Source organism: Trifolium pratense, linkage group LG3 (assembly GCF_020283565.1).
Source record: "Trifolium pratense cultivar HEN17-A07 linkage group LG3, ARS_RC_1.1, whole genome shotgun sequence".
NCBI classification, from domain to species: Eukaryota; Viridiplantae; Streptophyta; class Magnoliopsida; order Fabales; family Fabaceae; genus Trifolium; species Trifolium pratense.
This window is the reverse complement of record NC_060061.1, coordinates 27,060,806-27,204,984: the sequence shown is the minus strand read 5'-3', so window position 1 is coordinate 27,204,984 and position 144,179 is coordinate 27,060,806. Positions and strand designations below refer to the sequence as shown.

Genomic DNA, 144,179 nt, shown 5'->3' with positions numbered 1-144,179 from the left:
TGTCCTATGAAATTTTTCCTATTTGATTGTTGATAATTGATTTCTCAATATGGAAATAAATTAATTCCGCAAGAAATATAATTGATTCATAATGTGAGTAAGATTTAACACTCTGTGAACATAATTCTAATCACAATTGTCTACATGCCATAGTAGTTGAGATGTTGTATTGTAATGAAAGGATGCGGGTTCGAATCTTAGTCAAGACAAAATTGTATTTCTTTTAATAAAAAGCTGCAATATAAAAATGTAGGGAAAAAATTAGGTTTAGGGTTTGTTGTGTATACAAGCTTATATTATAAGAGATAATGATGACAAACAATTCATAGTAAACTCCTAATTGGAAATGGATTGTGTATAATGTATAATAAATTATAATAGGGAGCTTCTACTGTACATCTGGAAAATTTCAATGTACCAGTACATTATATCAATTAATTAATATATTGACGATTATTTTTATAAATCAAAAAACTATTTTTCGATTATTATTTTTCAGAGATGATGATTTTATAAGAAAAAATACAAGTTCAATGTTTTGTAAGCATTATACTAACTTTTTTATATTTTTTCATTAAAAAATCCAATAATGACTATTACTAATGATAAAAAAATTTAAAAAAAATATAATTTTATTTTTTTACAATTTTGATAAACAGCATTCAGTTATTATAATATTTTAAATGATAGAAAAATAATTTATTTCAAAAAAATATTCATTTACTTAATAATTTAATGATCTGATGTACCGGTACATTGAAATTTTTCTGATGTACCATATAATTTTTCTACGTCAATATCTTAGTTTTGATTAAATTAATTGAATAACCAATCAACTTTTCTAATTTTAGGTGAGGGTGAGAATAACTTTGTGAATGTCTTATAGCGTACTCCAATCGCAATTAGCAACTCGTAAACTCATTACTCATGTTACAATTCTTAAAGGTTGACACATAAACACGTATGTACCGCCAATGATAATTTGGTGCTTGACATCCGAAATTTCAATCTTATACACTATCAAAATTTTCGAGTCTTGTATACAGGGGCGGATCCAGACACAAATAACTGATGTGGCTAAAATTTTTAGGCACTACCGGAGAAAAAAATTCATTGAAATTTAGTTAAACAACAAACAATATATATATATATGTGTGTGTGTGTGTGCGCGCGCGCGTGCGCGTGCGTGCGTGTGTGTGTGAGTGGGATTTACTAATACAACATGTATATCCATAAAAAAAAAAAAAATCTATAATCTATAAAATTTCTATTAAAAAATAAAACCAAACTATATAAAAAAATCACAATTTCTGTTCGAATAAAAAAAATACTATAACTGTTAAATCATGCATATCATTATTGTTAGAGTCTTCACAAGATCCTACCATGGACCAAAATATATATAGAATACAAAATTATACTAACTTACACTTTATTTTGATAGGCTAATTCAATTAGTTTATAACTTATTAATTTTTATTCCAATATAACCCATATTATCTTACTTCAAAAAATTAAATATTAATTATGTCATTTCATATTTATATTCCAGTTTAATCGATAATTTTACCCAATATTACAAACTCAATTAGTTATTCATTTTTTTACCAAACAAAGTTAAAGTTAATTATTATAAAATTAAACTATATAAATTAAAATAATACTTTACGTATAATGCAAGACTTGAAATCATCAATAATAGACTACGAACTAATATTTGCACTAGTACTTAAACTAATATGTACGAGGGACTTACAGTATCAATAATAAACTCTAAACTAATATTTATATTAATACTTGTACGAATATGTATATAAAATGACTTAAAATCATTTATAAAATATATATTTATTTTGTATAGGAAACAAATTGGCTAGGCTGGTGTGGCTATAGCCACACCAAGCCTTGAAGAGGTCCGCCCCTGCTTGTATAACTTAAATGAATAACAAATTCTTCCTAAAAAGTTTAATGTTATGTATGTCCAAATCAAAGATTAAATTCAACTCTTCAGATACTAGAGATGTATATGTTATCTCATCTAAACGCTCTTCACTATCTATTCTTGAATATATGCAAAAATATGGATGTCTAAAACAAATTAATGTAATTTAGGAAAATATATGCCAAAATGTGTATATGTAAAACAAAAAATGTGTATATTTGGAGTCGAATGAAATACTATGGTAAATAGTTATATTTATATTTGTATTACCATAGTAACTCTCATTTATCACATAATTGTTTGAATCATCAAAATTTTGATGTATAAAAAATGTTGGCACTATATTTTTGATTTTCCGTAAGTTTAACTCAGTTGATAGAGATATTGAATTATATTTGTAAGGGTTAGAGTTCCAACCCCATATCCCGACTTATTACCTCACTTATTCATTTTAAGAGTGATATTTTTAGCCACTGAACTATTTAAAAAAAAATTGTTGGCACTATATATTTTCTTATTTTTCATTTACATTGAAAAAGTAATTTGGTATAAAGGGATCTCCAACTAAACTCGAGTGTTTCCACTCTAACAGTTGATCTCCTTTTACCAAACAAATGGTTTTATAATTTGCATCTAGTCTAGTCTAGATTATAAAGCATTGAACCCGACTTAATTATAAGATTACTCCCTATAGGGAAACAATCAAATATTATAATGAGAGAAAGTAACTATTAAATCATACATGATACATGGTACGTACGTATATGCAAATATATAATATGTATATCACAGTCATATCATTGCCGTCTTTGAATGATCGACATTTCTTTAGCAATTTAACCATAATAACAAATAAAATTCGTTTAATTTTATATATAATTTAAAACTAAAACGTTTGATTAAAGGATATTGGCTCTAGAGTTCCGACTGTGAACAATATTTGTGTGGGAACAATATTGAAATGAAACAATATAGAATTATATTTCTATCGCTCGCTTATTTTATTATCTTTTACGATCGACTTTACATGGATCACAAAAACATAATAGATGGTTTGAGTGTTCACAAATCGTAGCTTAACTAATAAAAAATGCCAAAATTATTAAAATAGACGTTATAATTGAGTTTCGAACCCTAGTTCCTTCACTTATATGCGTGAGAGTTTATAGTGATAATGATTATTGTCATAATCTATCTATCTAAAAAAAATTATTCGAGCACTTCTCTAAACTCTAAAGGATCACTGCATCATTTTTCTTCTAGACACATTAAGGGTGCGTTTGATTTGATAAAAAACAGGGGACTGGACAGGACAACTTTTGTTGTACTCTGTTTGATTTGAAATTGATTATGGGACTGGACAAATTAGGTAGCAAGGGACAGGACAAAAACAAGATTTTTTGTCCCTCACTAAAACACGGGACAACTTTTTGTCCACAGTACAACTATAAAAAATACGAAAATACCCATTTTATTTTATAATATAAAAATATTATCGTCCTATATCTTTCCGGTACATGTTTTTCATGTCCTGTATTATCTTGTTCTGTACTGTTCTGTCTAGTCCTTGCTGTTTTACGAATCAAACACACCCTAAGTAGGGTTTTATTATGCTGTCTCAAAACAAGATAATTAAGTGACATCATTGATTGCAATAGTCAATTTGGGGGTTAAAAATATGGTAGACCTTGCCGGAACATTACCTCATCATCAGCATTAACAAGCCACCTTTGTTTTGGTTTTGCTTGTTTATAATAAATTTTTGCATATTTTAATTAACTATTAACTAACTAACCAGTAAGAGTCCAGTTTTCTAAAATGTTATCGTGTAAATGGAAAACTTCCCAACAACAATAACAATATCTACTTTGTTACTTGTGGAATTTGATTTCCTTGCTTTAGATTTGGTATTTAACTGTTTAATATATATTTATGTTTATACTTGCCCATTTTGTACATGTTTGCCACATAAAGACATATTTCGTTAAATCAAAATACTATTTTTTTTGTTAGAAGAGTATAATACTTTTGATTATTAGATTAGTAAAAGCTAGAGTTGGTCATGTTTCTCAAACCAAAGGTTGTTCAACTTATTGGCACAAGAAAATCTTGCTTACAAGGTTGAGTCCATTACAATTTACAACCATTGATTATTATTAGAAGAGTAGTTGGTAAAAGAAACCTAAGATAAAAATTCACCTAAGATTAGAAGCTTAGTTAAGAAGACAACATATAAGATGATTGTGAACCTTTTAATTCTTGTTAATTTCCTTGTGACTTTTGTTACTAATATATAAATATTCAATTCAATTGATACATATGTTCTTGTCAAAATTATTTAACGTAGGAGCTTTGACATGATTTTCACCATCAAAATATTTGTCATGTTGTGAACAATGTGATTGAGCCAAGGAGTTTATTTATTTATTTTTTGACAAATTGAATTTCCACTAATAACTTTATTTTCAAAATAATGGCATTAATATTAACCATAGTTGAGGCTAGCAGAATGAGTTAAATTTCCATGATGTGACAAATCAAGAGAAGAACTATCTAAATTCCGACATGATTTGAATAAGATTTTCTATATTTCTAGTGTTTTAATGTCATTTAGGTTGATTCTTACACTTTTTTATGAGTCAGGTTAATATCCCCAACTTTTTGTACTTTTTTTATTTAATATATTTTGCTTTGTCTAAAAAAATATATGAATGAAGAAACAAATGAAGAAAAAAACCAACTTATTTTCAAAACATGGCCATAATTATAATACTCAAACAGAGAAAAAAACATATTTTGTTCATTCATAACATGTTTTTTTCTCAAACATAGGTTGATGTAAAGTCCAACACCAAACGATACCAAAAACATAGAAGGGAAAGAAAAAAATAAATTTCTTATGTAACGATTGTTATAAAAATGAGAAGAAAAAAATCCCTAACATGAAATTTCCAAGATTTTACACGTCTACTACTTAAGTAGCGGACATTATAAAAATGAGAATTTTGAGAAAAAAAAAATTCATAACATGAAATTTTCAAGATTTTACACGTTTACTACTTAAGTAGCGGATTGAGTCCGCCACATAAAAAGCGGACAAAGATATTTTGTTCATTTAGCATAGGTATGAGAAATATCTAACCTTAAAGAGTTTCCACGAAAGGCTCGGGTTTAGTCATCATATTTCAACCTTGCTTTGCCACCATGCATGGCCATATCAAAACCTTGGAAATTGCAAAATCCTAACTCCTAAGCCACCCTTCTCTTTAGAAGAACACACCATGCGCTCCCAAGATAACCAACGAATTCATTTATTTTTGGTACCGCCACCTCTCCACCAAAAGCAGTTAATCATTCTTTTTAGGAGAATGTTAACTTGTGCCCTTAAGGCACATGTTAAGGAAGCAAAAATAGAAATTATTAAATGCTAATTTGTGCATTTTGACTTTTGAAGCATTAAATTTCTTGTATCATTAAATGTTGAATTTCTATTTTGGCATATCTTAACATGTGCCCTTAGGGCACGACACATGTTAACAAGACCCTTCTTTTTATTTCATTAATGAGTATATACCGGGAAGAAGGTAGATGCTCATCACATACTATGGAATTGCTTGAGATGTGCTTATTATGTTTAATAATTGTGGTGTCTTATTTGTAGTTTTAATCCATATTGGTTTTGGCTTATCATGGTAATGTTTTGTCCAAATTCCACGGAGAAAAAGAGATTTTAATGACCTTAAAATATTTCGATGTCTACTCTAGTTACATCAACTAAGCATCATAACATAACTTATGTTTTCTTGTGGTAATTGCTTTTGAGGTGAACCTATACAAGTTGTATGGTTGCCAATGAGTCAAATCATTTCATCTAAAACGGAAAGATTGAAGATCTACTCTATGAAGATGGGGTAGAGGCTCTTCCACTTACATTTATAAAACGGAAAGATTGAAGTCGTATGGTGGCCGATTTCATCAAACTATATTCACTGCAGTGAAGCCGAATGCCAATGTAGTCTCTACACAACTAGATGTGTTGATACATTCTATTTAAAAAATTGTTGAAAATACTTTTATTTTTCAAAAAGATGATATTGAATAAACAAAAATTATTAAAACATATTGAAGAGATTTAGAGAAATAGAAATCACACAAAGATATTCATATCATCAGTTCACCACATTTCTCAACATTGCACATCATATCTGAGAAATAATAATACATGATGATCGATGTCAATTAATGAAACAAAATGTTGGAAGCAAATCAACAACTTTCATCATTTTATTCATATAATAACTAGGCAATAAGTTTTCTCCATCTCTAGTGTTGATATTTACTACTTTGCTTCTTTTGCAGCCTTGTTTCTGATGAGGTAATTCTTGCCAACTTCTATAATGTTTGCCATTGGCTTGATGGAAAGAAGTGAGGGATCAACTTCTTCCTCTTCCTTGACTTCTGTTCTGGACTGGGCCAAGGGCTGGCCCAATCCCTTCTGCCCGACATTTGGGGCACAGCCCAATAAGGGGAGACTTCCCCGACACGTCAACCAATGACGTGCCATGCTCGACATAATGGGTAGGCAGCACGTTAAACACGTGCTCGCCTAACCATGCATGCTGATCCGTTCAACCGTAGCTTAACAGCTAAGCAGCACGTTTAGCACGTGCTCCTTTATCCAGCCACAGCTGTCACGGAGCTTATCCCTTACCCGCTAATAGCGGAACGACTCCAAACCAGGATAGAGGCAAATAACTGCCTTCCCCTACGATACAGGGACTATCCTGGCAGTTGGACCTATTGGGCCGGTTATCCAGGCCCAATAGACCAACCTTTGGCCCAGCGCTGGGGGCACTATATAAGCTCTCCTGTACAGGAGAGCCAGGTATTCTGAATCATTCTATACCTTACTTTCTCTCTCTTCTTTTGTATCTCTCTGTTCACTTTGCTGACTTAGGCATCGGAGCACCTGCAGGTACAAACCCCCCCTTCGGTGTGGACGCTTGCTCAACGGACCGGCCATCAATCTATTCTGATCACCAGGTACGATCAGTGGCGCCGTCTGTGGGGACTGAGTTCCTCCCCTTCTTTAATCTTTCCTAAAGAAACAAAGATCAAAACCGATTCTCTCAACAACTTTCATCATGGCTAGTTCATCACAGCAACTCAACACCGACGCCGGCGACGACAACGTCCTCAACGTTCCATCCTCTCCGCCGCCGCAACATAACACCGTCCTATCACCGGTGCGTGACGATACCACCGTGACACGCGGTCCAGAAACCGACTCCCGCGACGGACGGGAGGCCTCACTCTCTTCCGATGAAGAAGACGTCGAGATCCTAACCGATCGTCGAATGGGCAAACGCCCACAATTGAAACAAGAAGCTCCGGCAAACAACGCCGAACAGCCCGCCGTCTTGGCCAACTCTGAGGTCGCAGCCTTGATCGCTGCCCTCAAACAAACAACGGAGGCCATGCAGGCTCAAAATCGTCGACTAGACGAGCAGAGCGAAAGAATCGCCGCGCTGGAGAAAAGCCGGCGTCGCAGAAAGACCAACTCTCCCCCGCGGAGACACCAGGCTACTCCTTCCCCTCCTCGACCGGCGGCCGTCAAACATCGACGCCCCGAATTAGAGAGGGTCGAAGTTACTCCTCGGAAGAGGGACCGTACTCCTCCACATCGCGAGGGTAGGCTCTCCCCGGGCAAGAAAGGAAAACACGAAGCCCCGCGCCGCCATTCACCTCAAGGGTTGGCGAACATGGCCAAGCATGGCGCGACGGGCAGCTACCGTCCTCGCAAATCTCGCAGTCCAACGCCCATGCCCGGCGACTATTCTCCCCGGTCTTCCGAGGACCATTCTCCCAACGGGAGCGACGAGGGCGATCCCCGATGCCCTCTTTCCAGAGACATCTTAAAGAAACATATTCCAAAGGGTTTCGAGAGACCTCCTACGCTCCCCGCGTATGATGGATTGACCGACCCTGACGATCACATAGCCAATGTCAACGCGAACCTGGATTTCAGGAACATTAGCGGTGCCATTAGGTGCAGACTGTTCCCAACCACGCTGAGAAAGGGAGCAATGGCATGGTACCAAAGCCTGCCCCCTCAATCCATCCATTCATGGAGGGATCTTACTGAACAGTTTTCCAGACACTTCACTGCTTCCCGCAAGCACCCAAAGACTGTGCATGCCTTGGAGGCCATATACCAAGCTGAAGACGAAACTCTCCGCAACTTCGTCGAGAGATTCAACAAAGAGGCTGTGCAGGTCGAAACGACCGACGACATGAAGAAATACTTGCTGCAGAGGGGCCTTCGCCCGGGCAGCGATTTTGCCAAAGCTGTGGGCATAGAAAAGCCACCCACCTGGGACGACCTCCTCCTAAAAGCTCAAAAGTACATCGACTACGAGGAGGTCCAGGCAGCTGATGTCGCTCGCCTTGCCCGACCTGGAAGCAGCCACCCTGCCCGCGAGTCCACCCACAGGAACGATGACAGGGGAAGCGACCGGGGACATGATAGAGGCGGCGATCGGGGCGGCGAGAGGGGCAGAGACAGAAGACGGGGCGACAGGCGCGAATCTCGTGGCCCTCCAAGCACATTCGCCACATACACCCCCCTCATCAAGTCACGGGGAGAAATATTTGCTGAAGTTCACATCTCTGAGTTTAACAGAGCGAATGTAAAACAACCTAAACCGACTCCCCTGAAGCCCGGCCAAGACAAGAATAGGTATTGCAGATACCACAAGAGTTACGGTCACAGGACCGACGATTGCATCCAGCTGAAGGATGCTATCGAAATATTAATAAGAAACGGACAGTTACGAGAGTTCGTGAAGAGAAACAATGACCCTCGACCAGAGGCCGCGGAGACTCGCGCCGTCGAGGAGGTAGTTCCCCCACCAGCCGGGCAGAGTGGCACCAAACAAATTGCCATGAGCATCTCCCGGCCAGAAGACTTTGCTATCCCCAGCGGTTTTGGGGACACCCATACTAGTCCTACGCTTACCACGGGGGACTACTTCACAGACTCACTCATCATATCCGGCGGTCACATGGACAAGCACACCGTCGGATCAATAAAAAGAAAATTCGAGGATCTCATCAACACGTCCTCGAATATGAACGCCACGCTGGACAAGGCGAAGGGGCGATCAATGCCTTTAGCCTTCTATCGAGAAGAGCTGCCCGGTGGAACAGCCAACTTCCAAATTCCCCTCCTCGTCCGGGCAGACATGGCCAACATGGACGTTCGTCGGGTCCTCATCGATCCGGGGAGCTCTTGCGACATCATGTACGCCAGTTTGTTCAGGACCTTACAGCTAGACGAGACACACCTCACCCCATACATGGGCTCAGACCTCACAGGATTCAATGGAGCAACTACTAGGCCTTGGGGTTATGTCGACCTGATCGTCACCTTTGGCTCCGAAGAGACTGCTAAGTCGATCAGGGTGAAATTCTTGGTCGTGGACTGCCCCTGCCTCTACCAGTGCATCATCGGCAGGACGACCATAGCAGACCTGATGGCTGTCCCCTCCACCGCCCACCTGAAAATGAAATATTACACTCATAAGGGGCAGGTTGCTACTTTGCACGGGGACATCGAAGCCGCGAGGAGGTGCTTTGACGCAGCATCCAAAGGCAACAACTTCATTGGCAAAGCTCCTGAAGCAAAGAAGCCAAAGCCTTCCTCGGAAACACCACCAAAGCCATCCCCGGAAGCACCACCAAGTCTGCCCGGTCCAAGTGTGAGCTCCGTTGATCTTGACAGTCGCACCTCCAAGAAAGAGCATAAGGAGGAGAAAAAGCTGAGGAAGGAGGAGAAGGAGGACGACGAGGCGAGCAAAGAACATTATCGCCCCATTCCAGATGGAGACTTCGAGATAGTCCAGTTTGGCGAGGATCCAGAAAAAGGAGTCAAGATTGGGACAGGGCTCCCCGAGTTGGCGAGGAAGCAGCTAAAAGCCTGCCTTAGAGAAAATGCTGACTTGTTCGCATGGCACGCTGCCGACATGCCCGGGCTGGACCCAAACATCGCTTGTCATCAACTTACTGTCGACCCACTTGCTAGTGCTGTAGTGCAACGTAGGCGTAGGCAGTCTCCCGAAAAAGCGGAGGCTGCTGAAAAAGCTGTAAAAGACCTCCTAGAGGCAAATTTTATTTCTGAAGCCAGATACACTACCTGGTTGTCAAACGTTGTACTAGTTAAAAAATCTAATGGAAAATGGCGCATGTGTGTTGACTATACCGATCTCAATAGGGCTTGCCCTAAAGATTCCTATCCTTTACCTTGCATTGATAAATTAGTCGATAATTCTTCTGGCTTTAAATTATTGTCTTTTATGGATGCATATTCAGGATATAACCAAATCCCAATGGCTGTGGCCGACAGGGGAAAAACAGCTTTCATGACCGAGTCGGGCAACTATTACTACAACGTAATGCCCTTCGGTCTAAAAAACGCTGGTGCTACATACCAGCGGATGATGAACAAGGTATTCCGTGCAGAAATAGGCGACATGCTCGAAGTCTACATGGACGACATGATCGTAAAATCCCATGAGGAAATCGACCATACCGCCCACTTACGTAAGGTCTTCGAGCAGGCCAGAAAACACAACATGCGATTTAACCCAGAAAAATGCACCTTTGGGGTACGGGCAGGAAAATTCCTCGGTTTCTACCTAACAGAACGAGGAATCGAAGCCAACCCCGACAAATGTCGTGCCTTTACGGAGCTCCCAACTCCGAGCAACAAAAAATCCATACAAACCCTGAACGGAATGCTGACCTCATTGTCTCGCTTCGTAGCAAAATCTGCTCAACACGCATTGCCCCTCTTCAAATTACTAAGGAAAGAAGCTGTGTTCGAATGGACGGACGAGTGCGAGCAGGCCCTCCAACATCTAAAGAAGGCCCTGTCCGAACCTCCAGTCCTCTCGCGCCCGGATGTCGAGGAAGTGTTATACATCTACCTCTCCGTCGCATCCGAGGCCGTCAGCGCAGCCCTTGTCCGCGAAACAACGGAAGGACAAAAACCAGTATACTTCACAAGCAAGGCTCTCCAAGGGCCCGAACTCAGATATACACAAATCGAGAAGGTGGCCCTTGCCTTGATAAACGCAGCAAGAAGACTACGTCACTACTTCCTAGCACACACAATCATAGTACGAACCGACCAACCCATCAAATCATTGCTTGGTCGACCAGACATGGCGGGCAGGATGCTCAAATGGTCCCTCGAGCTTTCCGAATTCGACATTCGTTACGAAAGCAGGAAAGCGCTAAAATCACAAGTCCTAGCAGACTTTGTGGCCGAAATGACGAGTCCAGCCTCCTCGACAAGCGAGGCAGACAAATGGACAATATTCGTCGACGGAGCGTCAAGCTCCACAGGAGCAGGAGCAGGAATTATCCTGGAAAACGAAAATGGGATCATCATCGAAGTTTCCCTAGCACTATCCTTCCCGACATCAAATAACCAAGCAGAGTACGAAGCCTTCCTAGCAGGGCTACGGTTGGCCGAGGACATGGAGGCAAAAGAAGTAAAAATTTTCACAGATTCACAACTTGTTGCCTCACAAGTATTGGGAGAATATCAAGCCAAAAATGATAATCTCTCTGAATATCTAGCATTAGTGAAGGAAAAAATCACTAAGTTCGAATCCGTGGAGGTGCAACACGTTCCACGCGAGCACAACAAACGGGCAGATATCCTGTCCAAACTGGCGAGCACAAAAAAGAAAGGCGGAAACAAATCCGTCATTCAGGAAGTTCTCCCCCGACCAAGCATCGAGAAGGCGAGCAACGTCCTCGACATAAATGTCGTTGGCGACCAAAATTGCTGGATGACCCCCGTATACAACTTCCTCGCGAATGGAACCCTCCCTGACGATCAGAAAGAGGCAGCAGTAATTAGACGTCGAGCATGCGCATACGTCGTCCTCGACGGAAAGTTATATAGAAGAGGATTCTCAATCCCACTCCTTAAATGCGTCGACGAGGAAACGGTCGACTATATCTTGCGCGAGGTACACGAGGGAATCAACGCCCAGCATCTGGGGGGAAGATCGCTGGCCAGGAAAGCTCTTCGAGCAGGATACTACTGGCCCACCATGCAACAAGACGCAAAGGACCATGTGAAGAAATGCGACAAATGTCAACGACATGGGGACATGCACCTAGCTCCTCCCCACGAACTCAAATCTTTGTCGTCACCATGGCCCTTCGCTTGGTGGGGCATGGACATACTTGGCCCCTTCACAAAGGGACTCCACCAAAATAAATTTCTGATAGTCGCCGTGGACTATTTCACCAAGTGGGTAGAGGCTGAACCCCTCTCCGACATAACGTCGTTCAGGATACTCCGTTTCTTCAAACGCGACGTACTCTGCCGATTTGGGATACCACAGGCCGTCGTCACGGACAACGGGACACAATTCACGGACAAAGGTTTCCAAGACTTCCTCGCTGCCCTGGGGACCAAGCAACATTTCACTTCCGTGGAACATCCCCAAACTAACGGGCAAGCCGAGGCCGCCAACAGAGTAATCCTGCGCGGCCTACGACGAAGATTGGATCAAAACAAAAAGAAATGGGTCGAGGAGCTAGAAAGCGTCCTTTGGGCCTATCGCACAACACCACACTCCACAACCGGGGAGACTCCATTTAGAATGGTATATGGAACAGAAGCAGTCATCCCCGTGGAGGTGGGCGAGCCATCTCGCCGAACCGAGCAACCGCTCGAAGAAGAAATGAACGACGAAGCTCTCTGTGAAGAGCTTGATCTCGTCGAAGAGATCCGCACGGGGGCATCCCTTCGGGAAGCCACCCTTAAACAAAAAATAGCTGCCCGACATGACGTCAAAGTCATCAAAAGAGAATTTGAAGTGGGCAGCCTCGTCTTAAGACGAAATGCTAAGGACTCCCAGGATGGTAAATTGGCGGCCAACTGGGAAGGACCATATCGCGTCATTGACAAAACAGAAAATGGCGCGTATTATCTCGAGGACCTTCGAGGAAAGAAACTTCCTCGACCTTGGAACGCCCAAAAATTAAAACAATATTATAGCTAAGTTATTGCCAAACTAAAAACAATTCTAAAAGGCTGCTCGGATCCTCTAGCAACGAGCCCGACACCCCGACAACGGAAAGCACGCGGGCACACGTGCTCGATCCAATAACTGAAAAAGAGATACTTTGGCTCAGGAAGGGCATAGCGTCTCCTCGACGAGGATGACCTTTGAGACAAGCTCCTCGTCTTCGTGCCAAGGCTTAACGCCCAGCTCGCGATGGGAAGTTCAAGCCGCGGGGGCGGGCACAACAACGTGTCGGCGTCCGTATTAGCCTCAGAAAACAACTCTAGGCGCTTAGTTAGTTCCCTAAACTTTCTAAGTTAAATCCGAGGACGACCTCCTCGACGAAACGCGCTCGCAACAAAAAACTTACAAATATAAAAACGGTTTTGTCGAGCAGGCATACAACAATGTCGAGCAAGTATACGAATACCAAAACCAAAAATTTGTTAAGTTAAAAACGAGCAAGCATAAAGACATGCATATTTCACACAGGCATAACTTAGCAAAAACAAAGAGCAATAACTTAGACATACATACGAGGAGATAAAATAGACGAGCAGGATGAATAAAACGATCATTGTTATGAATACCGGGCATAAAAACCCATTTGTTCAGGTGTTACAAAAACCGGGCACGCAGGCCCCCAAATATTGTTCAAAATAAAAGTAAATTACAAGTCATTAGCGCGCAGGCCCAAATAAAAATCCGGGGAAGATCAGGAGCTTTCATCATGACCCTCTGGGTTGCCCTCCGGTGCCCTATCCTCCCCGACAACCTCCTCTTCGACTTCCTCATCCTCCTCGTCCTCATCATCAACCACCTCCGCATCCAGCTTCTCCTCCTCAAGCTCCATTTCCCTGTACTCTTCGGGAATGATGATCTGCCCGTTCTCAACCCGTTTGAGTTTGTGAATACCTTCAGTGATCAAGTCACGCTCGGCATTCACAACCCTAAGTTGGGCGATCGCATTCTTCCATCCATGGATCATGCTCGCCAACATCAGACCACGCTGTCTCTTGATCTCCTTGACTAGGTCAGCCCGACTTACCATCTTGGAAATCTCAGCACCCTCATCGGCAGCAGGAGCCAGCTTGGACTGAAGGTCAGCTATCACCCCTTCCAACTGTCTTTTCTCCTCGGCACTCCGGGCCTCCACTCCCTCAAGATTTTTCTTCACAAGTTCCAGTTCATCCCGGCTCTCCCTGACATCTTTCAGCAGCTGGCCATAATTCTCCTGCTTCCCCCTCAGATCGATCAGCTCACCCTCCATCAGCATAATTTTTCCCTCCAGCTTGGCATTCCGAGCAGCCAACTTCTCCACCTCGTGAGTTGGTCCCCCTTCATTCAGCACCAAGGCTGTCTCCGCCAGACGGATGACAGCAGCAACATCCTCATTAAGCTGCTTCTGTCGGGCAGATGCGGAAGCGCCCAGTATAAAAGCCTTCTCTGAAGCGGGCACCTGGAGGGGATTCTTGTCGAAGTACTTCTGGTCGCTCAAACACGCGGGGAGAGTAAAGCCCCCGTCCCCCTCTGACAAGTCGACGATAGGCGCCATACGCTCCTCCCGCTGCCTCTTCGTTCGACCACCCGGAGTCCCAGCTGAACTGCCTACCGGGGAAGATTGGGAGACGCTCCCCGAAGCACCCTGATCGCCCATCAAAATGGTTGGCTTGGCCCTCCTCGCCTTTTTCCTAGCCTTCTCCCCCTTCTGTTCAGCAGCTATCCTGACAAGCTCACTAGCAAGATCTGCCATTCTACCTGTTAAAAACGTGGTCAGAATCACGGGGAGAAATCAAACATAAAATATTCAAATTTATTACAAGTAAAAGACGGGCATGCAGAAAAATAGGTACCCAACAAAGTGTCCTCGGCAGAGACAGTCTTGCACGACAATAATAATTTGGTATTAACATAACGAGGTTCGATCCTCGGTCTACCATGCTTATCCAAAGCAACATCCCCTAAGCTGGTTATAACTTTACAAGGCTTAAAGCCATCCACATAGGCCTTAAGCTTCTCAAAGCCTGCCATCTCCGCCGGGGTCAGGTCCTCGACAGGCGTCAGATACTCGTCGGTTCGCAGTACAAAATGTTCCGACGACCACGACAGTGGGAATCGAAGAACCCACTCCATTACTTGCTCCCCTTCCTCGTCCAACTGGGGAGACCCATCCTCGAGGAACACGGGCCTCTCCAGGTGCAGAGAATCAAAAGCAAACTCCGTCACCGGCTTCACCACGTAGTACCTCTCCTTGAAACCCCGAGCAGACTCGACGAACATCTTAAAAATTTTGCTCGACTGGTGCTTCAAGGAAATCCAACCCTGCCGGTCCCCGACTTTCTGTCGTTGGATTTGGAAGATGTAGAAAAACAAGGCAACAGTAGCTTCCACCTCCAGATACCGACAAAGGATCTGGTACGCCCGGATGAACGCCAACGAATTCGGGTGAAGCTGGGAAGGAGCCACCTTTAACCGGCCAAAAATCCCAGCTTCAAGGTCGTTGAAGGGTAGCCGAAATCCCAACTCCTTAAATGCCATTTCGTACATAGTAAATCTACCTCCTGCGTACGACGAGCAAACCCGCTCCCCTTCGGCAGGCGCATGAACCTCCCAGTTTTCCGAACCAGCTTCCTCGACGATGGTAAAAAGCCGCGGATCCTGCGCGGTAATCGTCGAAGCAATACCCCGGGGCTCGGGCGCAACCCAAGCCAGCTCTGGGTCAGTAATAGTGTCGACCAACTTGTGTTTCGACGTAGCTTGGCTCCCCGTTACTTCCTCCACGTCGGACATTTTGAGTACCTGAAAAGCAGCGAAAATAAAGTGAATTCGACAGTAATCAAATCCACCCTTTCACCGCAAATCAAGTGAAAGGGCGTAAATTAGGACGAGGACGCTGTCCCCGACCAAAAGCCCTTATCAAAATGGCAAACAAAACAGAGGAAGCGGGGAAAAACTGTTTAAAAAAGCCTGAAAACGGGGAGACGGTCCCCGACACAAGACATGGCTCGACACTTAAAAGCAAACTCAGTTCGGCATAAAAACTTCAAGTTAAAAACGGGGAGAAGCTCCCCGACACAGAGTTTCTACAAACTCACGTATCTACCAAATTTCCCAGCGAAATAGTGGGGAGAAGGTCCCCAAAAACGGGGAGAGGCTCCCCGACAAAGAGTTTCTACAAAATCATTTCCTCAACGAAATAACGGGGAAAAGGTCCCCGACATTAAAATGACTAGCAAAGGCACTTAAAATATTCGCGAGAGCGAAAACGGGGAGAAGCTCCCCGACATAAGGGTCAACTAACCTAGCTTTTGCTACAATAAACGGGGAGAGGAAACAACATCTCCTCCCCGACACAAAACTCATAAAATCCCAGAAAATTGGACACTGTTCTTCGTGTTCATCAGTTTTTTCCAGAAACATATGAATGTTCATCAACATTCAAGGTGATTTTTCCAGAAAGTCACCACTATCTACCCTTATTTCCAGAAAACCCATCGCGGATTCATCAACATTTTTCATTTTTCATTTCCCCAGTAAAGGGTATAAATATAGTGAAATCCTACCAAGTTTAAACATAAAAACATGGCACGAAAACAACATTTGACAGTGAATCTACCACTGCTAAACATCAAATCATACTAAAAGGATGACTAAACCCAGAAGACCCAAAACATGGAAACACAAGCTTGCAAACAAAGCAGAAACAGAACCATATTACGAGAAAATCCAAACACTAATCCAAGTAAAATGCTGAGAAAGTTTACCTTTGTTAAGGGAAGAGTGAAAGCCTGAGACTTGGAGCAAGAACTTGTAAGCTTTTAGAGCAAAGAACCTTGAGTAGCGATAGCAGCAGCAATAAACGAATAGAGAGAAAAGAGAAAAGTTCCAAATGAGCCTTTCCCTCTCTATTTATAGACCCTCCAAGGACTGCGCCTGCATCACGAAAAAACGCGCCCTTCCAATCACACCCGTTGATCAAGAGCCAACGGTTCTGATCAAGAATCATCGAAGGGCCCTGATTGAATCTCGCAGAAAACCAAAGGGCGCGCCAATCCAACGGCCCTCAAACCCCCTCATAAAACGAGGCAACTGCTGCATATTCCCAATGCCATCATTACTCTTTCCACTAGCACACACACGTGTCAAGATCAGGCGAAACGTCTGTCTTTTCACATCCCATCGAACAGACAACGCGTCTCTCGAGGGGCTCATCGTTATCACCAACGGAATTATCTCCCCGACATTGCGGACAAACGCGAATTACGGGCAAGCAAAACAAACGTAAATAAACGTGCCCGCCAAAACAGGCAGCACCAACTTGATGCAATATAAGCAATATCTCCTCGACAATCCGTCGAGGAAACAAAAAGCCAATAAATTTCAAAGGAAAAATTCCTTCCCCGTAACTTCCTCCACGAACATCCTGGCACGCGTCACGAGCAAAAGGAAGCTTCATCCTTGGATAATCCTCCTCGTCGTGCCAAGGAGGAATTTACGAGCAACATACAAATGCGCTCCTCGCGCAAACGAGCAACAATTATAGTCAACGAATTATGAACTCCTCCTAGGAGTGACGGGGAAAACAACTCCTCGACATGCGGGCTGGGACCTTAAGTCATTACTCCTATGCCTAGGAGCAACGACTTGGGGGGCTCCTGTTCTGGACTGGGCCAAGGGCTGGCCCAATCCCTTCTGCCCGACATTTGGGGCACAGCCCAATAAGGGGAGACTTCCCCGACACGTCAACCAATGACGTGCCATGCTCGACATAATGGGTAGGCAGCACGTTAAACACGTGCTCGCCTAACCATGCATGCTGATCCGTTCAACTGTAGCTTAACAGCTAAGCAGCACGTTTAGCACGTGCTCCTTTATCCAGCCACAGCTGTCACGGAGCTTATCCCTTACCCGCTAATAGCGGAACGACTCCAAACCAGGATAGAGGCAAATAACTGCCTTCCCCTACGATACAGGGACTATCCTGGCAGTTGGACCTATTGGGCCGGTTATCCAGGCCCAATAGACCAACCTTTGGCCCAGCGCTGGGGGCACTATATAAGCTCTCCTGTACAGGAGAGCCAGGTATTCTGAATCATTCTATACCTTACTTTCTCTCTCTTCTTTTGTATCTCTCTGTTCACTTTGCTGACTTAGGCATCGGAGCACCTGCAGGTACAAACCCCCCCTTCGGTGTGGACGCTCGCTCAACGGACCGGCCATCAATCTATTCTGATCACCAGGTACGATCAACTTCATACTCTATTGTAGTTTTCATTATGCTTCATTCTTCCCCTTTCTCTATCACTTCTAAACGAATTCTATATAGTGTGAATCCTAAATCCAAGTATCCACCTTCAACTACTTCTATTTCTTTGATGCGTTTTTCAGTATCTATCTTGATGAACTTCTCGTTTAAACCAGTTGGGCCAGGTGAAACTGATCACACTCCAATCAAAACAATCAATGTTATTTTAAAACTTAGTTGTGTTTTTCTTTTTGTGAGAAGGCGTTTTGTTAACAATCAAGATACTATATTTATATTTAATTTTACCAATTCAACTATAGAAATACTTAAAATTTAATTATCATATTATATATTTATAACCAAATAAATAAAAAATTACACCTTTTTTTAGCTCAAAATTTTGGGCCTAAAACCCTTGCTTGGGTCGCTTGGCCCTTCGACTGACCCTGCAAATGACATAAGTCTTTCATCATGTACAAATTTGTTTTCACAACAAGTCTTATCATTGGACCAAAATATTACATCACATCTCATTTGATCAAATGGTAAGAATTATTGATCCAATGGTGAAAATAAACTTGTATATACATTATGAAATACTTGTCTCATTTATGCACCAATAGACTTGGCCTATTTAGTTTTTTTTTTTTTTTTGAATCAGCAAAAATAATTTAGCCAAACACGATAAGGAGTGCAATAGAGATATAGCCACAGTCACAGATACACCCAGCTAGAAAAAAACACGATAAGCAAATAGAAACAACCTATTGCCAAGGCCTAACAAAAGGGAACAGAAAAAACTAGAACCAGGAAAAAAAACCCAGGAAAATAAGAAAACAAAACAAAAGCAGACAACACTTCAACCGTTTTCAAGGCAAATCAAAGGTTCTGCTATCCATTCGTAGAGGAGGCAACATGCCGACAACTTCACCTCGACCCAACCACCACTTCCACGACCAAAACTTCACTTCATCGACTACCTTCGCAGCCTCAGCTACTCCATTGTCAAAGATAACCGCATTACGCATCTTCCAAATCGCCCAAACCACCGTCGTCCAATTCATAGTCAGACCCTTTTTCATTAACTTCTTCAGTGCCGAACCCTGTAACTTGTTCAAGATGGAGAAAAGATTGTGAGGGAGTGAGAAATCCAAACCTAACCAAATAAACACTTCTGTACAAATTTTTCTTGCAAAATCGCAGTAAATGAACAGATGCATGACAGATTCAGGCGCTGACCCGCACCACACACAGAACTGACCCCCAACCGGTAGCGTAATTTGTCTCCGAATCAAATTTTGCCGAGCCGGAATTCTGTCTAAAAGTAACTGCCAGGCAAAAGCTATCACCTTTGATGGAGCTAAACCTTTCCACAGAGAAGCAAAAGTCTTAGATTCAATTAACCCCAAAGGTTCCATTGGTACAAATAAGTTAATGATTGACCAATAAGTTGATTTTACTGTAAAGTCTCCACCATCATTATATACCCAACCCCACTTATCACAATCTTCAGAAAACTCCACCAGATTTATAATGTCAGTAAGTTCCGTTACAAGGTTTTCCTCCCAAACAAACAATCTACGACGTCAAGCAAACCTCCAGTTTGAAACTCCCTCCACCGTATCTCGTAATTCCACAACAGTACAATCCTTTTGAGTCGAAACCAAAAAGAGACGCGGAAACCTTTCCTGCAGAGAGACTGTACCTACCCAAATATCTCGCCAGAATTTCGTTTGATCCCCGCATCCTATTCTCTTTGTCACTCCTTGCAAAAACCAATCAGTGTTTAGGTTAACACCAATAGACCAAATATCTTTCCACCATGTTGATGAGAACCAAGGTTTACGATCCTCCCCCCATGTTAATTGTACCCGTCACAGTCTCGCCATATTTATTTTTAAGCACCTCCTTCCACAAAGCGTTATCGTCCTCAAGAAGCCTCCACCACCATTTAGCCAAAAGACTAATAATATTCACAGCTCTAATATCTCTCACTCCCAAACCTCCTAAATTCTTTGGTTTGCACACAGTGTCCCACTTCACCCAACTAATCCGTTTTCTTCCTCCTTTATACCCCCATAAAAATTCCCTATGAATACGGCGCACCTTCTTCCACACAAAAACTGGAATCTTAAAAAAAGAAAGATAAAAAATGGGAATGGCATTCAAGACGGCATTAAGAAGAACAATTCGTCCCCCGAGACTGACATACTTATTTCCCCATACACCAAAACGCTGTGGAGAGATTCTACCAAAGGCTCCCAAGTGCTGGCTCTTCTAGGATTCGCCCCTACCGGAAGGCCCAAATATTTGAAAGGCACCGACCCCAATCACACAACTCTTGATAAAATTCACTTTGAGGCCTGACACTTGTTCAAAGCCACGTAAGATAGCCTTCAAAGTCCATAAATTCTCAATCGAAGCTTCTCCTATACAAAGGGTGTCATAGGCATATTGAAGATGAGACACACAAATTTCATTCCTCCCCAGTTCAAAACCTCTAAACCGGTTTTGCTCCACCGCCTTCTTCATTAAACCCCCTAAGCCTTCCGCAACTAAAAGGAAAAGGAAAGGCGCCAAAGGATCACCTGGCTTCAATCCTCGTTGGATATTAATTTCACCAAATCTGACAAGCATATAATCTAAAAAAATCCAATCGACGGTGTCGTAAGCCTTCTCAAAGTTGACCTTAAAAATCAAACAATATTCCTCGATTTTTTCGCAAGATCCACCACTTCGTTCACTACCAACACCCCATCTATAAGTAACCGACCTTTGAGGAAAGCCTATTGAGTTGAGTCAACAATAGTATTCATCACCGAAGCAAGTCTTGCCGCCAACACTTTCACAACTAACTTATATAAACAGCTCAAGAGGGATATAGGACGATACTCATTAAGTTCAAAAGGAGACTTTACCTTTGGAATAAGAGCCACAAAGTAGGAGGAAAAGCTTTTCGGCAGCGAGCAGGGGCGGATCCAGTGTATACTCAGGGGGTGCACCTACACACCCTGAACTTTCCAAAGTTACACCAAAATTTTAACAATTGTATATTTTGACCACACTGGAATTTATATTTTGCACCTCAAGCCCAAGTAATTGGGCGAGTTACTCTACTATAACTATAACTATATGCACATTTGCTTTAACTAGTCAGTGTAAATTAAAAGTAAAACGTGCTACCTATTTATAATACATTGCACTTCTCTATCGTTAACAATTTGGCCGATGTGGGACTACTATTTTAATAGGTTCATTTAGAATTTAAACTAGAGTCACTACAATTTGCTGTCAAAACAAAATGTGGAGACATGCTTAGCCATTACTTTATTTGATATTATCTATTATTTAGTTGTTGGCTTTGTTACTTCTTTATTAAAAAATAACTGTTAAAATGTGAATCAAATTATTAATAATTTCTTCAGTATTCATAGTCCTTCATAAAGAACTTATGAGAAAACCACTGTTTTAGAAGTGTTTTCTCAAGTTTATTTTTGATTGATGATGTTTACTATGCTTTTTAACCAGATTATATTAAAACTAATTGATAGCTTATTGATTCAAACATTAAAACCGGAACTTAAATAACGTATCGACAATATATACTTTCACTTATCTAATACTTTAAGAGGTGTATACCGTGTACCTGAATCAGTATCACATACCAAAACGAATTGCGAATTAGATGACTATGCATCCAATACACCCAAAATCTAAAACTACTTTCATAATTTATTACACACTTCGCTCTACCCCTAACAGACCATCTCATATGCCGTTGTTAATTGATATGATTATAATTATTAATAATTAAAATTTAATATTTTGCACCCACTGAATCAAGGTCTTGGATCCGCCACTGGCAGCGAGGCGTTCCGGTGAAATTGATCAAACATGATTTTCACCTCTCCCTTTAGCAGATTCCAGAAAGCTTTGATGAAAGAAAAATTATATCCATCCGGTCCGGGGCTTTGGTTACCATCACACTCCCTTACTACCGTGTCATATTCTTCTGGGGAAAAAGGATGTGACAATTGAGAATTTTCCTCCGCTGAGATACGAGGAAAATCAATACCATCTAGTCTTGGACGGGGCCAATTTGTAGACTGGGACTGATTCAAAAATAAGATACCACTGCTTGTCTAATACTCGATGGAGACTCCACCCAACTCCGGTTTACTTTCAGCGCATTCAAAAAATTCCTGCTTTCTCTAGACTTGATACGCCGAGATTGTAACTTAGCCTATATAGTATTGTCCCAAACCCACATGGGTTGGCCCGGTGGTGAATGATTGAATCTCAGAGTTTGCTTCTCTCAGGGTCTCATGTTCAAATTCTCCTGGGGTCACTTCCTACATTGAGTCGGTAAGTCGGTCCTTACAGAGAAAAAAAAATATGTTCTAGCCTTAAATGGGAACCCACATGGGTGGCGGAATCGATATCATTCGAATTAATTGGTCTTGACCCGGATATCAATTCTTATAAAAAAAATAAAAAGTATTGTCTCATGAGTATTAATGTCTTTCAAGAAATTGTAATTTAAACTTCTGAGGACAAAATTGAACAAATTTTTCCAGAAAAGTCAACCATGTCAAAACCAAATTTATGCTTATGCATTCGGTTTTGTTTGTCAAAAGAAATTGTTTTTTTGTCACTCACACAATAAATCCAAACATACACTTACTGATTTTCCCAAGTTTCTTGTTCTGGTAAATACTTATATGGATAATTTCAATACACGTGAATCTCTATGGATAATTTGCAAAGATGTTAAAAAAGAAACCAATTTTTTGATGATATAATAATCATATATGACTTAAACCCGGAGTGAATGTGAGTTTGAGAATAGTTCCAACCCCTCCATCTCCTTCAATTAGCTCCACCATCTGAAATTTTTCCGGCATCTCTTTCTCAACCAGTTTTCCAATACCAAGGCCACCAAAGAGATCCCATGCTTCACTAGCTGGCACGTGCATCTCTAACTCATGCTCAAGTTGACCAAACATATCTTCTATCTTGAATTTTAGATGCAGATTGAGCTTTTGATAATATTATACCGATGTTGGTTGGGTTCACTCCCCCAAGTAGGACCCACCAATTATTATATAATGTAGGTATAATAATGTTGGTCACTTGGTTGAATTCACTTCCTAGGTAGGACCCACTACTTATTGGATTTTTGCAATCCTACCGGTTTCTCTTTCTCGTACTACCTATGCTTTTTCCATTTTCCATTTTCGTAACTTAAGTAGCCGACGTTATAAAAATAACAAATTTTTGAAAAATGTCATTTGTTACTTAAGGAGCGGACGACATCAAAGCATAGGACGACATCAACGTGAAATATTTGGAAGTTTTCGAAACAATGTGATTTTTAATGGAGTCATTCCGGTTGCGTCATCTCTTTTGGACGACATCAAAGTTGTATCTTGGGCGTGGGTTAGTAGCCGGTATGGTTATAAATTGTATTTATTTTTCCAATTGGTGCCTTATCCTTTGACTTGTTTCCAAAGCATATGATAACTTGATTTGTTATATCCAAATCCAAGAGATTGAGTACCTCTTGTACTTTTTTGAAAGGGTCTCTTGAGAAAAAAGTCTATCCCTGTTACTTTTTTGAAATAAATTCTGACATTTTCATTCATGACCAATGTTGGGAAGATTGCAGATTCCAATAGAGCCGTAAAATGTGGAGAAACTAACTGTCATCCCTGTGTTATAATTGAAATATAACAATTAAAGACAAATTTTGAAGAATATATCAATTACAAAATTCAAAACATTCTAACAATTAAAACAGACACTAAAAATAAATTGCAAGTGAATAAAATTGATATAACCTACGGGGCCAGTCTCTAGCACATTTGAAATTATATCAAAACCAGAGGAGATAATCTTGTCTAAAAGAAACAGAAGTCTCTGCAAAAGGAATTACACTGATCAGATTTTGAAATGACAAAAAATAAAAAATATAATTATAAAATTAAGGTTACAGAAGTAAAATAAAAAAGAAAAAAAGGTTATACAAGTCTAGAATCAAGTTATAGATAACAGAAGATTTGGAAGCCGTGCGGAAAATGAATATAGCAAGCATATCCATTAATCAAGCCAACTACTAATCATATATTAAGAACAAAATTTAAGAATATCACCTTACGCTGGTATTTTTGCTAAATTTGACTATGCTTAGAGTACAATTTATAAGATCTGGCACCAACCTGAAAATGGAGGAGTTATATTTTTGCACTCTCATGGTTTGCTACGGTATGACCCATGCATCATAAAATCAATCAGAAGTCAAGTTCACGATAAATAGTGAGTATAGCCAAAAATAAAACACAATACCTTTCCAACAAATTGATGAAAAACTACGAGCAAAGGCACGGGAATTTCTTTTGCTATGAGCTGCAACCGACTATTTGGCAACTTTGGGATTCAAAAATAAAACACAATACCTGATACCTGCTTAGAGTACAATTTATAATATCTGGCATCAACCGGAAAATGGAGGAGTTATATTTTTGCACTCTCATGGGTTGCTACGGTATGACCCATGCATCATAAAATCAATCAGAAGTCAAGTTCACGATAAATAGTGAGTATAGCCAAAAATAAAACACAATACCTTTCCAACAAATTGATGAAAAACTACGAGCAAAGGCACGGGAATTTCTTTTGCTATGAGCTGCAACCGACTATTTGGCAACTTTGAGATTCAAAAATAAAACACAATACTTGATACCTGCTTAGAGTACAATTTATAATATCTGGCACCAACCTGAAAATGGAGGAGGTATATTTTTGCACTCTCATGGTTTGCTACTGTATGACCCATGCATCATAAAATCAATCAGAAGTCAAGTTCACGATAAATAGTGAGTATAGCCAAAAATAAAACACAATACCTTTCCAACAAATTGATGAAAAACTGCGAGCAAAGGCACAGGAATTTATTTTGCTATGAGCTGCAACCGGCTATTTGGCAACTTTGGGATTCAAAAAATACTGCAGAAAGGATTGCATTTTAGATATATACAAACAAAAAAAATCTATTTAGCGGGGTTTTAAGCCATTTAGCCGGGATTTCAACCTCTGCAGATTGTTTTGCGGGAGTCTCATAAACTGCCACTTATTAGGATCCCATAGTATATCCTAAATTGCGGCAGTTTTTTAAAGGAGGTTTAAACTCCCCGCTAAATGAAAAAATATATAAAAAAATTGAATTAAAATACTGAAACTTTTATGTCAAAACAGGTAATGTTTTCTCCATCTCAGTGAAGAGTTTGCATCTCAAAACAGGTAATGTTTCGATCTCTCACTTGCCGATTTAAATTTCGATTTCCACTGTTTACGTAATTGTTTAGGTCCTTCAGTTCGATTTCGAAATTTCGATCTCTCCAATTTCGATTTCGATTTAGAGTTTGCACTGTTTCTCACCAATTTCGATTTCGATTTCCATTTATTCATTTCGATTTCGAATTCAACAATTTCAATTTCTGTTGTTTAGGTTTTCACTCACTGAATCTCACTTGAACTGTTTAGGTTTTCGATTTCTTCAATTTTGTTGGTTCTTCTGTTGTTTAGATTCTATTTAGGTTTTCATTCACTGAATTTCGATATCTGTATTTTTGCTTTTGATTTGGCTTCGTAATTTGCAGTGATCTCAAAGGAATCGTGTCGGCGCTGCACCTGATAAGAGATAAAGCACAGAAGGGCGGTCAGAAGAAGAACGAATAGACTTTCCAGGTACTGCGTTTTCCTTCATATCGATGCATGTTGCTTGTTTCTGTTTCGGTCTTCGAAAAATTTTGAGATCGGAATATTTTTTATTACTATTTTGTATTATTTGAGTCTTGTTATGGAATTGCGTTTCTAGATTGGAATTGTAAAATTGATTTCAGATGAGATATTTGTAAAATTGGTTTGTAATCAGTAATTTTTGTTTTCTGATAGTGTTTCCTCTGAGATCAAGTCTACGATTGAGGGATTGAGGACAAAATTTGAGAAGGAAAGGTAGATTTGAAAATCAGTTTAGAATGTGCTAGCATTTAAGCGCTTATGTATAATTGATTCTTTGTTTTGATTTACTGAAAGAGTGTGTTGTTGTTTCATTGTTAGACAAACTTTTGCTAAGAGTTCCAAAGAGGTTTGTAAATGACAAATTAGTTTATGATATTGTACATATCTTATTGTGGATCTAAATTGCCTTGTAAACTCTTATTGCATTGAATAACATAGTGTATGACTAAAGAAACCCCAACACGTTCAAATTGATTCCATCAATGGGGAAAATAAGACAATGGCTATACTGATTTCATTTGTAAGTTTGATTTGAGATCTACTACTCTTATATTTTTAATGTCATTGCTATATTGTATAATTACAATACTTCCATTAGTACAATTCCATTTGAATTTGTTTCCACCATTATCACATGCTATGAATTATATCAAACTTGGCTGCTTGTTTTTCAGTGTTTTAGGTGTTGGGACTATGGTTGACTTTGGTTCACCTACTTTTAGATAGCTATCATGTTGTATCAAACTGAGGGAACGTAGGGTGGTGCTTGTGGCCAAAAAGAGAGTTCTATGATCTTGGTTTGTTCTTTGTTCTTAAGATTAAGATTTTCTTTATACTTGAATTTAATGGCCATGATATTCTTAAGACGAATGAATTCAGCTGTCACTGCTTGCATAGACTTGCAGAATTGTCTCCCTTCGTCATTCTTGCTCCTTGTGTAGGGGAATTCAAACTTAACATTGAGTGCAACCGTGCCACCTTATCCGGTCACAGGTGAATCTTTGTACATTGTGCTCGCATGTGAAGTTATTGATCATACTTTCCATTTTAATGTTCATTAATGTCATGTTTTTATATTGATGCAAATACTGGTGATCCTCAAGTTGGTATGTGCAAATTCTCTATTATGTAATAATTAATGTAACTTCTGTTGGAAATTAACTTGTCGCAATATAGGAAGTTGTCACGCATAGCTGTTATTCAAACATGTGACGATATTGAAAATGAAGAACAAACATTACTTTTGTTGAATTCACTGTTAAATATTATAAACTCTTCCAGGAAAGAGTTAGTTGAATTCACTATTCACGCAATATAGGTTTTTTTTTTTTTCACGCATAGCAGTCAATTTTAGCAGGAAAGAGTACACGAGGTGGTGAAATCATTAAAAAAAAAATCAACAAACGATGGTTTTTGATAAATCTTCCAAACAATATAAATAGAGTTAATTGGAAGGAAAAAAAAAAACCAGAGAGTTAATATAAATAGAGTTTTTTTTTATCGTTTTACCAACAATATTAATAGAATGTGGTAACTACGCACAAATTAGGAAGAGTTTGACTTGTGTTAGATTGATAACTTTTGCAAACACAATTTTAAAAATGTCTATACTCGAAGCTCATGTGCAGGTTAGGATGGGAAAGGTACTTAATTTTCCGTGATGGGAAAAGACCTAATCTCACCATCCATATTACTATATATTACTATTCATATGTCCAATGGCTTGAAATTATGAGAGCAAATTTGTTTTGACTTCTTTTACTTAAACGGAACCGGAAGGTTGTGTGCCCACTTTTATCCTGTGTTTAAGTCTTTTCTTTTTTGGGTGCATTCCTTTGTAAGAGTCTTTTAATCACTAATTATTAACCGTTAATCCATTTTAAATTTTCAATCTTTCTACAATGTTAGTTAACGAATAAAAAAATAGTATTGCTAAAAAATATTATATCCGTGCCAAATATAAGGCAAAATTGGTCAAAGAAAGTTGATGTATTTGATTAAAAATTTGGACTATAGTATATACATCAATTTTGTTTGACCAATTTTCTCTTATATTTTGGGACAGAGGGAGTATATATGAAAACGACCTGGGTTTGAACCCAGAATCTCACAATTATATGAGTTTAATTTCAGTAAATTACCACTTCATGTAAGATAAAAAAATATATATATGAAAACAGCAAATATTAATTTATTTAAAAAAATTAATACAGTTTAATTTACACTATAATTTGTTAAAAGGCATCTTACAAAAAAAATTATTATTTCTCTAATCTCTATAATATACCAAATTTCGTTTTAATCCTTACTAGATATTTTACTCATGCGATGTACGAGTATTACACATGTGAATATTAAGAATTTTGTTGTAGCAACACATTTTTTATTTGATTGAATAATACATATATAAACTTACATAATATATCCGATATATTGTTGTGAACAAATAATAGCAAAAGTGAAACCAATTATGAGTATACAAACAATTAAGAGAGAAGTTAATAGACAAACATGATATGGAGAAAAATCAATAGCTTAAATCCACATTATACTTTTCAAAGAGTAGTATTAAAAACAATGAGATGATGAATATAAAAGAGATGAAATTGAAATAAATACAAAGCAAACACAACTTTTGTTTTTCCAAGACAACTTGAAAACGCATGAAAAAGAAATAAAATGGAATAGGATACATATGAATTCAAACAAAAGGTTAAATATGTTAGTTGTTCTTCAAAAGGAATAATCTCCTTTTTGACCGAATATTAAACAAATTTAATTTCTCGAAGTATCATAAGAGAAGTAATAATCTTCAAAAAATTTAACTACACATCATGTGGTTCATTTGATTCACAACTTATTATTTTCTTCCAATTTATCCCTGAAAATTCTTCTTTTTTCATCTTAACCTTCTTCATAAGCTCATTGTCCATTCCAAAACTGTTGAAGTGGTCATCCATCTATCAAGTCATAAGTTAATGAAATTGAAAGAAAAAAATTACTCACATTTGAAATTAGAATGTTAAGAAACTTAGAAATAATGTACTCCTTAACATGTAGCAGCTGACTCTCTTTTTTGCATCAATAGCAGTTGCCCACTCACTACACTTAGCTAAAACGCTCTTAAAGTTTTGCCTTATGCAGAAAAAAACTACAATAAAAAACACTCTTAAATGAAAAACTTTGTTTTTTCAAACAAAGCATCCAAGTGGAAACATCAAATACATCGCAAACCACAAATTTATCAAAAACAAGATAGAACACAAAATTACAAATAAATCGCTAAATGAAATAAAATATAAAAGCCAACATAAAACTAAAACATCTTACAAAAAAAAAAAAAAAAAACTCATTACCAAACTTACAAAGAAAAGACCACCAAGTACACAAATTATATATTACTGAGTAATTTTTTAGCATTTTAATATGAATTATTAGGTTAGGATTATGGTTAAATCAGGGTTACATTGAGACTTTATAACTTTTATATATATATATAAAGATAATTTCTTTTATCACTAGTTTCTATGAAAATGGGTTTTTTTTTTTTTTTTAATTCAAAAGTACCTCTTTTTAAGACTCTAGTGCTAAATATTTTTGGTCAAGTAATCCTTGTGTGGCTAAAATTAATATTGGGTCATGCTAAATAGTGACCCAAGGTAATGATTAAGGAAACCAAAATAAATATATAAAAATTTAAAAAATTTCAAGACATTAAATGCACTATTTTTCAATAAGCCACGAGAAAACTCTTTAACATTTTCCATTAATATTTTAGTATCTAGTAGTAAAAAATCATTCATTTTTAATTAAGTAGAAACTAAAAGTAGCTATTTTTTTGTTAGTCTCTACTCTTCAGGTACAATTTTTTTTTTGTCTATTATTTTGATGACTAGAAATTCATCAATATGAAATGAATGAGTAGAAAGTCTCGATTTCAAACTTTGATATATATATATATATATATATATATATATATATATATATATATATATATTCTCTCCATTCCAAAATATAAGTCACTTTGATATTTTTACGCATATTAAGGAATTGCTAAAAAAATACTCGCGAAAAAATATCTTTAGTACAAATGTCAAGTTCACAATAACATTGAGTCCCCAATTTGTTTGTACCAAGTTTCAAGATGAATTTTCATATTTCTACTAAGTAAACAAAACGCTTGACTCAAAGAAATAGTAATGCTTCTCAATCTAAACTATGTAATATGTAAATAATATTTCAACGGTAAGATTTAACATTTCCCATCATGGGAAAATTAATTATCATTCCCACCATAACCTCACTACTAGAAAACTCGGCTTTAGAGACCGATTTTCATCAAAATCGGTCTCTAAATCCATTAGCAACCGAATTAGCGACCATCTAAAATCAGCATCAACGACCCTGGTCGCTGATCAGTTGTGACCACACCAGCGACCGATTCTGTAACGACCGTATTAGCGACCCATGTTAGAGACCGAAATAGTGACCGAAATCAGAGACTGACTTAGAGACTGAGACTGAGATTGCGACAATGGTTGCGACGAAGTTTCCGACGCTATAGCGACTGATTTAGTGACTGATTATAGCGACCAATATAGTGACCGATTTGGAAATAATTCTCTGCTCATTGCGACCGAATTAGCGACGCTGTGTGAAAAATGCGGTCTCTATTTCAGTCTCGAATGATTTTTTTGTTAATTATTATTATTATTGATTTGCAATATCATGAAAGCAATTTTTGGATTCGAATTTAATATCTCTACAACTATTTCATACACACCACACAATTAAAATGCACACAACAATATGAACATAATATAAATATCATAAATAAAAAATTATGATACATAAAAAGAATCTATCATTACATTAAATCCATACCTAGACTAACTTAGCATAATATTAAGCACTTTATGCTTAACTAATTTTTTTTGTGTGTCTATAGTCGGTATTACAAATAAATCTCCTATAAATATATGTATTGATCGTTCTAGAGGCTGTAATCCACATGCTCCATGATATACATTCTTAATTGGTACCATGACTGCACTTACCTGCAAAAAAGTTAAGTCATTCAACAAGTTAATTTTTAATCAATAACAATACAAATTGGTTCCTACCCATTACACTTGAATGTAAGAGAATGAACTCTTCTTATGATAAAGGGTAATAAAACCACCTTCATTATTGAATGGTACCTTCCTATCGAATGACTTTAGATCCCTTGAAAGTTGTTTGACTTTATTACTGCCACTTATGAGCAAGAACTTTCCAATACAAAACAAATAAAAAAAATGATCACGCTAATCTATGCAAATCAATATTAAGTGGAAGCATAGGTTAACATATCTCCTGTAGCTTTTTTTTTTTTAACAGCTCAATAGTATTATTAAATAGCTCTCAACGAATAATACTTGATTCTAATAGAATAAAAATTTAAACAGTTTTCTGTTACCCTGTTCTTGTTCTTCACTTATCATATCATCATCTTTCTGTTTTAGTAACAATTTATCCCAATTGAATGACAAATAAAGAAAAAAAAAACTTTAATTTCACATACCGTTTGATGGTTCATGGTACCTTTAGGAATTTTGGCAGCATCTTTAACAAGCTCCGTCCCAACACACGTCATGCCAGAAGATAGAATAAAGTAAACACATTTTCAAAAAATTTGTAACTCCTTTCTGAATCTGCAATAAACCAAAAGATAGAATAGAATAAAAATAGTAACATATAAACTTGTAGCAGAGACAACACATGAACAAGAGTATGTAAAAATTAAATACCTCGAAGGGAGAGAAAGTCATAACAATTGTTTTATTACGTGCATTAGCATTACTTCCTCTAGACGCTATAGTCTTCATTTTGGCTTTAACATGGAAATGGACCATTACTGATAAAACTCATCAAAGAAGACATCTATACCTGAGATGCCATATAAATGAAGAATTCTACACAGTACGTAATCATCTTTTATGTATGATATTGACCTGAGAAAACAACATAAGAATGTCTGAACTTGTGTAAAATCACCTATAACATGTTGGTATATTAATCATTGGAAGAAAACAAAAATCATTAGATTTCTAGAGTTGAAAAGTGCCAATTCTTTTTGGTTATAAGGCATCTGTGTCAAATCTACATCTAAAGGGGAAGTACCTAGCGTGGCCTACCACAATTCAGTATCAGATTTCAAATCCGTTTTCTAGATCAACAAAATATTATTATACTTGGTTTCAGAAATTGAAGTGGAAAGTAGCGTCTGACTGATATCACAAAAGAGAGATTTGAACAAGAACTGAATATTTTACTACCAGAGAAGCAATGATAATTAGATTAGAAGAACTTAATAAGTCTTGTTTATGTAATTAGCATGAAGTTGAAAAAGCTAATAGGACAAACAAACTTAAAGGGAGCAAGTTAATTAAATTGAGGGTAACTTCTGAAAATCAATAACAAACATACAATAAAAATTCAGTCATGTGGTGCGTCAAGATGTTTCTATCATCCCCTTGCAACTGATCCAAAGGTATGTTGTGGCAGCAAAGTGAAGAAAGAGAACATACAAAATCCTTCAAATCTTAACATTGAATTGAATAAAAAAATAATATCCAAGTAACTTCTAATTTCAACTACCCAATTAAGATGGCATGTTCAAAATACATAGTTTCAACAAGAGATAAGATTGTGTCAAAAAAAAAAAACAAAGAGATAAGATAGAGCAATAAAAATAAAAAGTGCAGCAGAGCACATGTAAGCAACCAATGGCTAGAATTTAAGGCACACAAGAGATATGAAACTATCACACTCAATAAAGAAGTGATACCCTAGCAACACCAGCCAAACTCCAAAACCATATAATTAAAGTAAGACAATTAAGACTCTACAAAAGCCTCAAATAACAGACACAGCTCACAAACAGATTAGAATGCCACCCATGAATTGGTACTTGTTAGATATCTACAACTCAAAGTTCTGTCCTTGAATAAGCTTCATAAGTAAAAGTCAAATGTGAAAGTTTATTAATCCTAATTATACAGAATTCTTTAGCCACTTCCAATTAAATTTATTCCTCTTTTATTGGCATGCATTCAATCAATGTACAAACTCTAGCTATAAATTAAGGAATGACCATTGAGTAATACATGAGATTCTTTGAAAAAAGATAAGGAATGGTGAAAATGTACAGAGATTTTATTGTGTATATATTATTTATTATGTGTATATGATTTGCATATGTACTAGTTAGAAAATTGAATAATAGCACACCATTTGGACGATAGCAGGCTGAAAGCAAACACAAAATACCAAAAAACAGATCAACTTATAAATTGCAGTGAATTTACAAACAATCACATAATGGAAAAATTCATGGAAATGGTGAATAGAAGTATCCAATAAATACCTTACGAAAGTGATGAATCAATAACTTGTGTTATTCAATCTACCAAATGATTTAACTTGTTCTTTTCTGCATCATTGAATCTAACTCAGCTTTTTTTTCTTCCCATCCTTAATGCAGTTATGTGTATGAGAGTAACTGTCGGGTCAGCAAGTATCTCAAGAAAAAACAAGCATAATGTTCTCAAAAAATGTTTGTCCGCAGAAGAAAGAAGAATTGACTACAATGTCGGGCTTCAGTGAAGCGACCTCTCTCGGGAAATACCTTGGAGTACCTCTTGTTGGGAGAGCACCAAAGCGGTCAGATTATAACTACTTGATCAACCAAGTGAAGATGCAGTTATTTTAAATATAAGTAAACATAATTTATAGTAACATCAGCACTGGTATTTGGATATAATAGGTGAATGAGAGGTTATGGAAACGTGTTGGTAGTTAGTGGCTCAATGCTATAATATTTGGATAGTTACTACTATAAGAATAAGCATCAAATAAAGGGCACTACTGGGCGAACAAATCAGCACTAGTAGAAGACAACCAAAATACTTGAAAAGGTTAGATGTGATTCAAAAATCACAAGGAAACAATTAGCAAGGAATCGAACCGGTTTAACAGACCAACCAAACATCACACCAGAAAAAAATCAAAGATTCAAAGATCTTCACAAACCACAAATTCTAAAAAATTCCCACAAACCCTAAAAAATAAAGAACAGAAACAAAAAACCCAAAAAAGAAAGATAAGAAATCATAGCAGAAGAAAATAAGAACGAGGGATTTGAGAGAGAAAGATAAAGGTACCGAGTCAATGCAGAAACGAAGAGAACGATTGAGCAGGGCGAACAGCTTGAAGAATCAGCGAAAGTTGCGTTCACGATTGAGAGTCGATAGGTTAGGAATTACGTGAGTTGAGAGAGATCGAGTGGAAAAGATGATATTCAGAGATGTTCATTTGAGCTTAGGGTTTTATTTTCTTGTTCCCCTTTTAAATTTGAGTTTTTTTTTTTTTTAACCAAACAAACTTACTGTATTTCATTAAATATCAAAAGTTCAATACATGAAGGAATAATCTCAAATCTACGGAAACTAGTCCAGGAATTGGCCGCCCTAGCTAAAGTGTGAGCAACCGAATTCACTTGTCTCCTAATAAACTTAACTTCAAAGTTCACACATGATAACATAACAAGGATAATTTCGTTAACGATTGAAAGAAACTCTGAATTGCCTCGACGTTTGGTACGAATAGCATCAACCAGCACTTGAGAGTCACTTTCAAACTGGACGCTTTCAAAACCTCTACTCTTAGCTTCATTCATTGCTTGCAATAGTGCCCATGCTTCACCCTCCTCTGTTGATAAAGTCAGTTGCTGCCACTGCGTAATTTCAGCCATAAACTCACCAGAACTATTACGAAAACAAGCACCCATCGCGGTCCTACCTGTACCGACAAAAAATGCTGCATCTACATTGCACTTTAACCATCCTATACGAGGTTTTTCCCACCGAATGGTGCTGACAGGCGGAACATCATGATCATCGTTACTTCGCAATTTATGGACGGCAATCCACTCGTTCCACTGATCAAACGCAGCCCGGCCAATTTGGTTTGGGCTTCTAACATTATCGTTCCAAATTTTATCATTCTGGTTATGCCATATACTCCATAACAGCATAGCCACTCTACCTATGGTAGCGTAATCCTCATTCCGACACAAGGCAAACACTCTATCTGCCGCACTACCTTGCTGACAAGCTGCGGAACCCAAGACAGATGACAGTCCAGCTGTTTGCCAACTGGATTGAGCAGAAGCGCAGGTGAAAAAAGCGTGTACATCATCTTCTACCTCATCTTCACACAATGGACAATGAACATCACAGTCAACATGACGTTCTAATAACCGACACCTTGTTGGAATACATCCCCTACATAATCGCCAAAGAAGATGACGCGCTTTATGTGGAGCATGCGCTTTCCATATTTCTTTCCAGTTACCTTTCACATGGTATTTATCAGTACGGAAAATACACTTCACAGCAAGCTTGTATCCGGATTTGACAGAGTAACATCCATCTCGTTCCTCCTCCCAAACCATTTTATCCACATAAACCGACCCAATGAGAGGTGTCGCAATAATCCTCTCTACCACCTGGACTGGGAATAACATGCGAATTTTAGTCACATTCCAAGCTTTATAATCATCTATCATCAGATCCCTAACAAATAAATTATACATTCCTTCAGGTTGAGGCGAAGGAATCCAGCGTTCTCCATTCCCACGTAACCAAGGATCCGTCATGACGTGAATCTTGTCCCCACCACCAATCCTCCACCTACACCCAAGTAAAAGAACCTGTCTAGCTTTCCAGATACTACGCCATGCAAAACTAGGATTATAGCCCAAGGACGCCTCCAACACAGTAGATCGTGGAAAATACCTTGATTTCATAAGTCTAGCCACCAATGTATCTGGATTTTGTAAAATTTTCCATGCTTGTTTCGCTACCATAGCCATATTAAAGGCTTCAAAATTCCGAAAACCCAAACCCCCTTTATCTTTGGGGCAAGCAAGTCTCTCCCATGCTAACCAATGAATACCTTTACTATTACCATTACCACCTCCCCACCAAAAGGCATTTATCATTTTTTCAATATCATCAATAAAAGAAGAAGGGAGGATAAACATACTCATAACATAAGCTGGGATGGCTTGAAGCACTGACTTTATCATAATCTCTTTTCCAGCTTTCGATAAGGCTCGTCCTCTCCATGAATTTATCCTCTTCCAAATACGGTCTTTAAGATAGGAAAAAATTGCCTTCTTGCTTCTACCTACCATAGACGGTAGGCCGAGATAAATACCTGTGCCCAACACATGTCGCACCCCAAGTATACCGGCTAAATCTGCTTGAGCCGCCTGTGACATATTGCGACTAATGAACACTTCAGACTTAGACAAGTTAATTTCCTGACCCGAGGCCTGTTCATAAGTTTGTAGAATACTTAAAAGTTGGGTCACCTCAGCAACATTAGCTCTACAAAATAAGAAACAGTCATCTGCAAACAAGAGATGAGACACTTCAGGGGCGCTTCGACAAATTCGCACACCATGAATGTCTCCTTGTCTGACAGCTTGGTGTATTAGAGCGGTCAGTCCTTCCGCCACAAGTATAAATAAGTAAGGGGACAATGGGTCTCCCTGCCGTAAACCTCTTCCCGGAGTAATAGGACCAACTTTGTCAAAATTCATAAGCACTGAGTAGTTAACAGAACTCACGCACATCATCATCCATTGTATCCACTTCTCTCCAAACCCCATTTTGACTAACATACCACGAAGGAAACCCCAATCCACCTTGTCATAAGCCTTACTAATATCAATTTTTAATGCTAGCTCACCTCTATATCCTTTAGTCTTTCTCTTCATAGCATGTATAACTTCAATAGCAATAAGGGCATTATCAAGGATCGACCGACCTTCGACAAAAGCTGACTGCTCCTGGGAAACACATTTATCCAGGAAAAGCTTCAACCTATTAGCAAGCACTTTAGAGACTATCTTGTAGAGGACATTACAGAGAGAAATAGGTCTCAAATCTGTCATCGAAGTAGGATTATCACATTTAGGGATGAGACAAATATTAGTTTCATTAAGGCTAGAAGGAAAATACCCCCTCTCTAACCAGGCAGATGCGGCTACAAAAATATCGTCTCCGCAATGTTCCCAGAACCTTTGGTAGAAAGCTGGGTTGAAACCATCAGGACCTGGTGATTTATCCGGGTGCATCTGAAATAAAGCTTGTTGTAATTCAATTTTGGTCAGGGGTGCCATAAGTAAATGATTATCCTCCTCTGTCACCCTTTGCTGGATAAGATTAAGCACAGGTTCATGAATACCACTTATATTTCTGAAAAGAGCATTAAAATAATTCTTAGCTACCCCGCACAAATCCTCTTGAGTATGAACTGCAGTACCTGCTTCATCCATAAGTTTGGTAATCTTTTTTTTCTTACTACGAGCTGAAGCGGACATATGAAAAAATCGAGTATTCAAGTCACCTTCTTGAAGCCAATGCATCTTGGCTCGCTGCTTCCAGTACCCTTCCTCCTGAACCAGTAAAGTAGCATGTTTATCAGAGCATTCCTGAAACCTCCTACTCTCTACCTCCCCTTGATTATCCCTCAACGCCTCCATCTCACGGACACATTCTTCAATCTCCTGTTTATACTTCACTCTTTTCCTTTTGCCCCACCTATGTAACTTGTTAGCACACCGAGCAACACGATCAACTATCGCAACATTGTCATTCGTCCCCCAACCATCAATCACCGTCTCCTCCAAGTCCGGTTCCTTCAGCCATTTATTCTCAAACCGAAAGGAGCAATTGAAGCGGACTGTTATAGTAGGAGAGCATTGAAGTAAAATTGGACTATGATCTGAATGTGAGGCCAAGAGGTTAGATAGTCTTACGTCAGGAAAGAGATGCAGCCAACTCGTACTAGCCATAGCTCTATCCAACCGCTCTTCAATAACATGAGGTGTACCTCGACTCTTGATCCAAGTAAATGGGTGTCCTGCAAGAGGAATATCGATTAAATTACAGTCAGCGATAGCTTGTCTGAATCCCATACACAACCAATTGGGATGTGGGTGAATGCCCTTTTTATCCTCCTGTGAAAGTAGATCATTAAAATCACCAATTATACACCAGGGTACAGGGGACATATTAACTAACTCTCGCAAAAGATTCCATGCATGTCTCCGTCTACTGCGCTCCGGATATCCATAATAACATGTTAACCTCCACTCCCCCTTTTGCTCATCCTCCACTAACATATTAATAAATTTTCTTGAATAGTTTAAAACGCTACATTTACTATTATCCTTCCAGAACACCGCCAGACCTCCACTCTGCCCCTCCACATCAATAGCCAGACAAGAATCGTAACCTAACGTGACCCGAATAGGTTCAAGGTGTCTAGCATGAGATAATGTTTCAGACAAGAATAAAATATCCGGCTTATGTTCTCGGGCAAGCTTCCGCAAATTAGGAATTGCACTCGGGCCGCCCAAGCCCCGACAATTCCAACTAAGAATATTCATGAGTCCCGGCAGTCCTGGGAACTGCCAGGACCTGCCGATAAAAAATGCTGGTTAAGTTGCTCATCTGTCGCTGCTGGAGATATGTCTTCAGCACGTCTGTGCTTTTTCTCCATATGAGTTTCCATCTGCCCAGGGTGAACCACTTCAGTTAACAATGGGGTAATCTGTCTACTTTCTCTCGGATTGGGCCTAGCTGAGAGGGCTGAAAGCGGTGTATCAACAGTCCTGCTAACTCCTGGTTCAGTGGGAACAACTGAATTTCGTCTATTAGCTACCATTGACGGGGTAGATATTATATCATTGTTGTCATGAAGCACCACAGAGTTCACCCCTGGTTCACTTTCCCTATCTGTAGCATGTGCACTTGGGCGTTCTGCATGTGCACTTTCCCTATTTGAGTTCTTAAAATATATCAATGTTTATTTTTTTTTGAAGAAAAGATATTTATTAAGAACAAACTAGGGAGGGTACAAAAGACCCATATCTTTTTGGATATGGGGAGAAATACAAGTAGGAAAAGAATTGGGCCAATCCATATCTGGCTCATTCTAAGCCCATTTAGCCAATTCATGGGCAACCCGATTCCTTACTCTATTGACCCAAGAAATTGAAGAGCTAGGGTTTGCTTCGAGGAAAGAAATGCATCGCTCGACTATACGACCCCAATTCTTCCTCACCCTTGTCTTCTTCACCAAATTCACAAAGATCTGAGAGTCTGATTCGATTATGACTTCCGGTAAGCAAAGCTTTTCCACCAAATCCAACGCATCATTAATAGCATAAGCTTCGCCTTGAATGATTTCATCCGATCCCGCATGCAACCGAGTAGTAGCTCCAATTGCGTTCCCATCCCACCTTCTAAGAATGAGCCCTGAAAACCAATGGCCATCACCAAGGTGAGCATCCACATTAATTTTCACAGTACCCTTAGGAGGAGGACTCCAACATTTATTGTTACTGCTATTACCGGTTGAATGGTTTTGATTCACTATGTTTTTTTTTATGCAGTGACATTGGAATTCTTGTAGCTGAGCTAGGATAGTGGTGCTGACTTCATGAGGAGGTAAGTTTTTTCCTTGAAAAACTAGCAAATTCCTTGCGTACCAGATACCATAGAGAGTAGCAGTAATAATCTCTCTGCTTGCTTTGTCTGTTTGTTTGAACATGTGTAGCACCCAGTCATGTAGATTAGTATAATGACAGTGGTTTAGATTGATGGTGAGAGTTGATGAAAACCATAGTTGTTTGGCCCAGACACAATCTAGAAAGGCATGATGAATAGTTTCAACATGGTTAAAACACCTAGGACATAGAGGGTCACATTTAACACCCTTTTTAAAAAGGTTTCCCTTAACAGGGATAGCTTCATTTAGAGCTCTCCATAAGAAATGGCTATGCTTAGGTGCGACATTGAGTTCCCATAACATAGGCCAAATTTCCCCCTTTATGGCAGAAGTGCCAGCTTAGACTTTTCCATCCCATTCTATAATGGCTTGATAGCCAGATTTCACTGAATAATTTCCGTCAAGGGTACCATCCCAGATAAGAATGTTTGGCCTAGATGTATCAGTGATAGGAATTTGTAAGATTTTCTGGGCTTCAATGGGGATGAATAGTTGATTTATGAGTGCTTCATTCCATCTATTATTGTGAGTGTTCATGATATCCTGTACTTTGTGGTGGGTAGATAGGTTAGGTTTACTACTCCAAGTGGAAGAATTGCCCTTTTGGTGAATCCAGTTGTCCTTCCAGATATCCACATCTTTGCCTGATCCAATGGTCCAGTAGCAACCTTTTTTTATGATCCATCTTGCCTGAAGTATGCTCCTCCAAGTGTAGCTCATTTGCTGCTTTGGCTTGGCTTGTAGAAAGTGGTCCTTAGGGAAATATTTAGCTTTTAGGACTTGTGCCATAAGGGAAGAGGGCTGGCTGATAATCCTCCATCCTTGTTTGGCCAAAAGAGCTTCATTAAAGGCCCTTAACTGGCGGAAACCTAAGCCACCAGTCTTTTTTTGTCTACATATCTTCTGCCAATTGATCCAGTGAATTTTCCTAGCATCTGTAGAGCTTCCCCACCAAAAATTGCAAATCATTTTCTCCATTTGAGCACAAACCTCCTTAGGTAGAAGAAAGCTGCTCATTATGTAAGTTGGGATGGCTTGTGCCACAACTTTGATTAAAATTCCTCTGCCAGCAAAAGATAGATTCCTTTCTTTCCACCCTTTTAGTTTTTTCCAGATTTTTTCTTGAAGGAAATTGAAAACCTGATTTTTGGACCTACCAATAAAGGTGGGCATTCCAAGATATTTTGAGAAGTGATCAAGGATCTGCATAGGTAAAATTTTGGAGATGTCATTTTTTGTTGCATTGGGTATTCCCTTACTAAACACCATTTCAGACTTTGTAAGATTAACTAATTGTCCTGATGCCTCCTGGTAGGTCTGGATGATATTAGATATAGCAGTAACTTCCTTTGTGGTAGCCCTACAAAAAAGTAAACTGTCATCAGCAAAAAGGAGATGACTAATCTCGGGGGCTCCAGGAGCAATCTTTACCCCATGAATAATACGCTCATTTTGAGCCTTTGTCAGAAGACCAGATAAAACATCAGCACATATGATAAAAAGATAAGGGGATAGTGGGTCTCCCTGACGAATGCCCCGTTGGGGGTGGAATTCCGTAGAAGGATGACCATTGATGAGGATAGAGAAAGTGACAGTAGAGACGCATTTCATAATAGTTTGAATCATTTTGCTGGGAAACCCCATAGCTGATAGTGTAGCTTCTAAAAAGTCTCATTCAACTCTGTCATAGGCTTTAGCCATATCCGTTTTGATGCCCACGAAACCATTTTTTCTATTAGTGTGGGATAGGTAGTTGAAGATATCAGACGTAATGATAGTGTTATCAGTAATGAGTCTTCCCTAGATGAAAGCACTCTGGTTGGGGCTGATGATCTTAGGGAGGATTGTCTTGATTCTATTAGCTAAGGTTTTGGTGATTATCTTTAGGGTTACATTGCATAGGGAAATAGGTCTAAAATCACTCGGGGTTGAGGGATGACTGGTTTTTGGGATGAGGCAGATGTGGGTAGAATTAAACTGGCAGGGATCCCCATTATTATTAAGCACCTGCAAAACCATACTAGTGATATCATTGCCAATAATATCCCAATAATTGTGGTAAAAAAGGGCAGGCAACCCATCTGGCCTCGGGGCAGCTAGAGCCTTCATGTCCTTTATAGCTTGAAAAACCTCCTCTTTAGTATAAGCCTCACTTAACATCTGATGCATCTCAGGGCTGACTTTTCCTTCAACAACCTTGACAGTTTCAGTAATATTTTTGGTATTTTGCTTAGTAAAAAGGGTTTGGAAGTGTTCCACCAGGATCTGCTCAATCATGTTATCTTCATGTTGTATTTGGCCTTGAGAGTCCTTTATGGCTTCGATGGTGTTCTTTTTCTTTCTGATATTAGCTTTCATATGGAAGTACTTAGTGTTTTTGTCACCATGTTCCAGCCATAGGGCTCTAGATCGTTGCCCCCACCACATCTCTTCACATTCTAAGATGTCGTCAAGCTCGAGTTCTTTACTTTTGATTTGCTCCGTTAGGTTTAGAGCGCCATTTTCATCATTTAGTTTTTTTAACTCTTCTTGAAGGTTCTTAATTCTTGTGGGGATTATTCCAAATCGGTTTTTTCCCCAGCTCTGGAGCGCATTTAGGGCTGTAGTAAGCTTCTGATGGGTAGGACCCCCATTGGCTAGCCAATGGTCCTTAACAATCTGAATGTGGTTGGTGTCCCTAGACCAAATTTGCTCATATCTGATAGGCGTATTTCTTTTTTGACGCTGTTTGTGACCTGCATAAGGGGAAAAATCTAAAAGGATAGGAGCGTGGTCAGATTTATATCTAAGCAAGTGAGAGTTTGAGTAATTTGGAAAAAGGGAGATCCAATCAGTGTTTGCCACAAATCTGTCAAGTCTGGCTTTTATCAAATTGGAGCCTTGTTGTCTGTTGTTCCATGTAAAGACATCACCCTTGTAACCAAGATCCTGAAAATCACAAATAGCAAGGGTTGATCTGAACAAATTAGTAATGTTAGTGTCAATAGGGTTTCCCCCAAATTTTTCCTTGTCAGAGAGAGTGATATTTAAGTCACCAAACAGTAGCCAATTTTTATTAAGGGAAGTTGAATTATTAAGGTGTTTTAGCAGATCACAGGTGAGATACTTAAGGTGGTGCTTTGGGTATCCATACACCCCGGTAGCCCTCCACTGCATGTTATTAGATAGGTTAGTCACATGCAAATCCATATAATTGAAATCCATATCTTTTATTTCCACGTGGCAATTACAATTGTTCCATAAAAGAATAAGACCCCCAGATTTACCCCTATTACCATTTAAAGTACAATCAATAGAAAAAAAAGCTATAAGAAGCAGCAAACTTAGCCTTGAATTGGTTGGAGATGTTGTGCATTTTAGTTTCCATAAGGAAGATAATATCCGGATGATTGTAGGCAATGAGCTTTTGCAGGGCTCTCACTGTCTTGGGGTTGCCAAGTCCCTGACAGTTCCAAGACATGATTTTCATGGCTGTTGGCTGGCCTGGGATTCAAGGCCTGCCATTGACTTGATTGTTGGGATTTCCATGATGTCTATGTCTTTATTTGTACTACTATGTTCAAATGCCAGCTTCAACCTTTTAACTTGTTTAGTATTTTCCAGTCCCATGTAGTCAGAGTTGTCTGTGATTAAGTTGTCATCTTGTTGGGCTCCTTGTCTATGAATTCTCCTCCCTTTTCAAATGCTATAACCAAGCTATTGTGCCCTGGATCCGTGTTACCATCTGTTGAGTTGCCATTCTGCTGTGGCTGGTCAGTTTGTCTGGGTTCCTGCTTGTTATCCTTAGGGCTATGTTGTTGGAGTTTCATAGCTGCAAGCTGTGCTAATAGAGCTTCTGGAACAGGGGGACTGTACATTCCAAAATTTGGGGAATGAGACGGATTACTGTAGAATTTTCTGTCCTTTTCATCCAATTTCCTTCTACCATATTGTGTGGACCGAATCCAAGGCCCTAGAGGGGCCAGGGTGTCTATTTTCAGAGCTTGGTTTCTGCATAGTTTTCTATCATGACCCATCATTCCACAGTTAAAGCACATTTGAGGCAATCTTTCATACCTAAAATCAATCCAGCATGTTCCATATGTTGTGTTACCAACATGAATTCCAGAGGGGATAGGTTGATGCACATTTATTGCCACCTTTATTTTGATAATCATCTATTTCCCCGGGTATTCATAGATTTATGAGGCTTCTACATCCCCCATTAAAGACCCTAAATGATGTCCCATAGCCTTTGTTTTGCAATGGGGTGGTAATCCCCAAAGTTGTATCCAAACTGGGGCATGATAAAAATCAAGAGTTCTAGGGTCTGTCTCTCTGTCCCAAGGTTTAACAATCAGCCATGAGTTTCTAAAGATCCAGGGATTACCTTGTAGGATGCGCTCTTGGTCAGCCACATTAGTGATGAAGAATTGCAAGATTTTTCCTTCAATTTCTTGGATCTTTAATCCTGGTGGAGATCCCCAAATACTTTCTAGGCCATTCTGAATAGAGCTGACATGAATGTGTTTATCTGTTATAATCTTGCCCAGTATGCTGCTTTGACATGCTTTTACCCCGTCTTCAATGATGGAGTCAGGATAGTAACTAAAATTTGTTGTGCAGAATTGCTCTCTAGATCTGCTACTTTCTGGTATATCTGTGTAGTTTTGAGTGTGTATTTGGTCAGAGTGAGGATTATTTCGGGTTTCAGATGGTGGTGGGATTGATGTTTCAGGGATTGTGGAATGAATTGTGGGAATTGTGAGAAGAGGTTGGTTGATAGTGAGAGTGGTTTTGTTGCTGTAATTTTGTGGGTTTGGGCGTTTTGTGATGGATTGATTCTGGTTCATGGTGGTTGCAGGTATGATTTGATTATGGTTCATGATTTTTTTTTCTTTTTTTTTTTTGCAGGTGGGATTTACAAAGCACAGGTTGATTGAATTAGGAAAGATAGTACCTGAGAAAGAACTTTGAGAGGGGAACTTGCTTTAGAAACCAGGGGGTGGCACATCCATGAAGGAGATAACAGCTAAGGATTGAGATCCAAGAGGCAAGGAGAGATTAAAGAGATGAGTGCAAAGAGAAGAGAAAAGCATGAGATTCTTGGAGTGTTTCTTGGAGTGTTTCTTGAATCATCAAGATCTCTTTTCTTATGATCCATAACTCTCTTCATATATCAATGTTTATTTGTTTGTAGAGTTCATATTGTTTTTATTTTTGGTAAGGTTTGTAATTCATCTATAATAATAATAATAATAATAATAATAATAATAATAATAATAATAATAATAATAATAATAATAATAATAATAATAATAATAATAATAATAATAATAATAATAATAATAATAAAGGGAAAACTTTAAATTTGGTATAGCCTATTTTTCTTCCAAAAATACCATTCACAACAATTTGGTGTAGCAACACACTCTTTAACAAACACACTCTAACACACTCTCTTCTATTGGTTAAAATTTATATGGGTCCCATAAAAGTTATATGGGTCCACATTTTTTATGGGATCCATGTGAATTTCAACCAATAAAAGAGAGTGTGTTGGAGTGTGTTTGTTAAAGAGTGTGTTGCTAGCATTATTCTTACATTTATGTCATGACAAAAATAATTATAACTTCCCTTCAATTTCTTTTTTTATCTTTCAACCGCCACTTAACAATTTTTTGTAGTTTTCTTTATCTTTTCACAGTTTATACAAGATTATTCAATGATCATCAATTCAAGTTTTTTCTTTCTTAATACCCATCTCTCACATCGATAATCTATAATCTATAATATGTAATAAGCCAGACATATTTCCCTTTCTCTCTCCTCTCCTCATTCAACCACATTCCTCACATTTAATGTTTCTTTTGCAAAATTTATTTAGTCTTTACGTTTAATCGTTTATGGCAATTGATTCAACATTTAATAGTGGATTTGTCCAATTACTCATTCCCCTATTCAATTTTGTCCATATCATGTTATCGTTTACTATTATTAAGGATCGCATCAATTTACCATTTAATAGTGGATTTGTCCATATCATGTTATCGTTTACTATTGTTAAGGAAATTTTACCCCTAATATTAATGACTAATAATTTTACACCTAATAAACGGAATCACTTAATGACTAATAATTTGTCCATATCATGTCCATCCCAATCACTTTCATAGAAATTTTACACCTAATATTAATGACTAATAATTTTTACCATTCCCCATAAAATCACGTCAAATTCATTCTTCCAATAGAAATTCATTTTAGCCATTATTTTAATATTTTAATGCTCATTGATTAACAATATGTTTCACCCCTAATTCTTGCATCCATATCAAATACATCTAATCATAAAATATTGGTATTATTTGCATTAATACATATTAATTATGACAGCAAATAAATCAGGTTATGAGCATATTAGTCTGAGTATGAATGAGAATGACTCAAATATATATAGATATGTATGCACTCTCATATTCTTCACTTTTGAAAATTCATGGTTATGGCTATCGTTACATTCATTTTTTTAATTGGGATTTCACAACTCAAGTAAAACTTATATGCTGATTTTGTACCCAAAAAAATTCATAGGCTGACATGAATACATAAGGAATCCAGTGACAATGGATGTTGCCAAGTGGCCACAGTCTCAAATTCACGGGTACAATTCTTAAACTTTTTGTACCCTTCTCTTTTCCGCTTATTATTCATCTTAATCTATATTCATCATTCTTTTTAATTTTTGCAGAAATGGATCTTAGATGAAGAATATGGTATCTGAACTCTATAGATATTGGATCTGACACTATTGATTAAAATTGATTAGTTTTAAGTGAAGATTATTTTGCCACATAATTATGAATGTTGTAAATTGGTTTTAAAGATGTAATGTGTATTATTATTTTTACATAAAAGTGTAATGTGTATTGTAAATTTTAAGTGACAGTCAAGTTGTGTTGTTTTGGTTGAATGATTACATTATACATTCATGTGATATTGTTATGTTTTTTCATTATGAATTTTCATCCTTAAGTTTTTTTATTATGAACTTTCATCCAATTATGATTTTTAGTATCCGGAAGTATATTTATATTATATATGCCAACAAAACATTGTGGCTTTAGAAAAAGTCAATGTGACGAAAATGATAATGACGAGGAATACAATCACCCGAAGAATTTTTAGAGTCAATTATTTTTTGGTGGTTGTTGACATGAGAGTAATTTCCTTAAAAAAAATTAGCAGTTGAATTCAATATTTTTTAAGAATTCAAATTAGGCCCAATTATAAGTTTATCCATAGGCCACCAAAATCATAAAAACGGGTCTGGGCATAATACATGATATATTGCTTACCTTAAGCTTATAAAAGAAATGATACTCAAATTATTATATTTTTGACTTAACACTCCAATTACAAAGGCAATTGCAAATGTTTTTGTTCCAAGCAAATGAATTTATATAGAGAACGATTTGTTGTTTTAATGAATTTAATTTTGTTAAACCAAAATGATACAATTTTTTTAAAAAGCCCCTATAATAAATGAATTTTTAAAGTGTGCTCTAAAAATGGGTAAAGTAGAAAAAAGAATGTATTTGAAAACCTCATAAGATAATGAATGTCTTAGGACCGAAAGAACACTTATAAATAAATGAATGGAGTTTGAATTTGAGATGTCTTTTAACTACTATAAAAACTTTTGGAGATAAAATACATGTATTATTATAAAATAAAAAATTAGTTAAATAGATTTGAATAGAATCAAATATCATAATATAATTTAATGTTTTTATTGGAGTATTTCTTTCTTCTCTCAAATAATAGTTTTATATTTAATTCAATTTTTTATTAATAAAATGATAACAAGTATTAAGCATATTTTTACTGATGTAGGTATTTTGTGTGACTTATTAAACATGTTCGCTTTTTATGTTATAATTATAACTTTTAATTTTTTATTTTTTATTTATGAAAATTTTAATATTTAAATATTATTTATATAGTCACATTAAGCACGGGTTTGGGTACTAGGAGATATTAAATAATTCTCTTTTCATAGTAGTATTGAAATTTTCCTCCGTTTTATATTATAAATAAATAAAAAAATACATACTTATTAAGAAAAGTAAAATAGAATAATTTAAAATTAGAATTTGTGTTTTACTTGAAATAAGTTTCATGGAAAAAAGAATTTACAAACACGTTTTTACCCGTGATTTGAGTCCATTTTTTCAAAGAATTTTATACACATGCCATGTCCAAAAGGTTTCTTTTCTCATATGGCTTTGACAATTAATTCACATAATTCACATGAGAAACCAAAAATTCAAATTCTACATAGACAATTGATGATTTATAGTTGTACCAATAATAGTAATAATATGAAATTTGGACGTTATTAAAAACATTCTATAATGAAATAGGCGATGCAACATTCTATTAATAGTTGTACAGAAAATTCATATCGTTAAGGAATATTCTTTTTATTGCAAACATTAATTTTATTATATTTATTGTACCGTAAAAATATCCAAAGCAATGTTTTATATTGGATTTAATCATTTATTATATTTTATTTGCAGATGTATAGAAAGACTATGAAATGAATGAATTAATACCAAGTTGGTTGCGATATAACTTGACGAGATCAATGATATTCTTTTCTTAGAGTGGATTAAATTTATTTGATTAGGTTAAGATTATTTTCTGTATTAATTTTTTATTTATTTAGAGAAGACCAATAATTTCTACCAAAAAAAAAAAGAGAAGACCAATAATAAAGAGGAGGAAGAGAATTGTTCAAAAAAAAAGGAGGAAAATAGTACAATTATTTTAAGACAATTATACGGGATTTTAAGACATTCTCCTATTTTTTATTAATTTTCCTATTTTTTTTATCTATTTTATTTGTTATATTTTTTATCGTGGTTTTATACTTTTATTTTAAGACATTTATACGGGATTTTATACTTTTACTCATATATTAATACATAGACTTATTTTTTTGTATATTTATGTGGCCTGTGTTCTTTTTATTTTGTTATTTATATATGATCTATTTTTTTATTTATGTGAGAATTTTGCACATGTATTATTTGGGGATATATATATGCACACGGCGGTCGAACTATTAATTATCAGAGAATTCTTCCCATAAGAACAAGATGGTAAATACCAAAAAGTATATATTTTTGGTAAACGAATACCAAAAAAAAATATTATTATAGGAACCGTATGTTTGTTCATATGTTAATACAGAGACATATTTTTTATTTATAATATATACTAGGTTCTATATTTATGTTATTCGGAGGATATTGATGTGAAAATTAACTAATATAAGATATATTATATTATTTGGACTTTTTTTTAGGGTTTAATGTACACATGACACACTCATATCAATCATCTTCTAGCATTATTTTGACATTATTATCATAATCAAATTAATAACAAAGTTGATCTTTCTATCATTATTATGCTTCAAAAAAATAAAAGGAAACAGAGCAATGATCATTTATTTTATCATTATACATTTTGATTCAAATTTCACAATAAGCAATGGTCATTTATTTCTAATTGCAACGTCAATTGCTATTGGAATCTATTGATATATTATTTGATAGCTGTTTTTCAGAGACTTTTGTACACATGGCATTTCGATAGTGATCCTCTTCTCATATGATTTTGACAATAAATTCACGTAAGCAATATCAATCTCATTCAATGTAAAACGCTGCAATTTATTGATCTTTACTAATAATATATCTTTTTTTTTACAATTTTTTACAAAAAATTACTAATAAGCCAAATATATTTGAGAGAAAAAATATAATATTTTTTAATATAATTAAATGCTTTAAATGCTATAATTTGAGTATTAATCCTTTCTCAAAATATTTGGTAAGGATTGGTTAAAAAAATATATTTGGTAAGAAAATACTACAATGACGAAAGAAAAAATATTTAAAAAAAAGATTTAGTAAAAAAGCACTATATATAATCAGTAAAAAAAAGTAGTGGATAAACGGGAAGTTAAATTTGAGGAAAAGAATTCATAGTAGTATTAAAATTTTCCTCAGTCTTATATTATAAATAAATAAAAAAATTCATATTTATTAAGATAAGTAAAATAGAATAATTTAAAATATGAATTTTTGTGTTTTACTTGCTTGAAATAAGTTTCATGGGAAAAAGAATTTACAAACACGTTTTTACCCGTGATTTGAGTCCTTTTTTTCAAAGAATTTTGTACACATGCCATGTCCAAAAGGCTTCTCTTCTCATATGGCTTTGACAATTAATCCACATAATTCACATGAGAAACCAAAAATTCAAATTCTACATAGAAAGTTGATGATTTATAGCTGTACCATTAATACTAATAATATGCGAATTGGACGTTATTAAAAACATTCTATAATGAAGAAGGCAATGCAACATTCTATTAATAGTTGTACAGAAAATTCACATCGTTAAGGAATATTCTTTTTATTGCAAACATTAATTTTATTATATTTATTGTACCGTAAAAATATCCAAAGCAATGTTTTATATTTGATTTAATCATTTATTATATTTTATTTGCAGATGTATAGAAAGACTATGAAAGGAATGAATTAATACCAAGTTGGTTGCGATAGAACTTGACGGGATCAATGATATTCTTTTCTTATAGTGGATTAAATTTATTTGATTAGGTTAAGATTATTTTATGTATTAGTTTTTTATTTATTTAGAGAAGACCAATAATTTGTACCAAAAAAAAAGAAGAGAAGACCAATAATAAAGAGGAGGAAGAGAATTGGTCAAAAAAAAGAAGGAGGAAAATAGTACAATTATTTGAAGACATTTATACGGGATTTTAAGACATTCTCCTTTTTTTTTATTAATTTTCCTATTTTTGTTTATCTATTTTATTTTTTATATTTTTTATCGTGGTTATATACTTTTATTTTAATACATTTATACGGGATTTTATACTTTTACTCATATATTAATACATAGACCTATTTTTTGTATTATTATGTGGCCTATGTTCTTTTTATTTTGTTATTTATATATGATCTATTTTCTTATTTTTGTGAGAATTTTGCACATGTATTATTTGGGGATATATATGCACATGGCGGTCGAACTATTAATTATCAGAGAACTCTTCCCCTAAGAACAAGATGGTAAATACCAAAAAGTATATATTTTTGATAAACGAATACCAAAAAAATATATTATTATAGGAACCGTATGTTTGTTCATATATTAATACAGAGACATATTTTTTATTTATAATATATACTAGGTTTTATATTTATTTTATTCGGAGGATATTGATGAGAAAATTAACTAATATAAGACATATTATGATAATTTCTTTAGGGTATTTTTGTTTCATATTTATTTTACTATCGAATTTAACTTTTTTTGTTTGTTTTTTTTTTTTTTTTAAAGTTTACACACGAGTCTATATTTTTACATTGAGATTTACACGGGATTTATATTTATATATTAATACGGTATTCTATGTTTTATTTTTTTACTAATACGGGATTTTTTTTTTTTATGTTTATAAATTTCCATTCTTTTTATTTGAGAATTTTGAAAATTTTAATATTAAAATATTATTTTTGTAGTCTTATTTTACCCGTGCTTGGCACGGGTCCGGATACTAGTATGTAAAAAGCCAAGGTTATTTGCCTTTCTCTCTCATCTCCTCATTCAACCTCAATTCTCATGCATTTGACATTAAATGCTATTATTACAATAATTAATAATTAAATTAACTAAATTAATATATTTTATAAACAATTCATATTTGATTAGTGAAAATATAATCTGTTTTTATCCGTTTAAATATTAAACATTCATATTCGATTTTATAAATTAATTTATTTTTATCCATTTAAATATTAAACATTCATATTTGATTTTATAAATTTAAAATATTATACTTTTATCACATATACATTTATTTTTATTCAAATAACGATGTACATTCATATTTGATTTTATAAATATTAAATATTATATTTTTATCACATATAAATTTATTTTTACTCAAATAAAAAAGTTTTTTTATATGGTTATAAAAAAAAGGCGTTTTATTTTGTTTTTATTTTTTACTTTAAAAAAAAAGTGTTTCATTTTGTATTTGTGATAAAAATAAATGTAAAAGGCGTTTTATTTTGTATTTATTTTTTATTTCTCTCAAATAGTAGATGTGTTAACTAAATTTTTTTCACAATTATGATTTGAAAAATAACACACGCATATATTTGGAAATTGTTGATCAAGTATGATTGTTGATCAAATATGATTACTGATTTACAATTCTGTCAAAACTGCATTAAAGAAAATTAAACAATATTAAAGAATTGGATTATACCAAATATAAATTAAGCAACATTCTATATTTATGTTCTACTATTATGTTCTATTATTATTATTATTATTATTATTATTATTATTATTATTACCTTTTATGTTATTATTTTACATCTATAAATAGTGAGTCTCTTATAAAGTTTTATTCAACGAATTAAATCATGCTCTGATGCTCACTGCCTCAAGTTCTTCTTCTTGCTTTTTTTTTTGACACATCTCTCTTCTTTTTTATTGTTTCTCATTTTAATTTATATATTGGCATGAATTTGCATTTTTTAAATTTCAAATATTTCTTTTTTTCAATTATCCTTTCTTTTGTTTCACCATTCTTTTATTCAAATTTTTATGCAGGTTCATTAGCTTTTGGAAAGAAATATTTGATCATATATTAGAATCTTTCTTTAAAGGTTTGTAGTCTTTTTTATTCTTGATTGTTTTCTCTCTACCTATACTTCTTTTTTTTTCTCGGATACCTTTGTTTTTTTTTACATACATATGTGTTTATAGGTAATATACAGGTGTGTCTTGATCTCCTACGTACGAAATTTAAAAGGAAAGAGGAAGGCAAGAACGATGCTTTCAGAAAAGTGGTGGTGGTCCAAATCTTATTTAACCTTTTGAATAAATTTCTTGATTTTAGGTGTAATGAACAAATTGACAACCTATCAATTTGACATGTGAATTCGTTGACATCACACCTATAAAGGAAACATGTATGATTATTTGAAGTAATGGATTAACGAAAATGTGCAAAAATTTTGTTTACATCCGTCATTCTATGAGTCTTGAATGAACTACATCCAATATTTTGTGTGATGTAAAGATTGAAAATGTCTATACTATAATACTTTTTTATATGACTATACTATAATACACTTTTTTTTTTATAAATAAGTTCACAATTTAATTTTTTTGGGAGGATCGGAACTATTTCAATAGTAATGACTAATGACAAATATAAACAATATTTAAATTATACATGTGCCCAAAGTTTTTTTTTTACTCAATGTGCCAAAAGTTAAATACATGCTCTTAGTAAGTTTTTATTTTACACGGTTCTTAATAGTAACATATATATAAAAAAAAAAAAGTTACATATTTAAATTATATTTATATATTTTGTAAAAAAAAAAGTTTATATATTAGGCAACAATCAAATATAAAACAATGTACCGTAAAAATATACAAAACAATGTGTCATAAGATTATTTGACATATGTATTGAAGAACATCATTGAATTTATAGTTTTGTACCCAAAATATTCATCGAACTATATGAAAAACTTTTAAAAAATAAAGGATAATCTTTATTATAGCATATTAGCTGGTAAATGTTATTTCAAAATTGTTTGATTTTTTCGGGTAATATATCAAAAATTCCTGAATATAGAATATTCTTTTATTCTATAAACATTTCAATTTCAATTCAATTATATTTATGTATGATTTTAATTTAATTTAAAAATGCATAAGGTAATCCATTCCTTCTTAATTTAAGGATTACATTTAATACTTTAAGGGAAATGAAACCAAAATTATTTTCTTTAATAATATTTTAAACAATAAATTAAAATATATTAAGGAAAAGAATCCAAATAATTCCTTCAATAATTTTTTAGCAATAAAGGTAGTATTAACAAAAAACAATAAAGCAAATCTCATCTATAATCTATAATATGTAAAAAGTCAAGCTTATTTGCCTTTTTCTCTCCTCTTCTCATTCAATCTCACTCCTCATGCATTTGACATTTATTGTAATTAAGTCTCACCCTTGAATTGAATGTGATACGAGATATTCCATTTCACTCCCTCTCATACTCTCATCTCATACATTATCTCTACTAATTTATTTTTTTCAACCATCATCATTGATGTTATTGCATAATTATTATTTTAAAAATGTGAATAAATACTGGACGACCAACAATATACATTGATATGTTATTGCATAATTATTATTTTAATAAATTCACATCAACAATCTTTATATTTATAGTAGTAATTGAGGTCCACCGTTTATATGTTATTGCATAATTTATTACTATTTATACAGTTTTGACCAAAAAAACGAAAATGGATTAAGGTAGAAAAAACTGTCCAGTCCAGCCCATTTGCATATTTTTTTGGCAACAAACTATCCGGTCCAGCCCATTAGCGTATTGATAGCAGGTCTCAACTGATTTGATTCATATCCAAGTGATCTGCAAGAATGACCATTAATCTTGCAATTAATTATCTCCCTAAAACTGATTTTTGCCAACTGTAAAAATGTGCTCAACCATCGATATAGAAATTAGAAAAAAAAGCTAGCTTTTTCAACCAAACACATACTTGGAAGTATATACCAATGACAACGACGTCCCACATAATTGATATGTTATTGCATAATTATTATTTTAATAAATTCAGATCAGCAATCTTTATATTTATAGTAGTAATTGAGGTCCACCGTTTATATGTTATTGCATAATTTATTACTATTTATACAGTTTTGACCAAAAATAAAAATAATAATTGTCCAGTTTTTGTGGATTGAACTTATGTGAATTAATTGAATATTAAAATATTCCCAAATTTGCTGTAATATTTCCATCATTAGTAGAGTTTATCCTTTCATTGAAGATAGTTATTCCAGATTTCTACGGACACAACAAACACACTCAATATATTAAGTCAAGAATTATTTTTAAATTTTTTTTAATGTTATCTACATTTTTTTTCACGAAAAAATAAATATATATACTCATATTTTAAATATAATATATTAAAATGATTTTTAACATAGAAAGTTAAAAAATTATTCGTACACGTTTTTTTTTTTACAATATTCAATAATTTCCTTCCTAAACTGATATCTACCACACATCCTAAAAGTTTGACAATATTAAATAATTTTCACAATAAACTGATTGATATCACAACAAATCCCGATCCTAAAAATTAGGCAATAAATTATGCAGACACTAGAATTGCTCAACCCTTAATTCTAAATAAACGTGAAGACTTAACAAACATTCTACATCTGTTAGAACACTAGAATTGATATCACATACGTTTTTTATTCTTCGGCTTGCTACTATTTTTATTTTTTTTTATTTTCCAATTTCCAATGGCACCAAAACACGAAGTGCAGGTTCCCTCCATTTGGAGATGCCTCCATTTAGCCCATAGATTAAATGGATGACTTCCATGTGGAAAAAAAACATCTAATGGGTGAGATTAAGTCCCGGAATATTAATATTTTTTAATAAAAAATTAAAACAAAACTCTGTCTTTCATCTACGTCTTTTCTTCTTCTTTCTTCTTCCTAGGCATCATCAACAGTAACAACAATCATCCCTTTCACTCTCCGCCGATTCTACTTCTTCCTCTTTCACTCGCTGCCGGTTCAGCCACCGGTCCTGCCATTGGCCCTGTCTATCTTCCCTAATCTTTTATCCACGCACGTGCTTCGCCGTCTCGCCGTCATCGGTGAATAAAAATAGCTTTTCTGCTAAGTTGAAAATGTTACACATTCAACTTATTGAACAATATTTGAAACACCCCAACTAAATTGTCTAGAATATTTAGTCGAGATATTAATAATTGAATCTGAGTACATTAAAATTACAGAATAAGTTAATTGAATAACAAGATATCACATGAATAACGTGATAATCTGGTACAATATAGCGGAAGAGAATTAAATTCTAACTTAACAGATTAACATAAAAACAAAGAAGAAGACGATAGTCTTCTAATCCGATAATCCAAACTCAACCTCGATCATCAGTTCCTTCCTGGTCCTTGCTCCGGTTAACCTGTTTACCTAAAAAAAAATTGAAAGTCGTGGGATGAGACTACTAAGCCTCAGTGAGCTCCTACTACCCAACTACTGGTGACTACACCGGGGCAACTGAAACTAATAGTTCCTAACTTTAACCTGAACCTGAATATCTAATCGTGACATAATCCTGAAGTTTTCATAATATGATAATAAAGCAATAAAGGTGTAACACACATAATAATTATCTTGTCAATTTTATCATAACAGGATCACTCCGAGGTAAGCCGGTCCCGGAGTGCCTGGCCTGGTATTACCGATAATAATATACGTCGTAATACAACATGAGCTTACAGTTCTTAATACATGATTTTGGATTCTGAATGAATCCCCTGACATGGTACTAATGACCACGCTTCCTGATATTGGTACTAATGACCAAACATCCTGATAAATTCTGAAACATAATTCCTAATCCTGAATGGTTATCCTACCCAAAAGAAAGAAAACCTTCCCGGGGTAATTCTAACTGTCCTGATTCCTGAACTTAAGTTCCTGCGCGTGATAAACATTCTAATCACATAATATTATTATGCTGCTTACGAAATATTCCAGAATAGTCAGGGACATAAAACGAGTGGATTTTTATTTAAAATGTTGATTCTACAGAGTCCTAATCTGATACGCTCGCTTAGCGAAGCAAGATGCTCGCTATGCGAGAATACCAGTTTAATTATCTGCTTTTACTTTTAAAAGAGTTTATCAGTTTCCACCTACAATCCCATTCATGTCCAGTCATAAGCAACTAAAATATTATTATATAATTAGAATGGAGATGGTTTTGGGATTAAACCTTCTCACACAATTATTTCCTAATTTTTCCTATTGTTGTCATGCATAATTTTGGGGAGACTAATTTCCTAACTAAAACTAATGTTATCATACATATATTGAATTTGGGGAAATTAAAGGTGCTAACTAATCTAAAAGTTAAGCTTCTAAAGGAACCCACCTGAATGAGATTAACTCAGAAGCTTTAAACACAGTGCTAACGACATCTTTGGAGCTCGCCGAAAAAAATAGAATTGTAGCGAAGTACTATAAATACATAACAGAATTTCAGCATAATTTCCATATCAGATCCTCAACTTCAAACTGGTCTCCCGAATTCATTACTGCTCTATAATTCATGAATCTGGCGTCAAATTGACCGAAATTTCGTTAGCTAACCACAAAATCAAACGGCGTCTCATTCGGAGTTACATATAGAGAAAAGTTACCGTTTTAGTGAAGGCATATCCTTAGTCACGAAAATCACATAATCTTCCCCAAAACTTGGAATTCTCGCACCCATGGTCTCTTGGCTACTGAAACCCACACGCAGCCCTCAATCTCATATAATGGAGTAATATCTAGAATTTAGGTTGAATACTAGAAAGGGGGTTCATTGTGATTGAAAAGGGAAAGAAGGAAATTAATCCCATACCTAGATTTCCTTGTCCAACCAACTCCAAGTTCTGACTTTCAAAGTATTCCATCAATAATGTTGGCTGGTACTTTCTTTTCTTTGGCCTTAACCTTCTACTTTAGTACCCAACAGTCCTTGACTCACCAATATTCACATGCAACTCAACACAATCAACTTAGTGAAACTTGAAGTTTCTTCTTAGATGTTGATAACGAAAGATATGACCAATTTCAAGGGAAAGGAAAAGGATTTAGTGTCTTACTTTAATTTCCAACACTTCAAAGCTTGAATATAAGAAGCATTTCGTACATGCATTTCTAATAAATGGAGAAATTGTGAGATTAGTGATTTGGGATCTTTTGGAGTTTTGTGTGTTGTTGTTCGGTTCAGAGAATAGGGGAAAAGAACTAATGTTTAATCTTTCTTGTTTCTTGGTTAAAGGAATTATTATTATAATGAAGAAATTAGTCATGCAAGCTTGTATTTTGAGAAGGATGGGTTTTTGGCTCTCAAGGAAGAGTGGGAGGAAGAAGGAGGCGTGTGATGTGTTGAAGGAGAAAGTGAAAAATCTGACTTTTCCTTTCCTCATCTTTTATATTATAAGCTTGTATACACAAGCAAACTCTAAACCCTAATTTGTTTTCCCTGTTTTCCCTCCATTTTATCTTGCAATTTTTATCAAAAAATAATACAATTTTGTCTTGACTAGGATTCGAACCCGCAACCCTTTAATGCAAGCCAATATTTCCAACCATTATGGCAAGTATACCAATTGTGATTAAAATTATGTGCAATAATTGATAAGCACCATCAATTTTAAAAGTATATCATATCAAAATTATTGTTGACTATATTATTCATCACGAAATATTTTTATGTCTTTCCTGATCAATGATTTTTTTTCTACCGGATCATAAATTTAGAGAATAATTATCATGTGAGATTTGGAAAGTTATTATCACGTGTAATTTGGAAAGTTATTATCAAACTCAATTCTACTAAATCAATTTTTTTTGCAATACAACCAAACACAACCATAGTCATGTCACTAATCACATTCATTATTTTGTTTTTAATATTGCAGATTTAATATTAACCGATGATCAATTGATATAATATGCACTAGCAGACCAATTGTGATTTAAATTATGTCCACAAAGTGTTAAGCTCCATCAACTTTCATAGGAAAGATTTCATACGACAATTAAGCACCATCAATTTTCATTGCACAATTTAAACAATTAAAAACTAATAATCTCTTATATTATAAGCTTGCTAACATAAGCTAACCCTAAACCAAATTTTTTTTCCCCTCATTTTCTCTTTCTTTTTATTGCAGCTTTATATTAAAAATATACAGATTTGTCATCGAACCTGCATCTCTTACTTACAATAAAACCTTTCAACCGCTAAAACATGTGCTTCAATTATGAAAGAATTTAGGAATCCTAATATGTTAACCCTGTTTTTCAATAAATTTGAACGGCGGAATTAATCACAATTTTTATTTATTTATGGATGTCTACTTAAGTTTATGTTCTTGATTACGTCTTTAATTTTTTTTTTAACCTTTAATTATCATCAATTTTTTAACCTTTAGTTATCAGCAATTTTTTTTAATAAGTAAACAAAACGATGGGGTTCAAAAATTATTTAAAAAATATATAAAATATAAAATAAGCACATAAACAAATATAGAATAATTAGTCCATGAAATTCCCTATACTACTCTTATTGAAAATGCTCTTAGAATTTTTGTATTTTATTTTTTATTGTTACATATACACATAATTAGACCCATGCACCGCATGAGTCAAAGTTCTAGTTGATATAAACAAGAGGTTGTGGTTGTCTTGTTCCAATAAAAGTGTAGGTCCCACTTGGTAAAAATGTTCTCTTTCTCTCAAATGGTCACAGTTAGCTTATTCTTGTGTTCCTTAATTATCTCTTATTCTTGTTCACTTATTTTCAATTAGTCTCTAATAATATCTATTAATTAATATTCTCAATTAATTGAGATTGGGATGTTACAATATTCATGAACTCAAAACAAAATTATACCCAAATCAATTTTATGAGATCTGCTCGGTCACAATCAAAATCACTTTACTCAAAACAAAATTATACCCAAATTAATTTTATGAGATCTACCCTTCGAAATCAGTTACAAGAAAACTCAAATCTACGAGAAATTTTGCTTCCAGATTCGACTTATTTGTTTTTCAAAGATGATAAGATTTAATTTTAAGGACTTTGTTTTGTTCTGTAAGCTTTGACATTATCAGCCATGGCTTGAAAACTCTTCCATTGACTAATCAATTTTAATCTCATCTCATTCATAAATAAAATTAAATATGTCAGATCACATAGTTGTACTACACAAAATTTTATTTAATATTGTGATGCATCTCTAAAACCATCTTTCATATATTTATCTATATAAAGGCATATCAATCAATTAATTTTCTACAACAACCACCATTTTTACCATCCCATTGTTGTTATACGTTTTTATCGTACTTTATTATATATATATTGTTTTACTTTTATATTTTAATAATATTTTTCTAACACTTTTTATTCCTAATATTTTTACATGGGGATCATGCTATTGGCAAATGTGATTATCTTTCAAGGTAACAAAGTTTGACAAAGGTTATAAAACGTTTTGTTGTTCCAAACCATATGGCCATGTTATATCCTATTTATTTTAATGTAAGATGATCTATGTATGTAGCAACTATTCACTAATATCATGTTTTTATTAATGAAATAGTAAAACCAAATTATATCAAATTATATTGTGAAGACTAATATGTAAGTGTGGTCTAATATTGATTACCGGACATATAACACCACTAATTTTTCCTTTGAAAACTCTTTGGACATCAGTGCATTTTATAATCTATGCGATACGAAAGTGGTTTTTCTTTTATAATGTGAATGTGGTTTATTAGCTTTGCTTCTATGTGACATTAATGTGTCCTTTGAATGGATGCGACTGTTTCTCATTGGATTATATTTTTTATTTGAATTTTTGTTTTGGGTTCGGTTTTAATGTTATTTTTATTTTTATATGGTTGTAGAAGAATGATCACAACAAGGAGATTAAAATGGATGAAAGACTTTTGAGACATGTTACAGGAAAATATAGATAAATTAATGCAAATAAATATTTTGTTAGAAAATAAAAATTTGTTTTTATTCTTCTCTAGGATGATTAACTTAGAATGAATCACTCTTTTGTTTGTAAAAAAATAAAATCAGAATGTTTTATTTCTTTTGTCACAAGATTTACTCTACCAAATAATTGAACAAAGAGTAAAATTGAGACCAATTTTGTAATTCAAATACATGTGAATTTTGAATATGATTATAAATTAAAAACACTTAATTATGTCACAGAATTTTGACTTGACTTCTCCTACCATAATTTTTTCAACTTAATAATGGACATTTATTAAAAATTGAACTACAATAAATGTCACAATTCTCAATTAATTATTCAGAATCATGAATTAAAGGAACGAAAATCAGATCTTCTCAATTTCTTCTTTTTTTGTTTCAAATTGTCAGCTTTTCTATCATAATCAAAATAATCAATGATTTTTTTTTTTTACTTCTAATGCAAAAAAATTTAACACTCTGTCAACGTACTAATTATATACTTCTACATGTCAAACTCTACATGATTCTTAAAAAAACACTACATGATTTTTTTTTAAGGAAAAAACTATTCAGATGCAATAAGAATAAAATAGTGAAATATCCTAGACTTAATGAGTCACAGATAGTTTTTAATTAGTCAATTCATAATATTGTGTTTGCATATTTTATTATTGTTGTTATAAGAAAATGGCATGTTGTTCCATTTGCTTTGTACATTGTGGTCAATCGGCTGCGGTTTCACATATGTGTCATTTAATTGCCTTTAGTTATGGCAATTCTTAATCTCTTGCCTTTAGGTAACATTCTATATGTGTCATAAGCCATTCATATAAATTCCTTCAAAAAAAAGTCATTCATTTAAATGACAATAGCTCGAAGATTTTTACCCAAACTCCACTACCAAGACCAATGTTTAATCTTACCACCGAATCGGTTTCATTTGATTTGTTTCATGATATTAAGTTTTGCGTTATAATCACTGTAACAAGCTTTATCTTGAATTTTATTTGTTTTGTAATATTATATTTATATTGAATATTAACATTCAATATTTGATGTAGAGTAATAAGTCAGAGTAGCAAACAAGTTCTTCAATATCCAAGTTTTTGGCCAATGTAAGAACTCTATAAACAACATAAAGTTTCGCAAGCATCATGTCAGACGACTCACGAATGAAGCCAGAAAAGTCTGTTGAGTAAAAATATAAATTGTATCTGATAAGACCCTCATAACTAGCTCTAATCGGGGAACCTAAACAACTACCGTCAACGTTGAGGACCACACAAGAGAAGTTTTCATTGTTCCATTTGATGAACCTGTACCAACGTGATTAGAGGAGGAAAAATATGTGAAAATCTCGACCAAACTCTGGATGTTGAAGGATAGCTGATTTAAGGACAAAATTCATTGTTTAAATAAATTAAATTATGATATCTCCATATACACCAAACACCAGCCGAGAAGGAATTAGCTTGGGTACACATGGAGCCAACCTTGAGCCAATCATGTGCGTCAATTATAGAGAAGAAAGTCCAGTCATTGAATTCAATGTGGTGCCAAAGGTTTCTAGAGAATGAATAGTCCTGAGCACAATGAAGGAAAGTCTTTTCCTGGAGGCCACATCGAGTAAAAATAGAGGAAGTGTCCAACTTCCGATGATTGAGTAAGGATAAAGCAGGAACCGAATTATGTCAGGCTAATCGTAAGAAAAAGATGATATTCGCATGTAACTATTTTACTTTAAATAAAATACAGAAAGTCAAAAATTTAGAAATAAAAAGATGATCTTCGAATGTAACTACTCTACTTTATTTTATGTGCGTAGCAAATTTGAATTGTGTTAAATTATTTTTGTAATAAAAATAAATTTAAATGTATATTGGTCTTCATATTTTCATAAAAGTAAAGTTTAGATCCCTTATTTAAAAAAATGATTTTTTGGCCTTATTTTTTTTTTCCAAAATTTTAGTCATTATTTAATTATTGGCATTTTAATTTTTGAAGTAGAAAAATTTGTTACACAGATTTTTAAAGACAAAAAAATTTGGTGACTTATTAAACATATATATTAGTGTAATTTATTATTTTTTGTGTTAGATAATTATAAAATTTGAAATATTAAAATATTAATTTTTATAGTCACTTTTTAACCCGTGCTTGGCACGGGTCCGAATACTAGTTCATTCTTAATTTATACACGTTAGTGCAATAACACGCTATTATTGTTAATGTTAATTGTTAATGTTTAATATCTAAAAATTTTAAAAAAAATAAAAAATTAATAAATACAGATAATTAGTATTTTTCAAAAAAAATAAATTGTTTGCGTCGGATCTAATGTCGCTAATAATCGGTCTCCAATTCGGTCTCTATAATCACATAGCGACTGATTTAGCGACCGAATATATTTTGACTTTTACACTCAAAATTTTGGTCTCTAATTCGGTCTCTACATCGACCGCAATATTGGTCGCTAATTACCGGCCTCTAATTCAGTCTCTATAATTACGTAGCGACCGATTTAGCGACCGAATATTTTTTGACTTTGATGCTCGAAATTTCGGTCTCTAATTCGGTCTCTATAGCGACCAAATTATTTCGGTCGCTAAATCGATCTCTAAAAGCGAATTTTCTAATAGTGCCTGCACCACAAGCTCAATGTATTGAGTTCGAATCTTCTTTTAGATAGTTGTAAAATTGTGATTAGTGTCATTAATTAATAAAATTTCAATTTTAAAAATGTTTCTCTTACTTTGAAAAAACCTTTTTTATGAAAAGCTTTAGACAAATAAAACCATTTCAAAAAGAAAATAAAATTATACAAGGATTTTTATACTTATACCTAGTAATCAACAATACATGAAGATGTGAATTAGATAATGAAACAAAAGGTTGGAAGCAAAGAAACAATTTCATCATTTTATTCATGAACTAGGAAATGTCACAAGACACTTAGTTTTCCCTTCAACAATTTTTATTTTGAAGTAAAAGATGGAGATGACTACTTCACTTCTTTTGCAGTCTTGTTTCTGTTGAGGTAATTCTTTGCAACTTCTACAATGTTTACCAATGTTTGGATTGAAACAAGTGAGGCATTGGCTGCATACTCTTCTTTGACTTCATACTCTATTGTAGATTTGATTATGCTTGAATCTTCACCTTTCTCTATCACTTCAAAGCGAACTCTAAATAGTGTGAAGCCAAACACCAAATATCCACCTTCAACTACCTCTGTTTCTTTTATGCGGTTTTTATGATCAATCTTGGTGAACTTCTCACTGTAACCAGCTGGCCCAGGTACACCTGATCCAATTCCAACCAAAACAATCAATATTATTTCAACATAATGCGCCCATAATAAAGACGCTTGCTGTCTACCCTGAGAGGCGATAATTTACCCTATAGCGGCCTAAGTTGTCTAATTTTTTTTTTCTTTTCGTGAGAAGGAATTATGTTAGAACAAAATACCATAGCTTTGTATTGTCCCGACCCGAGTATCTGAATATCTTTTTCAATCATCAATTAATTCATTTATTAATTTGAAAACATTACATAAAAATGAGTCGAACATATAAACATTAAGAATCACGTTTGGAGAAAAACTTTAAATCTCAGTTTCTATTTCAAATTAATTTTTGAGACAAAAGCAAACAATCTTAATAAAAAATGTCAAAATTGATCTTATACTTTCAAAATCACTTTCGTCATCCACAAAAGTAAATCCAAACATAAACTTATTGATTTTTCAATATTTTTTCTAGTGAGAACCCACCATAATTTTTTTCTTACACAAGAATCTGGATTAGTGAGTTAAAGGGACGATATGTTTACAATTGATGTAATAGAATTTTTGTATATATAGTTGTGACAAGCTACTATAAAAATATAAATGATATACCTGGAGTGAATGTGAGTTTGAGAATAGTTCCAAGTCCTCCATCTCCTTCAATTAGCTCCACCTTCTGAAACGATTGAGGCATCTCTTCCACAACCAATTTTCCAATACCAAGGGTGCCAAAGAGTTCCCATGCCTCACTAGCTGGTACATGCAGCTCTAACTCATGCTCAAGTTGACCAGCTGCCATCTTCTCTCTTTTCCACAAAAACTTGTGAATTTAAGTGTGAAAAGTGTTACTTATATATCAATTAATGTATGGTATATACTATACTAGCACCAAAATATCAGGGATTATTATATCCTTTACGTTATATCCAATGAGACCGTTACCTCTAGTTTATGACTATCATTGTCTTTTTCTTTATTTTATTTTATTTTAGTATTTTATTTTTTTCATAATTTTGTCTTTTTCTTCTATACTCATTTCAATAGGATCCAATTCCTATGTAATTATTATTTATTGAAAGATTGGAGATTCCTTTCATTTTTTTTTATCACTGAGTTGTAATACGCCATATGGGTCCGGTTAAGGTGCATAAGCCCAAGCTTATGCACCGTGCATAATTGCTATGCGCGCCCCCAACTGCTACGCGCCCCCCGATTTTCTAGCCCCCAATTTCTAGCGCGCCCCCCATATTGCTACGCGCGCCCCCTAACTGCTACGCCCTCCCCCCAATTGCTACGCGCCCCCCCCATTTTCTAGCCCCCCAATTTTTAGCGCACCCCTCAGATTTTTTTTATCTCGCTTTTAATTTTGATTGATTGAATTTTATTTTATTTTATTGATTAGGGATAAATTTCAGAGATTATGTATGGTTAATTATTTTAGTAGTTAGTTTTAAACTAAAATCATGCCAAACCATCATCGCTGTAACCGCTGCAAGCTCTTCAATCTTCTTCGCTCTCGCTATCTTCGTTTTCCAATCGGAATCTTACAAATCAATTCTCTTGAATCGAACGAAAACGAGAACGAATTGAAATTTCTGAGATGAATCGGAATCGGAATTGGAGTTTTGCAATTTCTGAGATGAATTGGAATCGGAGTTCGTGAGAGAAGGTGTGAGTTCGTGAGAGAAGGTGAAGAAGATGAACAGTGATCGCGGATGAACAGTGATCACGTTTTCACTATTTCGCGTAAGAGAAGATGAACAGTGAATTTTCGTTACAATTATTCTGGAAACCATTGTGTTGGTTAAATGGTTTCAGAGAGTTAAAAAGTGAAACCATTTGTATTATAAATTGCTTTTATGTGTTTATTGAAATCAATATTGTGTTTTTATGGTTTTAAAAATCCTGGAAACCATTATGCTGATTAAATGGTTTCAGAGAGTTAAAAAGTGAAACCATTTGTATTATAAAATGGTTTTATGTGTTTATTGAAATCAATATTGTGTTTTTATGGTTTTAAAAATTCTGGAAACCATTATGCTGATTAAATGGTTTCAGAGAGTTAAAAAGTGAAACCATTTGTATTATAAAATGGTTTTATGTGTTTATTGAAATCAATATTGTGTTTTTATGGTTTTAAAAATCCTGGAAACCATTATGCTGGTTAAATGGTTTCAGAGAGTTAAAAAGTGAAACCATTTGTATTATAAAATGGTTTTATGTGTTTATTGAAATCAATATTGTGTTTTTAATATTGAATTTATTGTATTATTGAAATAATATTCCTTCATTATTATTACTATTACTGAACCAAATTAACATCTCAAGATTCTCTAACCAATAATCACTCAACAATTATAAAAAAAAAAAAATTAATCACTCTACTTTGTCTCCATTCATCAAAAACACAAATATTTTATCACTAAAAAAAACCTCATCACAAAAAGAAAAACCAAGCTACCCAATTCGATTCTAATTCATACGTTCTTCATTGCCATTCAAATTCGATTCTGAGGGGTGCGCTAGAAATCTAAAAAAAAAAAAAAAAACCTGGGGGGTGCGCTAGAAATTGGGGGGCTAGAAATTTGGGGGCTAGAAAATGGGGGGGGGGGCGCGTAGCAATTGGGGGGAGGGCGTAGCAGTTGGGGGGCGCGCGTAGCAATATGGGCTTTCAGGCCTAGTAGGCTAAAAATAAAAACAAAACGTGTGCATCAGCAGAAAGGGGGTGGGGATAGCGAGCCTTTGGGGGGGCTGGGGGGCGCGCGCGAGAAACTTCTGGGGGGCGCGTGAGTAATTCTGGGCTTATGCACCATGCATAAACATCCCCTTATGCATATTAACTTTTGCCGCACATATATAATGCTATTGCGTTTTGCCGTTTAACAAACTTATAAAATACATAATAATACAAACAAAAAAAAACTTATAAAATACGAACATGATTGGTGTGAGTGTGTAATGTGTTTGGAGGTGTATGGATTTGATATGTTGAACCCGGCTTGAATTTCTAATTTATAATTCCATATTTCTCAGCACTTATGTCCCGTTTGAAAGGGTATAGGTGGATCGATGATATTGCATCTTTAGTACCAATTTTTTTTTTTGGTTACAATGAGCTGAGATCGAACCCAGAACATATAGCGTAGTACTAAAATCTCTCACCACTAGATCAAATCTAGTGGTTTATCTTTAGTACCAATTTTGCTAATGGTATTCTAGATGGTTGGGATAAACTTCCTCATTTGTTTTTATGCAGATGACATTGAGAGGAAATAGGAGGTCCTTAAACCTACTATTTGGTCTCTAATTCAGTCTCTAAAACGACAAAAATAATGTTTTATGTTTTATCTTTGTTATGATTCTTTGCTTGTATTTTATCATTATTTTTAATTTATTTCAAGAGTGTATACTCTATGTGTTTGATGAAATAGCTGAGAATGACATGTTTTATCGATGCCATTTTTGAGTAATGGACTTATGACAACCATCGCGCGCCAAATTCAAAATCTTAGTGTCATAAATGAAACGTCAATATGGGATTGAATCAATATTGTCAAAGACCACCTATAGTCGATATGAGCAAATGTGTATTCTTAGCATGTTTTTGGCTTTCTTAATTATTAGTTTTGATCTCAAATTTTGAATGGAAAATTTCTCTACACAATGGGCATTTTGGTTTTGGCATCTTTATCATTTGAAAGAAACTTATTTTTATAAAAAAAACTTTAAAAAACTAATCATTCAATTCTAATTCTAACAAACAAAGTTATTTAGTCTTTAATTTTTTTAAACACCATGTAAAGCGATAAAATCAAAAGTTGTGATTATACCAACCTCATATTTTGTTATGATGTACGTGTACTTATTCTATTTATATATGATTTATTAACTAATAGTTGATATTACTTACTTTGCACTCTAAAGTGAATCACTCACTTAAGAGAAGCCGGATCTACAACATAAAATACAACAAAATTAATCTATTTTATTTCATGCTCATCTTAGAAAAATAAATGATAAATCGAATAGAATTGTACTACTATGCTGTTGAGATATAGCAAATGTGAGTTAAGTTTCACATTGATTGAAAAAGTTGATGTTGAACAACATATAATGAATGAACTCATAAAGTTAATGCCTTAAGATTTTGGGCATGTGGTGTCAAAACCACTTGTGTGATTACTCAATATGGCGATCCAACTCAGTGGCCAACATATGTTTCTATCCTTTAAAAAAAAGGCAAAATTACACTACAGGTCCTTTATCTTATTTTTTTGTAACATTTTGATCCTTTATCTTTTTTTTGTAACACTTTGGTCCTTTATCTTTTATTTGTAACACTTTAGTCCTTTATGTTTTTTATTTGTAACACTTTAGTCCCCTTTTTTGTAACAGTTTGGTCATTTATCTTTTGTTATTTGTAACACGTTGGTCCTTTATTTTTTATAAATAAATAAGATAAGGACCAAAGTGTTACAAAAAAAAAGATAAAGGACCAAATTGTTACAAAAAAAAGATAAAGGACCAAACTGTTATAAAAAAATAAGATAAAGGACTTGTAGTGTAATTTTGCCTTACTACCATGCTTTATTCTATTTTATTTTCGATAATAATATATTGTATATATAATTCAAATTACACATAAATATAAACTCATTTTACACTTAATTCCATCATCTCTCTTGCTCCCAGGGACGAACCTGGAGCTGGAGAGGGGCAAGCAGTGGCCAAGGCCCCCCCTCCCCCTCATTTACATACATACATATACATAATATATCATATTATATCATATAAGTGTTGAATTATTAAAAATATAATCCTTTAATTAATAAAAAATTAGTTGTTTAAAGTGGTAAGAGTTTTGAGTCTCTTAAGTAAGTGGTCAAAAGTTTGATATTTGACTCTTGCGTATGAACAAAATTCGATTGAAGGGAAGAACTCACTTTTTGTGCCCCGCATATTTCCCTGAGGCGATTAGTCATCGTGTCACCATTAAACAAGAGCTTTGTAAATATAACACGATAACATAAATAAAAAATTACATGGACAGTGCAACAGAAAAATCTACATTCATTTTTATTATTTTACTATTTTCTGGCCCCCCAGTATGATAAACTTCTGGATCCGTCCCTGGTTGCTTCGTCCCTACTTGCTCTTGTTACATTATTTTGTTTTCAATGTTTATTTATAAACCAGCTCATTTCTTTTGGATTTCCTAATAAAAATATATATTATGGAATGAATATTACCCACATGAACAAAAGACATAGCCCTCGTGTCACACTCTACTAACAATATAAAACACTACTATATATAGCATGGTAGTAAACTCAAAGCTTCATTACCTTTCATGACAAATCACCCTCTAGCAAAATTTTCGTGAGTGTGTGTTCATAAATAATCATTACAAGCACAATTAGTAACTAATGCATTTTTCTTCTCTCACTTTGGAAACTTTGTTTCCTCTGCTTTTTTATTTTTTCTATGTGAAAAACAAAAAAAATTCTTTCACTTTCACAATAGATGAAGGATTAAGAAAGATCTAATTCTTCTTTTTTTTTTTTTTTGTAGTTAGAAAGATTTAATTCTATATACATAAATTTTGCTGTTGTATAGTATACATAAAAAATTTAAAAATGGCTACCCCTGATCCAACATGTCCAACACCAATGAAGGCCACTTCCAATGGGGCATTTCAACATGAAAATCCTATGGATTTTGCACTTCCCTTATTAATTGTTCAAATATGTTTGGTGGTTGTTTTTACAAGATTCATTGCATTTCTTTGCAAGCCTCTTAGACAACCTAGAGTTATTGCAGAAGTCATTGTAAGCATTTTTTTTTTCCTTCTTTTTTTCTTCTTATTGTAGACCTTTCATTCCTCCCCCCCCACACCCCCCCCCCCCCCCCCCCCTAAAATGAATACAACCCTAAATATTATTTTTAAATGTGAATTTTTCTACTATTCACCTTCATGACCAATTTATTTTAGAGAATAAAGTAAGTAATTTTAAATTAACGAGTGATTTGATATGTATATGATTTGTTATTATGCATGTTTATGTAATATCAAATGTTAATTTTTTCGTTGACGATTGAAAATACTTACTTTAAAGATGAAATTACTTGTCATTACATGTTTCAAGTTGTTCAATTTCTAAATCATGATATTGGCTATATAAGTTCTTTTTATTCATATTCATGCACAAATTTAACTTGGGTTTGCATCCATATGTGTCGCGTGAATACAACATGCCGTATTTATACCTATATGAAAATAAAAAAGATAACAAAGAGATAATTATATTAACAAACTCTTCGATCCTATGAGATACCGAGTTTTAAAAAAAAAAATATTAACAATCTCTTAACTAAATTTATCTCTAATAATTTGTGTTGAAAACAAATGCAGGGAGGAATATTACTAGGACCATCAGCAATTGGGAGGAACAAGAAATTTCTAGAAATATTTTTCCCTAATAAAAGCTTGACAGTTCTTGAAACACTAGCCAACATTGGCCTACTATTCTTCTTATTTCTAGTAGGTCTTGAACTCGACATGCGTTCGATACGAAGAACTGGTTCTAAATCCATATGCATAGCCCTTGCTGGAATCACAGTCCCATTTCTACTTGGCATTGGCACCTCACTTGTTCTTCGTGCCACGATATCCAAAGACGCTGATCGAACTCCCTTCCTTGTTTTCATGGGTGTTTCTCTTTCGATTACCGCCTTTCCTGTCCTCGCTCGTATCCTAGCTGAGCTCAAACTCCTCACGACTGATGTCGGTCGTATGGCAATGTCAGCTGCTGCTGTCAATGATGTTGCAGCATGGATACTACTTGCTCTTGCTATAGCTCTTTCAGGATCCAATTCTTCACCTCTTGTTTCCCTATGGGTTCTACTTTGTGGAGTTGGTTTTGTCATATTTGTTATTGTTGTTATAAAGCCTTTACTTGCATTGATGGCAAAACGTTCGCCCGAGGGTGAACCTGTGAAGGAGATTTACATATGCATCACTTTGACACTTGTTTTGGGTTGTAGTTTTATAACTGATACTATTGGAATTCACGCGCTTTTCGGAGCTTTTGTAGCTGGAATTGTTGTTCCTAAAGATGGTCCTTTTGCTGCTGTTTTAACTGAGAAGATTGAGGATCTTGTTATGAGTCTTTTGTTGCCACTTTATTTTGTGTCTAGTGGATTGAAGACTAATGTTGCTACTATTAGTGGAGCACTTTCTTGGGGATTACTAATTCTTGTTATATTCACTGCTTGCTTTGGTAAAGTTGTTGGTACTTTCACTGTTGCATTGATATGTAAGGTTCCTTTTAGAGAAGCACTGACCCTTGGGTTTCTCATGAACACTAAGGGTTTGGTGGAGCTCATTGTTCTCAATATCGGCAAGGATCGCAAGGTAAATCTATACATCTTCTCTTTCATATATCATTGATCAATTTGAAAATTAAGCAGTCTTAAAAGTTTAAACTATATGAAATTCGTCAAGTTAGTCCTTAAGCTTGATGAAATCCGTCAAGTTAGTGTCGTTTCGTAGAGACTAAATAGGTGAGAGCGGGATTTGGATTGCCTGCAGACGGCAATTCCACACATTCATACAGTCAGCACATCGATGGTCCTTGGGTTGAGATCAAACGTACTAGATTTAAATGAAGATTTTTTTTAATCTAAAATACCGAGTTTAAAATATGAACCGTCTAATCTTGACCTAGCGGCCACTGATGTGCTGACTGTCTGAATGTGTGGCATTGTCACTCCAAACAATCAAAATTTCAGAGTTTGAGGGACTAAATTGACAATTTACTCAATCAATAGTTAAAATGTATATTAATTTCTAGTGAAAATTGCAGGTATTGAATGACCAAGCATTTGCAATATGTGTTTTAATGGCATTGTTCACCACTTTCATCACCACACCAATAGTGATGGCAGTGTATAAACCAGCTCGGACAGGATCGCCGTACATGCATAAAACAATATTGCGCAAAGATCCAGACACAGAACTTCGAATACTAGCTTGTTTCCACAGCACCTGCAACATTCCTACCTTAATCAATCTAATAGAATCATCAAGAGGAACACGAAAGCGAGGAAAGTTATGCATATATGCAATGCATTTGATGGAACTCTCAGAAAGACCTTCAGCCATATCAATGGTTCATAAGGCAAGAAATAATGGTATGCCCTTTTGGAACAAAAAACAACACGACAACAGCGATCAAATGGTAATTGCATTTCAAGCTTATGGACATCTCAGCAGTGTCAATGTTCGTCCAATGACAGCAATTTCGTCTCTCAATAACATCCATGAAGACATTTGTTCAAGTGCTCACCAAAAGCGAGTCGCAATGATTCTACTTCCGTTCCACCAACACCAGCGTGTTGATGGAAATATGGAGTCACTAGGCCATTCATTTCGCGTAATGAACGGCCTTGTACTTAGCCACGCTCCTTGCTCGGTCGGAATTTTGGTCGACCGCGGCCTTGGAGGGACTAGTCAAGTCCATGCTAGTGATGTATCTTACAATGTTGTTGTAGCATTTTTTGGAGGATGCGATGATCGCGAAGCCCTAGCATACGGTATGAGAATGGCAGAACATCCTGGAATTAGACTCACAGTTATAAAATTTATTACTCCCCCGGGGATAACATTAGCATTTGGTGCTAAATTGATTGGTATAACAGCTAACAAAGATAGAAAAGAAATAAAAATTGCTAGTGGCACCTCCCCTGATGAAGATAAACAAGAGGATGACCAATTTTGGTCAGAGTTTTTAGGTGTTTGTTGTAAGAGTGAAGAGTCTATAGTTTATGAGGAAAGGTTGGTAGAAAGTAGAGATGATGTTGTAACAGTATTGAGGGAAAGGAATAAGAGCAATCTGATTTTAGCAGGTAGAATGCCACCAGTGGTACCATTGCTACATGGAAGTGATTGTGCTGAGCTTGGTCCTGTTGGAAGCTATTTGGCTTCTTCTGAGTTTTCTACATTTGCATCAGTTATAGTTTTTCAGCAATATGATCCTAAAACAGATATTCATCCATTGGTGATGGAGGTTTCGGATTACTCTGACATGCCAGACACACCAACACACGGCGTATAGAATAGATACAGATATAAATATAGATAATATACACGTATATGATCAAGCTAATGTTTCTGTTTGCATGATTTTGGACATTGGCTTTGGATACCAAATGCAAAAAGGGAAGATCAAGTCAGAAGTTGTATGGTAAATTTGTTTGTGAAATATTTGTGTCATTACAAAGAAGAAGAAAAAATAATGTTCAATCTTATTTGTGAAATATTTGTGCCATTATAAATAAGAATTATGCTCAATCTTATAATTGAGATGTAATTTCTGTTTCCAATATTGAAGTGTTGCATACTTGCATGCCTAGTTACCTTAGCATTTTTTACATGATAAATAAAGTAACAATTGTTATTGCTTTTAGAAATAGTAACACCATGTTGAAGTTGTTACATGATATGTGAATGGTAAGACTTAATAATCCAATGATAAAAATAAATTTGTGAATGGTAAAATACTTGTCTGACTTGTGGACCATAAACTTAACCTTCAAAGTACAATAATAGAAGGGATGAAATTCTCCCAAGGCTCTAATCAGAATTTTGGCCCCATTTTTCTAAACCTTAAACATAAATTTTATAGAGCTCAACCTTGCCTTTTGAATCCTTTTCATAGACTAATCAACGTTTGGTAAGGCTCCTTTATCTCCGAAACATGAATTGGTTTCCACCAAAGGTCATCGTTCTAGTTGTTATTTATTAATATTCCATCGATCAAAATGCGGAAAATTAACACATGATAGGTTGGATCTACACTTGTTTGTTTCACCGTAAGAGGAATGCTATGGTCACACTATTTAACACACCCTTTTAACACACTCCAATTATAGTTAGCCACATCATCTACTTTGTTTATTCTTTTACCTAACAACCGGTAGTATAGGTTACTAAAAGTTAAAAAAAAAATGACACAATTTTTTTTTCTTCGTTCATCGTCTTTCTCAAATTCTCCCCAACAAATTTTTTTTTTCTGTTCATCCTCTATTTCTCCCATGGCTTGGCCATTGCTTTGTCTGAACATTCAGTTGCTTATTTTAATTTTGTGACCCTCACAATCAAGTTTCTACCCTTTTGTATTTACGTATTTTTCAGGATTTCACTTTTCTTTTGTATTTAGGCAATCTAAGGTTGTCGTCGCCGGAACCTTCTATGCCAGGGCTGGAAAGCGGCGCCCGCTCTCCGAGGAAGGTGTAGACACCTACTGTAAAACTTCTTCAGATCTAGTTGGGCTCCATTTTTCAGTCAGGGTCCGTTTTTGTTGCAGGATTTTCTAGAACTGTTACGGATCTCATTCCCCTAATTGTTTCAAGTTGGGTTTATTAGATTTCATTTCCATTTTTTAAGTTGGTTATTGATCTGGGGATGTTTTCCAGATCTCATTTCCTAAGTTATTTTTAAATAATTTTTATCTTTGTCACTAAGACAGTGGTAAAGAATTAAGGAATTGAGAAAATCAAGTGAATTTTATGGCTTCTTGTATCAGCCATCAATTACTCTGAAGCATTTTTTTGACAGATGAGAACTTGAAAGTTGAAACAATTGATGGGAGTTCAGTGGTGAAGATGAAAGGTTGAAAGCTGAATAAAAAAAATAAATTGTTGTAATATTAACATTTCAAAATGAACCCGGTAGCAGGTCACTGATTAAAAACAAGTGAATGACATGACTAGTTACAATTGGAGTGTGTTATAGGAGAGTGTTAGAGTGTGTGACCCTAACATTCATCTTCATTGTAAATATTACGGATAGATGTTGTGATGTGATCCTAATATGAACTCTTTTTATAAAAAGAATTGACTCGAGTGGAATAAAAATTAACCAATTAAATTTGGTTCAAATTTTTATTTTCGTAGATCCAGTTCAGTTTCGTTCAAGGTATAAAAATGGCTAGAAGATTATTATGTGATTATGGGGCTGGACTGTTATTTTATTTTTATTTTTGGTACATACTGGACTGTTATTATTTGGACAACATGTGAAATTAATTCCATTGTCATGGAATTGGAAATTAATTGGAGGCAAGTCTCAAGGCAAATGGAATTTCAATGTCACTTATTGCACTAATTCAATTGAGCTACTTTCAAAAGCTCTATATATTGTAATTTTCTTTTATGAATTAAGAAAGTTTTTTGGATTGACTAAAAATACGAGATTTATTCTCTCTGATTCTCTAAACCCTATTTTTAGCTTATCAGTTTGTCATAGTCTTAATCTTTAACTTATCGATCGGAACCTCCATAGCTGGTTGTGGCGTCTTTCCACTACCTTTATCATCACAACTCTTTACTTATTTTGTGGCGACTTATCAATCTAACTAAGCATGGTTTCATTATATTCCATAATAACATAAAAAACTTGGGATTTTCCTTTTAAAAAAAAACTTGGGATTTTTTTTTTGTCAGGTAGCCTAGTGGCTTGAAATTCCACCTTTAAAGATGGATAAGTGGAGTGTCCAGGGTTCGAACCCTGGCTCCTGCATATAAAATGCTGATGTCCCAACCAATTGAGCTAAGCTCATGGGGACAAAACTTGGGATTTTTAAAAATTAATTTTCTGACCAAAATGAGTACATAAGGTATCAAAGATTCCCTTTTTCATTTTTGGTAGTATATATAGCTGAGTTCAGGTTCCCTCCATTTGATAAACTCTCCATTTAACTTATTGAATGTGTAGATGAATGCCATGTGTAAAAAAAAACATCTGAGATGAGTTCCCAAAATATAGTCCAGAATACACATAACCAAAAAAACATTTAATGATTGAAATCAAAATTGAAGAAATCATGATCTTCATCTTCCTCATAAAACCCACCATTTTCTACCAAACACTACCACACAACCACCACCCACCATCTCAATATAGAGTGATGATGCCTCCTCCTAATGCCAATTGATCTCAACCATTAACTGAGCAAACCGACGAGAGAGAGAGAAAGAACCGGCGGAGGTCCGGCGAGAAAGAAAGAGTGAACTGTGAAGTGCTCGCGGTCAACGGCGAGATCTTCGCTCCTTCTTCCTTCTTTGCTCTGTTCTGTTTCTTTTTGTTCTTCATTGTACTTTATTTTTTTGTTTTTTTGAGATGGTGGTGATTGTGATGGTGTTGTGCAGTAGTGTTTGGTAGAAAATTGTGTTTTTTGTGAGGAAGATGAGATCCTAGTTTCTGGTTTTGTGTATTGATTCCCTCAATTTTGATTTTTTATTAAAAAAATATATTAATGTTTTGGGAACTGATCTTGACCATCAAATGTTTTTTTTACAGATGGCATTCATCTATGCAATCAATGGGCTAAATGGAGAGTTTATCAAATGGAGGGAACCTGCACTATATAGCTATACTTTTTAATTTCTTTTTTGACACACCTACTTTTTTTTTTAACATTTTTTTGACACACCTACTTAAAAAAAAAATTCGTTACAACCTACTCCCTCCGTCCCGAATTATAAGAGAAAATAAAAAAATTACACTTATTAAGAAAAAGTAAAACATGAGAATTTAAAATATGTTTTTGTGAGTTTTTCTTGAAATAAGTTGCATAGGAAGATGTAAAAACAATTTTTATTAGTAGTTGTTTATTGAGAAAAAGGTAGAGAGAGAAAATTAAATGCAACTTGCATTTAATTTTATGAGAATAAGGGAAAAATATTCTTGAAAATGACTTTCTCCCTTATAATTTGGGACAAAAAAATGAGTTTTTTTCCCTTATAATTTGGGACGGAGGGAGTACTTAATATTTCTAAGTAGCGACATTATCCACGAATATATTATTATAATCTACACCTACCGAACACGTTTGAATTAGTTTATTTTTAAACTTATGCAAATAACTTATGCAATATAAATTAAGTTTTATGCTATTTTATAAGTTCACACCGGTGAAAATTGTATTTTTATAAACTATTTTATCATAAACTACCTTGACAAACTTATAATAATATATAAAAATCGCATAAATTGTTTGCATAAACTCAAAAATAAACAAATTCAAACGGACCCTATATCAACCACCAAAAACTAATAAGAAAATTGGACTATACTATACGAATATAGATTAGTATTTCCACCGATAATTTATGCATTCTTTTTTTTTTTACCCAATAATTTATGCATCCTAGTTTCTCAAAAACCATAATTTTTTTCATACGAGAACAAGGGGATTGAAAAGATGCAGCATCTCAATAAAATCCATACAGGTGGGTATCCGCTTTGATATTGACGGAGAAAAATTAAATTGATTGGATTTGAGTTTGTATTTGGATTTTTTCCGATTTCAAAAGACGAAAGTGAGACGGATAATAGGACATTGATATTCATTTGAACCAGTTTCCGAATTCGTCATGTATATATTAATATTATATTTTACGTTTTTTAGATTATAAGGCCTTAAACAAAACACTTAAATTACATTCATATATTTATTTTTATTTTTAACTTGAGTATTAATTAAACAAATTGTTTTCTCCATTTATTTTTAAGTTGTTGAAACAAAATAGTTTTAGGGTTTTTATTTCTGTTTAAAATTGAAACGCATATGAGGATATATAAGTTTGGATTTGTGGAGGATAAAATTATCCTCATTCCAAGCCACTAGGTTTGGTCTAGTGATGAGGGGTTTGAGTTATAGATCCTGAGATTAATTCCTACCTTATTATAAACAAAAAATGATCCCCGTTCCGCTTCATTGTCATGGCTAATAGGAGGGGAGGTGGTTTGTACTATCTAAACCCCACAAGGAACACTCTTGGTTATAAATTAGAATATGTTTTGTTATATTTATTGAGTTGGCATTTGAAGTTGTAAATTAAATAATACAAAAGAATATACTCTTGTATTGGGAGTTGACCCTTAATAAAAGAATATACTCTTTCAATTTTATAAATCTATATGATATGATGGTGCCAATTTCATGTCTCATTTACCACCTCCACTACACTGCAAGCATAATCCTCACATCACATGGAATACTTGCTTAGTATTATGCTTCTCCTACTTCTAATAGCATTCACTCTTTATTTTCTACTTTCAAAATGTACAAAAAACAATTCAAACATGATCGACCTCCCACCAGGACCTACACCTCTTCCCTTCATAGGAAACCTCCATCAATTAGGAAAAAAACCACACAGATCCTTAGCTAAATTAGCTGAAATTCATGGTCCAATCATGAGTCTAAAACTAGGCAAAATAATAACCATAGTTATTTCTTCACCCAACATGGCCAAAGAAATACTCCAAACACATGATCATTTCTTATCAAATAGAGTCATTCCTAATGCTGTACAAGTTCATGATCAAAGTAGTCTTATTAATGAACCTGTTGAGATTGGAAATATGGCTTTTAAGATGGCGATTAATTTGTTGTCAAACACAATTTTCTCTTTAGATTTGGTTGAGTCTGCGGGCACAGTTGGAGATTTTAAGGAGCTAGTTGTGAATATAATGGAAGAATGTGGAAAACCAAACATTGCTGATCTTTTTCCTTCGTTGAAGATGTTTGATCCACAAGGTATTAAAGGTCGTACATATGCTTATGCTGGCAAGATTATTGATATCTTCCAACGTTTGATTGATCATAGGTTGAAGCTGAGGGAAGTCCAAGGTTTTGACACAAACAATGATATGTTAAATACATTTCTCAACATTGATCAAGCCAACAATCAAGATATGAACAAAAACAAAATCCAACACTTATCTCTGGTATTTTCCTATCCCTTTCTAGGTAAATTAGTTAAATGAGATATGGTATCAAGCTTACTTAGACTACATGGTTTTAACCATTCAACACCTTCAACACCCACTTTTTCACTCCACATCAATTTCTCTTTCTTCCACCTAATCATTCAACACACATTCAACTTTTACCCTCTCCAATGGTTTTTCTATTCAACACCCTACCCCACCACTTTCTATACCCCACCACTTTCTATTTCATATTCTTATTTAAATTTAAATTTTTGTTTTTATGATTAAATAAAATTATAATTATCGATTAAAATTAAATTAAAATAATACACTTAACAAAATTTATTTAAATATTTTTTTTATTTTCTTAATTTAAAATACAATACATCACACAAATAACGTAATTAGTACGATACAAATTAACTTAAAATGCAATACAACACACAAGTTACGTAATTAATACGATGCAAATTAACTTAAAATACGAAACAACACACAAATAACGTATAGTACGAAACAAATCATCTTTAATCCTGAAACATTCCAAATTTTGTCCATATGTGCTTCACTAGATCTGCTTGCAATTCGTGATGAGCTTTTTGATCACGGAACTCGGATCTAGCACGCACATGATTTGCAAAAGCGGGTAATACCTCGGTTGAATATGGTTGCGGTGCACTAGATCCACTTTCCTCAGACTGCTCAAAATTGGTCCAACGTTGAGCATATGAATCTCGTTCATCCTCAACAATCATATTATGTAATATGATGCAAGACCTCATGATGATACTCAGATCGGCTATGTCCCACAAGCGAGCTGGTTCACGGATGATTTTAAATCGAGCTTGAAGCACTCCAAATGCACGTTCGATGTCCTTCCGACATCCCTCCTGATATTTTGCAAATAACTTATCGGGTTCACTTTGAGGAAGTCTAATAGATTTGACGAAAGTTGGATAAGAAGGGTAGATACCATCAGCTAGATAGTATGTCATATCATAGGGACGTTGATTCACATAGAAATTCACACTTGGAGTCTTTCCCTGTTCCACGTCATCAAAAACAGGTGAACGGTCTAGAACGTTTATGTCGTTCAACGTCCCCGTACATCCAAAAAAGGCATGCCAGATCCATAGATCATGAGATGCAACTGCTTCAAGAATAACTGTGGTGGTTCCCTTATCCCCCTAGTAAATTGACCTTCCCATGGTTTTGGGTAAAGGAGTTGAGAATTGCAGACCCAATATTGGATTGGGAAAAACTTAAACGTGCCATATTTGAAAGGTTGTTGTTCGACACACCACCGAACGACAATTCTAATGCCACGGAAACTCTCACATTACCGCTGCCAATGCCACCAGATCAAGATTTTCAGAGGACAAAAGCCATAGTCAAGGTTTTTCACTACTATTTCCTTATTGAAGGTTATGCTTCTAATTTTGTTTGGGGGTATTATGATGAAATTGTAAAGAGGCTTTTTAGCACAATGTGGATTAATCTACTTAATTGTTGGGGAACAAATTTGTTTTTAAACTGTGTTTATCACAATCTAGTTGAAGAAATTGATGATGACCTCCAAGTGTTTGATCAAATGCCAAAAGGTGATAGTCACAAGGCATTTGTAGATTTCTTGCGTTCAAGCTGGCCATTACACTGTTATTTACAAGACCTGGCTGCTATAAGCGAAAGTAATGGTAGTGTTGATTATTTTAATGGATTAATTAAAATTCTTCTGCAGCATTCCCAAGAGTTGACACATGAATTACAATTTGTTCACACTTGGAGCTACTTGAGTGATTTTTTTCATGATGTTTGTCTATATGCTTCGGGAAATATTCACTCCTATTTTAATGAAAGTGCAAGGGGCAGAATATTTGATTTGGTTTTTAAAGCTGGTGGAATTAAACATATCATTGGAGAGTTATTGGATAAACACTTAATTTCTCAATGGTATGAAGCAAAAGAATTCAGGTTTTGTGCTCCAAACTTTTTATTATCCCTTCTTGCTATCTTTGGCTCTAAAATTTGGATCATGAATCTTGTTTATGAGGAGTCTCAATCTCTCTATCTAATGGCCCTTGGTTCAAATATTGGGACACATACGCTAGTGAAGATCAATGATGGCAAGAATATGGATAGTTAGTATGGGGTTTTGACAACAAGCTTCTTCCTGATTGCAAAGCTCCATGTTTCTCATCTTGATGCTAGTTTAGACAAAGAAAAGGGTGATAATAGGGTGTATCATGGAGACAATTTTTTCTCTGTGACTTCTACAAATTTTGGCTACTTCGGAAAGCATATGATTTTGGAGTCCTTAAAGTGTAGAAAAGAGACATACAAAGACTTGGTTGCTGTGATGATACCTGCAAAGCAAGAGTGGTGGAGAAAGTATCCTTCAAGTGATGAACTAGTCATTGAATTGAGAAGACAAGGCAAGTTCAGCTACTGCAAGTATTGTTTGTTATGTTTACATTTAGGAATCTCAAATGGAGTTTTCAATTACCTCATTGGTCTTTGTATCAATATGGCTGCAATCCAAAAAAAAAAGAATTACAAATTCAAGGTACAAGGGCTGCCTAGTATAGTTACTAGTGATTTTAATCAATACTTCATTAGTACAGTTTGGAAGGAACCATTTCAAATCCAAGGGGACTCAATGATAAATTCTATTGCATCTTCTCCTAATTCTAATTTTCTTAGGTTGCTCCAACTGCTTCTGTTGAAGCTATGTCAAAAGTCACACTTTGATGCTGTCAACCTTGCTGTAAAGTTGACTATTTTGCATAGGAAAATGATCCCTAGAGGACAATTGCTACTCGGTAAGCACTTAGAAATTTTCAGGTTTGATCATGAGATTGTTGCAAGGAGCCTTAATTGCAGTTCTATATGTTTCATGCTTGCAGCAACAATTTATGTCAACAGAGGAAGTGTTATTGTCACTAAGGGGGTGTATTCAATTGAGATTTCAATGGATTTTAAAAGACTTTTTTATGATTAAAAAGTCTTGTGATATTCAATCAAGACTTTTATAAAAGTTAAATAAATCTTGTGATATTCAATTAAGACAATTATGATTTTTTTTTTTAAGGCAACAAAATCTGTTGGTATTCAATTGAGATTTCTCATACTTTTTAAAATGTCTATTGGTATTCAAAAGTCTATAGATTTTGATGACTTTTTTTATGGAATGGATTTTGAGAGACTTTTTTGTTCAAAATACACGTAAAATACTTTTCCAACAATCCCACTCAAACCCTTGAGACTTTTCAGAATTTTCCAAGACTTTTCTCCAGCCGTTAGGACTACCATCATCAGGTTCTTTCTTACAACTTTGATCAATTTTTTCATACAGATTTGTCTGAAATTTGTTCATACTCTAGAATTTTTTCATATGATGATTGATTGTGTTTATTTGATCAATTTGATATGATGATTTTTTCATATGATGCTAGAACTTTGATTGATTGTGTTAATACTTTTTCCAAAAAAAATTCATATGATGATTGATTGTGCTAGTGACTCGACGGCGAATGTAGTATTCTGCAATTTTTCCATGTATTCTGTAACACTAATATATAATACATAAACCAAACAGCAACCAAACTGCAATTTTCATATGATGATGATTGATTGTGCTAGTGACTCGACGGTTCTTTTTTTTATATATATATTTTTATTATTATTTTGATTAAAAAAAACACAATCTTTACTGTTCATTGTTTTTATTTTATATATTATTGTTATTATTTTGATTCAAAAAATCACTATTATTACTTGTCCTTTCATTATAATGTTATTTATTAGGTTTGATTTTTCTATTGAATTATATATTATATCGGTGTATAGTTGTTATTACACTTTCGACAATTAGAAAATCAGCTATCAAATAATTAGTTTATTATATGTATATATATTAGCGATCAAATGGGAGACTCGCAAGAAAATAATAGAGGAAAAAGTAAAGACAAAGATTATGTAACTTGGACAATGGAGGAAACCAATGAGTTGTTACATCTCTTGGTGGATGCTATGAATAGGGGGATGCGTGATGCTAATGGATCACTTAGCAAACAAACTGTAGAACGGTTAATACTTCCTGACCTAAATGCTAAGACTAGGTTCCCTAAAACTTATAGTCACTATTTGAGTCGGATGAAGTGGTTTAAGAACCAATATAACATGATGTCAACACTTATGCGTCACAACTCTGGTTTTGGATGGGACTCAATTGCAAAAACTTTCACCGCTCCTGAGGAAGTATGGAAAAACTACTTAAAGGTGAGCTAAGTTCACAATCTTTTAAACATATCTAATAGTTACAATTTTAGTACTTTATAATATTTGCAGTATATTAACAATGGTTTTTTTTTAGTCACACCCAAGTCACAACAAACTTCGAGGAAAGACTATGATTGATTATGAGAATTTAAAGATTGTTGTTGGGGGTGGAGTTTCTACCGGGAATAATTCCATAGCGGTAGATCCAGATGATACAGATGCAACAACTTTAGAGCTAGAAAATGCAACAACTTATGAGTCAGAAAATAGAAGTGTTGGGATAGAAGAATTTTCATATGATGCTAATAGTGACACATTTGTACCTCCAGATAACTATGAACCACAATATCAACCTCCATCACCAAGCCAACCTAGTCCACCATCTCATCCCCCTTTAAATTCAGAGGTTCCCTTAGAAAGACAAAACAGTCACAAGAGAAAGAGATTCGAGTATGGAGGAAGTTATACCACTGTTGGGATCAACAATCAAGACAATGTTATGAGAAACCTTTCTGTTGGCATTGAGACTATTGCTGTGAATTTTGAAAAAATATCTAACATGATGGAGAAAAGAGAAAAAGATAGAGAAAAAGATAGAGATAGAGATAGAGATAGAGATAGAGAGCTCGAGGGTATTATTTGGGAAGTTATAAAAGATATTCCAAATTTGAATGACATGACGCGTTTCAAGACGGCTGAATTGTTGAATACTAAAGCAAAAAAGGACTTTTTCTTAAAGATGTCATAAGAAGAACGCTCATCTTGGATAAAATTCAAGTTAGGGGATGATTAATATTTTGATCATCTATTATTTAAAATATTATGTTAAACATCGTGAGTTTGTTGAAGTATAACTTTTGGGTCTCTATTTTGGTTGTACTTTGTTTGGTTGAAGTGTTTTATTTTTTTTTTGTCGAATTATCGTGGTTGCATTTTGGTTGAACTATTATGGTTGAAGTATTTATTTTTTGTGAACATGTTGTGGTTAAACTTTAATTGTATTTATTTTTAAATATGACTTTGTATTAACTTTGATGTCTTCAAGAGGAGTTCCATATATACCTACATTAATACTCCCTCCGTCCCATTTTATAAGACATTTTTTGACTAAATATATTATTCATATATCTTGTTTTGACTATTTTTCTAAAAGTATATAAATGTAAATATTATTATATAATATCTTGTTTGATTTGTTTCGTTGTATATTTTTAAAATATCAAATTTCTATAATTTTTACTACTAGAGAATTAAAGATATTTTTAATAAAAAATATGTATTGACATGTGCGGTGGTCAAAGAGTTATTTATTATATTTTGGGACAGAGAGAGCAGATGTTTACCGTTTTTAATAGTTCAAGTAGATTATTTTTTTTTCGGTGCTAGTTCAAGCATATTTAATTACCATAAAATAAAATAAATAGACAATTTAATTTGTAGCATAAAAGAGTGCCGCAAAAATTGGTTGGGAAAAAAATAGAGCCAAATACATAGTTTCCATTTAATAAAAACATAAATATATACAAAAATTACACAATTCAAAGACAATAGAACACTAACCCTCTAAGCCACTAAGTTTGGTCTAGTGGTGAGGGGTTTGGCTAGTATGTTATAGGTCATGGGTTCGATTCCCACTCATTGTAAACAAAAAAAAAAGAACACTAACCCTCTAAGAACTCGTAGTCGTGGGTGTGACTGCAAATTTCAGCGAAATTTGTAAAGCTCAATGCATAGTTACCTATTTCTGAAGTCTGGGAAATCTGCACCTTAGCCTTAATTTGAAAGAACAGCTTGTATGGATGGAGAGTTGTCCTGTAGACTGTAGTGACACACTATGACATTTGGTATGCTTCTCCTTCTTCAATCTTGGACTGAAACATATACAGGAGCTGCTTCCTAATGGTTGCATGTATTTTGCCACCCTAAAAAAAATTAATAAACGAACTTAAGTTGGAAAAATGAAAAATGAGTGTGAAATTTACCTTCTCATCAACTAAAATAATCTCTACTGAGTTGGTCTCAGAAGGATTAAGGAATGCAGGGGCCCCTCTCACAATCCAAAAGGCCACAACTCTATTTTAAAGGTGTATATAAGAACATATGGCACAAATAGTTTTGAAACCAAATTTTGAAGTCATATATAGTAGTATTAAATACTTTTTTTTTTTTTGGTGAGTAGTAGTATTAAATACTTTCTTCTTAAAATAATAAATAATTTGGAGGTAACCCATATACTCCAAATGTCTTCAAGAGGATGATGGCTTATGATTATGAAATAGAGGAGTTACATAATATAATATGGGTCTTGTTAACATGTGCCCTACACATTAATATGTGCCCTACACATGTTAAGATATACCCAAATAGAAATTCAACATTTAATGATACAAGAAATTTAATGCTTCAAAAGTCAAAATGCACAAATTAGCATTTAATAATTTCTATTTTTGCTTCTTTAACATGTGCCTTAAGGGCACATGTACATGTGCCTTAAGAGCACATGTTAACATTCTCCATATAATATACCTACATTAATAGAAGTTCAAGTTTACATAATATTTTTTTCGGTGTTAGTTACAGTAGATTTAATTACCATAAAATAAAATAACTAGACAACTTAATTTGTAGCATAAAAGAGTGCCGCAAAAATTGGCTGGAAAAAAAAGAGCCAAAAAAATAGCTTAAAAAAGGAGTTTATTGTAACAATGCAATAACATCAAAATTTGCAAAGTAAATGACAAAAGTAGAACCAAACCAACGGTTTGCAATTTCGACCTCATCACGTATAACCAAAAGAGTTCCACATTCAAATGGTCTCATCTAATATTACTAAATTTCACTCAACAATAAATTGTCTATTACTCAGCCATCTGAGCATCACAGTTCCCATTCTGTGGCAGTGCTTGCAGCGCAGTTCTTTTCTTCTCAACTTCCTGCATTTGAACAGCACCATTATCAGCTATGTTTGAATTTCCATCTAGCTTCTGCTTAAGCATCTTTTTGAGCTCTCGAATACTCATATTAGCATCAATGGTTTTCAGATTTTCTTTCATCACATTAGGATTGAACATACTACTTTCAGTCCTAGGAACTGCTTGAATTTCATTTGCACTTTCCTTAGTTTCTGACTGAGCTACCGACTCAATCACAGTATCATCAATCTTCTCATCATTGATTTGAGCTACCACAGCTGACTTGGTGTCTTCTACTGCTACAAGTTCCTCAGATTGCACAGTACCCTTCTGGTCTTCTTTCTTTACAGCTACATCCAGCATTGAAAGTTGTAAAATGACCTTTTCAACTTCATTGCTTTCTTTTTCATTTTCAGCTCCAAGGCCACCAGAAGTTTCATCTTTGTCGGCTCGAATTGCAGAAAATGAACCCTCTATCTTCTCTGTCTCTGCAACGAATTGTTCGGAGTCCTCAGGTTTGGATTCCAATACTTCCTCTACTTGGTGCTCCTCAGAAGAAGTCTCCATTGCTCCATTACGAACCACAATAGTACGAGTGGCAATAGCTTCGTCAGCAATCTCGTTAGGAACCTCTTCAGATACAACAATAGACATATCAGCAACATCTTTGTCAGCATCATACACACAAGTATCCTCAGGTATGGCAACATTCAGAGGGGCACTAGCTTGGTGAGCAATCTCCTCAGCAGACTCTTCAGATGCCTCAATAGACAAGCTAACAATAGCTTGATCGGTAGTCTGCTTAGAAGCCTCTTCAGATACCTCAACAGACAAGTTAGCAACAACTTCTTGGTCAGGAACATCCACAGAAGCATCTTCAGGTTCAGAAGCAATCAAAGGAGCAATAGCATGGTCAGCAACCTCCATAGAAGCATCATCAGGTTCAGAAGCAGTCCAAGGAGCAATAGCTTGGTCAGCAACCTCAATAGAAGCATCATCAGGTTCATCACCAGTCAAAGGGGTAATAGTTTCATCAGCAACCTCCATAGAAGCCTCTTCAGGTTCAGCAAACTCCACAGCTTGGCCTTGCTCGGCTACAAAGCTTTCCTTAATTTCTATTTCATCAGCATCATAAGATTCCTCTATTTCATGCTGCTTAGATTCTACAAAGTAGACAAAATCGTGTTGAGATTAGTAAATAAAAGCAAAACTATCATGGGATGGTCATAAATTAATAACAAAAACAAAGAACCACTGCAGATTGAAAAACAAACCTGCTTCATTTATATCAACACATGTCTCAAAACTGTCTTGCAGATTTAAACTTGGGTCCTCCTGTGCAGCCTCCACATGATTGACTTCCTCTGAAGTCTCCTCTTCTGGTTCAGCCTGCAACACATCCTCTGCATCAGTTGATTTCACTTCTGAACCAGAATCATGTGATTGGCTTTCAAAGTCAGCCTTGTTTACAGAGGAAACTTCAACTTCATCAGTGTTCTGAGAAACCACAGTTGATTCTGTCTGCAAACTAGTCCCTGCAGATAGCACAACTCCATAGTTGATTAAAAACAAACACCATGCAAACAAAAAAAGAAATCACAATAATTAAAATAAGGAGAATCAGCATACCCTTTCCAGTGACTGAGGCCTCTTGATACTGGGAGACACTGCTCATTTCTTCAGAAACATCATCAGTCTTGGTCTGTTTGGTATCCTCAGTCTCCACCAAGCTCATTTTTGACAAGCTGCTCCCCAACAATCTCACAGATCTCCTTGTGCTATATGCTTTCTGAACTGTAGTTCCTTCAGAAATCTCATTTTTGTTGCGAAGGGAACGGCCACCAGCCCTTGACTTACTGGTGGGAGCTACAGCAGGAGTTTTAGCCACATCCACTGGCTTTCCTTGGGCCTCAGTCTTATCATCATCGCCATCTTCGATCACAATCACTTCCTTCTTTCTGCGGGAACAAACTGCAGGCGCCCTTCTCCTGCCACTCGGCACAGCAGCCGGAGTGACAGGGACATTAGCATCTTTGTTTTCTTGCTCAACCACTCCTTCAGCAACTCCAGCTTTTGCTCCACGGTTAACCCTAGTAGAGACCTTAGCACTTTGTGATTCTTTCACTGGTTTCCTTTGAGTCGAAGTTCTACAAGCCGTGCGAGGTTTAACAGCTGGTGTACCAACATCACCACCTTCCCTTGGATTCAAAATCTCATCCAATCCCTCAACCTATGAAACAGTTCAAACCAAACATTTATATTCAATTTTTCAAAAAAAATAAAATAAAATAAAACACAGATTTTAAACTTAGCGATCTTCACAAATACAAAAAAGGGTTTCTCATTTTCCAAATCAAATGAAACATGGAATCAACTATAACATCAGTATCAGGTTTTTCAACAATTGATCTAATTAAATCAAGAATGAAGTCTAAATTGATAAACCCTAATTGATTTCCAATCATAACAATTCTAAAATGAATCTAAATCTAGAAAACAATTGCAACTTACAAAAATTAACATCACACTGATATTTCAACGAATACAAAATACAAACATATAAACAACGACATTAAAGCAAGAAATGAATCAAAAAAGAGAGAAAACTATAACAAAATGGAGAAAGATTTACTTGAGGAAGAGCTGAGAGAGCGTCAGCCATGGCAACATTGGTGATATTGGCTGGAATCTTGTTCTTCTTGCATAAGGTTTGAAGCTCTCTTCTAGAAAGGGTGTGGAAATCCATGGATGAGATTTGAGATGTAAAAACAAAACAAGGTGTTTTGAAGCGGCGATTCAGACAGATAAACGCAGAATAGGGTAAAATGGTGAGTGAATGAATTGAGAATGAGAGAGTGTGGGGTTTTATACTGTGTTTTTGGTTCTTTCAGCGGTGACACGTTGGCAAATGTGACCGTTAGAGCCTCGATTTGAATTTGAATTTATTATTTATTATTTATGAGTGGGATTTTTTTTTTTTGTGCACGTGAGTGGGATTTTAATTGGACTTTGTTTGGTAAATAAGTTCCCAAGGGAATTATTAGTCACAAAAATAAAATTAAAGTTACCAAGGGAAATTCATTTAAAACTGGTGCATAAATGAATGTGTATGCATTAGCGACCTGTGAAAACTCAAAAGATACGACCGTTGGTTTATGCAAGCAATTATAACTCCTCCGTTCTAAATCACGACTTTATTTTTTTGTTAAACCTAAATTAAATTCTAGCACTCAAATTAAAAAAGAATTCTAGTATTTTTGAGTTTAACTCAGTTAACCGAAAATATTACATTATACTAGAACATCGATCCGTGCGGTGCACAGGTCTAATTAACTATAAGATATATAATGATTAAATAAGATATGATAATTCTAATAATGTAAAATATATGAAAAAGTTGAGTAACATTAAACGATAATTAAACAATAATTTTGGATAAATATTCTTACAAAGAAAAATATGTTATATTACGGAAGACTTTCTTATATACCATATTTGAAGTCTTAATCGTATCTTCACTGTCGTCATCGATGATCAATATTTTTAATCTTTTTCTAGAAGTAACTCTTGAAATTGCAACATACAACTGACCATGTGAAAACACTGGCGATGAAAAATATATCCCAACATGCTTTAAAGATTGTCCCTGACTCTTATTAATAGTCATCACAAAAGAAATCATTATAGGAAATTGTCTCCGTTGAAATTTAAAAAGAATTCTCACGTCAGATGGTGTCAGAGAAAATCTAGGTATGAAAACCTAATCACCAATATTACTTCCTGAAATATATTTTTTTTCAAGAGCACGTTTTCCCAATCTCGTAATAATAAGTCTTGTTTCAATGAATAATCCTGATTTTTTATTCAAATTCCTTAACAACATAACTGGAACTCAAACTTTAAATCTCAACTTGTGATTTGGAAGTCCCGAAGTAGAAATCGTGTTTAAAAATTCGGGAGTATGAACATCATCCACTGTTTGACCATCTACATTTTGTGTGAGTGGTGTATCATAACTCAAATATGTTTTTTCTTCACCAGAAATTAAATTCAACATATAATCATTTATTGTGTCGACTATTTAATTTTTAGGAGCTAGTATAGCTCAATTTTGGAAATACGTTATATCGTTCATGTTTTGTAAAAGTTGGGGATAGGTGCTTTCAACGTTAGAAGCAAGAGGATTACCTGAATTTGGAATCAATAAATCTGATGGAATGTCAAGTTCTAAATCATCGTCGTTGTCATCTCAAATTTCTCCATCGCCAACACCCAAAATCCATTCAGAAAACAATCTTCTTTGTTCAACGTCTGCACTCGAAGCACCACCGAGAAGCCTCATGTTTTTACTCAATGTTAAAACTTCACAAAAATTCCAAAGAACCGAAGAATTAATAGTAGCATGAACAACTTCTGGCCTTGTACCTTTGGGTATTACTGGTAGAATTTGTCTAAAATCTCTGCCAAAAACAACAACTTTTCCACTGAAGGAAATGTGTTTATTTTTTTCATCAACAGACTTTTGAGAATATCTTTTAAAGTTCGATCAACAGCTTCGAAACAGTGTTTGTGCATTGGTGTTTCATCCCATATAATGAGTTTTGTTTTTTGTATTAATAGCGCCAAAGGGCTTTTAGGAACTATGGTACATGTTGAAAACTCGTCAACATTTAGAGGAATACAAAACCTACCGCCAGGTATAAGCAATGCAACGATCCCACTCGAGGTAAATGTTAAAACTATCTCACCTTTTGAGCGTAATGCGGCTGACAAGGCCCTCCAGATAAATGTCTTCCCTGTACCGCCATAACCATAAAGAAAAAACACACCAGGTTTGTTTTCGTTAACTCTTGTCATGATTGTGTCATATACTTTACGTTGCTCTGAAGTCATAGTTGACATCAATCTAACATGTTCCTCAGCTAATGATTGTCTATTATAATTCAATTCGTCGTGTATTAAACTATTTTGTATATCAAGAACTAATGATGTGTCTGCTCTAGGCATTGGAGGATAATCTTTTAAACTTCTCACAACTACGTAACATCATCTCAATATCTGCTAGTGCATATTGTATCAATTGATTATCGGTTAATATTAAATCTGCAATGTTAAAATCAAAATAATGAATGTGATTAGTGACATGACTATGGTTGTGTTTGGTTGTATTGCAAAAAAAAATTGATTTAGCAGAATTGAGTTTGATAGATTTGATTTTGGTTAAAAGTAAGTTAAACAGAATTGATTTATGTTTGGATACATTAAAATAAAAAATAAAGGGTATTTATAAAAAATATCAATTCTTTTTCCATTTTTTCTTTTTGACAAAATTCTTTTTCCAATTTTAAAAAACTACAATTTAATAAACTGCATAATAAATAATTTAAAAAGTGATATAAGCAAGGTTACATGAGTAAAAAAATAAACAACTAATAAGTATGGTTTTATAGAAATAGGTGAAAAATTTTTATACCTGGAGCACCAAGCAAGCGTTTCTGTTTGTGCAAAATGTCATCAATCAAATGGTGTAAAGTAGTTGTCCAAACTATTTCTGGCCTAGTCAGCTGATCTGACACCAATAATGTTGCAAACATTGATTAAGAAAAACATAAAAATATTTCGTGATAAATAATATAGTCAACAATAAATTTGATATGATATACTTTTAAAATTGATGGTGCTTATCAATTATTGCACATAATTTTAATCACAATTGGCATACTTGCCATAGTGGTTGGAAATATTGTTTTGCACTGAAGGGTTGTGGGTTCGAATCCTAGTCAAGACAAAATTGTATTATTTTTTAATAAAAATTGCAAGATAAAATGGAGGGAAAACAAATTAGGGTTTAGAATTTGCTTGTGTATAGAAGCTTATAATATAAAAGATATGTAAAGGAATCGAGGTTTGAATATCATCTCATTTATATACTTTGTGGAGTAATGTTTAACATGACCTTATTTTAAGAGAAAAAGAATATGCACTAAAAGTGTAAAATAATTTTACACTGTCAATCAATATCAACTATGTTTTCCGCCACACCATCCCACTAAACCTCACTTTCTTAATATGATGTAGAAGAATGTTTCATTCTTATTGGTTGTCAGTGTAAAAATAATTTACACCAATGATGCGTAGTCTTTAAACTCTTATTTTAAATAAAAAATACCAAAGATCAATTTATATCTACTTAAACAAATAAAATAAAAAGAATTTATCAAAAAAAAAATCAATTTATATTTAACATACTTTTTCTTACTAGAACACCGTGGTCATATTCCAACACATATGTTTCTTTTCATTATTTAATTTATATACACTATCAGTATAAAGTTATTTTACACATGCCAAAATTTTCGTCTATGTGTCATCTATGTGTTATTTTTCCGTCTGTCCGGTCAACCAAAATGTATGAATCAATGTTGAAAACGGCAAAAACATGAAGTACTAAAAATATAATTATTAAAAAAATGTAGAGACTATTTTTAGAAATCCACAAAAAATATAGGACTTAAAACATATTTAACACAATAATGTATAAGCTAGTAAAAACAAAGTTATAAGCTTGCTAGAAAAAAAATATGTTAGTTGACTCAAAAAAAGAAAAAAGAAAATGTTATTAATGTTATGAATAATAATATGTAATGAATGTTCATTATTGTGTAGGTTTTCTTGTCCGCTAAATGTGTCCTATAAATATGACTCATTTGTTACAATGTAATACACACCTTGAAGAGAATATACAAACTCTAATCTTTCTCTCTTCTCTCCTTCATCTATATTCTTCTATATTCTTAGTTATGTTTAGATTAGTTTTATAACACGTTATCAGCATCATAATCTCTCCTCTTTCAAGAAAGGTATAGCAACCATGGGAAGTGATAATTTTATTTTCTGTATGATTTTTTATTCTATTTTTTATCGGATCATTTTATTCCTTCTCGTTTTTTATATTGATTCACAGCCTACGATCCAGAAGTATCGTGGTAAATTTTTTTAAATATGTAGTTTGATAAAATTTTAAAATATGAATTCTACGGTCCAGAAGTATCGTAGTGAAATTTTTGAATTATGAATCCTGAAGATTCATAGTGTGATGAACTTTTAAAATATGAATCCTGAAGATTCATAAACCTCAATTTCTAGAAGTACCGCAAAATATTTTTAAAATATGAATCCCGAAGATTCATAGATATAAGAATGAATCCCAAAGATTTATAGATATAAGTAAAATGAATTGGATAAATAACTGATTTGATCTATTATTCATTTAGAATTCCAAAAGAATTCAATATCTATATGCATCCCTGAAGGATTGCACCAATATATTTCTCATACTTTATAGTATATATTATACAATTCCTGAAGAACTCAATGTTATATATGCATCCTTGAAGGATTGCATAAAGAATTATTTTTACATTATAACAATATTATATCTTGAAGAACTTAAAAAGAAATAATCAAATTATTTTCTATATATGCATCCCTGAAGGATTGCTTAAAGAATGACTCTTACAATATAACGATATTATATAGTTCCTGAAGAACTTAAAAAATCATGGAATATTAACTCATATGTATTGTGATAGTTTTAAATTACTACAAGTGTATTTTATCTCCTTGCTTATACATAGAATTATATATAGAATTTTATGAAAATGAGATAAGAAGAACATGTGGTATAATTTGTTAGTCCCTAAAAAAACTAAACTCTTTTACGTTCTTATTTTAATTCAAATAAAGAGTGAATGTAAATACATTTACTATTTTGTAACCTCTTGGATCATATGATTTCATATGAATCATTATGAAAATATGAAGATTTTGTAACCTCTTGATTTTACCCTTTTACGTTATTAAAATACATTTACTATTTTGTAACATCTTGGATCATGTATGAAAACGTTTTCATCACTTTTAAGAGAATTAATTCCATTTTTTTTTACATTAATTCAATTTTTTTTGTTTGATAATATATCTTTAATTCTTTATTCTTCATTTTATTTTTACATGTACAATTATATATAGTCTTATGAATTCTAGAAGAATTCAACATTCAAGCATCCTGAAGGATTGCTCAAATAATGATTTTTCTTGATCATTGTTTATGAAGATTATTTGTGATATAGTAGTTCCCGAAGAACAAAAGAAGAAAAAAGAAAAAAACCTTAATATTGAAGTATCTTTGAAGAATTGCTCAAAGAAAGAAGTTTGATATCAATGTTTGTAGATTTCAAACATAGCTCTTGGAGAACTATAAATTTAATACCGAGCATCCTTATGAAGATCATTTGTGATACAGTTCTTGAAGAACTACATCACAAAGAATATGGAATTAATATTAACGCATTATGGATGGATTGCTCAAAGATTATGGATTTCCTTAACTATTGTTAATGAAAAAATTATTTGTATAGTTCTTGAAGAACTTAAAATCCAATATTAAAGCATTCTTGTAGTATCGTTCAATGAAAAATTGTAAAAATTGTGAATTTCTCCGGCCATTCTAAAAAGAGATTTGTTATTGAGTTCCTGAAGAACTAAATTCTTATGGCAGATTACAATATATATGATCTATTTGATCTTGGTATAAGATGGACCAAAATTAAAGGAAATTAATAGAAGAATTGTTTATGTCTCTCGGATATGCTCCTGAAGTAGCAACTTTGAAAATATAATTTCAAGAATATTTTGTATATCAATTGTTGCACATACATTGGATGAATATTATTGATATATTTAGCTCATGATTGAATGCATGATTCATACGTTTTTTTTCCCCTCTCATAATAAAGATTATTCTCTTCAAATATAAATTGGTTTTAATTATTCGGTTACTTATTTAAATCAATTTATAGATTTTAATTTTAAAAATATTTTAATTGTTACTATCTTCTAATTTATTTATTTTATTTTGGTTACAATCTTCTAATTTCTAATTCTGCTGAAATCCACATAAACATTATTCTGTTATACTTTATTTTTACTCTTTTAATTCTCATACAAATAAATTATTACTATTTTTTATTATGTTCTACCGAAAAGAATTTTTTTTTGCTAAAACATATTTTTGTTAGCATGAAAGTATGTATCTATATTACTATTCATATATATATATATATATATATATATATATATATATATATATATTTTGGAAGGAATTAAATCCTATGTTTTATAGTACAAAAATTATTGAAGCTCCAGAAAAGCAAATACATTGTTATATCGAGAAACAAAGTTACACTTTGCTAATGTATTGTATATTTTAAAGTCTTAAAGAAATTTAGTATATATGCTTGAAGGATATTCACATAAATAAATATCATATTGAAACGAAGTAATGGAGGAGATCTTATATCTCTATATTACGAGACATGTTATCAATTTTTGTCTCTAGTTTGGGGCATACTTATAATATTAGTGCAACTCAAGCACATATATGTTTAAGTAAACCAGAAGTTTACAATTTAAATCATATTAAGTTTGTAATTGGCAAGATCGGATGGGTCATCCCGAATCTATTATGATGTGAAATATAAAATAATTTTATATGAATTGAAGGGCCTGAAGTTTCTTCAATCTAATAATTTTTATGTGTTACTAGTTCCCGAAGGAAGTTGATAAATTAAGTAAATGAGCATCTTTTGTTTTTTAGAATATATATAAGGTGATATTTGTAAATCAATACACCGATCATGTGGACCGATTCGATTCCTAAAATTTTAATTGATGCATCAACTAAATGGTCACATGTATGTTTGTTATAAACTCACAACCAGAAGTTTGTGAGATTATTTTTAAGAGTTCATTTTATATATATTATTCTTGAAAGTATTTGATAAGTATCATATGTTAATTGAAATTTATACTGAACATTTTGTAGAATATGTTCATACAAACAAAAATAATGGACTTGAAGATCTATTCTTTAGACGTCTGAAGTTAATTACACGATCGATACATATGAGATCGTAACTTCTAAGTTATAGTTGGGAACACCCAAACATGTGTGTTGAGATATTAAATAGCATCATGCCAACAAATTATTATATACATAAGCTCTCCCTTAATTTATTTGAATTTTGGTTTATAAACCTAATTTCCCATATATAAACATTTTTGGATGTGTTGGGTACGTCTCAATTGCTCCAATATAATGCATTTAAATGGGTCGTAAAAGAATATTGGGAAAATATATTTGATATAACTCTTCATCCCTTATAAATTATATCGAGCCAATAAGGAACTTGTTTATAGCTCAGAAGGCTAATTTTCAAGTGATGAAATAGTTTTCCCAATATTAGGGGGAGGGAATAAGCAGCTAAAAAATATGAACCAGAAGTTCAAATGAATCACTTGAAATAAATTATTATTATTATTATTATTATTATTATCTCATCTTGATCCTCATATAAAATAGCTTGAACCAAATGTTCAAAAGATAACTCATTTGCAAAGTTTATGAAATCAATCAATAGCTGCTAATGCTCCGATAAAAATAAATGTCCCTGCCGGACAATCTAATATTGCAAATGATTCTTAACCACGCTTGAAGCATGATAAGCAAATCGGTTTCACGGATAAATTCCTCAAATAAGATAAGGAGCTAAAAAGAAAGATGACCCAAGGGAGGATATGAAAAATTTTGAAAAAAGTATTTGACATAATTAATTTTTCAGTTCCAGAAGAACTCATTAGGTACCTATAATTTATTAAAACAAAGAGATCTCAATAAATTATGTCATGAATAAAATACGATGGAACCGAGATGAAGTCAACGTTGACAATATTTTTGCACATAATAAAGCGCTATATGTGATAAATGACAATGAGGATCATGGATCAAAGTCTATTAAAGATTATAGACAATGAAATTATTGACTAAATAGGTAGATGCGATTGATACAATATTAAACTAGCTTTGCAAAGCAAAAGGTTGTTGGACGAGTAGTCCGTACACCTGAAGATGAAAATAACTAGTACAAATTAGTTTTCGTGCGAAAAGAAAATGATGATAAACGTCTACCATTAATTTTCATGAGACGTATTCACCTGAAGTGAATTCAGAACTTCTTTATAATTGATTAAGTTTAGTTGCACATATGTATTACAATGTGTTTGAATGACTCACTTGATAATGATGATTATATAAGAATCCCTGAAGGATTTAGTTTTGATATTATATTTGAATGGCTCACTTGTGTGAGACATATAAATCATATTATATTGAAGAGATGACTTAATAAACATAAATAAGTCTCTTTATATACTCGAGCAATTTATATGCATGTTGTATAATATTCCTATTGAATATTTCCAAATAAGAAATATGAAAACGACAATTTGTTCATTTTTAAGAAAATATTTGAAAATGAATTTGTTATATTTGAGGCTTATATTGATGATAAAAAATATCATTAAGACTCCTGAAGAGCTTATGAGATATTGTCATTTTTCTTACAAAATAAGTAATTGAAGAATGCTTCGTGGATCATGAACCTTATAGAAAACATGATTCTATATGAAATTGTTGTAAGTTCCTCAATAGTGAATTACTAATTGGTCCTGAAGTACCATATATCAAATGCTAATAAATTTGTTGAGAAATATCATTTGCTGTAAATATTATCAGAACTCCTGAAGAGCTTCTGAAATTTGTAGATTAAAGAAATATCTGGATGCGCAAAATTTATTTGGAATTGTAAATTTATAATTTGAATAAAATTTTGTGCCTCAATAAAATGATATTTGACATTGACAAATCTAATTTGTTGTGTACTAAAATGGATGCGATGTCATTTGATGTGTCAAGCCTCAAGACAATGATGAACAATTTGAATTGGTCCTGAAGTATCATATCTTAATTCAATTGAAGACACTAATATATTTTACTCGTTATACATGTAGTATTTTATTTTAGTCTTTTCAGCCAACACAAATAGTGGAACAAAGTCAAGCATATTATTTACCTTAATGAAACAACAATATCATCCAATCATATGAAGATTTTAGCACTACATCAAGCAAGTTGAGAATGCACTTTTGTCGAGGCCTGAGGCCTGTAATTCAACGATACAAGAAACTTGTTGTTTTTATTACAAAAGGATGGTTCCCGCAACAATTCAATATGAAGATAACATAAGAAGCACTGCTAACTTGGAGAAGAGTATAATAAAGAAAATATGTCAAATCTTTCTACAAAATCAACTTCAAGCAAATCTTTTGAGGAAGTAGCACCGAAGATTATTTGGTTTTTTCATCTCATATATAACTGTTTTTATGAGGGGGGGACATAAATATATATGTTCTGCACTCTTTTTCCCTTCACCGTGGTTTTGTCCCTCTGGGTTTTCCTGGTAAGGTTTTTAACGAGACAGTTCACATATAAAGAATGCTATGTACTCTTTTTCCTTCACTAGGATTTTTTTTTTCCTAATGGTTTTTTTTCTAGTAAGTTTTAACGAGACATATCCTTGATGGACATTCAAGGGGGAGTGTTATGAATAATAATATGTAATGAATGTCCATTATTGTGTAGGTTTTCTTGTCCGCTAAATGTGTCCTATAAATAGGACCCATTTGTTACAATGTAATACACACCTTGAAGAGAATATACAAACTCTAATCTTTCTCTCTTCTCTCCTTCATCTCTATTCTTCTATATTCTTAGTTATGTTTAGATTAGTTTTATAACAATTAAACATATCTTTTTTATAGTCGTATGAGTTTTTCGAGTCATATGTGATAATAAGTTACGAGTTTGTTTACATCTAAAAATAAGTAACATGTCAGCTGAAAATCGGCCTGATAAACAATTGAGGGGTACGTAGCCGAATGAGACACAATCGATCGGTTATCAAGCAAGTGTAAATGCGGGTGAACATGAGAGATAATCGAATCTTTCTCAAACTACCGAGGTCTAATGTCATTGTCAAGAGTCAAGACATTAGATTTGATAAAAAAACGTAGGAGTTTGAGACTTGATAATTAGGTGTTTTGATTGTGCTTCATATTTATAGTGGCACTTGTTTTAGAGGGCGAGGATTGTGGATGCCACCTTGGAGGGAAACTACAAACTATGAATAAGGTTATTTGAATATATCGTAAAGTGTGAAATTTCAGTCAAACATGGAGCACCACGACCACCTATGTAGGAGAAGTTTTACACAATACCACACAAATAGTCGAATGAGACAAAGGATTTTTGCTCACGATTACTGGCCAATGGGGCTAGCATTTGCATATAAATATCACGGTTTTAATAAAATTTTATATCGCAAGCAATCAAGCAAGCATCAAATGCATTTTTTATCTCTTTTTTTCCCTTTATTTTTATGCATTTGTAGGTCAATAGTGAAACACATGCATACCGTATTTAACGTTCTTTAGAGTAGTAGTTAAGGAACTCACAAGTGAGGGACAAAGTTTCTCCCTCTGCTAATTGCTTGAAGATAAAAGAAGCATGATTGACGATGGTATTATTTGGGACAAATATCTTGTTTGCATGACACATAATTTAGGATGGACCGATGGACGGAGTATTATTTTGATAATATTCATGGCAACAATGTTTTTTTTTTGTTACATTAAAATTTGGACCATTTCTCGATTTGTGCATGTCATCCTTGCGCAGGGGTCATGCTAATCTTTTATGTATTGTTCCAATTTTATCGGATGTCCCCGAGGGGACGGCAACAATGTTTTCAACATTATGCATAATTTTTTTTACTAAATACTAGGGGTAAACCCGTGCGTTGCACATGTTCGATTAAAATATATAATTAAAATATTTTTATAAATGAAAAATAAATAGTTGTGATAATAATTAAGTATAACCATACATAGTTAAATGTATAATAATTTAAAATATGATTATATTTAATATATATGTATAAATTTTTTAAAAATATTAGATTTTTTTATTCATTTATATCGTAGTTTTGTTTATATTATTTTAATGTAATAGATCTTTGATAATATCTTATAAGTTTGAAGTGATGCATCATATTCTATTTTAATGGTGTAGTCGTATGAGATTTTAGCTTTTTTTATATGAGTTGCAATTGTATAGTCACATATCACTCTGCGTTTTATTCTTGATGTATCCTTTATTTTATTTTTTCAATAAGAGTTGGAGGAATGCATACATACATGCTTTTTTTTATCACATAATCTCGTTTTTTTGAAAATTACGTATAAAATAGCATAAACGCTTACTCTCTTCCATGCAATTTAAGTTACTACAAATAGTTTTTCTACTTACTTCTCTCTCTTTTTTTTAAGTCTCTTCTCACATATTCACTTGGTGGAAAATAATATTTGCTTGAATATTTAGTTTATTTTTGTTATAATATAAACTTGAATATTTTTGTCGCCAATATATAAGTTTGGATGTTGATTTCATATATTTGAATTTAATTAGGTTTAATAATAATAATTATAATTCATATTCAACAAAAGGAAGGCTAATTACAAAAAGGAAAAAAACTACTAAAGTAAAATAAATGGAAAAATTAAATCTAAAAAATGTGGCTCACATTAAAAAAAATTCACATTATGTTTAATATGAATCTCTTAAAAATTATCTATTACAAAATAACCATAAAGTTAATACGTACTACATATTAAAGCTCTTAACGACAATGTTTCATGTTGACAATAGATACATAGTCAATACCTTCAAAAGAAACAATAGAATGAGATCATAACGTATAAGAATATTATATTGCAAACATAATTAATATAAAAAAATGAAGAGAAATACTTACTATGTCTATGGTTTCTTAATTTTATGAACGTATATGTTTATTATTGGAATTCTTTGAGTCACATAGCATAATAACCTCCCTAATTATATTTATTGACCTTATGTATTCATTTCATAAGGTGTGAGTAGATTGATTTTACGTATTCTTTTTCATTAAGTTAATGTCATTACTCATTAGCAATATTTATTACCTTTTAATATAATGTATTAGTTTATTTAGATTTAATTTAATAAATTAAAAGAGATAATATTAAGATTTTAACAAAGATTGAAAACATTTTCTTAGAGTGTCACATCATCACAATGAAGGCCTATGAGCAATTCAACCTTCCTTTTACTAGTAAAAGATATCTATATATACTTACTATGTCTATGGTTTCTTAATTTTATGAACGTATATGTTTATTATTGGAATTCTTTGAGTCACATAGCATAATAACCTCCCTAATTATATTTATTGACCTTATGTATTCATTTCATAAGGTGTGAGTAGATTGATTTTCCGTATTCTTTTTCATTAAGTTGATGTCATTACTCATTAGCAATATTTATTACCTTTTAATATAATGTATTAGTTTTTTTAGATTTAATTTAATAAATTAAAAGAGATAATATTAAGATTTTAACAAAGATTGAAAACATTTTCTTAGAGTGCCACATCATCACAATGAAGGCCTATGAGCAATTCAACCTTCCTTTTACTAGTAAAAGATTATATTGCAAACATAATTAATATAAAAAAATGAAGAGAAATACTTACTATGTCTATGGTTTCTTAATTTTATGAACGTATATGTTTATTATTGGAATTCTTTGAGTCACATAGCATAATAACCTCCCTAATTATATTTATTGACCTTATGTATTCATTTCATAAGGTGTGAGTAGATTGATTTTACGTATTCTTTTTCATTAAGTTAATGTCATTACTCATTAGCAATATTTATTACCTTTTAATATAATGTATTAGTTTATTTAGATTTAATTTAATAAATTAAAAGAGATAATATTAAGATTTTAACAAAGATTGAAAACATTTTCTTAGAGTGTCACATCATCACAATGAAGGCCTATGAGCAATTCAACCTTCCTTTTACTAGTAAAAGATATCTATATATACTTACTATGTCTATGGTTTCTTAATTTTATGAACGTATATGTTTATTATTGGAATTCTTTGAGTCACATAGCATAATAACCTCCCTAATTATATTTATTGACCTTATGTATTCATTTCATAAGGTGTGAGTAGATTGATTTTCCGTATTCTTTTTCATTAAGTTGATGTCATTACTCATTAGCAATATTTATTACCTTTTAATATAATGTATTAGTTTTTTTAGATTTAATTTAATAAATTAAAAGAGATAATATTAAGATTTTAACAAAGATTGAAAACATTTTCTTAGAGTGCCACATCATCACAATGAAGGCCTATGAGCAATTCAACCTTCCTTTTACTAGTAAAAGATTATTCTAAGAAACAAATAAATGGCAAATTAAATATTGCAAAATTTCTTAAAAGCTCAATAATTGTTTTTTTAGGGTACAAGTTTGCAAGATCTTTAAATTTCACTCAAATAAATTTATAATTGATGTTTTTATTTTTTTATTTTATTAAATAGAAAAAAAACACTTGTGCATTTGATCTACTACAAATAAGGCTTCAATTGTACTAAGAAATTGTTTTTAGGACTGGACAAACTGGGTCAAAAAACCAAACAAAAACTAAAATTCTTTTCTCCCACCGAAACAATGGATAACTTTTATCCTCTACACAAATTATCTAAAATACTCAAATATCTTTTTGTCTATCAAATATCGCACAAGACAAAATTTATTCAATGTTATAAACTGATCTTAACTGTTGATCAGAACAGGTAGACGGCCAGTTAGCAGTCCGTTGAGCAGGTGGTTGACGGCGGGTCGAGCAGCTGATCCACGGAAGGGGGGGTTGTACCTGCAGGTGCTCCGATGCCAAAGTCAGACAAGAAAAGAGAGCAAGAGAGATACTAGTGAGAGAAAGTAATTGAGAGAATGAATAGTGTTACCTAGCTCTCATGTATAGGAGAACTTATATAGCCTCCAACTCTGGGCCAAAGGTCCTCTTATTGGGTTGGACTTGCCAAGGCCCAATAAGATGGACTGTCAAGATATCACCCTTAGATAGTGGGTAGAACAGTAATTTGCTCCTATCTTGGAGAGGTTCCACCATGTTCTGCTGACATGGATATGATGGGGCAAGCCATGTGAACTTTAGAGGGTATGAAGTGGACTAGTTCTAGTCTAGTCCAGAACATAAACTTTGTTTTGTGTTGTTCTATCATGCATTGTTGTGTCTAATATTTACACATTTTTCAACAAATTTTCTTTTATCAATTAAAATTAAAAGGTTCTACCTAGTAGCGAATTCATAAAATTTTCATAGTGAATCCAGGAAAATATTGAATAATATGTTTATAAAAGAATACTATATTTTAGACTTTTTATGAACAAGCATCCCCCACAATTTTATGATGTTTTTACTACACCTATCAAAGCCTCAAAGTAAATAGCAACACACTCCCATGGTCCCATTTGAAGAGATCTGCTTCTACTCTGGTTAGATTTGGTACCACATTGAGCGAGTCATGAATCAGTTCTAGCATGTTCAGATTATTCTTAGGCATCTAGCAGTCTCTGCCAATACTCTAGGGACAGTGTATTAACTGCATATTAGAAAGGCGATCGTCGTTTGCATGGCTGAGATATTGAGAAGTTCAATTTTTTTCTGCTGGGTATCTAGTAATAATATGGAACAAAAGGACATATTTTTTTTTAGAAGTACAAAATGATTCTAAAATTGGAATTAAGAACCTAAAAAAAAAAAGGGTAAATGATCATTTACCTCCCTGCAAAATAAGCAAATTTTCGTTTACCCCCCTATGCAGATTTTTTTTCTGTTTACCCCCCTACAAAAAATAGATTCACTCATTTTGCCCCCCGTGTGTACAGCAGGACATGTGAATGTGCAAATCTGCTGACATGGCTTGTACACGTGGAAAAAATAATTAATATTTATTTTTTAAATTCCACGTCAGATAATATATTTTTTTTAAAAAAAAAAATTCCTACAAAATAAAAAAATGGACTTTCTTTTTTTTTCCCAAAAAAATCCTACAAATAAATTATTTAAAAAATTTCCTGCAAAAAAAATAAACTACAAAGAATTTTAAAAAATTTCCAACAAAAAAAAAATTAATTTTCTTATTTTGCTCCCAAAATAAATATTTACTCCAAAATAAAGTTTATTTTCAAAATAAAAATTTTAAGGATTTATTTTCAAATCTTTTTGAATTAAAAAAACATGATCTTTATTTTTTAAAAACAAAACATTATTTTTTTGTTAATCTCTTTGAATTAAAAAAAATAGAAAAAGAAGTTTTATTCGAGTTTTCCTCTTATACCAAAATCATTTTCCCTAGAAATAGAAAAATAGAAGAAGCAGAAGACGATTCCGGTGATTGAAGAAGACGACGACGAATATGATCACGACGGAGGAAGCAAACCCGCGAAGATTCTGTTTTTTTTAAACCAAAAAGATTTGAAAATAAATTTTTAAAATCTGAAAATTCGTTTTTTAATTTTAGGAAAAAAATAATAATTTTGTACGAAAAAAAACTATTTGTAGGAATTTTTAAAAATTTTGTAGGGAAAAATAATTTATTTGTAGGATTTTCTTTTAATTTTGGAAAAAAAATTCGTTTTATTAATTTTGTAGGAAAAGTTTATTTTTTAAAAAAATATTATCTGACGTGGAATTTAAAAATAAATATAAATGTTTTTTTCCACGTGTACAAGTCACGTCAGCAAATTTGCACAATCACATGTCCTGCTGTACACACAGGGGGCAAAATGAGTGAATCTATTTTTTGCAGGGGGTAAACAGAAAAAAAATCTGCATAGGGGGTAAATGAAAATTTGCTTATTTTGCGGGGGGGTAAATGATCATTTACCCAAAAAAAAATAACACAAGAAAATAATATAGAGATCTAAACCATTAAATTATAAAGAGGGGATCATATTCGAATTTGAAGGGGAAAAAATAGTTAAATGTCGAGATGTGAAAATTGAAAAAACCTAAGAAAAAAAATGGAGAGGTTCCATTTTCCTACATTGTATTTAAATATCTACGAATAAATGAATAACTATAAAGTGACATTTTAACCATGGCAGCAAAATAATTCCAAGTTACCTTTTTTTATTTATCTTCAATAGGTACCAGGATATAGGGAACTATACAGCATATCAATCCTTAAAATGCAGACAACAAATTGAATATGATTTCCCTACACTTGGAAACCAGAAATCCTCAATAAATTGTGCTATCACTCCAAGATTATTATCTTTTCCATATAACAATGTACATGTAACCTAATAATTTCTCTCCAAACCAGTATTCAGCAAAGCTGCATTACTTAGCTACTTTTAATGGAGGCCTGTTAATCTTTTCAAGTAATCTACTAAATACTAATTGGACTGGTATGCAAGCTACTGTGGGGGGACCGGAGATTTCTGGTTTAATTAATCTACCTGTTTGAAAGCTACTGATATCATGCAATGGATTTCTAAGACTATGTTCAGTAGATAATGAGGACAGAGTTCTAATTTTCTGGTTAGATGACAGGCTCAACTTCTTTGGCACCTTTTTAGCGAACTTTTTGTCGCCGCTCTTTTTTTGAAGGCCTGCCTTATGAATGGAACTTCCAGTGTTTAGTTTTTTATAATCGAAGTTTTGTTCTTGATCTAAAGAGGGAAAGTCAACAGCAACTTCAGCACCATTTGATGACAATACATGGGGGCGAGGGATACGGAAATTTGCTGTTCTCCTTGCAGTCCTCCAAGCTTGCGGAAGCACACTATATCCTTCAACACCAATCCCATCATTACTGAAGTCATCAATTGCAGAAAAGAGAGTTTCAGAAGAACCATCCTTAAGGACCTCAACCTGGATTGGGTGCCCTATTATTGCCTTTCCATCTAACTTACTCATGAGAGAAATAATGGGCACAGGCTGCTTTCGATATCCTGCTTGAACATTCACATCTACATTAATCAGCATCGAACTCATCCTCCCACCAACATGATAACCATCACCGTATGTTGGAGTAACTCCCTTAATATCCCAATATTCTTTTGAATCAAAATGTTCATCCCAGGCCAAGTCATCCACACGACGATGAGTTTCATTTTGAATTTTTGATACAGCTCTAAGAGTGGGAGAATATTCATCTTCCAATCCAAACATTTGATCATCGTCATAAAGTGCATCACTAAAATCACTTCTGTAGCAATCTAAACTTGAACCCATTCTCTTGTGACTTGAATTAGTTCTTTCTTCTTCAAAATCCACTTCTGCTCCATATATAATACCTTTTCCATCAGGGGCACCATAAGACCTCTTTACAAGATTCCGGTTATTCCTTTTCCCTTTTAGTTGCCATTTAGACACGGCTTCATTACATGTTATCAGTTCACGAGGATAGAGGTGAGGCATGTCACTGGTGACTGCTAATTCATCAGGCTCCTCACTACTTGTGCTTTCATGTTCTTCAAAATCCCGGCCAGTTTCTGCAGTTACAGTAACATTCAAAAAACCATAAAGGATGATGTAAAAGAAAAATAAAACAAATAGTCCAACACAAAAATTGAACCCTTTATCAATAACGAAGCTATGACTTGAGTACAGGATTCCCTTAGATGCTCACATAAAAATTGGAAGTGACTCCCCAATTAAAATTCATGAAACTGGTCAAAACTAAAATATGCATGATAGTGCCAATTCCTTCTGTTTTCCTTCTCCTGAATCTAACACCATGGGCCTTCAAAAATCAGAATAATCGTGTAATGAATTTTGCCTATCATGATCTTTTTCTTGGGTGTTGAATGCATACACAATACCACATGCTGGAAAAGGCACACTAGTTTACCAAAGTGGTAGTAGATCTTAAAATCAAATCTTACAATAAAATTCTTATAGCATATTGGCCAATTCAAGTAGGAATAGGATCATGACTTTTTAACCTTGACAATAAAGATAAGCCAGCTAAATAATTTGTTGATTTCAATATAGGGGAGGGATCAAATTACACCGGTGTAACATTTGAGTAATGTTACACCGCTCAATGACGCTTTAACGAATACAAATTTTACAAAAATCCAACATTTGATTGAAAGTTTATAAAAATCTAAAATCGTTTGATATGTTTTTGAGATAGATCAAGATTATTTGAAGTTACAAATTATTAAATCAAGTACAGAATGTTGATTTCAAGTACAGAATGATTTCATTATATTATATAAGAAATGAGAAAGAAAATGCAGAGATGGAGATCTTAGGAGGGAAACTTTCTTCATCTTGTACCTGGCTAATTCTATGCCATTTGCCAGGACAGACATATTATTTGAAGTTACAAATTATTAAATCAAGTACAGAATGATGCAGGAATGTAAAGAACAGCTACTTCAGAAGCTGAGAGAATCACTTGCACATGGTTCGTTTAATTAAAATCCATACAACCATACCCGCTACCGCAAAAAATAGCTAAAAATAATTTTTAGAGCAAGAAGCCGAGATACAGAAAAAAAAAATTAAGAGAAGTAAATTCACAAAATGAAAAACACTGGCAGAATGAAGCACTGGAATCAACAAGAGGTGTATCGTTTTTTCCTAATTCTTTTAAGTTGTAGCCAATTTATAGTGCATATTATTGAGACGAGGATAGCAAAAGTATGACAGAAACCTAACCTGTAAGTATAGTCATCTTTACATTCATGTCAGGTTCTGTCTCAGAAGAATCTGAACCTGAATCAGAGACGGTGGAGTCTGTTTCTGTAGAGCCAGATTCAAGATCATCCATAAATGTTGATTCAGTCTCTCCATCCAAAGAACCACGATAAGGAAACTGTCCTCCAAATTTTGGAGATGGCGTGTCAACAAGGGCTAGTCTCTCTTTGTTATCAAGAGAATCACCAGACTCGGCTGGCAAATAAAAATACCTACTCCTCTTTGTACGGTATGCTATTTGCCTAGCTCCTGAAAAAAGAACCACATTCAGATTATATCCTAAAACATACAAATGATTTTCACCAATGAAATAATATGATTAATTTTTATGTCTCCTTATTAAAATAATGCTCAGTCAATCTCTCATTAGGTCATATTCTTTTGTCTACAGAATTTTACCGTTTGCCTGGAGCGCATTCCCCATGCAAAGATTATCACTTGCAAGAGCCCGAGCACCCTCATCAACTGATATTCTCTTTGAAACACGTGGATCCACGGGAGATGAGAAGTTCCCTTTCAATGGTGGAATTTTGAGTCCAAAATCCTGCATGTCTCTCATCCGAGGAGTCACTTCAGAGAGATCTACTTCCACATCCCTGGCTACTTCCAAAGGAAAACAACCTCCATCAATTTCATTTTCACAAGACACATATGATTTCAAATATGCATATTTTTCATCATCATCACTGTCATCATTTCCCGGGGTTTCCACCGGCAAAACAACCACACCCTTTTTAACCGAACTAGACAATCTACGCTCAGTTCGATCAGAAGCATTGACTGATTTTGCTTGCTTCTTCGCCAATTGCCTCTCAAGTTCAAGAGCATGAAGAATGGCATCTTCACGACGGGCATATTTCTCTCTTTTCTTTAAAGGCATCTCATGAGAGGATTCAACCTTTTCAATACAATCATCAAACTCGCCACAACGGAATGCCTTTACACGCTTGGATTTCTCCAAATTGTACCAATCTCTACAAAGAATAATTAAACCACCAAATTCCATAAATATTAATAATAATAAAACTGTTAAGAATGCTAAAACACAAAGATTAGTGATTTGTACATCTCATATACATAAAGTCATAAACATAACAGCAATGTAACTAATAATGATTATGATCCTAACCTCTCCACATATATGATCAGATTATAGAATATTACACAGATTATGGATTATGATAGCTAATTAAGTTGCAAAGACTCAATTAATTAATTAATCAATGAGTATAATGTAAGAAATACATGAAAGCAGAGTAGTTAAATTTACAACTGAAATCTGTCATGAGAGAAAGAGAGAGAGAGAGAGAGTTACACGCTAGCGTCTTCTCTGCCGAGAAGCTTAACCGGAGTTCCTGACCGAGGAGAAGTGAGATGAGAAGTGGACATATCATCGGCGCCAAGTATTTGACCCGGCCACCAAGACCCGTTTCTCCGGCGAACCCATACGATCGATCCAACGGCGCAATCCATTCTCCACTTTCACCCTCCTTTTCTTAGGAACGATAAGAATGAGGTTTGACGGAGGGTGGTTGTGGCTCAGATCAACCAACGGCGAAGAACGGAGGATCCGGTACCGGCGTGAGCGGTTGAATCGTGATCCGATTAGGGTAATCTGGGTTAGGGAAAATGTTCCAATTCAGATTTGGGGAAATTCCAATTTTTTTATTCAATTTTGATCTTTGCTTTCTGATTTTTCTTTTTTATCAAAAAATGCTCTTCGGTTTTTTTCTTCTCCTCTTGCGGTTTTGGGTTGGTCGTTGAACTGTGAATTTGGTCGGTGGTTAAATGTGCATTTTACCTTACCAAAAATGTAACTACCCGGTTCATAAAATTTTTGTTAAATATATTTTTAATTCCTATAAGTTAAATATTTTTGTCTGTGACGTGAGTTTATCTCAGTTGGTAAGGATATCAATATTTTATACGTAAGAGTCGGAGTTTGAATCCGAACACTCCACTTATTTATCTCTAAAATGGTGGAATTTCTATTTACTAAACTACCTGGCAAAAAATATATATTTGTGATTTGGTTTTGATCGATTTTGAGCCAAAAATTTATTCAATCCAAATATAAAATCATTTGTTGTTTAGTTTAATTTTGGATGACAAGTTAAAAAAAAAATCTATTCAATTCGGTCTAATTAGTCCGGTTTAATTTGAATTGGTTTTTTTAATATCCAAATTACCAGTTGTAGTTCTTATTTAATTATCTTTTACTAGTAAAAGGAAGGTTGAATTGCTCATAGGCCTTCATTGTGATGATGTGGCACCTCTAAAAAAACTCCATATTTTGATTGAAAATTTACCAACTTCTCTTAATTATTAAAAATATCTAAAATAAAATTTATCCTCCACAAATTAAATTTCATGTCTAATGATTAATACATGAATAGAAAAAGAAACCCCCATAATTCCAAAAGACTATATTTTGGCATATATAAAATGATAAATATGGATTAATAGAAAACGTAAATGACTAAATAATTAAGAGTAACCTAAATATCCACATACTTGCCCAAATAAAAAACTTAATTCGTATATATGGATCAATAAAACATTCATACGTAAAAACCAAAAAAATATATCCATATGTCACTAAAATATGTACATATAAATTATATGTATATATAATTTTTAGTATTGTTATTAAATATATATAATCTAATTTTCTAAAAAAACCAAGATAAATCATATTAATATATTATTACACATTGCAATTTATTTATTTACAAGTAAAAGGAATGTTGAGTTGCTCACAATCAAGTATTTTGATGATGTGGCACTCTACAAAAAAAGTTTACAATCTCAATTAAAAAAAATTCATCATCTCCTTTAATTAAATCATTTTAATTTTAATTATCTTTAATTAAATCATTTTAATCTTTTATTTATTTTTTACAAGTAAAAGGAATGTTGAGTTGCTCACAATCAAGTATTTTGATGATGTGACACTCTACAAAAAAAGTTTACAATCTCAATTAAAAAAAAATTTCATCATCTCCTTTAATTAAATCATTTTAATTTTAATTATCTTTAATTAAATCATTTTAATTTTAATTATCAATATATCAAATTATCAAGTTTACAATCTCTATTAAAAAACCTTTTCATCATCTCCTTTAATTAAATCATATTATTTAATTATTAATATTATAAAAATATGGTAGAATAACATATCATATATTAAATATATTATATTGAACATTAATATTTCAAAATGATGATATTATGGTGTGTTTGTTTCAAGGTTTGTAATGTTATTCCTGGGAATATGAGATCTGGAATGTAACATTGCTATGTTTGTTTCAAGTTTTGAAATTTTGTTCCCAGGAATTTTTTAATCCCAGGAATGTTATTTACACATAACTTCTACACTTGTTATTCCCATGCTAATAGGGTGGGAATATAACATTCTCATGGGAATAAAACTCAACTTCCTATAACTTCTCATAACTTCCCACTACCACTCACATTTATTTGCATTTTTATTTTTTTGAATTTTTTATTTTATATAAATTTTAAAAACATTCCCAGGAAATCTAAAATTTAACCAAACACATGAGTAGGAATGTTATTCCTGGAAATAATATTCCTAGGAATATCATTCCAAGGAATGCAATTTCATACCTTGAAACAAACACACCCTTAGTTGTATTTGAAATATATGAAATAGAAAAAGAAATAATTAAATTAAAGGAGAGATCGATGATGAAGATAAAAAGTGTGTTTGATATGCTAAAATCTGGGGACCGAACTAAACAATTATTGTTGTACCATGTTTGATTAAGAAACTGATTATGAAACTACACAAAATAGGTAGCATGAGATATGACAAAAACAATAATTTTTGTCCCTCACAGAATCACATGACAACTTTTTTCCACTGTACAACTATATAAAATACGGAAATACTCATTTTATTACAAAATAACACAAAACAAGATAACACGAGGCAGGACAAAAAGATATAGGACAATAATATTTTTATATTCAAAAAAAAAATGAGTATTTTCATATTTTTTTATAATTGTACCGTGGACAGAAAATGGTATTGTGGTTCGCTGAGGGATAAAATAATTTGTTTTTGTGCAATCTCTTGCTACCTAATTTGTCCGGTCCCGTAATCAGTTTCAAATCAAATAGGGTACAACAAAAGTTGTTCAGTCAAATTCCCCGTATTTTAGCAGATCAAACGAGTTTATAATTAAGTGTATACGACCCATATTAAATTTTGTATACTCCATCGATCCAATGGTCTTAAAAAACTAGACCATCGTAGACCATTTTTAAACCGTCCCATGCTAAATGCCACCCAATCTACTATAGAAGTGTCTTAGAGGGCATAATCATAAACAAAGTCTTCTAAACACACTCCAATCTACTATAGAAGCGTGTTATACGATATTACCATAATATTTTTCATGAGTTTGGTCAAGACCGACACAACGCGTTAGGAAGCTTCAGACGAATTTAAGAATGAAGTTTTTTTTTTAAAAGTTTATAAAAATATATTAGTAAAACGACTACATTTTATTTTATATATTATTTTTCATACATTTTAAAATACAACAAAATTATCTTATAAAAGAATACAAAAATGTGTAGTATTTGTTAAATTAATACCGTTTTTGCTAAAGTTATTTGTGTGAATGTCTAGTCAACATGAATGCCGAGCTATGGTTTAGTATAGCATGATAGTAAAACGTGTCGTCTCTAGTAAAGAGGCTTCTCTCTCTCTCTCTCTCTCTCTCTCTCTCTCTCTCTCTCTCTCTCTCTCTCTCTATATATATATATATATATATATATATATATATATATATATATATATATAATAGGCGTCTCCCTCCCTCCCTCTAGTGGGAACTGATCCGTGCCTCCTTAATAGGAGGAGGGGGTTGAACTCCCCGATTATTCAGCTCACATGGGCTACTATCTCGAAGTCATGGGCGGCCAAGACTTAGTCCACCTTATTGGGCTTCCTGTTCCCTAAACGGGCAAGCCCAACTAGTGGAGGAAAGCCACCCAGTATAAATATAAGGGTAAATAGTGTTATACCCCCCTGCAAAATAGACGAGTTTTGCGTTACCACCCTGTAAATTTTTTTTTTGAGATTACCCCCCTGCAATGTCAAGATTCTTTGCGTTACCCCCCTGGTTTAACAAGTGGGCATATGATATGGAAGAATCTTGACGTGGCATGACACGTGGAAATTAATTTATTTTTTATTTATTTTTAATTACCAACTCATTAATTAATGTGGGTTTTTAATTAAAAAAATGAAAAAAAAAAACTTAAAAGTTGTTATATTTTTATGAACTTACTTAAAAGAAAGTTTTTTTTTTGACTAAAAGTTGTTATTATATATATAAAAAAAATTTCTTATATATATATAATAACTAATAATAGAGTAACCAACAAAAAAAACGAAGATGAAAAAAAAACTAATAATAATAATAGTAACCAAAAAACTAATAATAATAATATTATTATTATTAGTTTTTAATAATAATAATAATAGTAACCAAAAAACTAATAATAATAATATTATATATTATTATTATTAGTTTTTTTTTCATCTTCGTTTATTTTTGGGTTACTCTATTATTAGTTATTATATATATATAAGAAATTTTTTTATATATAATAACAACTTTTATATATAAGAATTTTTTTTTTATATATAATAACAACTTTTATATATAAGAATTTTTTGTTTTATATATATAATAGAGTAACAAAAAAAAACGAAGATGAAAAAAAAATTAATAATAATAATATTATTATTATTAGTTTTTTGGTTACTATTATTATTATTATTTTTTTTTTTCATCTTCGTTTTTTTTGTTGGTTACTCTATTATTAGTTATTATATATATATAAGAATTTTTTTTTTATATATAATAACAACTTTTAGTCAAAAAAAAAACTTTCTTTTAAGTAAGTTCATAAAAATATAACAACTTTTAAGTTTTTTTTTTCTTCATTTTTTTAATTAAAAACCCACATTAATTAATGAGTTGACAATTAAAAATAAATAAAAAATAAATTAATTTCCACGTGTCATGCCACGTCAAGATTCTTCCATGTCATATGCTCACTTGTTAAGTCAGGGGGGTAACGCAAAGAATCTTGACATTGCAGGGGGTAATCTCAAAAAAAAAATTTGCAGGGGGTAACGCAAAACTCGTCTATTTTGTAGGGGGTATAACACTATTTACCCTAAATATAATCAATTTTAATTCAAAACATGAGTTTTTATAACAAAGTAGATAAATCTTTGTAGAAAGAATAATTTTACATAAGATTACATTAATTATAATTTGACAAAACATTACTTTAATTTTAAAAATAGCAAAACATGAGTTTTTATTTTATCTCAAAACATAAATATGAGACCTTTTATTAAGTAGTAGTAATTTTTAAAAATAATTATGAGAATGTGTCAAAGAAAAGAAAGAAAGAAAAAATAGAAATTTTATTAAGTAATTTTTAAAATATTTTTGGAGGCAGTGGTACTGTCCATTCTTATTCCAATTCCAACAAATTGAGTAACTCTTGTATTGTAAGCAATTACTCCAATAGTATTTTTCCCTTTTTCTAACGAACTCCAATCCACTACTAGCCGATCATCATATAATAACCGCCTCCACTCACTCCAATCCACTGCAATCCACTATTTCACATGTTCATCTTCTTCTCATTCATTCTTCAACAACCTACACTGCGATTTCCGTTTCTTCTTTCGCGATGAATCGCTTAAAGGACATTTTCCGCCACATATCCAAATCCAATATCAACATGCTTCTTGATTTTCACTCAAACATTCTTCAAAACCCTAACACTATTACTCTATCTCGCCGATTTGGAACCCAACTCGATCATCAATTGAACAGAGATTTTTTCCTCAAACTTTGGGTTTCTGATGCCAAAATGCAAAACCCTAAAGGTAGTAAGAAATCGATCAAATTTCATCGTGTTGATCTTGTACCTAGATGCTTTTCTGCTGCATCAATTGATTCTGTTACAAACAAACTTAAACGGGGTATGAAGCAACCTCCTATAAGCCAATCGTTTCCAGAGTTTTCAAAATCGGAATCTCCAGAAGAGGTGAAATTTGTGTCCTTAATCTTGCTTTTACTGTATGATTGATAACATGAAAGATTTCAGGTTTTTAGGTATAGGTGTAGTTTTTAGGTTAATCACTGTGCATTATGGTGTTAATTTATTATCAGGCTATGATTAGAGTTTAATTGTTGTAGTATAATTGAAGACTGTCTTGGATTAAATTATTGCTTGTGGGGAGTATTTTTTCAGTTCAATTAGGTTTATGATTCTTGATTTGAGAAAAATCGTTATAAGCTTATGAGTGGTTATGGATAATGTAAACATGATAGGTTATGGAAAAATTGCGATAAAGAAATGAACTTCAATATTTTCTTGTTTAGAAGTTTATCCAAATTGATTGACTGGATGCTTACAGTCATGTCGATTAAAAAGGAGGCTGCAATTGGATAGTGTTTGGAAAGAATCTTTTTACTTTGTTTTTCCTGGAAAATATGATCCGATTGAAGCTTAGGGTTTAGACATATTTTCTTCACTAAAATGCTCTTCAAAATTATTAAAAGAAGAGAGCAAGAAGACCCCAATTATAATTTTGTTCGTTTGAAATCTAACATTGAGATGTTCTGTTTCCCCTTATTGATCTTGTTAGGCCAAGGTAGCACCTCTGCTTGCCAGATCCAACTTGCTAATTACCAGAGATATTGAGTGGGCCAATCTTGTTTTGGGATTTGAACAGGTGATCCTCTTTATTTTTTGATGGCTGGTTCATTTGGTTATATCTGTCACAAAATAAACTTATTTAATAGTCTAGTTCATTTATCATTCTTATTACATATGATGGATAATTTGTATGCTGAGGCTGCGGGACATTGCTCTGGTATCTTCTAAAAATTTTATTATGCTTGACTCTTGTTCATGACTTTATGTCTAATTTTTTGACTTTGTTTCATTGTATTTTAGGAAAATCGTTATGCCATTGTAGATGCATGCTACCCACAGTCGGTCAGTGATAATCCTCATCTCTTGTTCATCTACTTATGATTTCCTTGCATAGTTCGTAATGATGATGGTTGACCTTGTTTGCTTCTTGTCATGATGCAGCCTGTAGGGTTAATTCGTGAACAGAGCAACTTCATTGCCAGACAGGTATTCAATAATTTTATCTTCACTACCTTTGATTTCTTATTTTATACAATTTCTGTCCAGATTGCAAGTGTTTGTGTATATTGCACTATGACTTCCTCTGTTTTGAGAAACAGAGTAGGTAACCCAGTTCTGAGACATAAATTGCTTACCAAGACTCTCGATACAAGTTCCTATCAGATGCATAGAGATTTATCTCTCCACTGCTTTAGGAACAACATATGAATCAGGTTCCGGAAAAATGAGCTAGGGATTACTAACTCCGTTTCTTTGGGGGATAGATAGAGAAGATGACAAACAATAACTTTAGAGTTTTTATTTTATTTCTTTCTCTAACCAGAGTTTCAAGGTGTCAATGAGGGGGGCAAGTGTTTTTGCAGAACTTAGAAGGGGTGTGTATGATATTTGAATAAACTTAAGGGGGGGTGAGTGAAATTTGCCCGTAATATAATATCCCAAAGTAAAAAATCTCTTTACAACACAGTTATTAACACAGATTCTTAACCAGTTAGTCTAAAGACGTAAAGAAATCTACAGGTTGGATAATAGCAGTTCAGATTTGGGCACTTTGTGCAATGACCAAGACCTGATGATGTATGTAATTCAGTGGTGAATTCAACGATGGGTTCATGACATATGCTATATATCTTGGTTTGCAAATATTGATTTGATCTTTTTTCCTTTTTCTCTACTATTCATTTCTGTATTATGAATTTTGTTTAAATGTTAATTTTATTTCATTCCATTCCATCATTTCTTGCTGTAGTTGCTTCGTCTGAGGAGGCCTTTTGTTGCACTCATTACTGATGCTTTGGGGAATGAGCTCTTTAGGGTGAGAAAAATATATATTTTGTACTTATTTTTTACTACATGTGTAAATTTATTAGGATTCACACTAGTGTCATAAGTAAAGCATCTGTCTTTAATTAATTTTTCCTTTGGCTTGAGTGAAGAATTTGCTTTTCTATTGTTAGGTCCGTAGACCCTTTTGGTGGATAACAAGCTCAATTTTTGCGGAAATTGATGGTAAGGTATGTCATTTTTGTTAATGCTGTACATCTTTGTTGCATCATCAAGTTTTTTTATGAGAAATTTGGCTGTTAATTATGTCAAATCCTCTCTTCAGGAAGTTGGAGTAGTTCACAGGCGGTGGCATCTCTGGAAAAGAATCTATGATTTGTACCTCGGGTAATATCAAGTAAATATGTTTTGAGTTGTGGCTATTTTGATTAATTACGGATATGATATGTTTTTACTCTTTTCTTTTTATTTGAGTCCCTATTTATTTATTTATTTTGTATTTTGAACTGGTCTTTAGTCCTTTTGCTTTAGTCTCTAATATACTTATATTTCTGTTTTAGCTCCATGGTACTTGGTTTATGTTGAATTAGTCGCTGCATGAAAACGCAAGTATATATTATGGGAACTGAAACAAAATAGTAAAGACTAAGGATTTATAAATGAAAAGAGAAAAAAAAAAAAAAGAAAAGGAAAAGAGCCAGTTTGAAACCAAAAAACTCTAGAGATTATAACGAGAAAAAAAAAAAGAATATATTACACAGATCAATAACATATTTAAGCCATTAATTGCAAATATTATACTTGCCCTTTTTTCTCTCTTAGACCTAAATATTATATTTTGAAAAAGTTAATTTGTGTTCAAACCAACATCTTATTTTTAGTGTACTATCTTTGCCACATTAAAACTCTTATAGTTGTTCGGTAAATGTTTTCTTGAATAGATGATTCTATTTGCTCCTTATTTTATTGGTTTTATTTGGATTACTTTTACTTAAAAGGTTAAATAAATTTGTCCTCTGCATGAAATGCAAGTCTCATAGACTATGATTTGCAGGAATGAGCAGTTTGCGGTGGTTGAGAATCCTGGCTTTTGGAATTGGACATTCACCTTGAAAGATTTTGATGGTGAGGTGCTTGCTCAAATAGATCGTGATTGGAGGGGTTTTGGCTTTGAGGTTGGATTTTGCATTCACTTTTCTTTTTATAATTTTTTTTTTTTGCCATTGTTATCTTTGTTCAACATTTTTGCCAGTTGTTCTTTACTGTTATTCTCTTTTGGAATTATCACTTTTTTATAAACATACAAGTAAAATTTCCTTTTCAAAATCCGCATTGCATGATCGGGATTTCCATTGTTAAATTAACTCGTAATTAACAGTGTGTCAGGATAAACGGATATTACTACTTAAATGTCTCCTGGGGGATTGATCTAATAAATTGTTCTTATTAGGATTCAAGGCTTGGTTTATATTATTTCAGAAAGATATGTACCATTGCTCTTATGATATGGGGGATAAAAAGAGAAACAGGGTAGCCATTCATTGGATGAGTGATGGTAGTATCTGGAATCTTGTTTGAAAATGTAAATATGGATTGGGTTGCGCATGTTTGGCAAATTTGTTCAACATTGTTTTTGCATTAAAACCATGTTTTGTTATCCAAACACAACAGCTACAAAATGTTACTTTTGTTGTGAAGAAAAATTCCATTTGATATACTTGGGCAAAAATTTCTGCATAATTTAATATTTTACATCTTAAAGTGATTTTTATCAATACTATCCAAACAATATTCATAATGTTAAAATACTTTTCAAACATAATTAATATTTAATATACTCAAACACACTTTTGAGTAAAATCAATTTGCAAAATTAAGTTCATTGAAAATCAATTTTACAAACTCTAATCTCAAGTACACACATAAACAACTCTGATTAGGTATAGCATCCAGGAGTTAGGACTTGTTTTGAGGCAGGGTTTACCCCATATAAAGGGAATTTCAAAACATTAAAGGGTTAGTTCAGATTTTACTTAAAATAAGTTCTGCTATATGCCCTGGCTTTCAAGTTAATAGTTAAAGACCACCCCTCAATTGCTATATGCCCTGCTATATGCCTTAGTCCTATCACTGTACTACTTGTCTAACAGTTGTTGCCGAGTCATTTAACTGAACAGAAAGATTTCATGTTCAATTTTTCAGACTTTTTATCTTGTGTATTGAAGTTCAAACTTGCGTAATGATATACATAATTTTCCTGAATGTGCAGATTCTAACTGATGCTGGTCAGTATGTGATTCGATTTGGAAGTTCTGACCCCGGCTCCAAGATTGGCCTTGCTAATGCGGTCAGAATCCCTTATATTTTAGAAGAAGAAAACAACTCTGCAAATTTCCGTAACTAATTGATAGGTTGCTCTTTCTGCAGATTCAAGACCTTGGTGTCAGTCGCCCACTTACCCTCGCGGAGAGAGCCGTTACGGTAGCTCTTGCAATATCACTTGATAATGACTACTTCTCAAGACATGGAGGCTGGTAAGTTTTAGCATGGCACTGTTTTATTGCTATATAAATAGAGTCTCGAGTAAATTTTGACCTAGGACTATGTGTACTTTCTTTTTTGCCTATTTTATAGTCCGCTTCTCTTGTTCTGACTTTGCCAATAGTCAAAAAGTTGGAATTGGTATTGATCTTCTTTTTTCCTTAATTTTTTTTTTGGGTTGCTAGGGGATTACCCTTCTTGGAGGTTGGCGAGTAAATTTGATTTGACAGACAGTATCATCTGGTTTTCTACTGGCACTGTAATCCCTGAGGGGCCATTCTTTACCAAGTAGTTTTTAAATTGGTGTTCTAAGACAACACCAAGGATGACTCCATTCACATACACATGATAGGTGATATACTAAGGTTTATTTGTTAATGTAACAAAATGAGGATTTTAATTTTTTTTTTTTTTTTTTTTTTTTGTGAATGAGGGTTTAACTCTGATATTTACTTTTGTTTGTTGATTTCTTTTGCTGGATGGCAAGGTGATGAGATAATCCTGATTATTGCTTTGTTAGTTGGTTAAAAGTTGACTAAAATGCCTTATTAATCCTTGTAATTTCAACCCGTTTTCATTTTGGTCCATAAATTAACACAGCTTCTAGGACCTTTGACCTTGGAAGATGGTACTGGATTCAGTATTAAAGTAAGAAAAATGTTAACAAGTACACTTGGGATATTACTTAAGGAAATAAAAGAAGTAATTTTTGCATAAAACCAATTATGTTCGGATTCTGCAAACCGAAATGGTCACGAAAATCACAGGTTTGGATCCTGCGAACCGAAATGGTCACGAAAATCACAGGTTTGGATCCTGCGAACCGAAATGGTCACTAAAATTACAGGTTTGGAGTGTACAGTCCAAAATCAAGTTTTCTGCAGAAATTTTTTACGGTTTTACAGGCCAACATTATGCATGTTCGGAATTTGTTCTTTTGCACTAAATTAAAAGTTAAAAATAACTATTGTCATTACATACGATAACTTCAAACATAATCAAATAAATCACAACTTCAAACTCTAAAATGTAAATTACAACTTCAAGCTTAAAAACAATTCAAGCAAAATGAGTTCGTCTTCATTTGGCTCCATCTTCATTTGTCTCTCACAACTACAGGATCATCTTCATTTGTTTCCATCTTCATGTCACCTTTTTCATTCTTCATAAGTTCGTCAAACTCAACCATCCGGTCCATAAATGTATCCTCCCAAGTCTCAGCCTCTGGCGCCCTATGATTTTTCCATTCCTTACAAGTTGGAGGCAGTGGACACCCAACCTTCAATTTAACATACACAAAATGGTTTGGAACCATACCAACACACACAATGCGTGCAGATGGATCCAACGGTGGACGACCGCGCAGTGGAAAATAGGTTTCACAATAACCAATCTCGTGTTTAGTTAATAAAACTACAACGCGGTTGTAGGCCGTTGCAAGGATATGCCCCATATTTGATTTCACAATCACCATAGTAAATCCAGCTTTTATAGCTCTTTTTTGCACCATTCGATCATCTCATCTCGGACCTTATACTTTTCACACTTAAAAAAATAATTGGCAGTGTTAACCAAAATATTTGCGGGTTCAACTACATTAGGTTGTGCAATGTCGGGTTCATCGATGTTTGGTTTCATTTCAAACGGAGGTTCGGTCATCACAAACCCTACCTATCACAATAAATTTCAAAATTTTAAAAAGCTGTCCAGTTTGGCATGTGGGATCTGAAATGGGTTCGGATTGTATGAGCCAAACGCGACTGCGATCATAAAACCATGAAAATTGAAAAAATTAACGATTTAAAGTGTTTATTACCTCTTGTAGGACTCCGATTGAGTATTGCGCCCCTCTTTGAGTGAATAAACGTTGCTTTCAAGTCTCTGATACGCCAAAAAAATTGACCTAGCTCCAAAGCTCCCAATTGAGTGTCCAAGTGGTTATGAAAGTGCAACTTCTGAAATATAGGCTATATAGACTCTATTCGGATCCTACACACCGAATATGAGCGTTTCCGGTTGGTAGAATCCGAAATGATGCAAAATTTTAAAAATCAAAGCATTTCGGATTGTACAGTCCAAAATCAAGTTTTCCTGGGCAAATCATCAACGATGTACAAGTCAGGCATAGCCAGCCAATGGCTTGTTTAAACTGGTTTCGGATTGTATGGTCCATATCAAACAAGTTTCGGCTTCCATACTCCAAAACCGTTAAAAATAAGGACGTTCGGATTGTACAGTCCAAACCCAGGTTTTCCTGGGCAAAACATCACGTACAAGGCAGACATAACCAGCCAATTGCTTGTTTAAACTGATTTCGGATTGTATGGACCATAACAAACAAATTTCGGATTCTAGAGTCCAAACGCATTTATAGGGTCAAAATGGTCACTTTGGGGGGCCTTGGAGGAAACAATGGGGGGGGGGGAAAGCAATTTTCAAAATCGGAATGCATTTTAACTTCAATGCCAACCATTTCATGTAAATATTGTCAATGAGGCCTAATAAATAATGCTCTCATTTGTGCTCAGGTATGTGATATAATTGAAGATTTTGTCACATCTCAACAAGAGAAGATGTTATAGATATTGAGAAATACGGTGATGTTGTGAAGGTTGAAGATGATAGTAGTGTGGCTGACATAGTAGATCTAACACAATTAGTTAAATTGTATATCATTTTTTTTTACTAATAATCACTTTTTGATATTTTGATGTAAAATGGTTAGTGTATATGACCAATGTCAATAGGCGGGGATGATGCATTTTTTTCCTACATTCTGGTCTGGATATGGTTCACACTCTAAAATGTGAATTAGAATAGGAATATTTTACCAACATAGTGTGACACAAGTGGTGGATATTTGGGTCCCTTAACTATTTGGTCCTGGGTTTGATCCCCGGTCGGTGCGTATGGAGAAACATTTGTTGGAGAGGTCAAACCCCTTAAATGGATCACAGTTACCTCGAGTGGATTAGTCTCCGCAGTTGCGCATGGAGGATACCTTTGGTTTTTTAAAAAAAGAATAGGAATATTTTTATTATTTTCATTACAACTAAAACAAAATTAAGTTCATTTTTTTTATTAAAACATTAGACACAAAAATTACATCAATTTAAATATTACATCCAAAATCTCAATTGCTAATTAAATAAATTAAACAGCCTCCTCTTGTGATTTTTTGTCCCCGAAGTGAAGATTGACTGTTTAGTCGAAATTTTCAACAAGGTACACGAAACTCCAAATGCCTAGATCCATCTTCAAGCATGGACCAAAAAGTTTTGCAGGGTCGTCAGGTTTTTGGCTTCGGTCGTACCGACAACATTAGATCAACTATCATATTTTAACGATTCATCATTGAACCCTTCGGCTAATCATATTGTGCCCAATTAGGACACAAAAATTTCATCGTTGAATAACATACCGCACCCAACCATGGTGACTAAACAACATCGGTATGCGATATGATTAGCCGACGAAGGACTAAACAACCATTACACGCGAAATAGCAAAAACTAAACAAACTAACATTACTGAATAAAGAAAAAGAAACAAAAGAAAAGAAACACAGGTGTGAGACCTCAAATAACTGAAGGCCTTCTTTTATATAGCAAATTTGGTCGCACAGGTGGCCAATTAAAATTGACCACTTGATAGACCTTTGACTAGTGAAGGAGAATTGACCACCGATTATTCTGCTACTCGGGTAGCGGCCTGTCACGACCCAACACGAATCGTGATCGGCGCACGAACTAATACAAGTCCGGCAAGCCTAATGACCGAATTTAACAATAAATATAATATTTCCAAAATGACCATTTACTTCAAAAATAATATTTACTAAAATTTCGACAAAATCACATGTATTTTCAATATTTCCAAATCAAAATAAACCCTGTTTGCAGCATATACATCACTAGTCAAAGTTTCAACATTTACGTTCTTAACTTTATACATCCCAAAATGAAATATTCCTAGACTCAAAATAGCTGCAGATATTCGATCAAACCAAAAGATATATATACAAATTAGCCTTCCATAAAGGAGGCCTACCAAAAGAGTGAGACTGATGAAGATTTGAATGAGCTAACAACTTGCTACTCAGCTGACTGGAAATATGAAAAAATGTAAGAAGAAGGGGTAAGTCACAAAGACTTAGTGAGAGATAACAACCACTACCAACTAGATGAGAAACACACAAAGGCACGAGCATTTGATTTTTAGAAGCTTGTAACAATTATTGTATAGTAGTAACCATGTAATATAAATAATATTTGATTCAATTCGTTATGGTTTAAAATTTTAAATAAGAAAAAAATATAGAAATTTAATCAAATAAAATAATTCGTTACGAAAGAATCGAGGGACGGCTCCATCTCGTTGATAGTCATTTCCTCCTAAGAGTGACCTTTCACTTAGGGGCGGCTCCATCTAACGGATAGCCCTTTTCTCATCGATTACAAAAACGCATTCTCATCCAATCAAATAAAAAGAATTCGTTACGATAGAATCAAGAGACGGCTCCATCTCGTTGATAGCCCTTTCCTCCTAAGAGCGGCCTTTCACTTAGGGGCGGTTCCATCTAACGGATAGCCCTTTTCTCCTTGATATCATATAACTAGGTGCACCTAGATCGTTATTCTCGTTAACGGCTAAATGGTCAAAACTGTGAATTCAAAATACATTCCACTAAAACCATGTTTTAACAACAGTTCCAAACTTATGTAAAATTAAACACAATAAAACCATAATTTTCAATCCGCTACTTTATATATCATAAGAAATCAAACTAGAGTCCATATGTAAACAAATAAGGATGACGAAAACGGTTTCAAAGGCGAATAAAAATATTTATAATCAATATTAACATAGAAAATTAGTAACATATAATTTATAACGGTAGTTAAAATAAGTGATAATGATTGTCATCAACTCACAACTATGAAGACCGGCTAATTTTGCTCTCCAACGACTCCGGGAGAAGCAGATGAAGCAGCAACGGTTGAATCTGAACATCAATCATGTTTATTAAAATTTAGAAAATCATTCTAGAGTTTAAACTAAGCATATGGAACCATAAATTTCCCAAAAATCTACTCTAATCTCTAACATTAATTTTCTAAACCAAATTACATATACCCAAAGATAATTGTTGAGTTATAGATGATATATTTACCTCAAAGAGTCTCAATAAGCAATTTTTAAGGAACGGGTACTCATCTCCACCCTTAGATCATTAACCCTAGCCCCAAAATTATACCCAATCACATTTGTTAAAGCTTTACTTTGGAAGGAGCAAGTTTCTTCAAGGTTGTCTGGTTTCTAATTGAAATTTGGTGATTTGAAAAAATTAAAAAAAATGGAAGAAGGAAAGGTTGGAGAAGTGAGAACAAGGGAGTACTGAGTGAGTGAGAGAGAGAGAGAGAGAGAGAGAGAGTAATACGCAGTGAGAGGGAAAGAATGTAGTGAAATGGGTGTGATGTGGTTTTTTTTTTATGTTTATGTTTATTTATTATTATTATTATTATTATTTATTTATTTTATTTTCATTTGTTATTGTTTAAGTGAAACGGTGCGTTTCAATCTTCCCCCCTAAAAAAAATTCGTCCTCGAATTTATACAACTAACCTCGATTTTCAAATAAGTGTGGATACTTCGAACGCGTGACTTCTTCGGATTCCCACGTTGTCTCTTCACCTGACGGTCCTTTCCAAAGAACCTTCACCGAAACAATATCTTTTGAACGTAGTCGTCTAATGTCCTTGTCTACTACCGCTACCGGATGTTCGGTGTACGACAAATTCTCATCTAATTGAATATCTTCATGACTAATAACATGACAAGGATCATAAAGGTACTTCCGAAGCATAGAAATATGAAAGACCGGATGGACTCCTGACAGATCCGGTGGAAGTGCTAAGCGATAAGCTACAGGCCCGACTCTCTCCAAAATCTCAAACGGGCCGATGAACCTTGGACTTAATTTACCCTTTTTGCCAAACCGTAAAACTCCTTTCATTGGTGAAACACGTAAAAATACATGATCTCCCACTGAACTCTAAGGGACGACGCCTCTTGTCAGAATAAGACTTTTGTCTACTCTAGGCTGTCACTAAACGATCTCAAATCAATTTAACCTTTTCGATGGCATCTTGAATCAACTCCGGACCCACTAGTTTAGCTTCTCCAACTTCAAACCATCCTATAGGAGACCTACACCGCCTGTCATACAATGCCTCAAAAGGAGCCATTTGAATACTAGATTGATAGCTATTGTTATATGCAAATTCCATCATAGGAAAATATCGATCCCAACTTCCTCCAAAATCAAGAACACATGCACGAAGCATATCTTCTAGGATTTGTATAGTCCTCTCGGATTGACCATCAGTTTGAGGATGAAAAGCAGTACTAAGATTCAAACGAGTCCCTAATGCAGATTGAAAAGACTTCCAAAACTGAGCGGTAAACTGAGCCCCACGATCAGAGATAATAGACACCGGAACACCATGTAGAGAGACAATCTCCTCCAAATAAAGTTTAGCATACTAAGATGCAGTATAGGTTGTCTTCACAGGTAAGAAATGTGCAAACTTGGTCAACCGATCTATAATTACCCACACAGAGTCATAACCCTTTTGAGTTCGCGGTAAACCTGAGACAAAATCCATAACAATGTCTTCCGACTTCCATTCAGGTATTTCAATAGGTTGAAGTAAACCTGCAGGCTTTTGGTGCTCAACCTTTAGTTGTTGACACACCAAACATTTAGAGACAAAATCAGCTACATCTCTCTTCATCCATTCCCACCAATAAAATTCTCTCGAGTCTTGATACATCTTGTTAGAACCTGGATGTATGGTATAAGAAGAATGATGAGCCTCCTCCAATATTTTTCTCCTTAACTCACCAACATTTGGAACACATAACCGAGAATTCAACCACAAGACACCATCGAAATCAACTGAGAAGTTTGAAACTTTACCATTGCGTACATCATCCACCGTCTTCACCAAGTCCGAGTCTTTACTTTGAGCCTCCTTAATATCATCAACTAAGGTGGAACGAATTTGCACATGAGCCAACAATGCCTTTGAAGAATCAATCTCCAATTGAACTCTGCTTTCAACAAGTTCTTGAAATTCATTAATTATAGGTCTCTTTATTGCTGCTAAATGAGCAAGACTGCCCATAGATTTTCTACTTAAGGCATCTGCAACAACATTGGCCTTACCAGGATGATACAAGATCGTGCAATCATAATCTTTCAAGAGTTCCATCCACCTTCTTTGTCTTAAATTTAAATCTCGCTGCTTAAAGATGTATTGAAGACTCTTGTGGTCAGTATAAATCTCCAAAGTTTCACCATACAAATAATGCCTCCAAATCTTAAGTGCAAAAATCACTGCTGCCATCTCCAAGTCATGGGTAGGGTAGTTTTGTTCATGTCTTTTTAGTTGTCTCGATGCATAAGCAATAACTTTACCATGCTGCATAAGAACACAACCAAGACCAACTCTAGAAGCGTCACAATAAACTGCATAACCTCCACCACTTGTTGGTAATGCCAAAACAGGTGCTGAAGTCAAATACTGCTTTAATTTCTGAAAGCTCTCTTCACACGCATCAGTCCATTGAAACTCAACTTTCTTTTGGGTCAACCTAGTTAATGGGAACACAGGTTTTGGAGAAATCCTTCACAAAACGCCGATAATATCCAGCTAAACCAAGAAAACTTCAGATCTCCTTTAATGTGGTGGGTCGAGGCCAATTTTGCACTGCTTCAACCTTGCTTGGGTCAACACTTATTCCATTTTTAGACACCACATAACCTAGAAATGTCACATTGTCTAGCCAAAATTCACATTTAGAGAATTTAGCATATAATTTATTCTCCTTTAATGTTTGCAAAACAAGCCTTAAATGTCGCTCATGCTCTTCCTTACTCTTGGAATAAATAAGAATATCATCAATAAACACTATCACAAATTGATCCAAGAATGGTTTAAAAATCCGATTCATCAAATCCATAAAGGCTGTCGGAGCATTAGTGAGTCTGAAAGACATAAAAAGAAATTCATAATGTCCATAACGAGTGCGAAAAGCTGTCTTCGGTATATCCTCCCTCCTAATCTTCAACTGGTGATACCCAAACCGCAAATCAATCTTGGAAAAACACTGGGCTCCTTGAAGTTGATCAAATAACTCGTCAATGCGGGGTAAAGGATATTTATTCTTTATTGTCACCTTGTTCAATTGTCTATAGTCTACACATAATCGCATGGACCCATCTTTCTTCTTTACAAACAATACCGGTGCACCCCATGGAGAAGTACTCGCACGAATAAAGCCTTTGTCAAGAAGATCTTGTAGTTGCTCCTTCAATTCTTTAAGCTCAGCTGGAGCCATTCGGTAAGGGGGTATAGATATGGGCTGAGTGTTGGGAACCAACTCAATGGAGAACTCAATTTCCCTATCAGGTGGCAATCCAGGAAGATCTTCGGGAAAAACATCAGGAAACTCAGATGCTATGGGAACTTTTTCTAATTTGCCTTCACCCCATTGTATATTTGTAACCACAACTAAGTATCCTTGACAACCCCTTCTTAGTAACTTGTTAGCTCTCAAGGCTGAGATTAAGTTATGGGGCATACATGTGGGTTTGCCTTGAAATGAGAAAGGTGATTTTCCAGGTATCTCAAATTTAACGATCTTATTGTAACAATCTAAGGTAGCATGATGGGACGACAACCAGTCCATACCCAAAATCACATCAAAATCTATCATACCAATAACTACTAAGTCTGCAAATAATATTTGGCCCGCAATCGATACGTCACAAGAACGATATACAGACTCAGCGAACAATTTATCACCAATAGGTAAAGCCACGACTAAGGCCTCGTCAAGAACAGATGAATTTTTACCAAGTCGAGAGGCAAACCATAAAGATACAAAAGAATGTGTAGCTCCAGGATCAAACAAAACATGAGCATCTTGGGAACAAATAGAAAGAATACCTGTAACCACTACATTTGATGCCTAAGCATCCTGACAAGTCAAAGCAAAGACTCGAGCCTGGCCTCTTCCTGCTTGCATTTGTCCTCTACCTCCAGGTCCTCTACCCTCATGTTGAGATGTTCTCGAACCCTGAACAGAAGAATTTCCCATTTTTTGCATAGGTGTAGAATGAACCTGAGTAGGCGATAAAGCTGCTGGGGCTGATGCATGACTAGATGATGGTTGTGTCATAGCTACTGGGCAGTTCCTCCTGATGTGACCTATTTGACCACAGTGAAAACACTCTTTACCATCTTGGAAAAAATTTCCAGTCGTACCACTAGAATGTTTCTGAGGAAAAATGGACCCTGTTGATGCCTTATGATCCGATCTACGACTTTGCACAGTACGATAAGATTGTCCGCTAAAACCACCCCTTTGTGAACCTGACCTTTGTTGCACTTGATGACCATACATAGAACCGCCGCCACTACTAGAGTACTGACTGTATGATCCTTCAACTCGTTGTTTCTTGCGAGAATCTTGTTTATTACCTCCTTTATCCTTTTGTCGTTGCTCAATTTGAAGTGCCAAACTCAGAACCTCAGCAAAAGTGGAACATTTAGACCCAACCACAGATCTAAACAAGTACTCTCTCAATCCTCTGATGAACTTCTTGATACGCGACCACATGAAATTTCAAATTTAGACAACAAGGGAGACCATCATAGAGTGCGAATAGCTTTTGCGAGTAAATGGTGCCCGGGTTCACAATTTACTAACAAAAATCCATTATCACTCTATGTCTGCAGCTATTTGGACCTACGACCGAGCTCTGATACCAACTTTGTCACGACCCAACACGAATCGTGACCGGCGCACGAACTAATACAAGTTCGGCAAGCCTAATGACCGAATTTAACAATAAATATAAGATTTCCAAAATGACCATTTACTTTAAAAATAATATTTACTAAAATTTCGACAAAATCACATCTGTATTTTCAATATTTCCAAATCAAAATAAACCCTGTTTGCAGCATATACATCACTAGTCAAAGTTTCAACATTTACGTTCTTAACTTTATACATCCCAAAATGAAATATTCCTAGACTCAAAATAGCTGCAGATATTCGATCAAACCAAAAGATATATATACAAATTAGCCTACCATAAAGGAGGCCTACCAAAAGAGTGAGACTGATGAAGATTTGAATGAGCTAACAACTTGCTACTCAGCTGACTGGAAATCTAAAAAAAATATGTAAGAAGAAGGGGTAAGTCACAAAGACTTAGTGAGAGATAACAACCACTACCAACTAGATGGGAAACACACAAAGGCACGAGCATTTGATTTTTAGAAGCTTGTAACAATTATTGTATAGTAGTAACTCTCTCATTCAGTATTATGTTTGCATAATCTTTCTCATTTGTACCGATTCTATTCAAACCATTGGAATTCCTACTTTGAGACTTACCGGTTCGTCCCTAGAATCTATTTACCCGTTACACCTACATGACATCGATTATCTTCGTCTATGCCAACAATGTTGTTATTTATTTTATGATTTTCTTCTTCTTCTTTACGCAAGTTTTTTCCCTATTCCAACACAAAAAGCAAAACATTTTCAACATGTGAAACCTAATCGAACTACTTGTTTACACAGATTTTCCCAATTTTTGTTCGGTTTCCTGGTTTATACTCTGGTTCGGATGTAGGGCGGTTTTTAGGTCTACTCGGACTGGTTACTGGTCCAGCTAAACCGCTTGAACCGGCTTGTTCGGTTTTAATTACCTTGGTCTCCATCATGTATTACTCGCAGGGCCGACCCTGTGGGTATGCAAGGTGAGCCACCGCACAGGGCCTCAAACATTCATGACCTCTAATTGTTTATATCGGTCTATTAAAAAATTTATATATGTAAAAGAAATTAATGACTTTGTTACTACTAAAAATATTTTATAACTCAAAAAATAAAATATTTAATAAACACACTCTTAATTTTATAAATAACTTGCTGTTGATTGTAAAAAAAGAAGCAACATTACAAAAAAGTTTTTTTTCCCCAAGAAAATGTAAAGTTGATAATGATATTAGATTGAAGATGTATTTTAATGTCATTGATTAAAATATGTCGCTTTTAAATGTTATTTACTATGATGACTATTTTTTATGTTATTTACAATTTAAATAGAGAATGACTTTTAAAAAAAATATATTTTTATTAAAGATCCATTTTAAATTTTCAAACAGGGCCTCCAAATACTTGGGACCGGCCCTGATTACTCGGGAAGAGTAATGTAATCAAATATATAACGACTAACGAGGATTAATTTGTTAGGTTTCACTTCGACTATAAATGAGAAGAATGTTAGATACTTAATGCTTTGAAGTTTTGGATGAAAATGTGATGTCTTGCTTTCTTGTGGTCTTGGAGCATTGGTCTATTGTTTCTCCGAAACTCTCCAATAAGAGGTCTCAGAGTCGTGGTTCGGCTTGGTGGTTAAATCTCGAATCAACTATTCAATAAGTAAAGTTATATTCATTACTTTTATTTATAAAAATCTTTTTTTTTTTAATAAATATTATAAAACTTAGAATATTTGTTATACGTAGATTCTTGATTGTTCCCTGTTTAGGGAGTAATCCCTAAATCATAAAAAAAAAAACATTTTAAATTCCTTGAATATAACTTATGTTAGTCATAGAAGTTCCTGACGTTAAGTTGCATAAAAAAACCATTTGTTATCGCTGACCTGGACTGTTGGTTGACTACCCACATTCTCATATAAACTATAACAGAGTTAGCCATAACAAGTTAACCTTAATGAGATTATTAGTATAGCTAGATTGATTTACAAATTTATCAGTAACAATACAGGTGAAAAGTTACGATGATAAAAGAGCCACGAGACTGATCCTAGCTACAACTGATATCTACTAGCATAATAATTTCAATCTTTGCAGTTTTACACATGGTGCCAACAAAAATTATGTAATTAACTCGTACAGTGTTGAATTAAACATTGTGCATCGTGCATATACCAAAAAAAAAAAAAAACATTGTGCATCGTGCAACTTGGAATTATAAGTGTTAAGTATTGCAATTTAATCTGGATTAAGCTAAGTGGATACCTCTCATTCCACAAGTTACTCAAGCGAACTATCAATCAAGTACAACAACAAAATCAATATATTTGCATATTATGAGCCCCTCAGCTACAATAGTCATACATTATATTTCCCCAAAAGCGTCTAAACTACCGCCTCTTAACCAAATTTATGTGTCTGCCGATGAATTATGTCTCATTCTAAATCTCAGTTCAGAACACTTGCTTTCAGGTTACAGTGCTCTCAGTAAAGGATTTGAACTCGGTCTTTCACTGCTGCTGCTCATATATTTGCATGTAAGTTTCTGAAAGCGCAACCAAATGAGGGAGTGTTTCTGACACGTGCAAATCCTGCATCTCATACCTAAAAATTCAAGGAGTTAGACCTTAAATTTTTCGAACAAGATATATACAATTCTATACTATTAAAAACATAATTTACCATAGTTCTTCTGATTTTCGTTGCACAAACGCCCTATAGGAACCTTCACCAGGTTTGCCATCATGAACAATGTTTGCAATCAAATCATATTTAGAGCGCAATTTCTGGTTTTCTTTTGGTGTTGGCAAGGGAATGTAATCCTTCAACTCCAGATTCTTCACAGGAAAGTTGACTGAAACAAACATTCAATGAATTAATGTGAACTTAGAAATAAGTAGACTGATATTAATTTGAATATAACGGTTCATTGCAACATAAGCTCTCACCTAAAGTAGGATTCTTTTCCACAAAAAAGTTGTTCTTAGTAAATCGTCGCATATGAAGAATCATATACTTAGGCAATCTGGTAACACGATACTGCATTCTTGCTATATGAGGACGAACCACCTCTGTGACAGTCTCACCATCAAACTTCTTTAGTATGTTAAAGAGTGGAACCTAGAAACCAAACCTTATCAGCAAGCAAGAGAGAGAGACAGATAAAACATCATTATTCAAAACTAAAATGAACTGAAAACAGAAAAACAAAAATAGGAGGAACTTCGTCATAGAATTGTAGAATGAACTTAATGTCAATGGCTATGGAAAATTATTATGGGTTGCAATTGAATTTATAAACTTCAAGTACTGACACAAAAAACCATACAAGTCATGACAATGATCAAGTCTACTTCATTTGGTTTCAATAAAATAAATTGTTTTAAAAACTTCAATGTCTAAAGGGAAACAAGAGCTATGCAGATCTATGCGAAGTATCTTGATATATTAAAAATAAAATAAGTGCTTATAGGAGAGATAGTAAAATAGCAGACATGATGCATTCCATCTAGCATGCAAAACAAACCATAGTAAAAAATCTACTTCACTTGAAAAGTAAGAGATGATGAAAAATCAAGAGAAAAATTCACTAGAAACTAGAAAATATGCATGAATGTGGCCGGCCGCTCAATTGGTCAAGTAAATATCATAAAGTTATAGTTTTTTTTAAGAATGGTTTGAAAGTGATATTAAGTTACCAGTCTTTATTAAAATTATTACACCAAATAAAATAATATCTAAATGCAATTGTCTATTATTGAAAAGAGATTAAAATTTAACATATATAAAGAAGATTAAATATGAATCAGTATATGTAGATAAAAAAGAGGTTGTTTTTATTAGTGGGATGAATTTCTCGTTGTCTTGTCTATATGTAACAAGAAAGATAACATTGAGTGCAGAATTACCTGAGGAATTATATTTTTCTCCATCACATCCTTGAAAAGAGGAGGTGGTGGCAAGTCCAACCCCAGCATTAGAAATGGCATATTTGAAGTTTCTTTGTTGGATGCAATCTCTTTAATAACCTCAAGTTCACCCTGCAAGCACAGTAAGTTTAATACAAAACACAACTCAAGTGACTAGTTGCAACCAGCTAGTATCAATGAAAAAAGAAATTAGAGTGAAAAGAACCTGAAAACACTCATAAATTATGCTCATATTCTTCTTTATAGTTTTAAGATCAGCATGCAGCGTATTAAGAAGCCATGACACGAACTCAACTGGGTCAGACTGCGCACCTATACGAAACCGTTTTTTACTAGCTTTCATCACTGCTTGAAGAAATTCATGAGGGCTGACCTGTTGATATGCATATTATAGATAAAATATAAAATTTTAATGACACACACACACACAATGACGGCATCAGAAACAAACCTGTCCTTTAAAGTTTCGCGCATGCCAGATCTTCCTAGTGAGTTCACCAAATCGATGAACAAGTGGAGATTTGCAGTGTTGATAGTTTTCAGGGATAAGAAAAAAATTCCTCAACGGGGTAACTCTCATTAAGGATTGAATTGTTACATTCACAAAATCTGTCTCCTTAATATTATTAAGTCCAACCTGAAAAATTGTCATATGATGGATAAATATAAGAGTTAAAGCATCAACCTAGAACTACCAATCAACAATAATCAAAATTTCATTTTCTACAAGAAAGAAGAAATATACCATTCCTGGAAGGTAACTAGAACCATCAAGTGCCCTGGACCATTGCTTATTTTTATCTAGTTGTTCAACATCTTTTGCAGTAAACCTGCAGATAAATATATCCTAGTAGTTAATCTTTAGAAAAAGTCGACATAATGACAAGGTAAAATGAGCAAGGAAACATAAACGATAACCTAAAAAAATAACTTAATTAATGGTAGAGCTTCAAAGGTTTCTTTGTAATTCTTAATGAAGGGGGGGGGGGGGGGGGGGGGGGGGAATTGATCTTTTAGGGTGACTGACAGTGATCAAATGCATAAAAAAGCCAAGTGGGTAACTGAATTCATTGAGCAAAAAATTATGACGCAATGATCAAAACCTATAAAAATAAATGCTATTATCCAATCAGTATATAAGGAAGAGAAAAATTAATGCTAATGATCTAAGAAACAAGCATAAAATAATTCTTCCTCGTGAAAACATTTTCAGTACCTAAAATGGGATTCCAAGATGACCCAAACATCAACTGTGAACCCGTAGTACCCAGTCCAAGGAGTTGTCCAGGGTTCTGTCCAACTTTAAGGCTTACCACTGGCCCCGACATGGAGTAGAACGTATACACATAACACCACTGGCACTGAGGATTCAGTTTCATGCCTATCCAAAGTGTGTGTTTTAAACAAAGGCTCAAATCCGATATTCCTACTAAACTTTATATAGGTAAGTGACTACTGCAACTATAACCTACTGCAACTACAACCCTGGGTGAAAATACTTGCTCTATTTTGGAAGGTCCGCAACTTAAATTTTGGAAAGAATGGATACAAATACTTCGTTTTTCAGTGGAAGGAGGGGTACAAAAGGACAAATTTGTCTGGGCCAATAGCTGATAATGATACATACATTGGACAAAAGCTTATAAAAAAAATACATTAGACAAAAGATGAAAAATATAATAGTCACTAGTCAATCTATTTTTTTTAAAAAAAATTGTGTGCAGCAAACAAAGACAAATGAACAAAATAGACGAACCTTGGGTTCAGGACATGCCGAATGTCATCTAATGAAGGATCATTAATTTCATAGCCATCAGGAAGACAGTAGACCTTTTCGGTAAGGAGATTGATATAAACATGGTGTCCGGCTTCCAGACTATGCGTATAGGCATGAGACCTTTTCCCTCTACCTTGGTAGTACTTACCACAAACCAAACATGCATACACATTTAAATTTGACAAAGAGACAGAACAGAACTTCTCAAAGTCAAAATCCAAAACCTGCACACAAAATGATACCAAAAGTCAGATACATCCATATCCAAACTAGCAAAACACGTATCTACACACCAAATAAATAAAATACCTGTCTATTAACAGTATCAAGGTATGGGCAGTCCCTCCGAACCTCCACCTGGCGACAATTTCTTCCAGTCAATAGTTCTTCATGTGAATCGTCTTCTTCATCACTGTCATCATCCCCTTCATATTTATGCCCATTCTGCTGAGACCCACCATTCCTATTGTCGCTAACAGTGCTCTTATCCCTTTGATAATAATCTTCCTCCTCATCGATGTCAGCATAGTAATTAGCCAACCCAGAAAGCGGATTTGCAATTGAGACAGGAGGAGAAGAGGGAGAAGAGTTCTCATCCACTCTTTGCCTTTTCAATTCCAAATCAACCCCTTCCTCCTCTACTCTATCACCAGTTACCATTTCCCTTTTAGATGTCATGTTCTTTGCTAAAGCACTTCAAAATCAGCTACAAATATAACAAGCAATGAGATGCTCCTACATAAACACTATTGCGCTGTCAAAGTAAGCCAAAAACAACGTTGAAGAAATGGATGACAATTAATTGCAGCCCCCAAAGTTTCCAAGTTTTGAAGTAAAACCAAATCTAGAATCATCTTTTACAAACCAAATCGTAAAGAATTTGTGCAAAAAGATTAATATAGTAGTTCAAGTCTGATTTAAGAAACTTTACAATAAATTAATAATTTCATGAGAACTACTTTTTGTGTGGGTACTAACCCTCTGGTTCCAGAGGAAGGAGGCCCTAGTAATATAGAGTTTGGCCGCGAGGTAAGTAAAGCGCCAAAAATTGTTCCAACCAGGAATTAAACTCAGATTCTCTCGAACTATTTGTCCTATAGAGAGCTCGTTAACCACTTGAGCTCAATCACTTGGTTTGAGAGCCACCTTTTAATGTCAATTGTAAGGAGCATTATCATAAGATTTTTAACATTTAATTAGAGAAGTAAACGTTATTATTATGATCAATACTTCATTCCCAATTTTTTGTACTAAAAAATTAACCTCTGAGTTTAGGTCTTAAGTCTTAACTTTTTTAAGATGCAACAAGAACATGGTCAGGGGCAACACGAAAACAATTTAGCTTAATTTCTCACTAATTACACATATAGCTAAGTCATTTTCTACTACCTCTGATTCAGGAAAATATAGAGAACAAAAAGCATACGAAATCGAATGAAATCTCACAAAATCAGTGTGCTGAAAACGAAATCTATCTAATGAACGAAAAATGAATTGAAAACTTACAGAGGAGAAGCAGAGAGAAGAGAAGCAACGAGAGAATGCGAGAAGCGTCTTCTTCTTTTCTTTTCTTTTTTTTGACACAAGAAGAACCGTTTTCTGAATTTGTGCTTGTTGTGGGCTTTTTCAAGTAATGTGGGCTTTTTTTGCTACACGCGGCCCATTTATTCTATACAAATCCCTCTAAATTGCTCGGAATCCCCGTTTTATTTGAAGTGTATCTTTCATTAGTGTAAAATTCTACGAAAGATAATTTCGATTAGTGTATTTTATCTTTGTGAGTAATTCGAGGGAAAAAAAAGTAATCACCCAAATTTAAATTCAGATATTTGAAGTTGAGTTACAAAAACTCGAGAGTACCTTTACATCTAACTGAATATTCCAATCAATTAAATACAATTTAAGTTGAATTCAATTGATCTAAATTATAATTGTAATATTTTATTAATACTAATATTATAAATTCAACCGATCGTTAGTTGGTTCAGTGATGATTGACGCTAAACTTGGTAGGAAGGACCGCGGTTCGAAAAGAAATGAGGGGGGTCGGGAGAGAAACCATCATTTAATAAAGTTGAGTTAATGTGCAATGTAAATGGTAAGTTCTTAGTGAACTTCCCAGCTCTAAAGTTTTATCCACTACACATTACCCCTTTCCCCTAATTTTTTTTCATAAAAAAAAAAGTAAATCACTGTATCATATTAATCTTCTATTCCGTAAGACATTTTTAAATAGGTCTCTAACATTATGAATATTTTAAATTTGTCTCTGATTCTATAAAATTGTCAAATTTGCTCTCTATATTTAACCACTTACTAACAATTAAGCGATCATATTTTACAACTTAATATCAATTTAGTCATTGAGTTTACCCATTTATTCTCTCAATATAGTCCTTGATATATTTTTTGAAGGACTAATATCTTATAAAGTTAGAGATCTATTTAAAAAATAATTATAAAGTCGGGGACCGATTTGGTGGTTGGTTTATTAAAAAAAGGATTCACTTTTATCACCCTACCGGTTATTCACGCGTCTTACGCCTTTCCCTTTTTACCTTTCTGCTACTTAAGTAGCGGACGTTATAAAAAGGAGAATTTCTAAAAAAATGTCGTCGTCCGCTACTTATCGGATGTTATAAAGATATAATGTTTTGGGAATGTCCGCTACTTAAGTGAGGGTATTTTGGTAAATTTGTAGGGCGCACGCCAGAATGAGTAGGGTGGCAAAATGAGATCTATTAAATTTGGATGGACCCAAATGGGCCTATAGCTTGGATAAGCCCGCACAAAGTATACGAAACCTGAAAAACAAGAATTGGGAGACGCTGATACATACAGATTCTTCAACAAGACAATTCTTCCCTCAGTCTCTCACTTCGCTTCAGATCGCCGCTCTCCTCCTCCATTCCAATCTCTCGCACGCAGACTCAGGTTTCGTTTCATTTACTCTGATTTGCTTCTAATTATGACCGATTTATGTTTCGTTTCGTTCTACTTATGATTTGCTCTAAGTGCATGTTTGGTTCTTTGGTGATAAAAATTGATCTTGAATTAATTGATTTTGTGAAATTGATTTTACTTAAGTGAGTTGATGTGTTGAACAATAAATTTAAGTCTAAAAATCTAGTTTAGATTCAAAAGCAATAAATTCTAGCTTCAAGTTAGAATCAATTTTGGAGGCAAAATCACTCTACTCGAGAGCAACCAAACATGTCAAAATAAATTTTACACCTTCAGAATCAATTTTGGCTGCTTTAAACGTGGAACCAAACATCAGCTTAAATATTAGTTTTGGTTTTGTATATGATATAATATTGGTTAATTCTCATTGATGTGAATACAATTGGACTCGGTAGTTGGCAGTAAGACACTGACCAGCGAGTAGCAAATGACTGAACTTTGGATGGATTAGTAGTAGAATTGTTAAGGGAAAGTTTTGATTTTAGTGCATCTTGTTACTTTTGTAGCCATCTAATGTTTAGTGAAAATTTTGCTTTTTTTTTTTTTTTTTTTTTTATGAAATCTGTTTTATGGAAAGTGTTTATTTTTCTTTCAGATTATATTTCTGAAAGCATTTGAAATGGTTGATAGCAATACTTCCTCTGGGTCACCTGAAGAGACTCAAAATCCCATCCCAGATGGGAATGCACCTGCTGAAAGTGATCTTGCATTGGATAATCTAGCGCAAAAAGTTCAAGAATCTCTATCTCTTGACCAAAGACATAAATTTTGGGAAACCCAACCTGTTGGGCAGTTCAAGGATATAGGGAACCCCGCTTTGCCAGAAGGTCCTATCGAATCTCCAACCCCTTTATCCGAGGTCAAACAGGAACCATACAATCTTCCTAACCTCTATGAATGGGTTACTTGTGACATTCATGACGAGAAGATGTGCGATGAGATATACACCCTTCTTGCTAATAATTATGTTGAGGATGATGAGAACATGTTTAGGTTTAACTATTCCAAGGAATTTCTGCGCTGGGCTCTTCAACCTCCTGGCTACTTCACGGCTTGGCATATTGGTGTCCGTGTTAAAACTTCCAAGAAGATGGTTGCCTTTATAACAGGTGTCCCTGCCCGTATCCGAGTTCGTGATGAGGTTGTTAATATGGCGGAAATTAACTTTCTGTGTGTTCACAAGAAGCTTCGAACAAAGAGGCTTGCTCCTGTTATGATCAAAGAAGTGACCAGGAGGGTGCACTTGGAGAATATATGGCAGGCTGCGTACACTGCCGGAGTGGTTCTTCCTACACCAGTGGCAACTTGCCAATACTGGCACAGATCTTTGAATCCCAAGAAGCTAATTGATGTTGGTTTCTCTCGGCTTGGTGCACGGATGACAATGAGTAGAACTATCAAGCTTTACAAGCTACCGGAATCAACAGTCACACCAGGGTTTAGAAAGATGGAAATCCACGATGTTCCTGCAGTTACAAGGCTAATTAGGAATTATTTGAGTCAATTTATTGTTGCGCCTGATTTCGATGAAAATGATGTGGAGCATTGGCTTCTTCCGAGGGACAATGTTGTTAATAGTTATCTAGTTGAAAGTCCTGAAACTCATGAGGTCACTGACTTTTGTAGTTTTTACACACTTCCTTCATCTATCCTTGGCAACGCAAATTATTCAACTTTGAAAGCAGCATACTCATTTTACAACGTTTCAACAACTACCCCTTTGCTTCAGCTGATGAATGATGCTCTGATTGTAGCAAAACAGAAGGATTACGATGTTTTCAACGCTTTGGATGTCATGCAAAATGAAAGCTTCTTGAAGGAATTGAAGTTTGGACCAGGTGATGGTAAACTTCATTATTATCTTTACAATTACAGAGTAAAGCAGGCATTGAAGTCGTCTGAGCTTGGGCTTGTGCTTCTATAGTCCAAAAATTTATGGTATGGATGAATTTGAAATCATAATGATTATGCTGATAGACTTTGTACGGTTGCATATCATCATGTGGCAACCCATTTTTAGACCTTAAATTTTGGTTTACTTTTCGAACAAACTAATTTTGAAAAAGTCCTCAGAGGCAATTCTGGAGGGTCAATGATGCATAAGTGGTAGAACTTGAAGATTCCAATTCATGATTGCTATTTTTGTTCATGCTGATAACAGTGTTTGTCTATTCTAATTTTGGTGTTTGCCCTTTTATTTGGTTGAGAAGTGTATCTGTGTATGTCTTCTACCATTCTTTGTTTATTGCAAAACATGTGATCACATGATCCCCAACTTCAATAAGAATGGTTATTTTACTGCATGATCCTGGATGGTTATTTTACTGCATGATCCTGGACTGTGATTAGATAATCCTTCATTTCTTTGGTGGAAATCCTAAGATTATATAATTAAGAAATTGCTGAAATTTATTAAGGATTATATAATATGTTATAGTCAATTATGTTGCATCCACTTTTGGTCCAATGTTCATACAAATTTGGTAGTCTCCTACGGTTTGACAATAGGGAAGCTTCTTGTTCCATCCCCTATGCTCTAAAAAAATCACAAGTTAAACTTTTATGTGATATTGCCCCTTCCCAATGTTTACTTTCAGGCAGTTGGGAGAGGCTATTTTCATACCCTCATCCCCTTCATATTTATGCCCATTCTGCTGAGACCCACCATTCCTATTGTCGCTAACAGTGCTCTTATCCCTTTGATAATAATCTTCCTCCTCATCGATGTCAGCATTGTAATTAGCCAACCCAGAAAACGGATTTGCAATGGAGACAGGAGGAGAAGAGGGAGAAGAGTTCTCATGCACTCTTTGCCTTTTCAATTCCAAATCAACCCCTTCCTCCTCTACTCTATCACCAGTTACCATTTCCCTTTTAGATGTCATGTTCTTTGCTAAAGCACTTCAAAATCAGCTACAAATATAACAAGCAATGAGATGCTCCTACATAAACACTATTGCGCTGTCAAAGTAAGCCAAAAACAACGTTGAAGAAATGGATGACAATTAATTGCAGCCCCCAAAGTTTCCAAGTTTTGAAGTAAAACCAAATCTAGAATCATCTTTTACAAACCAAATCGTAAAGAATTTGTGCAAAAAGATTAATATAGTTGTTCAAGTCTGATTTAAGAAACTTTACAATAAATTAATAATTTCATGAGAACTACTTTTTGTGTGGGTACTAATCCTCTGGTTCTCGCCATCTCTCCAAAAGCTAATTTCTATTTTAGCTTTAGTCCAGTCAAGAGAACATGACCATACGAATTAATACCCCTTTTATCTATACTAGGATAAAGATATCCAGTGTGAATCTATTGGTCTAGTTCTCTATCCGTATATATATGCATGATCCAGCATGCTCTTTTGTGAAGTAAAAAAAATAACCCTTCGATCCATCCCTCAAAAGGGGTGTCATCTAAATTGATGGATTCATAATAACCCCCCCCCCCCCCCCGCGTTTTTTCATTTTTTAGGGGGTAAAAGGGGGGTTGCGGGATCAAATGGTACTAATCCTCTGGTTCTAGAGGAAGGAGGCCCTGGTAATATAGAGTTTGGCCGCGAGGTAAGTAAGCGCCAAAAATTGTTCCAACCAGGAATTAAACTCAGATTCTCTCGAACTATTTGTCCTATAGAGAGCTCGTTAACCACTTGAGCTCAATCACTTGGTTTGAGAGCCACCTTTTAATGTCAATTGTAAGGAGCATTATCATAAGATTTTTAACATTTATTTAATTAGAGAAGTAAAACGTTATTATTATGATCAACACTTCATTCCCAATTTTTTGTACTAAAAAATTTAACCTCTGATGAGGAAATTACCCAACAAGACCTTAATGAAGCAATCCAAGGTTTGGGAGGTCCAATGACAAGGGAGCGAGCTAAGAAGGCTAAGGAAGGTTTAACTAACTTAATAACCAACTTGATGGGAGCAGAAGAATAAAAGGACGAAATAGAGTCAAGAATTATCAATTTGATCACGTCAAGTGAAGATGGCATTGAGACAGGGCATGCTGCCCAAATTTGAAGTTTTCTTAATTTTTTATTTCATGTTGTAATAAAAGTGTGAGGTCCAAATTATCTAAATTAGACCAAAACACTTAGAATATTTTTAGTTTATTTTGCTTGCCAATTATAAGCTTTTAAAGTTTTAATTAGGCAATTAGTGTGTTTATTTTCTTGCAAATAAAGAGCTGAGCAAGGGAGAGGAAAACAGGTGAGCATGAGTGAAATTACACAAGAAAACAGCTAGTTCACTCTTAATGTGTGATCATACCTTCCTTAATTGGCCACCAAGTGAATATTGGCTGGTCAATGCTAATTATTAGCAATAATGAGCGAGATTTGACTCAGTTTTTTAGCTTTTGTAATTCTCTATATAAGGGGACGAAAATCAATGAATAAATGAGACTATTATGCAGAATTTTACACTTTGTGTGAATTGAGAGTATTGTCTCTTTTTGGTTCTAGATTGGACCAAGCTTTTGATCTTATCAAGAAACCAAGTTTCTTGTGGTGATCCTCATTTTGGCTTATCATCCTTTCTAATCAATAGAAAGAGTGTGGCGCCCCATTTCTGACCTTTTCCACCCATTCTTCACGTTATTTCTATGTTTCATTATGTCATAACTATATTTTTATAAGTAATTTTCGTACTCCATTTTACCCTTTCCAAATACAAGCTTAAACTTCATCAAATATTGTGAAAATGGTTAATTTGTATTTAGTTAGCCATCATTTGGTATTCAGAGCAAGGTTCGTATAGGACCATCTCTTAGCACAAATTTCAATTTCATCTCTTGATAGTGCTGTTTGAATTAGAAAAAAAAATCGAAAAAAAAAAAGAAGAGAAGTTTCTAATTATATGAAGCTTGTGATTTTTCAAAGTTATTTTGCTGCCACACTCTTGTTTGTTTTATTTTTGTGAGTTATTTGTCCATACCTCGTATTTCTCTTTTGTTTCTCTCGATATATTGTGTATGTGTTCTTGTTTCCTTTCATTTTAAGCCTTTTTGTGTGTTTACTACTTGAAAATTGTTTTCTTGTGTGATTGAGTTTGGTTTCTTTAAAGAACCGAAAAGAGCAATTGAGTGGTAAAAGGCAGAGTGTTTTTATTATATAAAAAAAAGCCAAATTTGAGTGAAACACGAGTGATTGAGTGTAAACACGTGAGTAGAGTGGTGAGGTCCATTTTAAACACTTGTTACTAATTTCACAAATATTTCATAATCATGTCAGGTGAAGAAAATAGGTTGTTGTTAGAGGCTCTTACAGCAAGAATGCAACAAATGATGAGAGCAGAGTTAGAAGGGTTACATGAGAGGATTGACCGAATAGAAAATCGAGTTTCTAGTGGTGATGACGAGGAAAGGAGAAGGAGAAGGCATGCGGGAGGCCTAGGGAGGACAGATTGAGTGGCATAAAAATTAAAGTGCCACCCTTTCAAGGGAAAAATGATCCGGAGGTTTACTTAGAGTGGGAAACGAAAATTGAACAAATTTTTGTTTGTCACACCTATACTAATGCTCAAAAAGTGCAGGTTGCAGCCATTGAATTCACATATTATGCCTTGGTATGGTGGGATCAACTTGTCAAAGAAAGAAGAAGATATGATGAACCTGCCATTGAAACTTGGGAAGAGATGAAAAGGATCATGAGGAGGAGATTTGTGTCATCCTATTATCATAGAGATCTGCACAACAAATTACAAAGACTCACTCAAGGCACCAAAAGTGTTGATGAATACTACAAGGAGATGGAGGTTGCAAAGATAAGAGCCAATTTGATAGAAGATAATGAAGCAACAATGGCTAGATTTCTTCATGGCCTAAATCGTGACATAAGTGACATAGTGGAGTTGCAACATTATGTGGAGATAGAGGACTTAGTGCACCAAGCTGTCAAAGTGGAACAACAACTCAAACGAAAGAGTCAAGCAAGGAGAAGTTCCACCAATTTCAATTCTCAAAATTGGAAAGACAAGATAAAGAAGGATGGTGCTTCATCGTCTTCATCTAAAGAACCCATGGTTGAAAACAAAGGTAAAGCTATTAGATCTTCTCAAAGTGTTTCAACTAACAAGAAGCTTACATGTTTCAAGTGTCAAGGCAAAGGGCATATTACATCTGAATGTCCAACAAAGAGAACTATGTTTATGGAGGAAAATGAAGAAGTTCTAGGAGAGGAGGAAGGTGAGGATGATGAAGAGTATGATGAAGAAGAAGAAATACCTAGTGGAGAGCTACTCATGGTGAGGAGGATGTTGGGGAACTTAGTCAAAGAAGGAGACACAACTCAAAGAGAAAACCTTTTCCATACAAGATGCCTAGTTGAAGGAAATGTATGCTCTTTAATTATTGATAGTGGTAGTTGTACTAATGTTGCTAGTACCCGGTTAGTGTCAAAACTTAATTTAGAAACAAAACATCGCCCTAAGCCATATAAACTTCAATGGCTTAATGAAAGTGTTGAAATGGTTGTTAATAGGCAAGTTGAGATTTGTTTTGAAATTGGGAAGTATGAAGATGTTGTGTTGTGTGATGTAGTTCCTATGGAGGCTAGTCATTTGTTGTTAGGAAGGCCTTGGCAATTTGATAGGAAGGTTAATCATGAAGGGTATTCCAACAAATATTCTTTTGTGCATCGTGGCCAAAAGGTTGTTCTTGTACCATTGAGTCCTAGTGAGGTGAGAGAAGATCAAAAGAAAATGAGAAAAAAAAAATGAAAAAGAAAAGAAAGAAAAAGAAACAGAAAAAAGAAAAGAATGAAAAAG

The 144,179-nt window shown here is 34.1% G+C and overlaps 11 protein-coding genes, 4 long non-coding RNA genes, 1 other non-coding gene and 1 pseudogene across 27 annotated transcripts; 6 read left to right on the top strand and 11 right to left on the bottom strand.

Annotated features, from left to right (window-relative positions):
- Nucleotides 1-18,287: 18,287 nt before the first annotated feature.
- On the bottom strand, nucleotides 18,288-23,396 carry LOC123912996 (norbelladine synthase-like). Its single transcript, XM_045963599.1, has 2 exons — nucleotides 23,100-23,396; nucleotides 18,288-18,468 (listed from the first exon to the last, which is right to left on the bottom strand). Exons 1-2 carry the CDS (start codon nucleotides 23,281-23,283, stop codon nucleotides 18,314-18,316), a joined length of 339 nt encoding a protein of 112 aa, XP_045819555.1. The 5' UTR covers nucleotides 23,284-23,396; the 3' UTR covers nucleotides 18,288-18,313.
- A 2,091-nt stretch (nucleotides 23,397-25,487) lies between these two features.
- On the top strand, nucleotides 25,488-27,328 carry LOC123912997. Of its 4 annotated transcripts, none has more exons than XR_006811501.1 (4): nucleotides 25,488-25,576; nucleotides 25,936-26,023; nucleotides 26,231-26,597; nucleotides 26,752-27,328. It is a non-coding gene; the product is annotated as an uncharacterized LOC123912997 (long non-coding RNA). The 4 variants fall into 4 exon arrangements; XR_006811503.1 differs by having other exon boundaries at nucleotides 26,231-26,874; nucleotides 27,019-27,328; XR_006811500.1 differs by having other exon boundaries at nucleotides 26,231-27,328.
- Nucleotides 27,329-30,887: 3,559 nt separating this feature from the next.
- LOC123912998 lies at nucleotides 30,888-34,475 on the bottom strand. Of its 6 annotated transcripts, none has more exons than XR_006811507.1 (6): nucleotides 34,282-34,475; nucleotides 33,486-33,620; nucleotides 31,867-32,070; nucleotides 31,641-31,770; nucleotides 31,260-31,347; nucleotides 30,888-31,134 (listed from the first exon to the last, which is right to left on the bottom strand). It is a non-coding gene; the product is annotated as an uncharacterized LOC123912998 (long non-coding RNA). The 6 variants fall into 6 exon arrangements; XR_006811505.1 differs by having other exon boundaries at nucleotides 31,661-31,770; XR_006811504.1 differs by having other exon boundaries at nucleotides 31,260-31,770.
- Nucleotides 34,476-39,130: 4,655 nt separating this feature from the next.
- LOC123914870 lies at nucleotides 39,131-40,009 on the bottom strand. The gene has a single exon (XM_045966032.1). The coding sequence runs from the start codon at nucleotides 40,007-40,009 to the stop codon at nucleotides 39,131-39,133; it is 879 nt and encodes a 292-aa protein (XP_045821988.1).
- Nucleotides 40,010-55,383: 15,374 nt separating this feature from the next.
- LOC123912999 lies at nucleotides 55,384-57,844 on the bottom strand. Of its 2 annotated transcripts, XR_006811511.1 has the most exons (4): nucleotides 57,319-57,844; nucleotides 57,113-57,199; nucleotides 56,845-57,027; nucleotides 55,384-55,877 (listed from the first exon to the last, which is right to left on the bottom strand). It is a non-coding gene; the product is annotated as an uncharacterized LOC123912999 (long non-coding RNA). The 2 variants fall into 2 exon arrangements; XR_006811510.1 differs by having other exon boundaries at nucleotides 57,113-57,844.
- Nucleotides 57,845-63,360: 5,516 nt separating this feature from the next.
- Nucleotides 63,361-64,618, bottom strand: LOC123912995 (norbelladine synthase-like). Its single transcript, XM_045963598.1, has 2 exons — nucleotides 64,367-64,618; nucleotides 63,361-63,771 (listed from the first exon to the last, which is right to left on the bottom strand). The coding sequence occupies exons 1-2, from the start codon at nucleotides 64,551-64,553 to the stop codon at nucleotides 63,470-63,472; spliced, it is 489 nt and encodes a 162-aa protein (XP_045819554.1). The 5' UTR covers nucleotides 64,554-64,618; the 3' UTR covers nucleotides 63,361-63,469.
- Nucleotides 64,619-69,390: 4,772 nt separating this feature from the next.
- Nucleotides 69,391-72,870, top strand: LOC123914868 (cation/H(+) antiporter 19-like). Its single transcript, XM_045966031.1, has 3 exons — nucleotides 69,391-69,582; nucleotides 70,167-71,168; nucleotides 71,620-72,870. The coding sequence occupies exons 1-3, from the start codon at nucleotides 69,391-69,393 to the stop codon at nucleotides 72,868-72,870; spliced, it is 2,445 nt and encodes an 814-aa protein (XP_045821987.1).
- Nucleotides 72,871-77,791: 4,921 nt separating this feature from the next.
- Nucleotides 77,792-78,590, top strand: LOC123914867 (geraniol 8-hydroxylase-like). The gene has a single exon (XM_045966030.1). It carries the CDS (start codon nucleotides 77,811-77,813, stop codon nucleotides 78,588-78,590), a length of 780 nt encoding a protein of 259 aa, XP_045821986.1. The 5' UTR covers nucleotides 77,792-77,810.
- Nucleotides 78,591-79,017: 427 nt separating this feature from the next.
- LOC123912994 lies at nucleotides 79,018-79,744 on the bottom strand (annotated as a pseudogene).
- A 2,716-nt stretch (nucleotides 79,745-82,460) lies between these two features.
- Nucleotides 82,461-84,585, top strand: LOC123914866 (uncharacterized protein At2g29880-like). The gene is made up of 3 exons (XM_045966029.1): nucleotides 82,461-82,814; nucleotides 82,909-83,349; nucleotides 84,565-84,585. The coding sequence occupies exons 1-3, from the start codon at nucleotides 82,461-82,463 to the stop codon at nucleotides 84,583-84,585; spliced, it is 816 nt and encodes a 271-aa protein (XP_045821985.1).
- A 1,015-nt stretch (nucleotides 84,586-85,600) lies between these two features.
- Nucleotides 85,601-88,558, bottom strand: LOC123912993. The gene is made up of 4 exons (XM_045963597.1): nucleotides 88,359-88,558; nucleotides 87,356-87,956; nucleotides 87,001-87,261; nucleotides 85,601-86,889 (listed from the first exon to the last, which is right to left on the bottom strand). The coding sequence occupies exons 1-4, from the start codon at nucleotides 88,470-88,472 to the stop codon at nucleotides 85,673-85,675; spliced, it is 2,193 nt and encodes a 730-aa protein (XP_045819553.1). The 5' UTR covers nucleotides 88,473-88,558; the 3' UTR covers nucleotides 85,601-85,672.
- A 10,758-nt stretch (nucleotides 88,559-99,316) lies between these two features.
- LOC123919167 lies at nucleotides 99,317-99,419 on the bottom strand. Its single transcript, XR_006813082.1, has one exon. It is a non-coding gene; the product is annotated as a U6 spliceosomal RNA (small nuclear RNA).
- A 5,297-nt stretch (nucleotides 99,420-104,716) lies between these two features.
- On the bottom strand, nucleotides 104,717-109,141 carry LOC123913673. Its single transcript, XM_045964488.1, has 4 exons — nucleotides 108,638-109,141; nucleotides 107,722-108,296; nucleotides 107,284-107,571; nucleotides 104,717-106,106 (listed from the first exon to the last, which is right to left on the bottom strand). The coding sequence occupies exons 1-4, from the start codon at nucleotides 108,793-108,795 to the stop codon at nucleotides 104,950-104,952; spliced, it is 2,178 nt and encodes a 725-aa protein (XP_045820444.1). The 5' UTR covers nucleotides 108,796-109,141; the 3' UTR covers nucleotides 104,717-104,949.
- Nucleotides 109,142-113,584: 4,443 nt separating this feature from the next.
- LOC123913671 (altered inheritance rate of mitochondria protein 25-like) lies at nucleotides 113,585-119,398 on the top strand. The gene is made up of 11 exons (XM_045964487.1): nucleotides 113,585-114,432; nucleotides 115,037-115,123; nucleotides 115,348-115,389; nucleotides 115,489-115,533; nucleotides 116,297-116,362; nucleotides 116,505-116,561; nucleotides 116,657-116,718; nucleotides 117,386-117,506; nucleotides 118,601-118,678; nucleotides 118,759-118,865; nucleotides 119,058-119,398. The coding sequence occupies exons 1-11, from the start codon at nucleotides 114,073-114,075 to the stop codon at nucleotides 119,086-119,088; spliced, it is 1,056 nt and encodes a 351-aa protein (XP_045820443.1). The 5' UTR covers nucleotides 113,585-114,072; the 3' UTR covers nucleotides 119,089-119,398.
- Nucleotides 119,399-119,793: 395 nt separating this feature from the next.
- On the bottom strand, nucleotides 119,794-124,352 carry LOC123913672. The gene is made up of 3 exons (XR_006811688.1): nucleotides 124,046-124,352; nucleotides 120,689-123,877; nucleotides 119,794-120,543 (listed from the first exon to the last, which is right to left on the bottom strand). It is a non-coding gene; the product is annotated as an uncharacterized LOC123913672 (long non-coding RNA).
- A 6,618-nt stretch (nucleotides 124,353-130,970) lies between these two features.
- On the bottom strand, nucleotides 130,971-136,067 carry LOC123916559 (U4/U6.U5 tri-snRNP-associated protein 2-like). Of its 3 annotated transcripts, none has more exons than XM_045968038.1 (10): nucleotides 135,954-136,067; nucleotides 134,757-135,153; nucleotides 134,427-134,671; nucleotides 133,416-133,500; nucleotides 133,122-133,307; nucleotides 132,876-133,043; nucleotides 132,650-132,781; nucleotides 131,690-131,861; nucleotides 131,424-131,595; nucleotides 130,971-131,345 (listed from the first exon to the last, which is right to left on the bottom strand). In XM_045968038.1, the coding sequence occupies exons 2-10, from the start codon at nucleotides 135,123-135,125 to the stop codon at nucleotides 131,252-131,254; spliced, it is 1,623 nt and encodes a 540-aa protein (XP_045823994.1). In that variant the 5' UTR covers nucleotides 135,126-135,153; nucleotides 135,954-136,067; the 3' UTR covers nucleotides 130,971-131,251. The 3 variants fall into 3 exon arrangements, with proteins under 3 accessions (XP_045823994.1, XP_045823997.1, XP_045823995.1); XM_045968041.1 differs by having other exon boundaries at nucleotides 134,757-135,193; nucleotides 135,954-136,065; XM_045968039.1 differs by having other exon boundaries at nucleotides 134,757-135,182; nucleotides 135,954-136,026.
- Nucleotides 136,068-137,223: 1,156 nt separating this feature from the next.
- LOC123914097 (glycylpeptide N-tetradecanoyltransferase 1-like) lies at nucleotides 137,224-139,714 on the top strand. Its single transcript, XM_045965091.1, has 2 exons — nucleotides 137,224-137,381; nucleotides 138,007-139,714. Exon 2 carries the CDS (start codon nucleotides 138,031-138,033, stop codon nucleotides 139,333-139,335), a length of 1,305 nt encoding a protein of 434 aa, XP_045821047.1. The 5' UTR covers nucleotides 137,224-137,381; nucleotides 138,007-138,030; the 3' UTR covers nucleotides 139,336-139,714.
- Nucleotides 139,715-144,179: the final 4,465 nt, after the last annotated feature.

What these genes read in the sequence shown, in the direction of transcription:
- LOC123912996 (XM_045963599.1), bottom strand. Translation starts at nt 23,283, where the DNA reads ATGTTTGGTCAACTTGAGCATGAGTTAGAGATGCACGTGCCAGCTAGT. An exon ending in CAAACTCACATTCACTCCGG is followed by an intron (nt 18,469 to 23,099) that starts GTTTAAGTCATA and finishes GAGTGTGATCAG; the next exon opens with TTTCACCTGGCCCAACTGGT.
- LOC123914870 (XM_045966032.1), bottom strand. Translation starts at nt 40,009, where the DNA reads ATGTTATGGGAACTCAATGTCGCACCTAAGCATAGCCATTTCTTATGG.
- LOC123912995 (XM_045963598.1), bottom strand. Translation starts at nt 64,553, where the DNA reads ATGGCAGCTGGTCAACTTGAGCATGAGTTAGAGCTGCATGTACCAGCT. An exon ending in CAAACTCACATTCACTCCAG is followed by an intron (nt 63,772 to 64,366) that starts GTATATCATTTA and finishes GAATTGGATCAG; the next exon opens with GTGTACCTGGGCCAGCTGGT.
- LOC123914868 (XM_045966031.1), top strand. Translation starts at nt 69,391, where the DNA reads ATGGCTACCCCTGATCCAACATGTCCAACACCAATGAAGGCCACTTCC. An exon ending in GAGTTATTGCAGAAGTCATT is followed by an intron (nt 69,583 to 70,166) that starts GTAAGCATTTTT and finishes AAACAAATGCAG; the next exon opens with GGAGGAATATTACTAGGACC. An exon ending in ATATCGGCAAGGATCGCAAG is followed by an intron (nt 71,169 to 71,619) that starts GTAAATCTATAC and finishes TGAAAATTGCAG; the next exon opens with GTATTGAATGACCAAGCATT.
- LOC123914867 (XM_045966030.1), top strand. Translation starts at nt 77,811, where the DNA reads ATGGAATACTTGCTTAGTATTATGCTTCTCCTACTTCTAATAGCATTC.
- LOC123914866 (XM_045966029.1), top strand. Translation starts at nt 82,461, where the DNA reads ATGGGAGACTCGCAAGAAAATAATAGAGGAAAAAGTAAAGACAAAGAT. An exon ending in TATGGAAAAACTACTTAAAG is followed by an intron (nt 82,815 to 82,908) that starts GTGAGCTAAGTT and finishes GTTTTTTTTTAG; the next exon opens with TCACACCCAAGTCACAACAA. An exon ending in TTGGCATTGAGACTATTGCT is followed by an intron (nt 83,350 to 84,564) that starts GTGAATTTTGAA and finishes CTATTTCTGAAG; the next exon opens with TCTGGGAAATCTGCACCTTA.
- LOC123912993 (XM_045963597.1), bottom strand. Translation starts at nt 88,472, where the DNA reads ATGGATTTCCACACCCTTTCTAGAAGAGAGCTTCAAACCTTATGCAAG. An exon ending in CTCTCTCAGCTCTTCCTCAA is followed by an intron (nt 87,957 to 88,358) that starts GTAAATCTTTCT and finishes ACTGTTTCATAG; the next exon opens with GTTGAGGGATTGGATGAGAT. An exon ending in GGCCTCAGTCACTGGAAAGG is followed by an intron (nt 87,262 to 87,355) that starts GTATGCTGATTC and finishes TGCTATCTGCAG; the next exon opens with GGACTAGTTTGCAGACAGAA.
- LOC123913673 (XM_045964488.1), bottom strand. Translation starts at nt 108,795, where the DNA reads ATGGATTGCGCCGTTGGATCGATCGTATGGGTTCGCCGGAGAAACGGG. An exon ending in GAATGCGCTCCAGGCAAACG is followed by an intron (nt 107,572 to 107,721) that starts GTAAAATTCTGT and finishes TTCTTTTTTCAG; the next exon opens with GAGCTAGGCAAATAGCATAC. An exon ending in AAAGATGACTATACTTACAG is followed by an intron (nt 106,107 to 107,283) that starts GTTAGGTTTCTG and finishes CTGTAACTGCAG; the next exon opens with AAACTGGCCGGGATTTTGAA.
- LOC123913671 (XM_045964487.1), top strand. Translation starts at nt 114,073, where the DNA reads ATGAATCGCTTAAAGGACATTTTCCGCCACATATCCAAATCCAATATC. An exon ending in ATGCATGCTACCCACAGTCG is followed by an intron (nt 115,390 to 115,488) that starts GTCAGTGATAAT and finishes GTCATGATGCAG; the next exon opens with CCTGTAGGGTTAATTCGTGA. An exon ending in AGATTGGCCTTGCTAATGCG is followed by an intron (nt 118,679 to 118,758) that starts GTCAGAATCCCT and finishes CTCTTTCTGCAG; the next exon opens with ATTCAAGACCTTGGTGTCAG.
- LOC123916559 (XM_045968038.1), bottom strand. Translation starts at nt 135,125, where the DNA reads ATGACATCTAAAAGGGAAATGGTAACTGGTGATAGAGTAGAGGAGGAA. An exon ending in TTGATACTGTTAATAGACAG is followed by an intron (nt 134,672 to 134,756) that starts GTATTTTATTTA and finishes TTTTGTGTGCAG; the next exon opens with GTTTTGGATTTTGACTTTGA. An exon ending in CGCGAAACTTTAAAGGACAG is followed by an intron (nt 133,044 to 133,121) that starts GTTTGTTTCTGA and finishes GCATATCAACAG; the next exon opens with GTCAGCCCTCATGAATTTCT.
- LOC123914097 (XM_045965091.1), top strand. Translation starts at nt 138,031, where the DNA reads ATGGTTGATAGCAATACTTCCTCTGGGTCACCTGAAGAGACTCAAAAT.